This window comes from Rhineura floridana, chromosome 8 (genome assembly GCF_030035675.1).
Source record: "Rhineura floridana isolate rRhiFlo1 chromosome 8, rRhiFlo1.hap2, whole genome shotgun sequence".
Taxonomy (NCBI): Eukaryota; Metazoa; Chordata; class Lepidosauria; order Squamata; family Rhineuridae; genus Rhineura; species Rhineura floridana.
The window spans coordinates 41,948,180-42,065,960 of record NC_084487.1 but is presented as its reverse complement, the minus strand read 5'-3'; the positions used below and the strand labels follow the sequence as shown (position 1 = coordinate 42,065,960).

Here is a 117,781-nt window from a genome sequence, read left to right as displayed (position 1 = left end):
GCCTAGATAGCTCAAGATAAGAACACTTTAAAAAATCCATTCATGTGTGTACAGGGTAAAATGGGAGATTTTCCCCCTCCTTGCCCCTGCTGGAATCAAGAAATCTGGGGTGACAAGGTTTCTAGTACCAACATCACAATCTGAAGACAGACGGTTCTCAGAGCCCTTGGCCAAATCCAGCCTTCCCCAATCTGGTGCCCACAGATGCTGTTGGATTTCAATTCTCATCAGCTCTAGCCAATGGTCAGGGAATATAGGAGTTGTAATCCAGCAACACGCAGAGGGCCACAACTTCCCCATCCCTGTCTTGAGAGAACACAAGATGATGGTACAGGCTAGCAAAGGAAACAGGTAGCCTTGTTAAGAGGAAAAGAAAATGTGACAAGCAGAAATAAGAGATGTGTGCCTGAAGATAGTAATATGTTTGGGCTTAAGGACTTTAGCAACTCCTGTTCTAAAAAACAGGTGTAGAGTTTTATCTCCCGAAGAAAAAAAACAGAAGACAGCTGGCAGAGTTCAAATGCTTTTATGGAACGGAAACATTATCCACTCATAACAAACAGCACCCTGCTCACATATGGCTGAGACAACATGAGACAGTAGCAATGGTCTGTGAAATTTATTCAGGAGTTATTACATTGCATTCTCAGGCACAATTGTCTGGCTAGCTGCCCAGCTTACAGAATTACTGGTAGGCTTTGCCTTAGTAAAATGGGTTGGCTTTATATTAGAAGTAAATGGTGTTCTCTTATTGATTGGACACTCCAGGAAGTATCCTGCGCTCATTTCCATTTATTGAAAGAAAGAAGGGATGGGGAGCCTGTGGCCCTCCAGAGGTTGTTGGACTCCAAGTCCCACCAGTCCCAGCAAGCATGGCCAATGGCCAGGAATGATGGGAATTGTGGTTCACAACACAGGTTCCCCCTCCCTGAAAAAAGCATTCTATTCAGTGGTAAGTGTAGTTGTGTGTTCAAGCCTATCAAGAGGTCTCCTCTCATACATTACACTAGCACCAGGGAGGTTCACACAACACACACAGAAAGAATACAAGAGGGGGCATGCAACCTAGCCCTATCCCCCATTAAAAACACATACTATGCCCATACCCCCCTCCCCTCAGTCACAGAGTCCCTGATGTGAAAGATGCATACACATCAATATTATAGTGACTAGATGCTTAGATAGCGGCAAAGTGTTTCTGCTGTGTGCAGCTACATGGTGTGTGAGGCCGTGGCAGACCACAAGGTTAGCTCCTACAACTCTCTCGCACATTCTTTTAATGGAGGTGGGGACAATAACATGTAAATCTCCACTATCACGGGGATAAAAACAATGCAATGTGGAGAGATATTGGCATCTCAATAGCCATCTAGGAACACAGCAGCATGGGAATAAGGAACCTGTGGTGAAATTTGGCACTAAGCTAAATCATGGCCTAACAACAGGAGCAGAATGACCGGGGGGGGGCGCAAAGTGGCTGCAATTTCCTCTCCTGGAGGCCACACACTCACACATTTCTGCTAAGCCAGGAGTAGGGAACCTTTGGCCCTCCAGATGATGTTGAACTACAATGCCCATCAGATTTGAAAATTGGCCATGCTTGCTCCTGTGCTAAGCCATGGTTGGGCTTAATGTGACATGCAAACCAGGCCAGTATGAAAGGCCAACTCTAGAGATGGGGGGTGGAGTCAGAAGACCTGTCGAAGGTACAACACACATCTGCCGTCAGTATGAGAGTCACTTGGATTTTGTCAAAAACACAAAATGCAACATTATCCTAATTCCAACCTCCCACCCACAGGTTGTGTTTTTATTTTTAAAAAGTACAGTACAAAAATAAAGAATTTAAAATTAACCTAAAACAACATTGATCAGCAACAGCATCGTATCCTGAGACATCTGGTTTGTAACAGCTTAAAGTGATGAATAAAGAACAAATAAAGCCAGAAAATCCTGAAAAGGGGAAAGCAGAATTAAGAGAGAGTAAAAGGATGCAGAAGAGGGGCAAGTGGAAGAACTGATATATCTATATCTAACTATCAGAGAGAAAGGCAGGGGATCCTGTGAATAAAGAGCCCTAGTAGTCTATATGGCTACATCACATTCAGGCCACAGCTGAGCGCAAAGAGGTTCCTGCACACAAGAAAAAAGGAGAAGCCTACACTCCAAGAATCATATCCTCCAGCTCTCATTGCAGAGGACATTGAGGACTTCTTTGTAACAGAAAAGACAGTCCTGCTAAATCCTGAGTTCTAATTCCAAGGAAGAGGCCAGCATGCTTCCGAAGGCATCAGTGGTGGCTGGTGCCCATTGAAACAGGTGGGGCTGAAGGCAGGGAGGCCAAAGGTAGCCAGTGATAGGCTGGGACAGAGCCAATAGCGGGCAGAGCCAACTAATTCTAGGTTTGTTCCCAACCTCGTCCCAACTGGGTTCTAAAAGGGCAACCACTGAGGAAGAGGAAGCTGACAGCCAGGGCCGTCCCCTGGATTGGTTGTAAGTAAGAAGGCAGGCAGGTGGGGGTTGGCTGAGGACAGAGTGAGGTTGGTGGGGCAGTGCCCCATTTGCCCTAACGGGCCAGCCTCCACTGGCGGGCATGCTTCTCATGCGCAAAGAGCTACAGTGCAATATCTAATCCTGCCAAGACAATTCTGTTTTTGTGTATCAATAGGAGGGCAAATGTGGACACTTCCATGCAAAGTACCAACAGCTTTTCCTCACCTCCCTAAAGGATAAGACAATTACTTCCAGGAGGAGAGCTTGTGCAGAGATGCTGACAATGATTACTACACTCTCCCTTCTGTTTTGACCTCCAGTTAAAATCAATGGCCTTAACAGCACTTAACTCGGTATTGGATTGAGGCCAAAGAATCTGGCTTCTTGGGAATCCCAATTTTCACTTTCTAAGCTCTGTGGTTATGAGTGTACGTGTGTGTTGGTTGGGGGGTGTTGAAGGATTGACAAAACTGGGCAGTTCCTGCTGAAGATCAATAACCAAGATTAATGGGGACAGGGAGCTGGACATGGGGCAGATCTACTATGTGCCAGCAAGTTTCCTACTCTTCCCCCAATGGGAGCTAGGCCCTGATTCTCACCACCCCCATTTTCCCAGACCACACTGCTTCCCCATAACAATAATTCTGAAGCACAGCAATGAGAAATAACCATATTAAGTGCAATGCAAATCTACATTCATTTATTCTGAGCACAGATACAATGCACTTTTGCAGTACAGAATTTGGGGTCCTCTGCTTTAGTTCACAACAGAATTTGCACGGATTGCCAGCCACGGGAAGGAGGGGAGCCATAGCTGCTGAATGGGGAGAAGCATGCTTTGCACATGGAAGTTCCCAGGCTTAATCTCTGGCTTCTTCAATTAAGAGGATTGAGGAACAGAGCTGGGGAAAAGACTCCTGCCTCAGACCCTGGAAGGCTGTTGCCAGTCAAGAATAGGCAACATTGAGCTAGACAGAACAATGGCCTGACTCATTACAGAGCAGGGATGGGGAACCTCCCAATGTTGTTGGACTACAACTCCCATCAGCCCCAGCCAGCATGGTCAATGGTCACTACTTACTTGCCTTTTCTCTAATCTAAAAAGCCCCAAGTGCTCAACCTTCCCTCATAGATGGAGTGATTTGCCTATAAGGAAAGGCTGCAACACTTGGGGCTTTTTATTTTAGAGAAAAGGCAAGTAAGAAGCGACATGATAGAAGAGTACAGAATTATGCACGAAGAATTATGGATGGTGAAATTGGATAGATAAATGTTTTTCTCCCTCTCGCATAACACTAGACCTTGTGGACATCCAACGAAGTTGAATGTTGGAAGAGTCAGGACAGACAAAAGAAAGTACTTCTTCCAACAGCGTATAGTTAAACTATGGAATTCACTCCCACAAGAGGCAGTGATGGCCACCAACTTGCATGGCTTTAAAAGAGGATTAGACAGATTCATGGCTACTAGCCATGATGCCTATGTTCTGCCTCCACAGTCGGAGGCAGATTATTTCCAAATACCAGTTGCTGGAAACTGCAGGAGGGGAGAGTGTTCTTGCACTCTGGCCCTACTTGCAAGCTTCCCATGGGCATCTGGTTGGCCTCTGTAAGAACAGGATGCTGGACTAGAATAGCTACTGGCCTGACCCAGCAGGGCTCTTCTGATGTTTTTATGGTCAAGGAAGATGGGACTTGGAGTCTATCAACATCTAGGATGGCCACAGGTTACCATCATAAGAACATAAGAAGAGCCTACTGGATCAGGCCAGTGGACCATCTAGTCCAGCATCCTGTTCTCACAGTGGCCAGCCAGGTGCCTGGGGGAAGCCCGCAAGCAGGACCCAAGTGCAAGAACACTCTCCCCTCCTGAGGCTTCCGGCAACTGGTTTTCAGAAGCATGCTGCCTCTGACTAGGGTGGCAGAGCACAGCCATCACAGCTAGTAGCCATTGATAGCCCTGTCCTCCATGAATTTGTCTAATCTCATTTTAAAGCCGTCCAAGCTGGTGGCCATTACTGCATCTTGTGGGAGCAAATTCCATAGTTTGACTATGCGCTGAGTAAAGAAGTACTTCCTTTTGTCTGTCCCGAATATTCCAACATTCAGTTTCTTTGAATGTCCAGCGTTCTAGTATTATGAGAGAGGGAGAAGAACTTTTCTCTATCCTCTTTCTCAATGCCATGCATAATTTTATACACTTCTATCATGTCTCCTCTGACCCGCCTTTTCTCTAAACTAAAAAGCCCCAAATGCTGCAACCTTTCCTCGTAAGGGAGTCGCTCCATCCCCTTGATCATTCTGGTTGCCCTCTTCTGAACCTACTCCAACTCTATAATATCCTTTTTGAGATGAGGCGACCAGAACTGTACACAGTATTCCAAATGCGGCCGCACCACAGATTTATACAACGGCATTATGATATCGGCTGTTTTATTTTCAATACCGTTCCTAATTATCGCTAGCATGGAATTTGCCTTTTTCACAGCTGCCGCACACTGGGTCGACATTTTCATCGTGCTGTCCACTACAACCCCGAGGTCTCTCTCCTGGTCGGTCACCGCCAGTTCAGACCCCATGAGCGTATATGTGAAATTCAGATTTTTTGCTCCAATATGCATAATTTTACACTTGTTTATATTGAATTGCATTTGCCATTTTTCTGCCCATTTAGTGTCATCAGCAAACTTGGCCACTTCACTGCTCACTCCTAATTCTAGGTCATTAATGAACAAGTTGAAAAGTACAGGTCCCAATACCGATCCTTGAGGGACTCCACTTTCTACAGCCCTCCATTGGGAGAACTGTCCGTTTATTCCTACTCTCTGCTTTCTGCTTCTTAACCAATTCCTTATCCACAAGAGGACCTCTCCTCTTATTCCATGACTGCTAAGCTTCCTCAGAAGCCTTTGGTGAGGTACCTTGTCAAACGCTTTTTGAAAGTCTAAGTACACTATGTCCACTGGATCACCTCTATCTATATGCTTGTTGACACTCTCAAAGAATTCTAATAGGTTACTGAGACAGGACTTTCCCTTGCAGAAGCCATGCTGGCTCTGCTTCAGCAAGGCTTGTTCTTCTATGTGCTTAGTTAATCTAGCTTTAATAATACTTTCTACCAGTTTTTCAGGGACAGAAGTTAAGCTAACTGGCCTGTAATTTCCGGGATCCCCTCTGGATCCCTTTTTGAAGATTGGCGTTACATTTGCCACTTTCCAGTCCTCAGGCACGGAGGAGGACCCAAGGGACAAGTTATATATTTTAGTTAGCAGATCAGCAATTTCACATTTGAGTTCTTTGAGAACTCTCGGGTGGATGCCATCCGGGCCCGGTGATTTGTCAGTTTTTATATTGTCCATTAAGCTTAGAACTTCCTCTCTCGTTACCACTATTTGTCTCAGTTCCTCAGAATCCCTTCCTGCAAATGTTAGTTCAGGTTCAGGGATCTGCCCTATATCTTCCACTGTGAAGACAGATGCAAAGAATTCATTTAGCTTCTCTGCAATCTCCTTATCGTTCTTTAGTACACCTTTGACTCCCTTATCATCCAAGGGTCCAATTGTCTCCCTAGATGGTCTCCTGCTTTGAATGTATTTATAGAATTTTTTGTTGTTGGTTTTTATGTTCTTAGCAATGTGCTCCTCAAATTCTTTTTTAGCATCTTATTGTATTCTTGCTATAGAGGTAGCTTTCTATGTTCACATGTCATTTCACAGCCATCTGCCTGCCCCACCCGACCCCAAAGTGTCCTCATCTTCTGCCCCAAGATTCTCTATCCCTCCCCAGACCTGCAAGGCCTATCATGGAAGACAAATTCAGAACAAGGGTGGCCTCAGCCCACCCAAGTAGTCCGAGAAAAGGAAAGGAGGTGCAAGTCAATCACGCAGGTCTGAGAGTGCAGACAAGTGCTGGGCTTGCAGAGAAGAATGGGGAGGAGGAGAAAGAGGAGGCAGACAGGAGATCTAGGGTAGGGAAGAAAAAAGGATCCCTGTTGGCTCAGGGAGAGAAAGAGCTAATGTTGGCTTTTTAAAAAGTGGAGGGGAGAAAACACCCACAGAATTCATTGTAGCGTGCACTTTATGCCTAAGATACTGGTATAACACAGTCTGCAGCCCAATCCTGTAAATATTCTATCACTATTTAGGATTTCCAGATTATTATTTTTCTTCTCCTTACAGGCCACACAAGAACTCACAAGAACTCACAAGAAGGTAAGGGTGTAAAATAAGGAGCATCACCAAGGAGGGGAAATGTTGGAAGGGCCAAAAAAGCCACAGTGAAAAGAAACCAGAAGGGCAGGAGAAAGTTGGGAGAGAATCAGAGGAATGCTAGAGGAGATGAACATTCTACAAATTCAGCATTTAAAAAAAACAACAGAACTACACGCACATAATTCAGACCTAAATGCAGTGGCTACCAAAAGGAACTGATCTCTCCCATCTCTCAGTGAGCCTTTGGATGCCAAGTATTGCTTCTTCCCTGCCTAGGCATCACCCCCCAGAAGCCCTTCCTTGGTGCTTCCCCACCACCTACTCTCACCAGAAAAGGGAGCAGATGGCCTTCGGGTTGGGTACTGGCTTTGGTCATCCTTCTCTTCAGAGGTTTGCTGCACCTTTCTCCTCTTCCTCTTCCTCCTCCTCCTCCTCCTCCTCAGCTTTGGCTTCCTCCTGTTCCAGCCCCACCACCGCCTCCTCCCGCTTGGGTTCCTTCTGCTCTTCCTCCTCCAGCAGATCCACTTCAGTGCTCTGGTCCCAACATACAGTACAAAAGGAAGTTAGAGCAGAAATATATGGAAGACCAGCCTTGGGGATTCTAGCTCATCCATACAGGCTTAAGAAGTGGCTAGGATTTGGGCTCTGGAAAGAATCTTAGTTCCTGGTTCAGACAGCTGGTGGAATGTGGCAGCTGGGAGGCCGAGCTATGACTCAAAGTCCCCTTATTTGACCCGAGGGCCACATTCCCTCATGGGCAACCTTCCAGGGGCCACATGCCAGCGGTGGGTGGAACCAGACAAAAAGTGGGTGGAGCCACAGACTCTTACCTTTGTATAGTAGTTACATCCCATCCAAGCAAAAGTCAGAGGTTTCTGCACAAACACTCCATCCATCCATCCATCCATCCATCCAGGCAAGCAAGAGGCATCATCACAGGCCAAAGACCCATTCCGGCCAGCACTCAAGGAGAGCATGGAACAGGTCTGGCAAATGGGGTGGCCTGGGGAGAGGTTCTAGGGCCAGACAGAGAGGTTTGGGGGGCCACATTTGGCCCTCAGGCCTGAGATTCCCCACTGTTGCACTAGACGGACTTAAGCAAGCCGCTATCTCTTAGCTTCAGTCCCCCCATCTGCAATATTAGGAATAATAATACGAATAATCGCCCCTTACAGGGTTGCTGTACAGATTACAACTAGATACTGCATGTGGACTGGAGTGCTTTGAATGCGCAAAAGGTCTCTATATATAGTGGGTATTATTATTAGTCAGCTCAGGCCTTCTAGGAAATTCATGTTGTTATGGAATAATGAGCAAGGGACCACATGAGACACTTATTAGATGCTCGCTTTCCTATGAATTGTTTGACCTTCACCATCTGCAACATTTCCAAGTTTACAAAAAAAATCTGGGTACATTGCAGGTGTAAAAAAATCATATGCGGTGTGGAGAGAGTGGGCAGAGAGACGTTTTCTCTGTGTGTCATATAAGAACCATCAGTCATCCACTGAAGCTGAATGGTGGGAGATTCAGAACAGATTGCAGGACATATTTCTGCCCAAAGCACACTGTTAACCTATGGAACATGCCACCACAAGATGTGGTGAGTGGCTGCCAATTCAGAGAGCTTTAAAAGGGATTAGTCGCATTTGTGGAGGATACAGCTATCAATGCCCACTAGTCATGATGGCTATATGTTGCCTTCAGGGTTAGAGGCTGCATGCCTCTGAATGCCAGATGTTAGAGACTGTGAGTGGGAGGGGGCTGTTGCGCTCATGTCCTGCTTGCAGGTTTTCCACAGGCGTCTGGTTGGCCATTATGGGAAACAGGATGCTGAGCTGGGTGGGCCTTTGGTCTGATCCAGCAGGGCTCTTCTTATGTTCTTAAAGGAAAGTGTGATGTCTATGCTGAGCCCAAATCAGGTTTTTTTTTACTAGTTCTGACATGTCCAAATACACAGCAGTTCCAACCCAAACTCTCTCTTTTGTCTTACATCTTCCTCCTTTTTTGAGTGGCCAATACCATAAGCACCAGACAGTTACAGGGCTAATCCATGCTCTGTGGGTCAGCCCCAGTTGTTGGCCACCAGCGGTTCTTCTGGTACATCCCCAAAATGGAGTCATGCTCTCCAAAAGCCTTAGCTAACAAACCAACCCTGCTCCTTTCCCACATCATGCTTTAAATCCCTTATGAACATGCACAGGTTTTGAAGTCGGATGCCATGCCCCATGCCTCCCATTTGTCATGGAAGACCAAAGCAAAGCAGTGTGGTGCTAAAAGGTTTGCCATCTGGATATCTGAAAAGATGGCAATCAAGGAAGTGGGTTGTTGAAAATACGGGGTGCTATGAATTGCCCTCACCTTGGCTTTCCGGCTGGGCTCAGAACACAGGCCGCTGGGCGAACTGCACAGCTCCTTCGAGACTACACACAAGAACTCCGACTGGTCTTCATTCCCATAATTATAGGATGACCCAATGTTCACCAGCTGAGAAGAGTAAAAGAAGAGAACTCTCTTTACTGCAAAGGATGGCAAGTTTGATACACTGCATTTAGTACTCCAAATGTTTTTGGGAACTTGTTATAATTAATTTGGGCAGGACTTAAATTGAGGGAAAGGGGATGGGAGAGTGACATTTTTTTGGGGTAGCAAATAGGGATGCAGGACAAATTCAATGCAATTCAATTTAAAGGCAAACCTAACAAATTTGCACTTTCCTAAACAGTACACAAATTGAAACACAATCATCTTTTGAAATTTGCACTTCTCCTATTTTTTCCAGTGCAATTCTCTAGCCCATGTAATGTGTACATAAACAAATATACCAGGGTATAATGAAGAACCAGAAATTTTAGAATGTGAGGGGAAAGCTGCTCTTAAAATACTTGGAAATCACCAGGAACAGATAGCACACTAACAGAGTTGCTACAAGTTACTGAGACTGAATCTGTCCAAATTTTGACAAAAATTTGTCAACAAATATGGAAAACTAAACAATGGCCTACAGACTGGAAGTGTTCAATATATATACCAATTCCAAAGAAAAGGGATCCCAGGGAATGCAGTAATTATTGAACTATTGCCTTAATATCCCATACATGTAAAGTAATGCACAAGATTCTACAACAAAGGCTCTTACCATATATGGAATGAGAAATGCCAGATGTCCAAGCTGGATTTTAAAAAGGAAGAGGTACCAGAGATCATATCGCAAACGTATGTTGGATAATGGAATGGAGCAAGGAATTTCAGAAGAAAATCACCCTGTGCTTTATAGATTACAGCAAAGCCTTTCATTGTGTACATCATGAAAAACTATGGAATGCTTTAAAAGAAATGGGGGTGCCACAGCATCTGACAAGAGGCTACTGTAAGGACAAAATATGGAGAAACCAATTGGTTCCCAATTGGAAAGGGAGTGAGACACGGGTGTATTTTATCACCCTATTTGTTTAATCTATATGCAGAACACATGGAAAGCGGGATTGGACCAAGATGAAGGAGGTGTGAAAATTGGAGGGAATAATATCAATAATTTAAGATATTATACTACTAGGAGAAACCAGTAATGATTTGAAATGAATGCTGTTGAAAGTTAAAGAGGAAAGCACAAAAGCAGGACTACAGCTGAACATAAAGAAGACCAAAATAATGACAACAGAAGATTAATGTAACTTTAAAGTTGACAATGAGGACATTGAACTTGTCAAGGATTATCAATACCTTGGGACAGTCATTAACCAAAATGGAGACAACAGTCAAGAAATCAGAAGAAGGCTAAGACTGGGTATAGCAGCTATGAGAGAACTAGAAAAGGTCCTCAAATGCAAAGATGTATCACTGAACACTAAAGTTAGGATCATTCAGACCATGGTATTCTTGATCTCTATGTATGGATGTGAAAGTTGGACAGTGAAAAAAGCGGTTAAGAGAAAAATCAACTCAGTTGAAATGTGGTGTTAGAGGAGAGCTTTGTGGATACCATGGACCGTGAAAAAGACAAACAATTGGGTGTTAGAACAAATTAAACCAGAACTATCATTAGACACTAAAATGATGAAACTGAGGTTATCATACTTTGGACACATAATGAGAAGGCATGACTTGACTCACTAGAAAAGACAAAAATGCTGGGAAAAACAGAAGTGAGTAGAAAGAGGAAGACCAAACAAGAGATGGATTGATTCCATAAAGGAAGCCACAGACCTGAACTTACAAGAACTGAACAGGGTGGTTTAAAACAAATGCTATTGGAGGTTGCTGATTCTTACGGTCACCATAAGACGTAATCAACTTGAATGCACATAACACCAACAAATAACGTGGACAAAAATACATATATTTGTGAAATTAAAATGCAAAAATGCATTATATTGGGGAAAATTACTTTGCAAAAATGTGTGTATTAAGAGAAATTCACACTAAAATGCTGATGAATTTTCATAAGGACTTTTTACAAAATACACAAACTGATATGGAAATGGAGAGAACCGAACTTAAGATTGGAAAAATGAGGAACTGAGAGAAACCAAAACTGACAGATGAAAATGTGTAAGAGCAGGGGAAGATGACGTTGTGCAGAAGAGACCTGTGTCAATGCAAGCAGAAATATCTGTCATACATTGCTTTCCATGATGGTGGTCTATTCCCAGCAAGCCAAATCATGACTAGGGGTTTGACACATAGAGTGACACCATTTTTTTTTATTATGGAAGGGACAAAGGAGATCTGCAAGGTGAGCCACTTCACATAAAAATACTTGCCTTGCATTGCCACAGGGACTAATTTAAAGCAGCTGCCACAAGACAGCTGTTTCTTGCGCCATTGTCATCACAACAGGCAAACAAGAACAAATCAGTAAAAATGGGAAGTTTCAGTGCTCTGTAAGCTGCCTTTGAGCACATTCTTTGTTTTAGTTTTGCATTATTTATTTATTTGATTTATATCCCACCCTTCCTCCCAGTAGGAGCCCATTGTTTATTCATAAAGGTGTTCCATTCCATTTCTGCATTAATCTGCAATTTAAACAAAAACTGCAGAAAATATGGATTTTCAATTGATTTTTTTAAAGTATTTAAATATCTATTTTTTAAATCTCCGTTACACAATAATATATTTTATCCTAAAACATGCATTTAGTATATTGTTGAGCCAAGAACAGTTATTGCAAAATTCAGAGAAGCGCAAAATCTGAAGGATAATTGCATTCCAATCAATATAGTAGCCTACATAATTCACATGCAGTGTGAATTAAGTCAGTTAACTTAAAAATGCAGGCCACAGAAAAATTTCCTCCATCCTTCGTCACAGTTTTCCCATCCCTCCTCCCTGGCCTTCAACAATGGAGGTATCCAATCACTTTAGTTGTGATTATTATTTGTTTTCAAACTGTTTTTAATGTTGTATTTTACATTGCTGTGACCCGCCCTGGGGCCTAATAATAATAGCAATACCTGGACACGTTTCTCACAGTGCTCAATTTACGGAGAAAAAGGTGAAAGGGCATAATAAAGTCCACAAGTCCAGCCCCCTGCCCTCCAACAAATTTGAGCCAACATCCATCCTTGTAACCTTCTTTTTAAAAAGTCATTAGAAGAAGACGGAAAAGGCCCAACCCCTTCCCCCATGACTCAAGCACTGTTTTCCAGTTCAGCTCAGCAATTCTGCTGGTAAATAAACAGCTGCATTATGTATATTACCGCATTCCTCGCTGAAAAGGTTCCCAGAATTTATCTAAGGTCAGTAACAAAAGCAGTCCCTGTCTGCAGGATTAAAGTATAAAAGACAGGACACTTTCCTTTTGTGTTGCGAGAGATGAGGAAAACAAGCAGACTTCGGCACCATTTCTTAAACTTACAAAGTTCTTGTAAATACCAGCTTGAATTGAAACAGCTGAGAGAGAGAAGGAGCTCAGTGGAGCTGGTCTCTCAGCAGAACCAGTGTGGTGAGACCTACGTCCTATTTCTCCCTCTGCTACGGTCAGGTGAGTGGTCAGTGTGTGTGTAAAATCCATGACACTTTAGCTTTTGCCAACACTCATAGTTCTACCCTGGGAAAATTAAATTCATTTGTCTGTAACCCACCTCTTCCTGCATACCTGTTCAAAGCGCCATCCATCTGACATAGTGGAGACCATTTGTGTAAGTTCTTCCTCCTGACATTGCAGAACTCTGTACACGTGTTTTGGAGGCACCTAGAAAATGCAGGCAACAACATATGATGTAAGACTGGATCTGTCCAGCCAGAAAGATTCTCATTAGGAAAATAAGCCAGATGGAGTTATCAATCAATGGGTATCGTAGGACAGACAGAACTATCTCCTTGTTGTAGCAAATCAAAGACTGGGGCAACTGGCAGCTGTGAGTATTTATATCTATGTAAGCAAGAGAGGTATTTGGGAAACTGCTGCAGCTCAGTGGTAGATCATATGTTCTACCTGTAAAAGGCCCCAAGTTCAATTCCTGGTGTTTCCAGGTATGCTGGGGGAAAAACTCCTATTTGAAACCTTGGAGAGCCACTGCTGGTCAGCACAGACAATACAGAGCTAGCCTGACTTGGTATAAGGCAGATTCCTATGTACATCTGCAAATAATTATTTGAGGCCTTCCTCACCAATTCACATAGTTGCCAGTTCTTCAAAGGCCTCCGCACCTATCACATGAATGCTGCACGGCAGGAAAACATTCAGTAGACAGGAGGAGTTCAGAGCAGGGGTGAGACCATCGTTCAGTGCAGAGCATCTGATTTTGCATGCAGAAGGTCCCAGGGTTCAATCCCTGGCATATTCAGTTAAACGGTTTCAGTAGCCAGTGAAAGACTACAACCTTAGAACCACTGCCAATCATGACAAACAGCAATGAACAAGCTGGGCAAAGGGTCTGGCCTGCTTTAGGCTGGTTCCTATATTTTTTCCTAGAAAAGTGTGGTGGCTTCTTATCATGTTGCTGTTAGAGGGACAGGTGCCCCTTTCAAAGGGTGGGAATGTTCCCATTCCATCGAATGTCCACAGATCTCCCACTGCCTGTCAAACGATATATTTTCTCTGTTCCTGCCTCCTCTCCATATCTCCAAGCCTTGCACGGCACTGGATGCTCAGGAATATCCCTTTCCTATTTTGCAATTAAAACTGTAATCTGAGATCCAGGCTAGGGAGCGCTCAGAAACCATCAAGATTGGCCTGTTCTTTGCCAGTTCTGCAACATTTCCTGCTCATGCATGTTCACAATATGGAATTTAAATTGTTCGGCACTTTGCGGGAAGTGCAATGCCTCTTGATTTCCATCTCACATATGAAGTCCAATAATAATAACTACTACTACTACTACTACTACTACTACTACTACTACTACTACTACTACTACTACTACTACTACATAGGCCTTCTGTAGCCCACACCTGTGTTATAGTGTAGTCCTTTTCCTCCAGCCTGTCCTTGATTAGTCTGATTAGAGACCCGATGTTGTAGAATTCGGCTTCTTCCAGAACACCTAAAAATAAAGACATAAATAAAGCACAAGGATTGAACACCAAGCCACAGAGCTGACTCACCGTCAAACAACTCTTGACAAAAATACCCATGCTTTGTTACCATCTAGTCATTCTATAACCAGTCAGCTTGTAAATTCGGGAACTTGAGTCAAAAATATATTGCTGTAAAAACTTTAAAATTCCACAGATGAAATTTTGAAAAGCAACCAGCTACATGCAGGACCATAGCCATAACTCCACTTACAGGGAGTAAGTGTGAATCACTGGGACTTTGAGCTTAGTGGGCACATTAAAGACTAGCAGATTGATTGTGCCATACCCACAAGGCTCTTTTTGTGTTCCTTTGCTGCTGGCTCCTTAGGGATGCTTACATCACATGCAATGGAAACTGGTCCATCAGGGCGAGTGGGGCCCTCCCCCACCAGTCTACATCTACAACTAGTTCAGGGGGTGGCAGTGCCTGACCAGCTTCTTCCTCCTCCTCCTCAGTGCTGTGCTTGCAGAATTCAAAGGGAAGAGGATGGGGGCAAAAATGGGGCCTCTGATTGGCTCTGATTTCACCTACTGTTTGGGCTCCTTGTCATCTGCCCTACCAGTCTCAATGGGCACCAGCCACCACTGATCACATGGGTAGGCTCCATCTCATGGGTAGTACTCCACAATCTAGTGTCCCCCCTACATCAGAACAAGCTGGGAACAGCACCTGTTCAGCGGGTGAAAAGGGAAGTGCCGTATCAATGGAGTGATGCTTGTGTCACCCCATCAGCAGTGGCCAGCAGGTGGTTGTCTTAGTTGGCAGAGCCCAGCACAAAAGGGGACTGGCAGTGAATTAAAGGGGCAATCCCAAATTAAGAGCATCAGATATTCTATCCCACTAAGAAAGAAAGAAGGAACGAAAGAAGGGAAGAGATAGGGAGGTAAATAGAAGATAAACTAAACTCATACCTAAAATAAAAGGTAATGAGAAGAAACTTAGCATTTATATCATAAGCAAAGGATTGTAGACTTTTCATTCTAAAATGAAAAAAGTGCAATTATGGCTGGACAGAAGTTGGAAAAAATATTTTATTTTTCAAATCTCATGACTGGTGCAGGTTGCCGGAAGCCAAGATCTCCACAGCATCGTGGCGTTAAATGTCTAAGAGACAGCTGGAGTTTCCTAAATGCACAAAGAATACAGGTAACTGCAGTCTATATATCAAACATCATGATACACCTTGCAAGGGAAGATTCTAAACCTGAATAAGTGGATAGCAATGTTAAGATCAGGAAGCCAGAAAAAAGTAGGGCGCCTCACAGGATGGGGAGAGATGTATGATTAAGTGTGTGCTGAGCAGAGTTGATTCTAGCTATATAAAAGACACCAGCAAAGAAATTTAAAGTTTAAAGGAAAATATGTAGGGGAAAGAAAGATATGGGGATTGTTTGATGATGTATTTATACTCTGCTTTTAAAGCCAAGAAGCCTTCACAAAGAAAAAGAAAAAGACTTCAGAAAGATGGCACAAGTATAAAGATTCCCAGTTGACCTTAAGGATGACAATGCCATAGGAACAGGTGATACAAATGAGAGTGAAGAAAGGAAAATATGGCAGCTAATGTTGAAATAAAATCCAGAATTCTTACAATGCTGTTACGAGACCCTGGAGCGTGCCGGACTAGAATTCCCACCCCACGCCCCCTTCTGTGTGACTCGTTGTGCAATCCTGAGCAGAGCTTGGAAAAGTTACTTTTTTGAACTACAACTCCCGGCTGGGGCTGATGGGAGCTGTAGTTCAAAAAAGTAACTTTTCCAAGCTCTGATCCTGAGGCACTGTGTAAGGGACCGCTCAACGCCATGTTGGGTGTAACAAAATGAACCAAGAGAAATTGGAACAAATGTTATCTTCTCCTTAGCAGACTTCCCTCATGCCTAGCAGAGTTATCCCATTGTTCAAAGTATTAGAAAGTACCCTGAGTTTCTCAGGGTCAGCAAGAAACATACACACACACACACACAACACACACACACACAAAATCACCTCATACCCAGACCCTTCCTTTTGCGGGGGGGGGAGGGGTTTGAGAGAGAAAAAGTGTCTTTTAAAAAGAGAGGAAGGGAGGTAATGGAGATCTGAGCTCCAACACGTGTAACAACACTCTCAAAACAGGACTGCAGGGAGAGAACCAGGAAGGGATTTTGTGTCTCGGCACCAGCCTTGAGACAAACAGAATCCTTCCTGTTTTGGGGCCAGAGCTCTTTCACATCACTTCAGCTGTATTCAGCTGCCCACTCCTGGGCCTAGGATAGGTCACTCTTTATAGTAATAGGGTCCTTTGATCTCTTTAGTTTAACGTTATGAATGGGTTAGAATATTAATGATTAATGCTGCCACGCACGAATAATTTTGTAATGCTATTCCTCTCTTTTCTCTCAATAAAAGAAAGCTTTGCTTTAGTCTGGTTTGGACCTGCATTTCTTGGGTATACATGCACCATCTAGGCACATTTCAGGGCAAAGCGCTTGTTTTCTCCCTAGCAAAAGATCCTCCTCCTCTCAAGGAGGTGTGTTTCATGGGACATGTGGGTGGCAAATTCACACACTCAGGTTCCCAAGAACACGTGTCGTAACAATGCTCAAATCTGAAGTGGCAAATGATCACCTGAATATATATGGATTAGAGAAGCTGGCACACAAAATTGAAGTTGTAATGTATCGGTTACATCGAGAGTTAAATTGGAAGCAGCACCTAGTGCTTGAAAAATAGGTCCGCAAAGAAAGTTTTTAAAGTTATTAAAACCCAGTTTGGGTACTGGATCATTTATAGATCCCATGTACCCTTAATGATATGAAAGCTGGAGTTTAAAAGCCTTTGGAAAAAACTAAAGCCGAAGCACATCAAAATGGAAGAGATGGTTATGGAAGAAAATGGCAAATGGAACATAAAGTTAATATGGATTTTTCCAAAGGTAAATCATATCCTTAAAATATCGAACAGAAGCTGGACAGGAAGGAGCTATGGCCAATTGAAACAGACCAAATCTACACATAGAAATCAGTCAGAGCTACCGGGAGTTCTGTAAGCTCTAAATTTAATTGCAGGCTTTAAAAAAATTAATTGCCAACATGTGGGGGGGGGGGGAGAGATGATCCAGATCAGGATCCTCACAAGGGGGAGCTATAAAGGCAATTTAACACTTGCCTTCCAATGTGGGCCTGATCTGGATTGCAGTCCTCATGCCTGCAATTTGCATTGCCAAAAAAAAGTCCCAAATTGCAGACATAGTGATACAGGGGGCGGGGGATTGATTCAGATAAGGCCCACAGCAGAATGCAAAGGGTTAAAGCGCCAAGCTGCTGCTCCACGCTGTGGTCCCAATGTGGATACACCCCCCCCCCGTGAAGCTTGTTTGAGAGGGTTGGTCAACTATGAGCAAATCATGAATGTGTTCCACGTTAAAGTAGACCTATGAAGTCAATGCAATGCTGCTAACAGAAAAGGAAATGTAATTTTAGGATATCAGTAGGACCTGCAATAAAATGTTGCAGTGGAAAGAGCTCTTGTTCATTATTTCAGTCAGTTAGTCTATCATGACATCCTTCAAGATCCTCGATGCAATTCACACTCCCATTCTTTCATTTATTTAGTCAGTCCTCAACAGACAGACAGTAAGTATTCTGTGGCCACTGGGCATGTTCAGTGGGTTGTTTCTGAGTTTTCTCCACCTTAGAGGGTGGGAAATACTGTGGACCAGGACCAGAGCCAGCAGGGCCCCCAGACTCAAAGCCTTCATTTTTTAAAGTAGAACGAAAGTTACAAAGCAAACTGTACACACAGCGTTCATAGCAATTGCTTTATGACATACGAGCCTGATCACGGCTTTTTAGTGTTTTCAGGCAATGAGTAAAGACAGAACTGCAATTAATGAGCCCTATAGAGAAATTTAAGTGTCAGATCAGCAGCAGTTAAGACCCAAAGATGGCTTCAAAATGACCCAGGAAGTGCCTTCTCCATACAATAGAGACTACCTGATTCATTTTCAAGTCATTTTGGGGTATTCCCTAGTGTGTACAAGACTCTAGGATTCTGTCTAGGTTCAGACAATGCAGAAAGACTGCCTGGTTCACTTTGAAGGGAATGGTTCATTCTGAAGCTGTTCTCCCATCTTCCCCGGTGAGAAGTGATTGCTGCCCAGAGAAATAGTTAAGAAATGCAGGATTTCAGTGTAGCTGTGACTAGACAGTAGCATGTCCACCCAAAAACAAAAGGTAGCAGCAGTGGTGTAGCTGTCCAGGGTTTCAGGGGGTCTTAGACCCCTTACTTTTTTGGAAGCAGGGTCCCAATGTCTCCAGCATTCTATGAGCCAATCAGCATGAAAAGGGAGTGTGTTAGCCACTGAGATGAGTCTTCTTGCATGCTTCCTTGTCCTTTCCTGCTGATTAGAGCCAATCAGAGTGAAAGAAGGCGAGTCAGCCACTGAGAAGATTCTTTTCGGTAGCTAATACTCTGCTCTTTCATGCTTATTGGCTCCTAGGGACATTTGATGTGGGAGAAGGCATTAACAAGGATCTCATTCTCAACCAGCAGCAAAAGAAGGGGGCATGTCTGTGACTTTCAGAAAGGGACCCTTCACTTCTGAATTTGCCACAGCGCTGGTATCAGCATTCCTTAGAGGTTTCTCACAATCAAGTGGTATATGGATTTTGTTAAATAAATAAATCAAAGGCTCAAATCTTTTTTGCTCAAAAGCAACACAGAGAGAGAGACGAGAGAGGCAGAAAAACTGCCTATTTTTACCTCTGCTGAAAACACTGCTGTAGCTATGATGGAGGTATAAATAACCACACCAAATACTCACAGAATACACTCCTTGATGTTTAACAATTAAATCTTGAATTATCCAAGCATGGGCATCTGAAGCTTAGTTGCTATAAATCTTAAATCTCCTTTGACACCCTACCCCGCGATCTGAAATACCACACCTACCATTGCACTGGATGTAGCACTGACAGCCTAAAATGAATTGATGAAAAAACCTACAGTAACCTGCCTGGCTTGCAACTTAAGAAACTTGAGATCTCCCTGAATGCCAACCCTAAACCATGCAGACAAAAGGGCTCTTATGCCTTTAACAACTAACTGTGTAACAGCATGTTAAGCCTTTTCTCGTATGGATAATAGCTTCCCCTGTTGACATTTTATCTGCCAGACATCTTATTACCTGCGTGTGCCCCCCCCCGGATTAATTTTTTGCCCTCCACCCCATCCACATGGAATACAAATTTGCATATGACACAAAGCATATGCAAATTTTATACAATCCACACTGTGTGTGGATTGGGCCCTCTGCCGCAGATGGGGTAGAGGGCCCAATCCACACACAGTGTGAACTGGCCCAACAATCCTGTTGGCACTCCTGCTCCCTCTTGCGTAGTTTTCGCTATAAAAGCAACAACACTCACTTTTGAACATCAGAAATAAATGGAATGATATGATTAGGAGGAAAATACACAAAGATGTGGAAGTATTAATCCAGTTGTACATGGACAACTTGGAATCCTGAATCGATCGCCCATGCTTAAGTGAAAGGAAGAGCTACATTAATAAATTAATAAACATGGAGTACTCTTTTCGATTAATATAAGTACAAAGGACCAAAGATAATGCAGAGATGAACAGTATATTTTCTGAATACATTGCTGTGGTACTAAAATGCAGGAAATCCATTTAGGATAAATGGGGTGCAGGAAGGAAATGTCCCATGAGGGTGAAATGGTTTCTGCACCGAGTAGAGTTCTAGAATAGCCTCCCAGAAACTCTAAACAGCAAGGCAAGTCACACAGAAAACAATTCTTAAATTATTGAGCTAACTGATGCCCTACTGGAGTAAAGGAGGCTATTTTTCCATCCTAAACTGTTTTCTATCATAGAAGAGAAATGGGATACAGGAACAATGCAAGGTGCGAATCAGGTCAGGTGCAAGAAAATATTGTCTCCATACAATGAACCCTTCAGTCAACCATGACCCATCAATTCATCACCATGTTGTGGATGCATGAAGGAGGCTGCCCTCTCCAGAAAGACAAATCTGTGACCTCAATAAGCGATATAAGTGTGTATTTCTTTGTACCATTGATGGTCCAGTTCAATTATTAGTCCCATGTGGACATAATTCTTGTTAAGCTTATTCTTCAGGCACTTCCATTGCACAGCTCTGGTCTACTCCTCTGCCCTCAGCTTATGGCATACTGCAATCTGGACGATCAAAAGCTATGCTATGTTATTGGTTAGACCAATTTTTTTAGGAATGCTTTGAGTGCAATGAACAAGTCCAAGCCTTGGGGGTGGGGAGGCAGGGGAGAAAAGTATATGCTCTACTGGATCAGGAGATCTGGGTGGCCCAGGCTATGACCCCACTCCCATGAGGAAAAAAAATAAGGCTAAATTGTATATCATGCTTTATGTTTATTGAAACTTATTTCCCTGCATTCAGTAGTAAAAAGTGTGGTGAGGCGAAGATGCTGACCTGACCTCCCAGCAGGCGAGTTGCAGCTGGTTACTGGGAGGGGTAGAGACAAGGTAGCAAAAAGGACAATGCAGTCAACTGGTGCACTTGCACCACACTGCCCTCCTCACTACCTTGCGCCTCCCCGTAAGCAGCAGCAGCTCACCTGCTAGGAGATCAGGTAAGCAGCTCTGCCGCACCAAGCCATCCACTGCTACCTGTATCTGTGGTTTGAATTCAATGTCAGTTCTACTCAAAGTAAACCTACTAAAATTAATGAACCTAAGTTAGTCATGTCCATTAACTTCAATGGGTCTACTCTGAGTACGACCTCTTTGTCCAGGTCTCACAAGATTGTCTGGAGCCAATCAGAAGCAGTACTAAAGGTAGAAGAAGAAGCATTATGAACGGTGTGTTTCTGGTTTAAGGCCCTTATCTAGAAGAGAGCATTTGTGCACAGTTAAACATGGAGTTCTAGTTGAAGAGAGGGAGAGATCTGTGCTCCCTTATGTGACATGCTCTCAAAAACAACCAGCCTCAGAGTTCCCTGTACCTAGGGAGGATGGAGGAACAGATTAGTAATAATAATCAAGGTCATTCATCCTAGGGAAGTGGAAATTTATGTTGCTGGTAAGATTTACAGCCTTCACTCTGACTTTGGGGATATTCACTCAGGATTTTTTTTTTAATTTATTGAAATATATATAATTCACACTTTCATAAAATACTTCAAGGCGGTATACAACATACAAATAAAAAACAGTAAAAGTATCCATAAACTAAAATCATCAGTAGATACTGGCTAGTTAAAAAAGAAATTTCTATTGTGAAGGCCTGTCTAAATAGTAACCTTTTCAGACGATGTCTAAAAGACAGCAGGGAGGATTCCTGCTGAACCACTCCTGGAAGCGAGTTCCACAGAGCAGGGTCCACCACGTTAATAGCTCAGTCACTGGGGGAGGCCTAACTGAGCGTCAGGGGTGTGGGTAACCACGAGAAGTGATCCATCAGAGGAGCTCAGTGATCAAGGTGGAGCATAAGCAATCAAATAGTCCTTAAGGTAGTTCAAGCCCCAAGTTGATTAGGGGCTTGTGAATTAACACAAGTATCTTGACCCTGACCATTTTTCAGTGAAAACAACAAGAGAGAGAAATACACTTTTAAAGTTATTTGGTCTGTTTATAAATTGTCTGCAGCTATTCCGTTAGAATAAAAATTAAAACAGCAACAGGATAATACCTTTATTAGGCCCAACCAAAAAGTTGCAAAACTTTGTAGGACTCTCCTTCAGGCTGGATGTTCTGTTAAACAAAAATTGCAGATAGAGAGGGACGGGGCAGAGTATAAAAGTCCCAGCATATGCCATGGTATGATTTCAGTTATAAAGAAAATGTCATTTCAGAATTTAAAACATAAAAAATTACTTCATACAGATGAGATTGTATGAATGAGATGGCATCATAATAGGAGGGGAGGGAGAAGGTGTTACACGTTTATACTGGGTCTCCCAAAAACTGTGCTTGGGCCCTAATGATGAGTGCAATCTCTGTGCAAGGCAGATGGATTTAGCAGGACTTCAGATAACCTTGGAGCTAGAAATACTATCAAAGAGCATGTCCAGAGGCTAGGAACCAAGATGATGAGGGGGTCTGGAAGCCATGTCCTCTGAGGAACCACTGAAAGAGTTGGGCTCATTTGGCCTGGGAAAGAGATGTTTAAGGTGAACATGATGATGGCCTTCAAATACCTGAAGGCCTATCATGCAAAAGATGGATCAGGCTTGTTCTCTGTGGCTCCAGAGGGCAGGACTGGAACCAATGAGAAGAAATTGTAGGGAAGGTGATTTCATCTAAATATTAGGAGAGAAACTTCCTAACTGTCAGAGCTGTTCAACAGTGGAACAGACTGCCTCCGGAGGTGATGGGTTCTCTCTTGCTGGAGATATAAGCAGAGGCTGGGCAGATATCAGTCAGGGATGCTGCAGTTGCATCCTACAGTGCTGCATTGGGGGGTTGGACTAGATGACCTCAAAGATCCCTTGAAACTATATAAATTATATGCTGTTAAGCTATTCCCTTGAAGAATCATATGGTCCCTCAAGGTTATTCCTTCCTAGCAGTAGGGGTTGAAAGAAGATCTCCTTAACCTGCTTGTGATGGGGCTTCACTGATTTTTGTCATGAGCGCCATGAAAGGACTGCAGCCACAGCAATTTTGCAGTGGTCCTTTCTCCATCTGCTTGCTGGTAATGGCCTTTGGAGTGTTGATGCGAGATGCTGCTCTGTGCAATGTAGGCAAATAAAAATTTGCCATCCATTTTGTTAATCTGCGGTTATTTGCATCCATCGCCTCCCCAGAGGTATGCAGAACCTTCTTTGACAGCTAGGAAGCAACAGCGATAGGCACTTAATGAATCCACAGAGGAATTAAAACGACGCCTAGGAACTAGCATTCAGTCATTACCCAGATCCCGTTCAGACACGCCATATATTTGGAACTATGCCCTTGCAACATCTCAGCTCTCTTCTTCAGTGAAGTAGATGAATAAGCAACTATGTCCATTAGAACCCTGAACCCATTATTCCACTTAAAATAGCCTTGACGTCCCCTAAGGAATCATGGGAAGTATAGTTTGTGAAGGGTGATGAGCGTTGTTAGGAGACCCCTATTCCCCTCACAGGCCTGCAATTTCCAGAGTAGTTATTATTATTATTTATTAAATTTCTATACCGCCCCATAGCCGAAGCTCTCTGAGCGGTTTACAACATAAAAACAAATACAATATATAATATACAATTCATATTCAGTACAATTAAAAGGAAAAATACATCACATTTTAAATAAACATAACTAAACAATAAATCTCAACAATGTACATAACATAACAAAATAAATAAACCGAACATAGTTCCCTGTGATAAAAGCTTGATTGTTAAGCCACTCTGAGACCTGTAGCTAAAAAGCAATAACCATGTACCATCATTATCCCATAAAGTGACTGGGTCTTCAATAGCCATCAGAACATCAAAATGCTAGGTCCTTGTTTAATTTCAGTTGGCAACTGATTCCAGAGGGCTAGAGCTGCAACACCAAAAGCCTAGTTTCTAGTGCACATTATGTGCGGCTCTGAGGAGTGCTGTTGCCATGTGGGGATACATGGGCGAGGGGGTCCCTTAGGTAACCTGTTCCACCTGCCTTCTGCTCTGGCCCAGAGGAGATGGGTAAGCAAAGCATGGTGCTGAGGAAGAGGAAAATCAGAAATTCCCACTGCCTGCTTGCTCATTGGCACTGTCTGGCAAGCAATCAGGTGGTAGCAATCAGGAGGCAGAGTAGCAGCCACAGCTCTAAACACAGAGGCAGTGAGGGAGTAAGTTGACTGAGGGAGAGGGAGCCCCAATGAGGGCATCATGCCCAAGTCCCTCTCCCCATAAAATCTGGAGCTGACACTGGGTACCCTTCTTATACTTCAGGGCTCTGGGATGAAGGATGCAGCATCAAACTCTCAATTTGTACCAAGAGGGTAAACTTTAAACATTTCAGACACCGAAGTACAAGTGTATTCTCAAGGATCAAAACATGTTGTCACAGGACAATATATTAGCACCATTCCTTGGACTCCATAAACAAAACTACAGTAAATGACGACATCCCCTTCACACATATATCATGGACGCAGGCACTAAAAGAGAAAGAAAGAGGCCACGTCTGCACTATACATTTAAAGCAGAATCAAAACCCTTTAAAAAGTCATGGCTTCCCCCAAAGGAGCCTGGGAACTGTAGTTTGTTAAGGGTGCTGAGAGTTACTAGGAGACTCGTATTCCCCACACAGAGCTACAATTCCGAGTTCCATGGGAAGAATTCTGGGAATTGTCAAGCCACTCTGAGAACTGTAGCTCAGTGAGAGGAATAGGGGCTCCTAATAACTCTCAGCACCCTTAACAAAAAACAACTACAGCTCCCAAGATTATTTGGAGGGAGCCATGGGGCTAGAGAGAGAGGATCCATTGTAACACAGGAAAAACAAGCACCAGCACTGTATTTACAACAGATATTAGCAGTATTCTAAGTAAAACCTTCCCTTTGGATAATTTCTTCTCAGTTTAAGAATCTCACAGGCTATTTGGAGAGGTCTGGTGGGCCTAATTAGGCCCAAGGGCCAGACGCTCCCCACCGCTTGTTTGCAGGATATGGGCTAGTTCATCCAGTTCTTAGTCAGCTCAACTCATGCCTCTAGGCACTCAGTTCATTCCACTGCCCATTCCAAGTAACGTAAGGCAGTCATGCACCTGGGTGTTGTAATTTCACCCATCTGAAAACTTACCTTCCTCTGCCATATCTTTATCCAGTACTAGCTTCCCATGCCGGAGGAAATTCAGAATGGGTCCAAAATAAGTGGGGTCCCGATCTATGAGGTAAGCACCAGTCTCATCCTAAACCAAAAAGCAAACAACAAATTGTAAATTCTATCTCCTAGTGCTTTAGAGTTCTTTAAATGTGTTAATAAACGTGTGGATGGGGGTGATCTGGTAGACATTGTGTGTTTGGGCTTTCAAAAAGCTTTTAATAAAGATCCTCACTGAAGACTCCTGCATAGAGATGGAGGAGAAAGTCACTTCAGTTTGCATTTAAAGGTAAATCTACCAAATTCACACTTTCCAGAACAATACACACACACAAAAAGCATGCATTATATTAGGAGAAATTGCTTTGCAAAAAAGTGTAGATTAGGCAACTTTCCATACAAAAATGTGTATATTGGGAGCAATTCATACTAAAATCAATTTTCATGAGGCCTATTTTTTTAAAAAAATCACAAACTGATGTGGAAATGTAGAGAATTTCAGACTGAAAAAATGAGAAACTGAAATTGACAGATTCGTCCATCTCTGCTCTTGAATAGGCAATATTCAACAGATAAACCTTGGAACATAACCTACCGTTCTGGTCACCAAATCTCAAAGAGAGTAGGAGTGAGGATGCTTGTGACCAAATGCAGCTGTGCCAGCAACCATGTGCCCAACAACTGGCTGTCAGAGCTCATAAGATTGCTGTGATGTAATGGAATGTTCATATATCTAACTATTGGGAAGGAAGCGGGAGCCATGGAATCTTAAGAGTCAGCATTGCTACTGTGAAAGAAGTGAAATATTGGTCTGAATAGATAACAGCTTCATAAAAACGGTTTAAGGCCAAGAGAAGTTGAGTATAACAGAATGCAGAGGCTAGAAAGTGTTACGTTGGACAGGAGCCAAGAAGGCAGGAAGCCTAAGAACAGGAGGGGCTGTTGCTGTTGAAAAGAAGGGACGAGGAGAAGGCAGAAAATGTTGCATATTGACAGCCAAAGCTGCAGGTTTTGGGTTATCTCTCTCTCCCAATCCCTCTCCGCAACTAGATCTGAAGAGAGACAGCTTGTAAAATTTGAAAGCTGAAATTTTATAGAACCGCATACTTTTAAAATTCTTTCTACAATAAAATATACTTTACGTACCTAAATCTGTATCACTGCAAGTGCATCAAGAGCCAAGATAAACTCTTGGACTTCAACGCCAATAGTGCAATCCTGTCCAAGCCTACTCAGAAACACACCCCACTGGGTTCAATGGAACTTATTCCCAGGAAAATGAATATAGGATTGCAGTCTGAATACCTTGTCTCGGGCTCCCTGGGAGATGGAGGAAGCGACCTTAAATTCGTATGGTTGTAGTCGACGAAGCCCTACCGAGAGTGGACCCACTGAAATTAATGAACCTAAGTTAGCCCTTGTCTATTAACTTCAATGGGTGTATTCTGAGTAGGATAAGCATGGAATGCCAACCATAGGCCGGATGGCTGACAGAAGAGTCTTTATGGAGTGAAATGCTTCCTTACCAGCAGCATTCAGCACGCAGAGGAGACACAAAGGCAACGATTATATCGCTTTTGTATGAATTATATATATACGTAATATAGACACATATGTATAATTTATCCTTCGGTCTTGTCCGAAAGTTGTGCGCTTTTGAGATAAGAGCGGAACAAAACAAGAAAATTATCTCCTACGGGGAATTTATCATCACATTCTCACCCCATGCGTACAAGGCTGAAGCGATGCTGCAATCGCCCAGGGGGTGGGTGGGGGGAAACATTACTGAATAAACATGCATTATTTTGTTTGAGTTTTTTTTAAATCCAGTGGGCATCAGTCTAGAATGATTCTTTCCAGAAAAAGGATCCCTCTACAGGATTTGCCTCCGTAAGCGGCCACGTTTTGTTGTCACGGCCATGCCTTTTCCAAATCACCGAAGTGCCAGATAGAGTGAGAGGACCATATCAACTGACGGTAAAAAAAGAAAGAAAGAAAGAAAGAAATTATAATCTAAAGGCCCAGTATAATTTTGCATGCAAGCAGACGTGACTTTGCAATAAAAAGAAAAGAAAAAAGCCCGGCTTCTTCTGAGGAGTGAGCTTTGAAAAGTGCACGGCCACCGAAGAGGACAAACCGGAGGGAGAGCCAGGCGCTCAGCCTGCAAGGTTACTCTGGCGTATCCTCCGTGAGTAGAGCGAGCCCTTTGTTCTCTCCCTAGCCGAAGGCGCAATTATGCACGCAGCCCAGTTTAGGAACAAGCACTGGAGCGCGCACATGTCCGCTGAATAATAGCGATCCTTTGCGGGCAGAGATATTATCCCGGTCCTTGCGTGCTTACCCGATCCGACTGGAGTTCCTCACCCTGGCACAGACGGCAAAGGAAAGATTTCTGTTCGCGGCACAAGGTTTGCCGCGTGGTTAAGAAAATCGTGCCTCCGACGTTCAGCCTCACCCATTTGCCTCGGCTGCTAGGGGGTAAAGGCTGCTGGGAGCTCTCCCACGCGTAAGAAGCCCTCCGTACGGCTTGCGTTTCCTCCCCTCGGTCCATCCTCATCTCTCTTTCTCTCCGTCTGTCCCTCCTACTTTCACAAGTAGGCGGGACACAAATTGCAGGTGCGGAATGCTGGAGGATTCTGGGACTTGTAGTTTTCCATGGGTTGAGCCACCACAAAGGAGGCTGTATCTCAATGTGGAGGTAGGGGTTCTCAGTTGTTGTCATCAGAAACTCAGAACATAAGAAGAGCACTTCTGGATCAGGCCACTGGTCCATCCAGTTCAGCATCCTTTCTCCCAGTGACCAACCAGATGCCCATGGGAAACCGGCAAGGAGGATCTGAGCACAAGACCACTCCCCACCCTCCTCCTGCGTTTACCAGCAACTGGTATTTAAAAGCGTACAGCCTAGTCTGAAAACTAGGGCAGGGATTGGCTTAAAATAGATCTAGATCCACTATTAGATCTCTGAATGATTTGCAGCAGGGTTTCTGACTCTCAGCGGTTGCTTAACAGTGTTCTTCAGCCTTGGGTCCCCAGATGCTGTTGGACTACAACTCCCATCATCCCTCACCATTGGCTAAACTGACTGGGGAAGATGTAGACCTCCTCCACCACCCTCAAATGAAAATTAGGCTGCTGAGACAAAGAAAGCATGGAGGGAAACCTGAGGTGGATTTTCATGTGAAAGGATAGTATCAGTTCTGGTACTGAAAAATTCTTAGGGTGAGCTTGTGTCTCAGTGGTAAACAAGCACCTGCTTTGCATGCAGAAGGTCCTAAATTCAGTCCCTGACATCCGCAGGTAGAGCTGGAAGAGAACACTGTCTGAGACTGTGGAGAGCTGCTGCCCATCAGTGTAGACCATACTGAGCTAGGTAGACCAATGGTCTCAATCAGTGTAAGGCAGATTCACTATGTTCCTATTTAAAAACAAAATAGGTCCCACAAGGCTGAAGTCTGCCCACTCCTGAGCTAAGAGCTCCTTTGAAAGGGGAACACAAACAGATTGTGGTTATGATTGTGCCTAGCCCCAGTAGCTCTTAGATCTATATTTCTAATAGTGTTCCCCACAAAGTAGATCCTCTGGGATCTGAGGCTTTTGATCATTATTTAATTGCTTAGGTATGCATGATGGCCTGCATTATAAATGAGCACACATGCCATTGTCACATATTACATCCCTCTATATGTATCTTTAAAAGTTGTGCAGGGGAAAGGGAGAATTTCACTTTGTGGTTTTTCCCATTACAATGTTACAAGAAAACCTGCACTTGGCTGAATTTTCTCTTCTCTTAAAGATACAGAATCATTCTCAGGCCCTGAGCCTGGCCCACCCTATGTGATATTAAGCGGTGCTGGTCAACTAGTACAGGTTCCTTACCAGCACTGGAGGAGTTAGACATTGTTTTGAGCTTATTTTTATGAGATCAGATCTAACTGCCTTTTGAGCAATGTGGCCGGTCAAACCTGGGAAGCTGCCTTATATTGAGTCTGGCCATTGGTCCATCTTGCTCAGTGCTGGCAGCGGCTCTCCGGGGCTTCAGAAAGGGAGTCTTTCCTAGCCCCTACCTGGAGATGCCGCAGACTGAACCTGGGACCTTCTGCATGCAAAGCAGATACTCTGCCAGTGAGCTACAGCTCTTCCCTAATGAAAAGGGTTGGTTATTTATTTACTTAGTAGACTGACATCCCACTTTTTGACTAGAGTCCTTAGAACAGCTCACATCTATAAAATGCAACTGACACACTATGTTCAAAAGACAAAAACGTACAAAGTCACCAGCCCCACTGGAGCAAGACCCTGGCCTCTGATGTTCCTTCCCAAGGGCAAGTGGTGGCACTTTGCCAGGGAAGCAGTCCAATTGGATTTTTCCTGTTCCTGCCTCCGCTGCTCTCTTCTTCCTTTGACATTATGCTGGACAGACTAGTCCATTGCTAAATCTTCCTTTCCAGTACCATTGTATCACCACCACGTTGTGCAACTGCTGCAAGATGATTCAGAGCGAATCTTTATGGATACATTTGTTTGGCCATTTGAAGGGGAAGCAGAATGGTGTGATTTCCTAATGCTGTTATGTAAACTGTGTCTTGGTTATTCATTTGCTTCAAGAATTACTCCATCCCACAGGAGAGACAGTGGGGTGTAGTAGTTAGCATTAGACTAGGACCTGGGAAGCTAGGGTTCAAGTCTCCCCTTGGCCCTGAAGCACAGTGGGTGACCTTGGGCCTGTCACCCTAACCTACCTCACAGGGCTGACATGGAGGATAATATAGAGGGCTCCTTGAACGCCATCTTAAATTTCTTCTCCACACCATAATAAATAAATGTATTTCTTAAAAAAAAAAAAACTCCCAAATTTGTAAATCTCTTCGCTGGTATTCAGTAGCTTGTCCTTTCTTATTTTATAGTAATGAAGTGTTTCCATATTTGAAGCAGGACTGCCTATGGAAGTATAGATAATTACCACAAAGCACCTCCTGGACCCTTCACAGAAAATGCTTAAGCTGGGCTAAGGACCATGACAAGTACCACCGCCCAATTATATACTAGTGCTGTTAAGTATGATGTGCTCCCTATGTTAATTTCAAGGCAATGCCCCAATAATTTGACCCAGGGAAGACAGCAGATGATGTGGAGGTAGAAGTTAACAGGAAAGAATTTCACAGCTCTGGTACATTCCAGTAGGGCAGAGATGGGGGACCTGGGGCTCAGCAGACGTCGCTGGACTACAACTCCCATCACTACTGACCTTTGACCATGCTGGCTAGAGCTGATGAGAGTTGGTCCAAAGAGGTATGGCAGGCCAGAGATTCCCATCCCTGCAGTAAGGCATGGGAACTAGGGGGCTGTGCTAAAGGTTCACAGAAAAGCTAGGTTTTGAACACTTCAGCAGTGTCAGTATGACAAGTTTCAGCCATAGCTGTTGCTTACTTTTCCTTTGCTACACAATAAGATTGAATCAACCCTTTGCAGTGGTTTTAGAAAGAAACCCCCCAAAATAAGAACATAGCACAAAATGTGAAATATCCTTGTATATTGCATTTCAAACCTATTTATGCATGTTTTCTGTCTGAACAGCAGCACAGTGAATTATCCAACTTTAAAGTTCCATTCTATATCTTCCTTTCAATGCTTGTTATTTTTCAGCAAAGAACTCTTTTTCAAAAACTCTAATGCAGGTGAACAGAACTGACAGAAGGAGGGGAGACACCCTGATAGGAGTAGGTGTCAAATATGTATATCTGAACTATTCCTTTCAGGACAGTCTGAAGAGTGTCACATACATTGTCACATATAAAAAGCACGTACTGTACTAGCAGTGCATTACCAGTATAACAGGAGCACCATCCATTTGGGCCCTTTTAAGAGGGTGGTGATGGCTAGCTGCTTAAAGGAAGCTGCAGCCCTATTTAAGGCGCTGTCTGAGTTTGCTGGTTAATGAAACATTTACGCCTGCATTGTTTGATTCCTGGCTAGACTCCACTTGGAGATATTCAGGATGCTATCTACCTTGCTTGTTTGCTTTTGGGGCTTTGATCTTTGCTTTGCCTGACGTTGCCATGATTGAATTTGACCTATGCCTGACCCATTTTTTTCTTCCTGGATCTGGGACTGGTGCTAACAGTCCTGAAGTTTATGCCTAACGTAAGTCCCCATTTGGGCTAGAACCCCATCTCCCAGCTAGGATTACTGCCTAGGACAGAACAAACAGCCCTTTTTAAGAGAAAGAATTTGTTGCTTTGGCATGCTTACCCATAATTATTTGTCAAGAAGAGGAATTAGGAAGTTGACTAGAGATCAGCTCCAGAGAAATACTAGCAAGTGGCCTGAAACATAAGAGGGTGAGGGAACTGTTCTTCTCCCCATATGGTGCACTTGCCCTCCTATCATACCTCCCAAGGAGGATTAAGAAACACCTTTCCTCACTGGTTGCAGAAAGAGGTAACAGCTCTGTGAAGACAAGAAACTTATGTACTTTCCCAAGTACAGCTTGATTCAATGGGTGGTGATGCTTTTCTGGTATTTACGCCCATATGGTCAAGCACAGAACTGTGTTAATTGAAGTTCTAATTGGCAACATATGGTGTCCTGAACAAAATGCTTTAGATTCAACCACTTCAGGGCAAAAAACAAACAAAATAATTTAAATACCTTAAGATGCTTTTAATTTTTTTAAAAAAATCATAATCTCACATTTACTTTTTTAAAAAATGAGTGGAAACCAGTTCATGGGGGGAAATGATTGGTACTGTGTATTCAGAAAAATGACACAATTTGCCATGGTCAAAGTGCAAGATTAATTCCATAAGTAACCACTTTCCTGTGGTGTGCCCAATGTGGCTGGACCTCCAGAATTCTCATGTACAACCTAAAACATTTATTTCACCATCTGCCATCCTACAATCAGTGCATTCTTCCACCCAGACAAGTTGCTGTGAACAAAGGAAATCATTCATGCCCAGCAATGTAGGCAAGCAAAGGGGCAGCAGAAGCCCAGATTCACTATCAACAAGCTTCACTCATCAGCAGGGACATCTTAAGACAGGATTTTTAAAGGCCATCCCCTTCCCCTTTACAAGGCAATGTTTCTGCCCCTGTTGAGGCAGGAGGCCACACCTCACAGGCTTTTCCCCCTTCTCTCTGAGATGATATGTTCAGGCAGTGCCCGCATGAACCACTCCACCCAAGCACCATCATAGATGGCAACATCAGGCTTGCCACACAGATATGCCCCCAGGGCCACGTGGCAAGCAGTGACTCCTGAACCACAAGTGGCTACGACGGGCTTGGAGAGATCCACCTTCTTCTCCTGAAACAAACTACGGATATTCTCTGGATTTTTCTCCAAGCCAGATTCAGTCAGGAAGTCGGCGAAAGGGATGTTCATTGAGCCAGGGATGTGACCAGGCTCAATTCCTGGAGGAAGTTAAAACAAAGAAAAGGTATAAAAATGGTTGTAGCAACCAATCAGGATGCACGCTTGCTCAAGAAATAGATCAATTTCAAAGTGGGAAACTCAATTTATATTGGTCTTTTCTTTTGCAATTCAGATTGCCTTCATTTAAATCAATCCATGTTAGGAACAGAGTGCAAGGGTCCACCTTCTATGACTTGTCTGCAGAACTTGCTCTATGCATGATCAGGACCAAATCTTACCTATAACAGTAAGTCCTCGCTGCAAACTAGCATCTTCTGTATTGCTGAGCAAGCAAGAGGAGATGAAACTCTTTAAGCCTAAAGTGTGTTTCAGGAATCATTTTGCAACAGAACCTTTGGAGAATACAGTTGTGTTATTTTTTACAGTGGCCCTGGTAAAGATCTTAATTGAAACATGTTGGGCAGAGTATGGTGTATTTTTCTGCTGAGAGCCTGAAGCCCTCCAGATGTTTGCTGAACTCCAGTCACCCCCAGCTAGCACAGCCAATGGTCAGGGATGATGGAAGTTTTAGTCCAACAACATCTGGAGGGCATTAGTTCCCCACTCCTGCTCTACAGAGCTCTTCCATTGAGCATATGTGACTGAGGCAGGGAAAAGTGATCCTTAAAGCCAAGACCTTGAGCTGATCTCTAGCAAGAGGTTGACCACGCCTTGAATTAAAGCAGGTGCGGACAACCTTTGGCCCACCTGGTTGCTGAACTACAACTCCCATCAGCCTCAGCAAGCATGACCAATGGCCAGGGATGATGGAAACTGTAGTCCAGAAACATACAGAGGTCTGCAACTCCCCAACCCTGACCTATAGGTTTCCTCTCTTGTTCCTGCACTGATACCTTCCCTTCTTAATTGCCAAGCTAAAACAACCCAACTCTTCTACCCTCAAGGCCTAAAGAGATGTGTTACCTTCCCGGGGCTCTGCCTCTGTCCCCATGAACCGCCCTGCAGGCCGTGCATCCACAACCTGGAAGTGGCGTAACTCAATGTTCTCCTTAATGTCCTCATGGGTCTTCACTAGCGATTTGTCCAGAGAGGCGTGGAATTCTGCACAGACAGGCCGGCTCTTCCCTGAGCTGACTGGGAACCCCTCCCGCAGCCAGTTCTTCAGCCCACCATCTAGGAGGGAAACAGCATCATGCCCAAAGGCTCGGAACATCCACCAGACACGAGGGGCCGAGAACAAGCCCTGGTCACTTGCATCATAGACCACGACATGGGAGTCACTGCCCACACCCAGCTTGCCCACATACTCTGCAAAATCCCCTGGGCTGGGTAGCATGTGATCATATGGCGACGTGCGATCGCTGCATTGATCGATGTCAAAGAATGCAGCTCCAGGGATGTGGCGCTCCTCAAACTCACTCCGGGGGTTCCGCTTCATTTTGGGGAGATACCAAGAGGCATCCAAGAGCCGCACAGCCAACCCAGCTTGAGAAGATTTGATGGCTTCAGACACCCATTTAGCTGACACCAATGCCCGGTAGAGAAGCTGCTGAGACATTGTGTCTGAATCCTCTTCGGGTTCAGATGGTATTTGGGATTCCAGTGGACTTTCTGCACTGTGGTGAAAGAAGACAATACAACAAACATCATCATCCCTACAATGGGGAAAAGTTTATCCCTCAAATATCAAAATGGGTTATATCCAATGTTAGTCATACTCAGAGTAGACCCAACTAATGAACACTACTAACTTAAGTCCATTAACTTCAATGGGTTTATTCTAAGTAGAACTTTTGTTGTTGTTATGTGCCTTCCAGTCGATTACAACTTATGGTGACCCTATGAATCAGCAACCTCCAATAGCATCTGTCATGAACCACCCTGTTCAGATCTTGTAAGTTCAGGTCTGTGGCTTCCTTTATGGCAGCCTTTCCCAACTAGTGTGCCTCCAGATGCTGTTGGACCACAACTCCCATATTTCCTGGCCATTGGCAATGCTGGCTGAGGCTGATGGGAGTTGTGGTCCAACAGCATCTGGAGGGACACTGGCTGGAAAAGGCTGCTTTATGGAATCAATCCATCTCTTGTTTGGTCTTCCTCTTTTTCTACTCCCTTCTGTTTTTCCAGCATTATTGTCTTTTCTAGTGAATCATGTCTTCTCATTATGTGTCCAAAGTATGATAACCGCAGTTTCATCATTTTAGCTTCTAGTGATAGGTCTGGTTTAATTTGTTCTAAAACCCAATTATTTGTCTTTTTCTCAGTCCATGGTATCCGCAAAGCTCTCCTCCAACACTACATTTCAAATGAGTTGATTTTTCTTTTATCCACTTTTTTCACTGTCCAACTTTCACCTCCATACATAGATATCGGGAATAACATGGTCTAAATGATCCTGACTTTAAGTAGAACTTAGTTGGATACAATTCAATGTACACAATAGAATGTAGACAACCAGAAAGACAAATTCAGCCTGTTGTATGGCTGGGTTAAGATGTAATGCTCTTGATCCAACAAACCCTGGTATAATGGAGCAGGAATGAATAATGAACTCAAGCACTCCTCCCTCCTCTGGCACGCCTGACTGCAGAAGAGACCTCCTGATTTGTTAAACCAGTTACTTCGTGACATCTGAACTGGGACCTCTGGTTTAAGCATTCCCTATAAACCAGAATTACAAACCAGGATCAAAATTTGTTTCTGATTTGTAGTCCTAGTTCAGATATCATGAAAAAAACTATGGTTTAATGGATCAGGAAGTTTCCTTTACAGCCAGATGTTCAATGTCAATTGACAGCACCCCTAGCATAAGGTTATCTGAAACCATGGGGAAAATAGCTATATGGCAGCTCCCATGCTCCTCTTCCATAACCTGTTGCTATGGGGATGTCCCAATTCTGCTTTCTCCCTCCTATTTCTTTGTTTATTCTACACACACAGCGAGAAAACTGAATAAACTGTGGTTTGGTTCTTTAACCACAGCCACAGCTGTCTGAGGCAGGGGGGCTATCAAAGGCTGTTGAGAGTTCCTTCATCACCAGGGCACTGTGATTGACAGCTGCATTTTTTGAACATGTGTGTTCATCACTTGATTAGTGCAACATCACACGGTGATTTTTGTGTGTGAATGACCCTCTCAGGTGTTGAGATCAGCAGAGGGGGTTCTTTTGGTAGTTGTGCCACCCTCAGAGGCTCAGGAGATGGTGGCCCGGAAGAGGGCATTTTCTGTGGCAGCCCCTAAGTTGTGGAACCCCCTCCCCACCGAGATGCATCTGGCAACTTCACTGTACAGTTTCAGGCAAATGCTGAAGATGCACTTCTTTGCCCTGACACCTGAGATGTATATTTTTAGGACTCATCCTATTTTTTTGTGATGTTATGTTTTAAGGTTGTTTTGGTTATTTTAAACCCACCCACTGTTGTAACCCACCCTGAAACCTTTGGATGAAGGGTGAATAATATATTTTAATAATTATAATGATACTGTTGCACACTTAAACACAAACAGCAGTTTCCTATAAACCCAGGGTTTGCATACTATTCACTGGTGTCTGTTCACACATTCACCTACTAGTCATCAAGGATTCACACACAGTGGGCAATACCAGTCCATAATGAAGATGATATGGCACAACATACACAATACCTTACCCACTAAGCTGCAGTATTCCCACATTACAAAGCTAACAAAATATGTCAGCCTTTTTCAGGTTTTCCGATACTGGTTACGGTAAACATTCTAGGGAAGGGAAAGGCGATGAGCACACTAGCTCCACCACCCCCTTTCAGATTACTCTCCATGAGTTGGAGGGTTCTAAAATGCATAGACAGCGTCCATGAGTACAGGAGGCTGCCCACTCATATGTTCATTCTCCAAGGGCCCATCTGCAATATACTTTTAAAGTAGTTAAATAACCATGGCTTCTTCCAGAGACTCCTGGGAGCTGTAATTTGTGAAGGGTGCTGCTGAGAGTTATTAGGAGATCCCTATTCCCCTCACAGAGCTGGAATTCCCAGAGTTCCCTGGGAAGAGGGATTAACTGTTAAACCACTCTGGGAATTGTGGCTCCGTGAGGGGGCTTCCCTAACAACTCTCAGCACCCCTAACGGACTACAATTCCCAGAATTCTTTGGGAGAAGCCGTGACTGTTTAAACGGTTTTGATACAGCTTTAATGTGTAGTGCAGATGGGGCTCAAGTTGTGGAGAGCAATGAAAACAGCAAGGAGATGGAGTTAATGTGCTCATTCCCACTGTCTCCCCTTTTGTGTTTACCCAGACACAGAGGCTATTGTTTCTTTTGTATATTAAATTTTCTTAGGAGCCTATGCTAGATTGGTTACCCAAAATCTGAGGGGATTCTCTCTCAAATTATGGCAACATTTTCCAGATGTTTTCAACCATGGAAGGGCAATGTGCTGTTCAGCTACTTGGAGAAAAGAATGATTTAGATTAGAAGGAGCACAGCAATAGTTTTCAAATATTTACTCATTCCAAAATGTTGCCTCAAAGATTTATGTGACCTACTGTTTGCAAGGGCTGCTGGGAGGGGAAGACAGGAAGAATTAAATTCAAGGAGAAATGGAGCAGATTTAGGTTGGCTGGTAAGGGAAAACAGACCACGTTCCTTGATTTAATGGAACATACACAGCCTGGGAAAAATATGTCCGCCTTCTCCTCTGGAAGTTTTTGAACAGGAGACAGAATGACTATCTGTCAGAAAGGAATGAGTGTGTGTATTTCACTCTTCTGCCATTAATGTGTGCTACTCATGTTGGAGCCGTAAACACTACCACTTGTGCCAATGGGGGATATTAATAGACTATCACTGACCTACTTCTAATTTATTTTTTAATTTTTCAGAACAATGAATGCTCTCACACCCAAAGTCACAATCAAAGTATCAGAAAGAACACCATGTTGAGTTGCATAAATCCACCAAAACACAGCAGGCTGTCAGCTTTCAATAGACTGGACATTTAAGTGGATGTGTGAACCCACACATGTGGTGCACACACCCTTTATTTTCCATGCCAGTCTGGAGCCTTGGTCAGCTGACCCCAGCTTTCCAATAGGTTTATTTCTCATACTTGAACACATCTCCATAATAATCTCCTCCATTAAAATCCAATTTCCTTATCCAGGAGAGCCAGGTTTTCCCATGGCATGTTTTGCCAATAACCAGAGTATAATCCAAGACAAAACTCAGCAGAGTTTAGACATGGAACCATCTTCAAAAATCAGGGCTCATCCCTTGAACATATGAATTAATAATAATAAAAAGAGACTGTCTGAGCATGAGTGGAATGCCTTCCTCTATTTTGTCCCATTATAAATTATTATTTTTAAATAAAATAATAATGATACTAATAATTGGATGTCTGACCTACTCTTCACCATAAGGTTCCAAGGTGGGTTTACAACAATATAAAAATCCAATATTAAAATGAATTAAAACAAGGATAGTCAACATGCTGCCCTCCAGCTGTTGATGTATTCCAGCTCCCATCAGCCCAAGTTATCATGGCCAATGATTAGGGATGATTGTAATTTTAGTTCAGCAACATCTGGGGGACACCACATTGGCTCACCTTGAGTTAAAACAATTTACAGTCAGAATAGGCTGGGTCCTAAAAATATATCTCATCAGGTGTTGGAGGTCAAAGTCAGAGCTTGGAAAAGTTACTTTTTTGAACTACAACTCCCATCAGCCCCAGCCAGCGCCATGCTCTGTATGCACTCAGAACAAAGGCACCTTGAGTTCAATGGCATTTATTGCCTGGTAAGCATGCACTGATCTACAGCCTTACAAAGCAACCCAAAATGCAGGAAGCCAGTGTAATTTATACTGGCCTAAATTAAGCCAAAGTCACCCCTATTCCAAACTCTGTTCAGGAGCGGGGCTAATTGTTGTAAACCGCCCAGAGAGCTTTGGGGACTTCAGGGAGTGTATCCCTGGCTCAGCTGGAGATCTGCCTATTCCAAACCCCCTTCATCCCAGAGGATCTTGGGTTTAGATTGCTTCCTTAGTCAATTAACTACATGAATTATACTTGATTAATTTATGGGATTTGCTGCCAGAAGATGTGGTGATGGCCACCAGCTTAGAGGGCCTTCACAGGAGATCAGGCAAATTCATGGGAATATAGGTCTATCAATGGTTATTATTTGCCCTAACTAAATAGAACCTCCATGGAGGGAGAAATACAAGGAGAGGGTTGTTGCCTTCATGCTTTGCCTGCAAGCTCTCCAGAAGTCTGGCCACTGTTAGAAACAGGCTGCTTGATTAGAACCACCCTTGGCCTTATCCAAGAGTGTTCTGCTTAATTGATTAAATCTGCATATGATGAAAGCCAGGTCTGAAGATGGAGAAAAGCACACTTTCTTTGCTTTTAGGTAATGCATACACACATCTCATCAGACACTCTCTTAGAAAACGGTAGTGCTGGCTCCAGGACTGCCGGGCGGGGCGGCCGGGGCGGCCGGGGCGGCCGGGGCGGGCAGGGCGGGCAGGGCTTGGGCCAGGAATCCTCAGTGAGGTGAGGTCCCATCAGCCTGGAAGAGACAGGGAATGCAACTTAAACATTCACTCATGCTGCTTCTGACCTGGATGAGTGCTCTATGCAAAGTAAGGATGGTGATGCATTGGGAATCTTGGGCAGTGGTGCCATCGGGGCTGAACTATGGGGCCTAAGACCGGGGCTCCACTCAGAAGAATGAGCAGGAAGGCTTCCAACTGCGGCATGGTTAGCTAAGCACATTTTGAAATAGGTGATGTAATATACATTACCATCTAAAGAGCCTAAAGACCATCAAGAGTTTAAAATAACGCAACTGCTCTACTGATCTTAGCCCCTATGGTAGTCTAGCTACTACTCCTGCAGATATTTGACCTTGTCATCCTCTATAGTCAATTCTGAAGAAGGCATTCCATTCACCTAGGACAAGGATAGAAAACTGTGGCCCTCCACCTGTTGTTGGACTCCAACTCCCATCAGCTCCATCCAGCATGGCCTATGGTTGGGGGTGATGGGAGTTGTAGTCCAACAACAGCTGGAATATATGCTCCCCATTCCTGACTTAGGTTGTCATCAGAGATGGTACCCCCACATTTGGAAGTTAGGCAGCAGCAACCAGAGACAGGGCCTTCTCAGTAGTGACACCCCACCTTTGGACTGCCCTTCCTAGATTGGTCCAATTGCCTTCATTACTTTTATCCTTTACTTATCAAGTAAAAACTGTTCTGAACTCCCCCACTTTGTCCTGATTCTTGATTATCGCAGCTGCTGATTTTCCTTTGTCATCATATTCTGTTGTGGTGCTTATTGGATTTAAGAGGTTGCCTTAAGCTTTTTTGCAGTTTTTAATGTAAGCAGCATCAAGCACATATGTGGAAAGTTAGAACAGAATTATTTTTAATTAAATACATAAGTGAATGCAAATAAACTCCATCCCGTGTGCATGAGAAGGGGAGATTGCTTCTTCTAAAGTCTGTGGTCAACACAGCGATTTTTGTAAATTCTTGTGTGTGTTTTAAAAAACACAATTTTATATGGCTTTTTTACCTGCTGTCTGAATTAACTGAGAGGGCGTATTTTTATTTGATTGATCTAATTGATTAAATTTCAGCAAAAATAAAAATAAAATGTTTGCAGCCCTTCACTGAACCCTGCTTGGAAAACACTTCCTCTGACTGTCAGTCTCTCTCTTGGAACCCTGAGCTCTGTGACAACTGGTTCTAATTCCTGACTGTCATTAGGAATGCACTCTGCACATGCTCTGGGGCCGACCTATGACACTGAGAAAGTGACTGAATGCACTGCTTCCGATTAAGCCCACCCTTTGTGGAATTATGGGTAAAGGTCTCTGGGTTGGGGTGCGGATCTGACTTCCAAATGAGCCCCAGCTCCTCTTATTGCATACATTATAGCTTCTGACTTCCCCAAGACTAGGATGTGAAGAGCAGCAACAGCATTCTGTAATGGAGCGTTTGCTTCCTTCTCCAACGAAGATTTATTTATTTACTTAACGGCATTTATATCTCACATTTCCTCCAAGGAGCTAAAGCTGTTTTAGTTTGGAAAGAAGGGGGAGGGGAGAGAGATAAATGCTTCAGGTGTATAAGATTGTGCATGTGGAGAAAGTGGACAGGGCTAAGTCCCCCCCACCCCTAATAATACTAGAACTGGGGGCATCCAATGAAGATCCAGAACAGACAAAAGGAAAGTGCTTCTTCACACAGTGCATAGTTGAACCATGGAATTTGCTCCCACAAGAAGTAGCAATGGTCACCAACTTGGATGGCTTTAAAAGAGGATTAAACAAATTCATGGAGGATAAAGCTAGCTAACAGCGGCTACTAGCCACATCGGCTACGTTCTACCTTCACTGGCAGAGGCAGTACGCTTCTGTATACCAGTTGCTGGGAACCACAAGTGAGGAGAGTGCTGTGAGAACAGGCCGATGGGCTACATGGGCTTTGGGCCTGATCCAGCAGGGCTCTTTTTATGTAGCATGCATAGTTCTATTTTATACTTCCAGCAACCCTAAAAGGTAGGTTAGCATGAAAGATAAGTGACGGACCCAAGATCACGCGGAGCGAGCAGGCTGCTCCTGCAAAGAGAGCATGCCCTGCCCTTCGCTCGCTTACACCCCTCCACTAGCCTAATCCTCAGATCCTTATCTGCAAGGCGAGCGCCCACATTCCCTGTCCGCAGCCGCAGATCCTGAGTAGGGGAAATTCCTGTAGGATCAGATAACCACCGATTAGATGGGGCGGGACTTTCTCTCTAGACTTCCCCCTTAAGGCTATAAGCCCCGTTAACTCCCGACAGGATCCACCTGTTCATCCCACCAACTGTCCGGGGTACCTCTGCGTCCTTCGGATTGCTCCCCTGGCTGCCCGGAGGCCGATGACACCACGCTCGCTTCGCACCACTACCGGCTCAGGCAGGCTTCTTCCCCGTCCATTAAGGCGCCCTTTGCCTCCCTCTTACGTTAACTTTGGGTGGAGACAAAGGCCACATCCCTTTTTATCAACCAGTGGAAGAAAAGAGTTCCTGGGGCAAACCAACTCATGGCAGGAAAGAGGGGGAAACCGGCACAACACGGCCAAATTGAACAAGGAGATTGGGGCCCCTTCCGACGCGAACCATGGAACCAGCCTCGGTTTCCTTCTGTGGCCGTACCGAGGAATTAAGATTAGACGAAGCACTAAGCTTTCGAGTCCCTCTTTTGGGTTTGAAATCTGATCCGTGCTCCTCCACTCCCTTCCTGCGACGGCAGGCTGCTGCACCTAAAAACCTAAGAAAGAGGCGAGACGGGTCCGTATTTGGTGAGGGGAAGGGTTGCTTCGCGGGGTGGCCCTATAGCGAGGCATGTTTCTTAAAACGCAGCCGAGAGAGCTAAAAAGCCCGAGAAGACTCTTTCATAGCCACGTATTACTGGCTCCTAGCTAGTTTTACACCACAGTAAACCGTCCTGTCTCCCCATCGAACCTGGTGTTTTAAAACAAAAACGAAGCGAATGTTTGCACAAATTGCAGGAAATTCATCAGCCGAAGCAATAAAGAGAAATCATTCCTGTCATCACGCTCTCAGTGGTATAGACAAGGAGGAGGAACTCAGAACGAATGTGTGTTGAGAGGCAAAGATAAAGCAAGAAAAGGAATGCTGGTCCATTAACTGCTTCTACTTGTGGAAAGTCTGGGGCGCGTGGATCATGTTTTCTGCTTTGTTTTTTCTCTGCCACAGACTGACTTTGTGACCTTGAGTGAGTTCTTTAATGCTACTGTGTGTTAAAAGTGTCAGGCACCCTCTCTCCAGATGGAATCTGATTTCCCACAACCATACAACTCAACGGTTCTATATGCAGTCCTTATACGTAAGCTTATTTGAAAGCAAGGCCCCCTGTGTTTCACAGGGCTTAATTCCTATTAAGTGTGTAAAGGTCTACAGCATTACTGTTCCTATTTCAGAACTATGAAATTTTCTCCGGAACAGAGTCCAGGACTCAACGGCGTTTGCTAGTTTTAATGTTTTTCTCTGCTGTCATCTCAGCTCCCGGTTAATGCTTTGGGAATGAAAACTATCTACGCACCACGGGTCTGTCATGCATATGCAACAGCAGTTGCAGTGGAGTGCAATGTGCCCTTAATGGATCTGGATAGTCTTAAGTAGCTGGGAGTCTATATACTGACTTCTCTTACAACTTTTCCTCTTGCATTCGCAGGAAATGCTTTGCCCTTTGCGACTCCACATTCTCAGCCTTTTTGGGACTCGGTAGTTTCCTCTTTCGGCTTTGCCTTTTGCCCCACTGCGGGTTCAGCCAATCACATCACACCGTTGTACCATCACTTACTGTGGAGCCTGAGACATTTTCTTCTTGTTACAGTACGTCGCCAAATAGCTGGTGTTCTCACTCTAAGGTCCTTCTGTAAGGAGGGGGGAGGGGGGGAAGAACACAAAGCAAATTGAAGGAAGCAGGAGAGATATTTGCTCTCTCTCACCGCTAGATCAAAGTACTCAAAACCGACCAAATGTTTGGAGAGAAAAGGTCTTCTGCAGTTAGCAGCTAGTTTGGGGGAGGTCCTGTGTCCGGACAAAGTACAGGCCTGCATGCAAATGAATGTAGTTCATCCTTGTCTCCCCGCCTCTTGTTTGTTGATTGGTGCTGAACCAGATACCAGGGCTTGGGATTTTTGAGACCCTCCCCTTTCTCCACATTCCCTTCTGCTAACTCAGGTCTCTTTCTTCACCCATTAACAAGCGTCTTGGCTGACATGGTGCAGCAAGTGCTATACAGAGCCCTGGTCTCCACCAAATGGCTAGCAGAAGCTGTGCGGGCCAATAAGATTGGGCCTGAGCTGCGTGTGCTGGATGCCTCCTGGTACGAACCTGGGACGAGAGATGCTCAGAAAGAATTCAGGGAACGGCACATCCCGGGTGCCTCCTTTTTTGATATCGAGGAGTGTAAAGACAAGTCATCTCCTTATGAGGTCATGCTTCCCAGTGAGAAACACTTTGCCGAGTACGTTGGCAACCTGGGCATCAGCAGTCAGACCCACGTAGTTGTGTATGATGGAGACAACTTGGGCAGTTTCTACGCACCACGGGCTTGGTGGATGTTCCGGGTCTTCGGGCACCGAACTGTCTCAGTGCTGAATGGGGGGTTCAAGAACTGGGTGAAAGAAGGTCACCCTGTGACATCGGAGATCACCAGAACGGAGCTGGCGGTTTTTAAAGCCAGCCTTGACAGATCACTGGTGAAGACCTATGAAGATATAGTGGAGAACCTGGAATCCAAGCGGTTCCAGGTGGTGGATTCCAGATCTGAAGGGAGATTTCGAGGGACAGAACCCGAGCCAGGGACACAAGGTAGGAACAGTACCTGGAAATGCCTTCAGCCCTAAAGGAATGTCTACTCACATTAATTCTGATGTGGCTCTCTCTCCATGCTCATCTTCCACTACAGCAGAGTCACTTCTTTACTCCCTTTTGTGCACTTGGGCTACAAGCCTGTGCATTCTTGCCTAAAAATAAGCCCTGCTGAGCAAAATGAGATACTTCCAAGCAAACATGCATAGGACAGGAGGTCTAGCAGGGAGTCCACAGGCAGAACCAGATTTCTTCCAAAGGCCAGACACATTTAGACTCAGGATTTTTGCCCTCCTCCCTGGTGCATTGGAAGAATGGAATGTCCTGGAAAAATCACGTACTGGGAGACTTCTAGTTATATTTCTGTCCTCCTCCTCCAATGGCATAAGCAATTAGTTATATAAACTGGGGGTGGTCAGAAGAGTAGCGGGCCCACTTTTTTTCTTTTGGGCTTTGCATCTGTTACCAGCACAATCTAGTAGTAACAATTGCACTTGTTGGCATTGATGCTTGCCAATAACACTGTCCAAAAATTTTATGAGGATAAAATGGGGAGGGGAAGCACCATGAACTCCTTGGAGGCAAGGAGAGCTATGAATGTACATAAAAATGAATAAAGAAGTACAGTGCACAGCTGAAACAGGTTCTCCTGTAATGTGATACTGCTGCTTTTTCAATTCATGTAGCTCTTTTTTGTATACTTCAGAGAACCTGCTTGACTAGTCTTTGCCTTTTGTCTAGAAAACAGCCACTCCAAATAATTACCCAAAAAGTCCCAAAGACCTGTCTCAGATTCTTATATGCTCTTTTCCCCTCTCTGGCAATGCAGAGGAGATTGCTGAGCTGTAACTTTTGATCAGCCTGGACAAAGGGCAAAAGCCATAAGCAGTGGGTGTGGGGGAAAGCTGTGCATCTGTGCATGTGTCAGAGCAGAATTGCAGCCTTATGGTACAGAATCCTAATAAAAACCAGGTTAACTATTTCCCAGTGTTACCATACCCAGCCAATCCTGGACTTTGGTTCCAGCAGAAAAATTAAAGGAGTCCAGATGATATTTCAACTGTTCACACTTTTTCCTGCAGAGAAAGCATGTTGCTGTAAGAAAAAGTATCAAAAGCACCAGCCTATTTGTGTATCCAGTTTGAAGGCCGGTGATATAAATATGAGCAATATGTGTGTATTCCAAAATCTACTCAATGACTATACATTTCCTTAGATTCTTCCTCCCCCCTCCTTTTATTCATGCACTGTATATCTTATATTTGTATTTTATTGAACTAATAATAAATGATTTAAAAAATTTCATGGGACAATAACGTTTGCGTATTCCAAGGTGTGTGTCTGCCCCCCTTCCAGCAAAGTGCTATCTTGGCCCCTGTTCAGCATCCACTCACCCTCCATTGACATCAATGCCCCCCATCCATGGTGAGGTTATCAACAGTGGCAGCACTCAGATCTTCCCACCAATCTCCCACAATAAGGACATAAAAAGAGCATGCTGGATCTGACCGGTGGCCCATCTAGTCTGGCATCCTTTTCTCACAGTGGCTATCCAGATGCCTATGGGAGGCCCGCAAGCAGGACCTGAGCACAACAGCACTCTCCTTCAACAAAGTATCTCTCCAGGACATTTTCATTTAAAAGAGTGGGCAGCTTGAAGCAGCCCACCACTAAGTGAAACTGAGATGGGGAAATTACTGGGTGGGCCCTCCTGGACTCCAGTGTAAGTGTCAGCACTGATGGACCCTCCTGGACCCCGGGGCCTCAGTTGCTGCCCAAGGATTCCAGGTGCTGACCCTGGCCCTGGTTTGTTTTGCTGTGTGATGACTAATCACTCCTTCCCAGCATGTGAGTACACAGATTCTATCTAGTATACAAGGCTTATATTTGTTTCTTACTAGTTGAACAATCTTGGTTTCTCTCAAAGAATCTTCAGCACTGTGATTTGCTTTGAGTGCTGAGAATTAAAAACAGTAGACATAATAAAATACAGATAAAATCAACAGTTTTAAAAACAAATATACATAATATTTTTATTTCAAAATGTTCTTTTTTAGAACTGTTGATTTTATCTACATTTGGATAATTTTGTTATGTCAGTTTTTAATCACTATTTTTAATAAATATTTTATGCTATTTTATATAAACCGCTTAGAGATATTGGGCAGTATCCAACACTTCCTTGCGCTAGCAAAACATAACTTTTCTCTCCCCTACAGCCCCACATGCACCCTCAAAATCAGCTCTAGAAGGTTGGGGGACACTCCGAAGATGATTTGGGGGAGGCTCCGGGGAAGGAGAGATAACAGAAGTGCCATTGGGCTATCAGAACTCAGCTGACACTGCTTTGGATACAACCCCCTTTTTTATTAAACAGTATATAAATCCTCCTAAAGTAAGGATTTATTGTCATGCACTAGGTGACCATTGGAATGATTACACAAGGTAAGCACCTCCATTTTATGTGTGGATACCCAGCTGCTATCCTGTGCTGACCATTCCTCACAATGAGGTCTTCATGCTGAAGATGGGATCCATCTGCAATAGGAACTCATGTAAAGGCCTCACGGATTAACTGACCACAAATAATGAGTCTAGATAAGTCTGAACATAAGGCAGGGTCCTTACCATGTAACCCTTTCAAGATTATCTGAGGTGTTTCACACAAGACTTAACACATGAATCCTGATGCTCTACCCAGAAGTAAGTGCCACTGTTTCAATGGAGCTTACACCAAATAATTTTGCAAAGGAATGCAGCCTAAGGATGTGATCCTATGTATGCTTACCTGAGATCAAGGATGGGGAACCTCTGGCCCTCCAGATGTTGACTCCCATCATCTCTTACAATTGGTCATGTTGGTTAGAGATTATGGGAGTTGGAATTCCACAACATCTGGAGGACCACAGGTTGCCCAACTCTGCCTCAGATTCTCCTCTTGAACTCAGTGGGACTTATGGGTAAACATGCAAAGGATTGGGTTATAAGGCTTCAGTCCTACACACTTACTTGAGAGTCCCAGGAGTGCCATTGAACTTGGTGGTATTTGCTTCTAAGCATAGGGATTGGTCTGTGGTTTCCTGCACAGAATGACATCTGTGTAGGAAATGTTGTGAATATCCCATGCAATTTGCTATGTGATGAATATGCACGTGGCTATTTAGCTCTCCATACATGTGGTAAAATACACTTCATCATATGTGGCAAACTACATGTGAGGCTGGGGTTTATGCAATTTTCTGTCGTGAGACAGTTTGCTTCAGAAAGTCATTTATACATAATCACTTATAAAATATCACATCACTATGTTCACACAGCTATTATGTTTCTTGGAACAGACTGTGGGTCAACTTACCAGTTTTACTCCAGCAGTTCACTACCCATTTGCAAAAGCCCTTTGAAATAACAGCTGTAGCTGTGTGACCCAAAAAACACAGATTTGAAACCATTTTGGATAATAGTCTCTGGGAGAGACAGTGCACAATATATGCTTTCTGGTGCCGCGCTGTAGTGAATATGGCCTGTTCTTTCCCTGCCTGTGCCTCTTGCAAATTGTATGAAGGAAGTTTGATAAAGATACTAGTCCCAGCTTGTTTCTGCATACTCTGAGCTTGCACCAGGTCAGTTCTCCCTTGTCAGCAACCTTCCAGCGGCCACATGCCAGTGGTGGATGGAGCCAGATGCAAAAGTGGGCAGGGCAATGGATGTAACTCTTACTTTTGTACAGAAGGCCACACTCCAGCCATGAAAAAGTCAGAATTTCTAGGCCCACACCTCTACATCCAGCCAAGCCAAAGTACCTGAGAAGGGTATGGAACAGGGCCAGTGGGGGTTATGGTCTGGGGAGGGGGCATGGCCAAGGGAGAGTCCCAAGTGCCAGCTAGACGTGCTGGACTGGAGATTCCCCATCCCTGATGATCAGGCTTCCATAGCTCCCATCTCAGTGATGGTTAGCAAGGGCTGTTAGTTCACCACCAAATCTTGGTTGTTATGGGGTAGCTCTATGGGCCCTTGGGGCCCTCCATGGTAGCCAGAAAATAAATTAAAACTCAGGTATAAACTTAACCAGTATGAATCACTACTAATCAAAAGAAAGGAAGTCATGGATGCAGTTCTCCTTTGGACCCTCTTCTCATCTTCCTGGGGTCATCCTTAAAGCAGTCCCACCCCACCTCAAACCCCTGAACACTGCAGAGCTGCCTTACCATTGTTTGTGTAATACACATTACCACCCAGTGGTGGCTGGTACCCATTGGGACCGGTAGGACAGAAGGCAGGGAGACCAGCAGTAGGTGGAGGCAGAGCCAATGACAGGAGGAACCAACGAATTCTAGTTTTGTCCCCGTCCTCTTCACTGCTGAGTTCTCCAAAGGGGCAACACTGAGACTAAGGAGAAATAAGCTGACAGCCAGGGCCACCCGCTGGACTGCTCATAAGTAAGAAGCCAAGCTGTTGGGGACTGGCTGAGGGTAGAGTGAGGTTGGTGAGGATTGCCTCATTAGCCCTAACAGACTAGCCTCCACTGCTGCCATCTAAAGAGGAGGATGTGTAAGATAATTAAGCTCAGAGTCTAAAATGCAATTCTGTCTTCTCTTTTACACGTGGAACAGCTGCAGAATTTACACACACACCCTTCCCAAAGAAAAATGACTGCCCTCCCAACATTTGGGGCTGGAGAAAGGGAGATTGATTCCACTTCCACGTTAAAGCGGTATAGCAATAAATGTATGCTGCTGAATTGTCCATGTGTGGAACAACTTTTTTTATTAGATTATTGGTTTGGATTGGGAATTGTTTTAAACTTTTTTAAATTTGATTTTTCTAGATACTGGCTTTATTTTTCAATGCTTTTACAGTTATCTTTATTGTAATCTGCACTAAGAACTTTTGCTTTGCAAGGCAGCATTAAAATCCATAAATAAATGAAAGTGCATGAGAAACTGGAAAAATGACTACGCATCTCTCAGAAAAGACAGGACTCTCTCACACACACACACACACTCACATACGAATTAGTTCATCTCAGTGTCCCATCCTATAAGAATTCTACATAAGAATTGCAGCTATTCAGATCATAGAATATGAAAGATACTTATGAGAAACATTTTTCAAGCAACTTGGCTTTGAGTGACTCCTAGTTTCTGTATGATATTACTGAGAAAGTATGCTTTGAGGTTCCATATATTACTATACAGTATAGTCTTTCTGGTTCTCTTTATAGCTTGAACAGATGGGGGTGGGAAGCTAGTGGAAGTGGTGTAAGACCAAACTATTTTAGTCAAAAGGAAAGGATGAATTTAAAAAAAACTGACTTCAATTATTTTTTAGCTCTTTAATGCTGAGACAATCTCCAGGGGAAGTAATGAGCTCCAAAGTCAATTCCTGTAGAGCACAAAGGAGACAAATCAAGAATCAAATGAGATGAAAAATATCCATCTGGAACAGTGGAGGCAGACCAACTGTGGCATATTTCCAAAAAAAATTGCTGCAGGTTCAGCATTCCAGTCACTCCTCTTTGTTTACAATGTGTGTGTTTTTTGGGGTACACACACACACATGCAGCAGTGCCATCAGGGCCAGAGTTTGGGGCAGAGGTCCAGGACCCTGGCCAGTAGGAGGGTGTCCAAACACAGCAGTGCTGGCCTGCCACATTTTTAAGTAAGTGAAACAACACATATTGCGATCTCAAGGGTGAGGCAACTGTAAGACCATTAAGTCAAGAGAAGGGCTCTGTAAGACCATGATGTCCACAGTATGAAATTACACAATTTTACCACTCTATCTCTCTTTGTGTGTTGCCAAGCATGCAACAATTTCTTGAAGCTTCACATGATGATGCTATCTTAGTGAAAGGGTGGTGCTAAGATGCCATCACCCAACTGAGTCATGGCCAACATGACTAATGGGAAGCCCTTGCAAATGAGTTTCACAGTGTGTCTTGGAAGTGGGGGAAGAGAAGAGGAGGTTCAGATGAGGTTCAATGGGGCAATGAAACCAGCATAGGGTGACTGTTTTGATTAGGTCTGTTGTTTGAATGCCTTGAGGAATTGTTGAGCACAGTTTGTGACCTAACAAGACTAACACAGTTCAGGCCATGTATTTTGTGTAACCTATAACCTTTTGATCTGGCCATCAGCAAAGTCAATAAGCTCTATCAGCAGAGATCTGCATTCTTGGCTGGTATGTTGCTCTTAGTTTGGTGGGACATGTTACACGGTTTCCCAAATATGCCCCCCTGTCTTTCAATATGTGACTGAGGCATTCTCCCTTTTCAATACAAATAAACTGAGGAAATTCCCCCCCGCCGTCTATCTGCTTAACATGCACGTTCTCTAAAGACAAATTTGAGAAATATTGTACATGTGAGATCATGGCTTATCACCTCCTAGGAAGGATTTGAAATGTGCTGTGAGCTAGTATGTGATTAGCTAGAATATTATCACTTTAGGATATGTCAAAATATTCAAATAAATTGTCATCATGCACACAAAATAACCCCACCCCCCATGGCTTCTTTAGCTTTTTCATCTGAACTCATCCCAAAACTGTGGCCATCAGGTAGTCACCTCAGCCAGAGGTCAGCAAGGCTTAGCCTACATATCTTTCACTACTTGGACAGGTGAAGTAACAATTGGAACATTGTAGTTGACCATGTGCAGAGTGCCCATTCCTCATCCCTGAAAAATCAAAACCTGCCATAACACTTCTGGAATTTTGTTTGGGGGGGGGGAGTGCTTCCAGCACAGAAGATGTGACTGTCAGGCTCCTTCCTGTGGTCACCGCTTTGTCACAGTCCCACCTCAGGGTCCTGCTCTCAAAACAGTTCTCTCACCGGCTCTAGCAAAGATCTCTTAAGATCCCCCTGCTAGGCAGCACCACCAGACACTCCCTGTAAACAATATTGCCTTGAGACTGTGCCTTGTCTCCTCCTGGCTTATTGCTACTTTGTGTCTGGGTGCACTTACCGGCCTCAACCCCCCTGTATCTTTGTGCCTATAAAGATTACAGCCCTGGGTTGCTCTGGGTACCTGATGATGTTACACTATGTCTTCACCGTTGTCACCATTGATACTGTTTCCCAACCTTGGTATATGCCCTGCCCACCCTTCTGGTCTGTGAAAAACCAGCCATGGATCAGGTGTTTTGGTAAACCAATAACTATTTATTTATATACACAGGGAATAACAAGATTACTTAAAGGTATAGTCAACAAGCGTGTGGTTTCATAACATGCATTACTCTTTATGTTTCTTAGTCATCAATAACCTGCCTCACTACTCACCTAATCCAATCCACCCTATCCAAAACCATCCCATAGAACCAACCAAATGAACACGAACCCCCTCTCAACTGTCATCCTCTCATTTATACCTGCAGACCCTCAGCCAATCATCATACAACATTCTCCAACATTCCAGCCCATGTACTCCCCCCTCTCACTCAATCTACTTACCACATATACTCTAATAAACCTGCACTTACCATATTTACAGTATTATATATACAGGGACATCACAGTGACAAGTAGGAGATGAGTGTTGTAAACCCAAACTCTGGACTGTGAATATCTGTTCTGCTTTTAATTATTTCCATACTGTCAACATTTGCATATGATAGGTTAGGTTCTAAATATAAACCTGAGATCAATAGTTTTCTTATACTCAAAATGTCTAGTGTTACCCATTTGTTCAGTCTGTGTTGATTCAAGTACTGAATAAAGTTTCTTTGAAGAGTCTTTATAGATTACATCATCCCTCCCCATACCAGTTTGCAGATGGTGATTTTTTTTCCTGATGATAATGTTCCAATCTTCCTCTTCTAACATTCAACAGAGGAATTGTTCTCCAAGCTTTTGCCAGCTGTGTCTGTGCTACCTTTAGCATATGTGGAACCACAACAATATGATCCTTTCCCACCTGTTTTTAATATGTTCAGAAAGTATAAGCAGTGGACTTAGCTTTAATGCAAAGCTTGCAATGACTTTACCCTGAATGATTTCTTTCCAATATTCTTAAGCATAGCTGCATTCCCACCATATGTGTGGGGAAAGGTATATATCCTTCCTCTTCTACATGTGATGCAGTTGGAAACATTTTTGATATCTTGGAAGTGGAAATGGACTGCCTTCAAGTAAATCCCGACTTATGGCTACTCTATGAATAGGGTTTTCATGGTAAGCGGTATTCAGAGGGGGGTTACCATTGCCTCCCTCTGAGGCTAGTCCTTCCCAGCTGGCTAGGGCCTGCTCAGCTTGCCACAGCTGCACAAGCCAGCCACTTCCTTGTCCGCAACTGCCAGCTGGGGGGGCAACTGGGCTCCTTGGGACTATGCAGCTTGCCCACGGTTGCACAGGTGGCAGGGCAAGTAACCCCTGAGCTACTCACTGTGGGGGTGATCTTTAGCTGGCCCTTGACACCCAGGAGACACGAGCAGGGATTTGAACTCACAGACTCTGGACTCCCAGCCAGGCTGTCCTCCCCACTGTGCTATACCAGCTGTTTTTGATATCTTAACCAGTATATAATAGTCCTTATATATCATTTTTAATAATATCCTTTGAGTTTAAAACTAATATATATAATAGACTTTCTGCATACACAACTTCATTGTATTTCTGCTGTGTTATCATTGGTCTATAGATAGACAGTTCAGTCTTACATGTGTCAGTTTTACATGTTAAGTCTTAAGTTCATTTGTTCTATTTCTGCATGAATCTGCACACAAGCACACACACAAATTCACATTATTTTGGAACTTTTTAAAAAAAATTAAATGCATATTTTAGGGTAAAATGCATGCAAAAATGTGCATTTTTGTACACATTTTGGTATTTTTCTTAGGAATTGCATAACAAAATTCAAAGAAGTGCAAAAGCAAAAGATAACTATGGTCTTCCATTAGTCCAGGAAATGTGGATTGAAGCAAATCCTCAAGGATTCTTCCATTGATCTCTCTTTCTCAGTTCCGTTTTCCTGAGTCAATGCTGCTTGTGATTATTCCCAGCTCAATGAGATTACCTAGATTCAATGCTTAATGCAAGTTTTCTAGATATGTGTCCCACTCCCCGATTGGAAATGTGCTGTATCAGAAATAGGCTATTTGATCCATAAACTCAATTCTTTTTACAAAATTGCAGATGATTGTGAGTTTTTTTAAAGGAATCATCTTTTTACATTCTCTTCACCAGTAGGTTGTCTAGCCTTTTCTTGATTCTTCACCTCTGTAATTTTTCTAACGAATAAGCAGTAGGCATCTTCAAATTAAAGATTTAAGAATTAATCCCATCCCTTAAAAATTAGACAGGCGCCATCTCTGTTATCTTTTTGGCGCCTACTGAAGACTTTTTTCTTTCAACAAGCCTTTTAAGTTGAGACCTTATCCCAGTCTGCGTCTGTGTTGGAATTGCTTTTTAATATGTTTTTAAACCTTGTTTTTTAAAAAATATGTTTTTAAATCTTTTTTTAAAGATGTTTTTAAAGTTTAAAAAAATAATAATTTTAAAGATGTTTTTAAAGTCTGTTTTTATGATGTTTTAAAGTGTTTTTACTGCTTTTGTTTGCCACCCTGGGCTTCTACTGGGAGGAAGGGCAGGATATCAATCAATCAATCAATCAATTAATAAAAGATTTACTCATTGGTTTATTTTACCATCCTATCTACACAGAGTCTCCCTGGAAACTTTCCTTATGCCTGCTTTTCTCTCTCACCATATTTCAGGGCTTGAACCAGGTCACATCCCAGGCACTCTAAACATGCCTTTTTTCAATTTCTTGACTGAGGAAGGATTCAAGAAGAACACAGAAGAGATCCGGAGCATGTTCCAGGAAAAGAAATTGGATCTTTCAAAGCCACTGATTGCCACGTGCCGCAAAGGGGTCACAGCCTGCCACATTGCCCTGGCAGCTTACCTGTGTGGTAAACCAGATGTGGCCATTTACGATGGATCCTGGTCAGAATGGTATCATCGTGCCCCACCAGAGAATAAAATTTCTGAATGGAATCGCAATAAGGCATAAGCAAAGGAATGTCTGTTTGCTGTGATCATGCTCTGAAATTTGAATTCTTAATAATTTCTAACAAAGATCAAGGGCTGGAAAAATGTGAAGTTCATAGTCTTTTATAATTTTTTAGTTTTCTAATCAAATGCTGCTTTTTTCTATCTTGTTTTCATAATCTGATAATTAAATAAAAACAGAATCTCAGGTCATAGTCTTTTGTCCCTGTGCCTTTTGTCACTGCCCATAGCTGATGTCAGAACAGGAAAGATTCTATAATTATTAAAAACACAATGTACAAGTCTTAAGGTAAACAAACAAAAGTCTGAGAGATCATATCCAACATTCCGCCAAGCCCATACCCTGAAACAAACAACATAGTTTTTAATATGATGTTGAAATAACATCAGAGACAAGGCCAAACAAATCTCCCAGAGCAGTGGATTCCAAAGTCTGGGTGCCACTACAAAGAAGTCTCTCTTCAACAGGGATGCCTAAAACTGTGTTGTACTATAGTCCTTAACATCCTATAGATTTCAGTGTATTTGACTTCCATATTGTGTGTTTGGGACTTGGGGCAAACCACACTTGACAGGATCTTCTAATGCTTTTTTAAAAAAGAAATCTTAAGAGGGAGAGAGGCAAATTGGATTAGGGCAGAAATGCTGGGGGATATAACCCCTTTCCCTGATCAAAATCACCCTTCCCTACAAACTGCTTTAGGCATGACTGCAGAATAAAGATATGCTCAATAGCCATACTTGACTTTTTTTTCCTTAGCAGAGCTAATGGCACCTTCAGGAAAAGGAGGTGATTTGAAAACTCAGGAGGAAAGGGTTAACCTCCCCTGACACCACTGTCCTAGTCTAATCCATCATGGCTGCTTAAAAAAAGTCATGAGATCTAATCATGGATTCCCTGCTTCGCATCCAGATTTACCCTGAGGGGTTTGTTAAGGTACATGAATCAATTTGACATCTTTGGAAAGATGGGGCCAAAACAGATCCAAATAATATTTTATGACAATAGTTATGGCTTGGCCCCACTTAGTATGTGAACTTTTGTTAAGCTACTGAAGATAACTCTTAGCTGGTACCTATGTTTACTTGGGTTCCCATAGTAACTACAGCTCACAGATGGGAATGGTTCCTTAGCAACCGTACTTGTGACTTCTTATAGTTCCACCTCTTTGTCTACACTTCTAGACCTGGCAAGGACCTGCTTCAGTCACAAGAAGTACTTTGGCACCTCAGTTGAGACCATGGAAGAGGTGAGGTACACATTTATGAGGAGGACTTAACTTCTGGGCACCTTAGAGACAGCAATAACCCCTCCCAGGCAGGCAGTCACACACTGAAGCACTGAAGGGCCTTATGACCTACACAAAGGGTCTTGGTTTTTAGGCACTAGTCAATGCAGTGAGCCTTGCTGCTTACTTGCTGCCAGTCCAGGCCACATGTGGCAGGCATGTGGGGCTCTCCTTGGCCACTTCTGGCAACTGATTTGGAGCCACATCTGGTTGGCTACACTGGGACATGTCTGGCATATATATAGCTCATTTATCATTATAGTCGTGCTGTTCCCAGCCAGAGGTTTTGTGAAACTGACCAGGCAATATCTTTATCAGCCTCAAGAGACTAGTGGCTTGCTTCAGTGCCAGACGGAGTTTGAGGAGATTAGCCCCTTGCTCCAGTGCCAACAGGAGCCAAAGATGGCTAGTCCCTTGCTCCAATACATTCATGAGCCTGAGGAGGTTAGCCCCGTGCTACGATACCTACAGCACCCCAAAGAATTTGCTGCTTTGCACCACCAACTACCGCAGCCTGAGGAAAAGGCTGATCCCTCAGTCCAGCAGTCGAAGGAACTTAGCCCTATACTCCAGTGCCTACAACAGCTGGAGGAGATTGGTACTAACCTGCTCCAACGGGACAGCTGCCTCAAGCCTTCCTGCCCAAGAAATGCCAGCAAAGTGGAGAATGTGACTCAGGTGAAAAAAATGTGGGGGCTGGTCAGGCAACTTTCTCTGGAGCATTAGGGGAAAACAAAAATTATATCAAATGTCTAGATCAGGTGTGGGGAACCTATGGCCTTCTAGATGTTGCTGAACCACAACACCCATCTGCTCCAGCAAGTGTGGTCAATAGCTAGGATGTTGGGAGTTTTAGTTCAGCAACACCTGGAGGGTCAAAGGTTCTCCATACCTGGTCTAGGTGATGATTTGGAGAATGGGAAAGTGAGAGGGTGGGGGTGGATACAAGTATCCATATTCAGGAAAGACAGCTGTTCCACATCACCTTCTGGTGCCACCAAATTCCAGTAATTATTGGAATGTGGCAAGTACACACCTGAGCAGAGCTGTCTCAGACCAGCCTCAGAAGGCTTCTACAGTGTTGTGGGCCTTACTGCTGTTGAGGCATATTGCACCAATCTAGGACACATCCAGTAAATGTGGCAGTAAATTAGGCCTCAAAATCTGAAATAGGATCTGCAGTGAGAGCCAAAAAGTCAGCAGCCATTTTAAAAAATAAATCCAGGTCTACACAGCCATTTTCAATGGCATGTGTATATTAAGTCAAGCACAGGGACAAAGAATCTGTCAGCACCAAGAAAAAAACAGGAGCTAGTCAGCTAACTTGCAAATCATACTGTCATCATTATAAAGGTAGCAATTAAGGTGTTGGGAACTGTGATGAGTTGTGTGTCCCAGACATGCCTTGTTAGTCAACTCAGGTAGCCAAAGGCCCTCATATTAAAACCAGCAACCCCAAATCATCCAGTCTTCTTATTAAACCTCTACTCCTGTAAGCAATTTCTCATATCTGTGCTTTCTTTCTCATGGCTTTTTATATGTGGGTATATTAAATATTTGGCTGGCCTCCTTGTTAACAATTGTTAATAATTTCTAATAATTTCTTAAGAAATTATTAAAGACTAGTCTTTTCTCTCCTGTATTCCTCGGTCCCTGTACTATATGTTATTCACTGCATTCCATAATTCATTCATCTCCTTTTTTCTTTCCCAATTTGAATAACATTTTCTCCTTTCCCTTCAATTAACTCTCCTCTCTTTTTGTGACATGAGTATGTTTTGCCAGACTTCAGGCAGGGTCATAAGTGTTTTCTAATTTTGACCAACAGATAGCACATATAACATACCGTTAGAAGTAATCAGTGATGATTATACTGACAAATTAATTTCATTTGAAAACAATAAACTGGATTAAGAGGAAGGTGCCAAATTTAACTGGAGCTATAAAGTCATATCTTGCTCACATTTTTTTAAAAAAATTGTCAAAGCATCCATGAGAGTTGTTCATATATCATTTTGAAAACTTGGAGGAATTACCATGACCTCAGCAAACAGGAATTCCCAAACCCATGTTCTCTGAAATAGCATGGATGCAAAGATTTCCCCACCTACCAATTCTTTTCCATAACTTATCTCCCCCTCCTTTTTATCCCTTCCAATGGGATTATCTCTGATCCCAGAACTAAAAACTAAAGCAGCCTGAGTGAAAGTGGAAGAAGAATCATCAGGCTAGTGAACCAAAGTGCCAGCTTTTGAAATCTCAAATATTCGGACATTTGAATAGCATATATTGATCAATACGTGTAAAATGAATGTATTGATGGTTAATGTATTGTGAGATGACTGGTTTTTTATTGTTGGTTTCCCCTCCCTATCCCCCCCTTGTGTTTTCTTTTCTTTGCTTGATAAATTTGCAATTAAAAAAAATCAATATCAAATTCTGGTACCCGGGCAAGCTTGAGAGCAGAGGCTAGTGTTGGTCCAAGAGGGGAACCCAGCCCTTTTTGGTGGAGCTGTGCAGGGGATAGAGCCCAACACATAATGCTGCCCACTTGCCTAAGCTGTACAGCTAAAAAGAAAAATCTGAGAGGGCAGCAAAGTTCTTCCCCTTGCTTTTCTGACAACTGGACTGAAAGAAAGAGGAAAAAGGAGAGAGAGAGAGAGAGAGAGAGAGAGAGAGAGAGAGAGAGAGAGAGGAAACCAACCCTCAGTCTGATCTCTTTTCCTGATAGGCTGGAAATCCTACAAATGGGTGTAGTCATGGGGGATTCTAGACCCCTTACTTTTTTGGGAGCAGAGTCCCAGCCACATCCCTATGTATGATCCAATCATCATGAAAATGAAGCACTTTAGCAGCTGAAGAGAGGCCTTGTCCTTTCGTGCTGATTGGAGTCAATCAGAGTGAAATGAGGTGAGTCAGCCATTGAGAAGATTCTTCTCAGTAGCTAACACACAGTCTCCTCTTTCATGCTCAGTGGCTATTAGGGATGTCTATTGTAGTGGAGTGTGGACTCAGAGATGACACGGACAGCAAGGGAGACAAGGGAAAGTGGAAAGGGTGTGTGGCTGAGATGATAATGAAGGGACCTCACTTCTGAATTTGCCACTCCCCTGCCGCCTATAATGGAACAATTAAGTAACCCTTTCCTGCCCACATTTTCTCACTTGCAAATGTTTCCCCTCTGCCTCATGGCTGTGAAGTGCTTCATGGACTAATCTTTATTTATCTGTTATCTTTATATCCAGACATTACTCAAAGCCACACACATTTTTATCTGCCCCCATTTTATCCTCACACTGTAAGGTAGGGTAGGCTGAGAGACAGTGACTGACTCAAGATCACCAAATCAAATACCAATTATGCCATATCTAATAGCAGATCAAGCTAAGGATGTAAAAGAAACTTGGTTCAAATCATATTTAAAGACAAACCTACCAAATTTGCCAAATTTAAGACAAAACAATATAAAGGCTGAAACGCAGCTATCCTCCAAAATCCACATTTGTCTGAATTTTGCAATGTAGTTCTACACCCAAGTAATGTGTTAAAAAATGCACACACTAGGGTAAAGTGTGCATAAAAATGCATATATTAGTGAAAATAACATACAGAAAGCACATTGGGGAAAATCATTGGCAAAAACATATATATTGGGCAAAACTGCATACAGAAATGTGTATATTAGGAGAAATTTGAAGTAAAATGCTGATGAATTTTCATAAGGACTTAAGAAGAAGAAGAAGAAGAAGAAGAAGAAATCACAAACTGATGTTGAAATGTGGAGAACTGAACTGACTGGAAAAATGAAAAGCAGAGAGAAACTGAAATTGACAGATTTGTCCATCCCTAGATCAAGCTGCCCCTAAAGGCAGAGCTACACAGGCTAGTTAGGAAACTGACAACCCTAAATTTCATCCATTTTCAAACCAGAAATTTTGTGCAGTCTATTATAATTTAACATTTTAACTAAGATGCATTGCCAATGTGTTGAAATAGATTATAGATAGTATATTATTTATTTCCATAAAGTATTATGAGAGTTACATCCAATAGTTTATATCTGAAGACATCTACAGGAGAGCTGATAGAGTGTAGTGATCAAGATAATGGAGCAGGGCCGCAGCTCACTGATAGAGCATCTACATCCCACGTTCAATCCTCAGCATCACTAAGTAGGGCTGGGGGTGATGCCTGTCTGAAATCCTGGACAGCTGCTGCCAGACAGTGAATACACTATTGAGCTATATGAACCAATGGTCCAACTCAGAATAAGGCAGCTTCCTATTTTGGATGTTTCAGTTTAGTCATGATTTCACCAAGGACAAGCCACTTTTGCTCCCAGATTCACTTATGTGCTGGGCATATAATACAGAGGCATGTTACAGACTGTTGCAAGGATTACTGAGACAATCCATTCCTTCTTTCTCTTTGGAACAGGTGCCCATGGACACGGCCTTTTCAGTTCCTGCCGCCACATACCATGAAACCAGCATGGCCGATGGTCCAACAGGTAGGAGATAATAATAAAGGGGAAACTGCCACCTTTTGCAAAACATTCTATCTTATGCAAGCTAATATAGATCCACAAGTTATATGGGCTTGGCCTACATCATTCTCCATTGCGACATCCTCCCTATGGAATTATCTCCTCCTGGAGGTAAAAATGGCAACAAAAGCTGTGGGATTCCAGTGCCAGTTAAAATTTTCCAATTATTTCCACGCCTTTGGAGGATGTTAATTTGGTGATTCAAGGGCCTACATTTTTATTCTGTGATGCTCTCATTTTTACTGTTTATTACTATTAACTGCAGCTCTGTCGCAGAGTATCTGCTTTTCATGCAGAAGATTCCAGGTTCAATCCCCAGTACCTCCAGGTAGGTCTGGGAATGTCCCCTGCCTGAAACCCTGGAGAACGGCTGCCAATTACAGTAGATAATACTGAGCTCCATGGGCTAGTGATCTAATTCATATAAGGCATCTTCTCATGTTTCTATGTGTTTTAAGATGATTTTTTGTTAATATGTTGGAAACCACTCTATGGTCACTATGTGTGATGAATGGCAATCTAGAAATTTAATAAATTAAGTAAACGAATGATTAATGATCTTATCAGGTGGTGTCAGATTCAGCTCCTGTAAAACTGAGAGCAAGGGTAGTCCTACTCACCAAAGAGCAGCACTACAGAGACTCCTGATTGCTCAAACCAGCCAAGAAGCCTGACCTGGAAGTAGGGGTGCAGGAGAAATTTGATTCAGTTCACATTAAAGCAGAATCTATCAAATTCTTACTTCCAGTATATATACATATATATGAAAACCACAACACAGCCATTCTTTGAAATGTGCACGTATCTGAATTTTGCAACACAGTTCTCCCATCAAAGAATGTTTATAAAAATGCATATATAAGGGGAAAGTGTGCATAAAAAGTAATATTTTTGTGAAAATAATGTACAAAAATGCATTATATTATGAGATTTTGCTTGAAAAAAATGTGTACCTCAGTCAAAACTGCATACAAGAATGTGTGTTGAAATTCACACTGAAATGCTGAAGAATTTTCCTCCAGATTTTTTTAAAAGAACACTCAAATTGCTGTAGAATTATGGAGAACTGAATTTAAGATTGGAAAAATGAGAAACTGAGTAAAAAGAAATAGACAGATCTTTCCATCTCCACCTGGAAGCCTTTATAGGGATTGAGCAGATCCCCCTGACTCACTGTAGCAAGAAGAACCTTTCTTGCTGGTGTGACTAGTCTCCCTGCAGTCCCTTCCTTTGGCTAGAGCTGGATGATGATATTTAGGTCAAGGGTGCTGAGAAGAGACTCCTATTCCCTTGAGAGGGCTCCAGTGGCCAGACTGGTTTAATAGTCAGCCACTCTGAAGCTCTGTGAGGGGAACGGGCATCTCCTAGACTGTCCAAAGTGAAATAAAGGCCTAGTGTGGATGTGGCCAGGGACAGCTTTGGTTTAAATTTGGGTGGGAGGCTACATGTGCCTGCTGTAGAATAAAAAGATGGGGGAAATGCTGAAAAGCAATGATACTATTATACAGTGTTTTCCATTTGGAAAGGAAAGGGGCTTCCCCTCTGCCCAGTGCCCACCCACACAATCTCCTCCCCTCCCCCTCCTCCTACCCTCCCTGCCCCTCCCCCATGTCAGTGTTGGACTATGACCTGGGAGACCAGGGTTCAAATCCCCACACAGCTGTGAAACTCACTGGGTGACCTTGGGCCAGTCAGTGCTTCTCAGCTTCAGAGGAAGGCAATGGTAAAACCACCTCTGAGTACCGTTTACCATGAAAACCCTATTCATAGGGTCACTATAAGTCAGGATCGAAGGCAGTCCATTTCCATTTTCAAATATGATTGCACAGAAATAAATCCCATTGAGCTCAAAAAGTATGCAAATGATCAAACCCACCCTCCCTTCTCTTCCCTCCTATCCCATCCCTCTGGCCCCTTCCCTCCCCCTTGCTTTGCCCCTTCCTCCCCATCCCCTTCCAATCCACTACTTCTCCTTCCCCCTCCTCCCCTCCCTCCTCCTCCCTCTCTCATTCCTCCTCCCCACGATCAGTTTTACCTATCTTAAGCATGATTGCACGGGAATAAATACCATTGAACTCTATACGCATGCAAATGATCATACCTGCCCTCCCCTGCCCCTTCCTTTGCACCCCTCCAATCCACTCCTTCCCCTTCCCCTTCCCCCTCCCCCTCCTGTTCCCCCATGGTCAGTTTTACGTATCCTAACCATGATTGCATAGGAGTAAATCCCATTGAACTCAATAAGCATGCAAATGATAAGACCTACCTTTCCCCTCCTTCCCCTCTCCTCTCCTTTCCTCCTGGCACATGTTACCAAATTCTTCCAAGCCACGCAGGAAGTGGATTGGACTGTGAAAGACCAACCCAAATTGCGTTTGCATTTTGACAAATTTGTAGGGCAGTACAATATCTCAGAGATGAGGTCAGGTCTCCTGTTCCCCTGGTGCATTCACTATAGCTGCCCAATTTCCCTGCTTTTTAAAGTTTGATAGAAATATCTGTGGGCTATAGGTATGTTCTTAAACTGCAAGGTTTTTTGCCAGTTAGTGGATTTACCTTTTAAAAAGACGCACAGGATCTGAACAATGCACAAGGTGCACTGCCTTCCAGTGTGTGGTGCTTCCAGCACTGCTTGCCCCCTCCCTGCTATTTGTTTACTAAACCTACATCTTGGACCTTGGTTTTAAAACCTGTGATCACTGAGACACACAGCCAGGTGTCAGCCAACGGGAGAAAGTTGGAAAACTTAGGCCAGAGATGGCTGGTGGCTCTATGTCATTGGGCAATGGAATCCACTCTGAGTTTTAGTCCAAACTTTCAGGGGTCTATCCAATATGCTGAAAGCTTTCAGCATTCAACACCTTGGACAGATCCTTGAAAGTTCAGACAAAACCTGGAGGGGATTCCTCTGCCCCACTGACATGGAGCCACCAGCCACCACTGGGTTAGACATTACAGGACTGTGTGAGAGAGACAGGGCTCGCCCTAGAAGTTAAAACGGAAGCAAAATATCTTGGAAGCAGACACGTGTCCTCACATGTGTTTTGTCACATGTTTGACTAGTCTTTCTGTAAAGAGAGAGCCTTGAGTGCTCACCCCTCTATAGTTGACGGCAATAGCGTACACAAAGCCTCTGCTGATCCTGCAGGAAAATGTCCCTTAAAGTCTGTGTGGCTGTTGTGCACTTAACGACATATTCTGAGAAACACTTCATCCCCTTCACATTCTCCCCCTAAAACATCAGGAACAGAAGAGTTATGCTGCTGCTTTCACAGTGAGGGTTCCAGTTTTATGATCTGTCTGATTAAAACAGAAACAAGGGTAACATGTGGTCATTTGCCATTAGATCACTTCCTCTGACAGATAACTCAGAAGGCAAGTGCTGATAGATGGTACCACTGAAAAATGAGAGGCAGATATTAACATGCTTGGGGGTATCCTGAGGCTTGCAGAAGTACATTAAAAAAAAAGCCATAAAGGGCTAACACCCCCTTCCTATAAACCTGAGCATGCTCAGTAGCCACAGAATGGGAAAGAAAAGCAGAAAATGGGGAACAGAATGGAGAACCATAGAAGAGGGCATAGCTGGTTGGCTGGCACATGAACAGGAATACTTCTGTTAGAAGGTGGGACTACACTGCAACATTTTGTTACAGATCTCACCCGTTACACTTTGCTTTCTGTCTTCTAGAAGTGCTTGGATATGGAAACAAGGAACAGGTCACATACAACATGGCTGGGGTACAGTCCAACAACAAAAAGGCCCCCTCAAGGAGCTCCAGTAACACCTCCTCGAATTCCAAGAGCCCAACAGAGAACAAAACAACTGTGAGTGCATCCCCAGACCTGCCTCAGACATCACCATCCACAGAGCATTTCCAAATCAGAAACCACAACAAACAGAACCTAAGATCCAAATCTCCCCCTGCCCTCTGTATTCACACTGAATCACCCAAAATATCTGCAGGGAGAAAAGACAGCCTGGACAGCACAACTTCCAAGGGAACAGGGAATCACTCGAAGGGGAGACTTGGAAGCTCCAGACCATCTGTTAAATCTAGCCAAGAAGAAATGGAAGATGGTTTTACTAATTCAGATGAAATAATGGGCAGGCAATATCGACCTATAGGTACTCGATTACTTGGATCTCCCCGGAAGAACATCAAGGGCAGCTGTGAAGACATGAAAGAAGCCAAGGATGTTATGAGTGCCAAAGAGTCTTTGGCATCAAGTGAGCAAGATGTCAAAGCAGAAGGAAAGCCCCTTCAGGAGAAAAAAAACAGTCTAATACCTGCTAATATCAAGGCCAAGTTTGGCACATCTACAGTGGAGAAGCTGGTCTCTGAGGAGCAGGTAGAGAACATCATAATCTTATCTTTGAAGAATATTAATAGAAAGAATGCCTCAGTAACAAAGTTTTTTAAAATGGAAACATCTGTTAAGTAATACATAGGAGGAGGAGGAGCAATGCTACTCATCATTGTAACTGCAATAGCAGCAGCTGTAGTAAGTGTAGCAGTACAGAAATAACACTACTAGTAACATATTGCTATAATTAGTAATGCTACAAGTAGCACAGTAGCCATAAATAGCAATGCTACTAGTAGTTGGAACACAGTAATAGTGACAAAAAGCAGTAGTAGAGGTGCCTCCAGACTGCCAGTATTTTGAGAAAGTGATTCAGTGGCATATCAGAATTTTTAGGTTTGCACATTTAAAGTGGATTAAAGCACACTGTTGCCTTAGAACAACAAATCAATTAAAAAAAACCCACAGACTTTTTGTGATATGGAAAGTGACAGGGAAATGCATTGAAAAATGTGGGATGAACATGTTACTAACAGAAAGGCAAGTAAACACCCTGCAAGCAAGTCAGGATGAGTGCAGGATGAATGCTTGTTGTCATACAACTGCCTGGCAGACAGATGAGAAGGAATGCTCAGTAAAGACCAGATATGACCCAACAGATGTAATCTGACCAGATATAATCTGTGGAAGCTTTGTCCAACCAAATCAGGATGAATGTGCAATAAATACCTGGTCAGGAGGGGCTAGACAATTTTTTTTTATTGAAAAAGAGAGGTTAGAAAAGGAAGTTAGATATATTTATTTATTTATTATTTGATTTATATTATATTTATATTTATTATTTGATTTGTAGGACACTGTTATTAATTAATTAATTAATTAAACAAACAAACAAACATTTCTCTTCCTGTGCTCCAGTTTGCTTATTGTTTGAGGAAGTGCAAATTAGGTAGGTTCACATTAAAATCCTAAGCAAACCAAATTTCTTCTCCATCCCTCATCTGGTGTGCATTGTGATGGATTCTAAAGTCTCATCTATGTCAGATTTATGGAGTTGGGTTTACCTAATGAATTTCAAACACAAACTTAAATTTTTACATTTGGTACCTAGTAACCTAAAACCAGCCCTTAATATTCTAAAATCACATATGAAGTTGGTATTTGACTTTTGGTCACTTTACCCATGCCATTAGCTATTTAAAGAAAATGGTGTAGACAGCCAAGATATTCTTCTTTTTGTCTATACAGTCCAAATTTCTTTACAAAGCTGAATTTTGACTTCCATATCTATCAAATTTCAATTTCAAAATGCCATCATAATTTGGTGTATGGGAGCAGTCTCCAGCTACTGTCTTTTAACCTTGTAAACTGTAGACTGTCAGCCATTCAGTGAGTGTGAGGACAAAATAAATAAGGCAGCAATTCTATAATCATTTACCTGGGAGTAAGCACCAATGAATGTAATAGGACCTACTTCTGAATAGACATGCAAAGTATTGTGCATTGATGGGCTTATACTAACAACAATATAATACTGGACATTATTTTAATCAATAACCAAGGAGTTGGAAAACAGAATATAATGGCAATTATAGTTTAAGGAAATTTCTATAACTACTTATTCTCCAGTTTAAAAAATACAAGGTTGATGTCACCTTAGATCAGAGGACATATTGATTAACTGATATTCTATCAAAGTGGCAAACCCATCCCCTATTATTCATCACTTAGGAAAAAAATATTGTTGTTCATTGAGATTTAATTTTTAGGAGGGGAAAAACTTGTGACAACAAAATGACAGACAATTTATGACTTTAATTAATGTCCCACTTAATATGGAAAGGGATTCTGAATATGAACAATCAATAAAAATTATGAATGAGTTCTAACCTTAGTTCCAGACAAGTTTATACCTGATTAGAGGATCCACTCTAAGAGCAGAAGGTACCATCAGTAGCTGGTGGTGCCAAGTACCTCAGCACCCAAGGTGGAATTTGACTCCATCATATTGAATTTTCCAGGCACGCCGCACTCTCTGTGAGGCTGGGCTGATTCAAGGGCAGAAGCGCCTCAGTGACTGGACATACAAGCCACTAGAGAATCCTATTGCATCTTCACCTTATGCTGATTATTATGAACTAGGATACAACCTGAGGTCCAACATTTTCCAAGGTAAAGAATCATCCTAGATCTATTTGCACACTACCCAGTATGGCTGCAGCTATTAACTTAACTGGTCTTGGGGTCCTGTGTTTACAAATATCCTACAATTAACATAACTTTTAAGTGCTGCCTATAGGCAGTAAAAAATAGATCACATCTTTGCTAGGGTCAGTTTCCTTTGGAAAATCTTATATGTTTGAAATAGTCAGAACAGATATTAGGAGAATGCACAGCAAGGACATACAACACTTGTTGGGGGGGGGGGACTTGTGCGCAGGGGAACTTGCCTTTCATGCCTTTAACAGAAGTTTGATATACAGAAACCAACAAGTAAGGTTTTCATGGTATGTGTTAATCACTGCAGGTCAAAAGGCTGTTAAAGACACATCTAAAGGGGCCTGGCATGTTCCACCATTCTCACTCCACCATCATTCAGCTGCTCCCCATCACAACCAGCCTTCAGTTTAGGAAAACGCCAAACTGTTTCTCACGTTCTTTGGGCAGATCCAACCAGTAGCTTCATCTTGAGCTTGGGGTGTGTGTGGCATTTCTTATAGAAAATTGTCCATGTTCCTCTTGTCTCCATTATTTACTGTGAGAGTTGCTAAGGTTTGTGTTGACTCTTCTAGCTGTACCTTTAACTGCCCTTTGATCTTATATTGTTATCACCATGACACACACATACGTCCCTTCTGGACAGTTCAAGCTACCACCTTCTACATGGGCAAGGATGTATGGCTAAAATCCCTTAGGATCCTCTTCCTCTATAAACAGACAACTGCTGCTGCTGTTGATGTAAATTTAATACCTGTCCATCACCCTGAAGTCCTAAGGGAGGTTACAACAGTTTAAAATACATCCTTAAAAATAATTTAAAACAACTTACAATCACAAACATCACAAAAATAGGGTGGGTCCTAAAAATACGCATCCCAGATGTCAAATGCCAGGGTAAAGAGGTGCAAGATTTCACTGGAAACTGTATAGTGAAGTTACCAGGCATACCTCTATGAGACTGTTGATTCAGGAGAACTCTCACAAATGGACAACTTTGGGTTTCTCTGCTTGTAGGATCTGCCATTTGCTAGCAGTGATCCTGTAGTAGTCTAATAAATTGCAGTAGGGTACCATAACAAAACTGTAAGCAGTATCCCTGGCAAAAACCTTTAAAAAAAGGTTTTAAAGCTTTTTTAAAAAAATGTTTTTAAAGACATTTTGTTTTAACATATTTTAAAGTCTGTTTTTAGGATGTTTTAAAGCGCTTTTGTTTGCTGCCCTGGGCTCCTACTGGGAGGAAAGGCAGGATATAAATCTAATCAATAAATAAAAGATTTGACTCCAACAACAAACAAAATTGGACTCAGCTACAAATATTTGTAAGGCACGTCACTGTTTGAAACAGTGCTGAGTAAAAAAAACACCAAATGTTTCCCATCAATTCATGACAAAAGAAAATGATCAAAGGGGAGAGATCGATGGGTGGGATGCAGGGTTTTTGTTGCACATAGCTTATTTTCAAGGTGGCTGCATGCAAGGTGCTTTTCAGTGCCCTTTCTTTCTTTCTTTCTTTCTTTCTTTCTTTCTTTCTTTCTTTCTTTCTTTCTTTCTTTCTTTCTTTCTTTCTTTCTTTCTTTCTTTCTTTCTTTCTTTCTACAAATCAACTCTCTAGCAGTCTGCATTCTGCAGCTTTCCTGGGTTCCCACATATCCTGAAAACCCCATGATTGGCTCAGGTATGCATAGGAAGGTTGGGAGGCTGCTTACTCTGTGCCAGTCAGAGTTGTGTGTGGGGTTTTTAGAGTGAAGTCTTTTTATTTTTAAAGCAATCACTGTAGACTTCTTTAAACAGGTAAAAGTTGCTTGGAAACCTTCAGGCAACAATAAATCTAATAAATAACAACAACAGAAAGGACTTCCCTTAAAACAAAAATAGCAAGCACAACAATCTTTCTTTCAGGTGCCAGGTTAAGACCTGGCTGTGCTCCCAGGCATTTTAATGTTTAATGTTAACGTTTAATGTTCATGTTTAATGTTCTAGTTTTAAAATCTTGCTGCTATTTGTTATTGATTTTATTGTAATATTGTATTTTAACCTTGTACACTGCCCAGAGAGCTATTAGCTACGGGCGGTTTATAAATTAAATGAAATAAAATAAATAAATAAATAAAATCTTACACATCCAGTACCCTCTGTTTCCTGCCCTTCACTTAAAGCGGTGGTGGGAACCTTTGGTCCTCCAGATGTTGTTGAACTACAACTCCTATCATCTCAGGCTATTGGCCATGTTTTCTGAGGCTGATGGGAGTTGTAGTTCAGGAACATCTGGAGGACCAAAGGTTCCCCACACCTCAATTAAAGCCAGTGGTGGCTTGTAGCCATTGGGATTGGTAAGGTAGAAGGCAGGGAGACCAATAGTAGGTGGAGTCAGAGCCAATGACAGAAGGAGCCACACACTGATTGGTTATAAATAAGAAGGCAGGCGTGGGGGCTGACTGAGGTTAGCAGGGCAGGGCCCCTTTTGCCCTAGTGGACCAGTTTCCACTGATTAAAGCTTATGGGAGGATATTATGAGGTAACTCCTCCCATGGATCAGGAAGCATAGGGAGCCGGGGAGGTTGCAGAGTGCTAGTGAAACGTGCATTGCTACCAAAGTCAGCTCAACCCTACATACCCATCACAAAGCAGAAGAAATTCAACAGCTCCCTGAAAGAAAAACAGGAGCCTCTTTTGCAGGGGGAAAAATCTTTTGAGAAATTTGGGAGGACAAGTTTCACTACAGTATTAGTTTGAAATACTCAAATCATACAGCTGCTCTGTTGTGTTCTGTTGGACCAGTTCTTCCTAATCTCAGGCCAAGCCCCATGAACCTGCTCAGAGGTGACTAGAGCACAAGTTGTTTAAACGTTGTGAAAATGTTCTTTCTTGCAGGAGGACCATTAGAAAGCAAAAGCCTGATGAGGGATTCCTATACCCCAGATGTGATAAAGAGGGCAATTCGGGACCCCAAACATTGGCACGGAAGGAAAACCGATGATCTAGGTAGGCAGCTCAAGATTTTAAGGAGCAGGCTTGAGGCAAATGCTATATTATTCAGCAACCTTTCATCAAATCTGCAATATGAGGAAATAATAATAGCCTCTTTTACAGGGTTATTGAAAGGATTACAGAGATAATGCTAGTACAGCACTTAGGAAAGAAAGCTATATATAAATACTAAAGTATTATTATAATCTAAATATTTAGATTTCACCCAGTTCACAGCTTGCAAAGCTTGCATGTTAAGACCAAACACATATTTTAGAAACCTTTTGTGACAGAGTTTCTGCCACATCTGGGTGTATCAATGGCTAGTTCGCATTATGGTGTCTGCATCCAAATGGCCACACACAGCTTTGATCCTCCTGTATCTCAGCTATGCACAAACACCTCTACCTTTTCATGCCCTCATGAGCCCTTGTCTGTGTTAGCCCTTTTCCAGAGTCTCCCAAAGGCATCCCTTTGGGATAAAAGCAGGATAAAATGCTGGTGCCTCCTAAAAAGTCTGTGGTAAATATACAAACTGTTTTTGCTTGTTTCTCAACAGGGAGATGGTTCCAGAAAAATGCCCTAAACCTTAACCTTCAAAAAGCTTTGGAACAAAAATATGGGGAGAAGAGCAAAGGCAGCAAATCCTAAGGAATAAAAGAGGGATGAAGACCTTTTGGGAAAGATATCTGACTCTCCCTAGCAGTGGAATAAACCTCCATGCAGCCTCTGTTTGTGTGTGCTCTGTATATTAATAAAGCAGCAAGTCAGGTTATCCAATTGGTGGGAATAATAATAATAATAATATGTTGTTGTTGTTGTTGTTGTTGTTATAAACAGCTTGGCCTGATCTTGTACTTTTAATAGTCACTTGATCTGCAGAAATTAGCAGGTGAAGCTTTTCAAGGAATGGCGTTAAGCTTGATTGCTCTGCAATTGCCGGTGGCTGTTAAAGGTACAGATTAGGGGAAAGGAATGTTGCTCGATGGTAGTGTACCTGGTTTGCATCCAAAAATTCCCAGGTACAATCCCCAGCATCTGGGAAAAGACCGCATGCCTAAAACTCCAGAGAGCTGCGGCAACCTATTAATTTAGAGTCTATACCAGCCTTTCCCAATTGCTGGGTCCCCAGATGTTGCTGGACTGCAGTTCCTATCATTCCTGGCCATTGGCTATGCTGGCTGGGGCTGACGGAAGTTGTAGTCCAACAACATCTGGGAAGCCAAAGGTTGGGAAAGGCTGGTAGACTGTACTGAGCTAGATGGATCAATGGTTTGAACAGGTATAAGGCAGCTTCCTAATGGTCCGGTTCATAAATTAGAAATGTGGTAGAACTTTGCAGAAATAATGAGGGAGGGAGATGGAGCCCTTTATTGTGTATAGAGTGGGGAGGGCTACTAGAGACATATTGGTACAAGGAGACAGAATAAGCATGAAAATGTTCTCCACCCCATGTTCTGCAGATACGATGTACTGAACCAATGACATTCCTGCACTTACAGACCTTTTCCCACATCAGACTATCTCAGGTGTGGTGAACCTTTGATCCTCCAGAAGTTGCTGAAGCTCCTATCAGCCCCAGCCAGCATGGCCAATGGCCAGGGATGATAAGAGCTGTGGTTCAGCAAGATCTGGAGGGCCAAAGGTTCCCCACACCTGGTCTATCTGCTGCACTTGTGTGTCTCCCACAGAATGTCTACACATTGCACAACATTTGTGACACATGGGGTGTTGCTGAGGGCCCTAAGGTCATTCCCAGTGCTCTGCTGGGACAGCATCATGCAGGGGAAGTCTTATGAGCAACTAGATCACCATTACAGATCGTCTCATTATTTAACTCCTGATAAACGTGGGTTCTACAAAATTCAGTTCAACAAACACTTCATTAAGCCAATGGCAAAGCTGGCTTTCTTTGAAGAATGACACTTCGAAAGGAGGACTGATTTCCCTGTGATAACACTGGAAGAAAGCTTGTAAAGGTTCCATTCTCTTGCAGATATCCTGCTTCCTACTGTTCATACAGAGTATTTACAATCTGTTCTGGGTTTTCGTATGAACTTTCAAAGAACAAAGGCAGCTTCCAGGATATCTACAGAACATTAGATAAACGATTGCGCAGTCTCACCAGAATTTACAGCATTAAGATGACTTTTGTCAGTAGAGGAAACTGATCAATAAACAATCTCCATTATTAGGAGGTAAAGATGTATATCTTTATTCACTAATAGGCAAGAAAACTGACCTCCTCTCTAAGATATTGTACTGCCCTACAAATTTGTCAAAATACAAGCACAATTTGGGTTGGTCTTTCATAGTCCAATCTACCTCCTGTGTAGCTTGGAAGAATTTGGTAACGTGCCTCTGAGCATATGGTGAGTGGTGGCAACACCTGCCATCTCCAAAGATAATTATATTTTTCTATGTTTATTGGTGTTCTTCTTACATTGCTTCTTTCCTGTGTTACTAATGTTTCTACAGAGAATGTGAACTAGAAAATTTTATTTCCCTCACTGTTCATCCCAGAAATCTGTGTCAAATTTATTTTTATTAATTTCAAAGTCTTTTTACTGGTCAGTGTCATACGATGGTGAAGATAGCCTTTTGTGTCTCAAATTGGAGGTTACGTTCTATTTCTATTTTGGGTGCATTAACAGTTGAATCTGAAACTGCAGTTTGATGTAAAATCAGACTGATTCCAATATGTTGCTACTTCAGCAATGACTCTAGCTGTTGGAAAAAAGAGGATGCATGTTTTCAGCCTGCTATGTTTAAACCATTTCATATAAGGCAAGGTGGGCATGGTCAATTAAAAACACAGAGCACACCTAGAATTTTGTTAGAATATATTTCACCTACCACTGTTTTATCTTGTGCAAATTGAGACACTCCTGAGGTCCACTGGAGACTATTCTGCAGAAGTCAGTGCCCTTATTCCACAATTATGTTTGGAGTTTTTTTAGTGTACATTTTGCAAAATGTTGCTGTACTTCACATATTCACAGAAATAGAAACAAAAGAAAATGATTTCCTATAGGAAACGTCACTAAAATTGCAAAGGAAATCAGACATATTCAAAGTGACCATCTGAACTATATCAACTGTCTTAATAATGTTGCTTCCTCCCTGCTAAAACAGGATCAGCACAGCACATGTCTTGTTTCTGTTATTTGGGCTGATTGCAGGTGTTGCCACCACTCACCATATGCTCAGAGGCACGTTACCAAATTCTTCCAAGCTACACAGGAAGTGGATTGGACTGTGAAAGACCAACCCAAATGGTGTTTGCATTTTGACCAATTTGTAGGGCAGTACAATATCTCAGAGAGGAGTTCAGTTCTCCTGCTCCCCTGGTGCATTCACTATAGCTGCCCAATTTCCCTGCTTTTTAAAGTTTGATAGAAATAGCTGTGGGCTATAGGTACATTCTTAAACCGCAAGGTGTTTTGCCTATTAGTGAATTTCCCTGCTTTTTAATCTGGCAGGTAAGAAATGGGACCCTGTCCTGTGCAAGTTTGCTGAGAATGGATTGATCATTTGCATGTTTATTGAGTTCAATGGGATTTGCTCCCCCACAATCATGCTTAGGATAGGTGAAACGGACCACAGAGGATGGGGAGGGAAGGAGGAGGGAGGGGAGGAAACACAGAGGGGAGGAGGGGGATGGGAGCAAGAAGGAGGGGGAGTGGTGGAGGACATGTTTGATCATTTGCATGTTTATTGAATTCAGTGCGATTTACTCCCGTGCAATCATGCTTAGGATATGTAAAACTGACCAGGTGGAGAGGGAGGGAGGGCTGGAGTGCGCAGGGCAGGAGGAAGAAGGAGGAGGGGAGGGGAGGAGGAAGGGAGAGGGGAAGGAGAGGGAAAGCAGGTCTGATCATTTGCATGCTTATTGAGTTCAATGGGATTTACTCCTATGCAATCATGGTTAGGATAGGAAAAACTGACCATGGAGGAAAAGGGGGGGAAGGAGTATATTGGAGGGAGGCAAAGGAAGGGGGAGAGGAGGGTAGGTTTGATCATTTGCATGCTTATAGAGTTCAATGGTATTTACTTCCATGCAATCATGCTTAAGATAGGTAAAACTGACCATGGGGAGGAGGAAGGGGAGGGGGAGGAGGGGATTGGAAGGGGAGGGGGAGGAGGGGATTGGAAGGGGATGGGAATGGGGAGGGAGGGGCAAGAGGGAAAGGATAGGAGGGAGGAGAAGGGAGGTTGGGTTTGATCATTTGCATACTTCTTGAGTTCAGTGGGATTTATTTCTATGCAATCATATTTGAAAATGGAAATAGACTGCCTTCAAGTTGACCAGACTTATGGTGACCCTTTGAATAGGGTTTTCATGGTAAATGGTATTCAGAGGTGGTTTTACCATTGCCTTCCTCTGACACTGAGAGGCAGTGACTGGCCCAAGGTCACCCAGTCAGCATCATGGCTGTATGGGGATTTGAACCCTGGTCTCCCAGGTCATAGTCCAACACTGACCCAGGGGAGGGGCAGGGAGGGGAAGAGGAGGGGGAGGGAAGGATATTGGGTGGGTGAGCACTGGGCAGAGGGGAAGCCCCTTTCCTTTCCAAACGGAAAACCTTGGGAAAACCTTGTGAATACTGTGGAAGACAAACAAAGGGACCTTGATAGGAGCATTGGGCTGAAAACAACAGAATGAAATTCAACCAGGATAAATGCAAAGTTCTACACTTGGGAAAAAGAAATCAAATGCACAGTTATAAGATGTTGGATACTTGCAAGAAGGATCTTGGAATTGTCATTGATCACAAACAGAATATGAGCAAATAGTGTGATGTGGCTGCAAAAAACGCAAATGCAATTTTAGGCTGCATTAACAGAAGTATAGTTTCCAAATCACGTAAAGTATTAGTTCCCCTCTATTCAGCACTGGTTACGCCTCATCCTGAATACTGCATCCAGTTCTGGTCTCCGCACTTCAAGAAGGATGCAGACAAACTGGAACATTCATTACATTCACTACATGCCACAGGGGGTTTGGAGCAAGTTTAAAGCAGACTTTCTGGAATCTATTTGTGGCACTATCCTGAAGAGCAGGTGTTTAACAAGCAACAGTAAGAGTCACATGATGACACACTGAACATTTAACAGACATAAATTTTATAATATTTATTGATAAATCACCTAGTATTTAAAGGAAAGGACTGAATTTAGAAGTTAAAGGCTGTAATTCTATGTTCACTTTCACTTCAGGAATAAGCTGCAATAAACTCAGTGGAACTTACTTCTGGTGATGTGTGTGTGTGTTCCCACCCCCGCTGCCTCCCACAGCCTGCCCTTTCCATTGGCTCAATCGCCCTGCCCCCACGCGCACTCTCTCCCACTGCCTGCCTTCCCCACTCGCTGAATCTAGCTTGAGGGAAGGAGTCAAAAAATGGGGGGGGGGAGCTTTGAAGGACTCTGCAATTTTTTAAAAGTCTACTCAGAAGCTCTGCTCCATTTACCTGGGAGTAAGCCCCACTGAACTCAATGGGATTTACTTCTGAGTAGACAATTTTCCTCCTTCCTTCCCTGAAGCTCATTGCTATCACACACATGCTCCGCTCCACTTACCTAGGAGTAAGCCCCACTGAACTCAATGTGATTTACTTCTGAGTAGACTTTTTCTTCCTTCCCTTCAAAATCATTGCAAGCATACAGAAGCTCTGCTCCACTTACCTGGCAGTAAGCCCCACTGAACTCAGTGAGATTTACTTCTGAGTAGACATTTTACCACCTGCCTTCCCTCAAGCTCACTGCTAGCACACAGAAGCACCACTCCACTTACCTGAGAGTAAGTCCAACTGCGCTCAATGGGACTTACTTCTGAGTAGACTTTTTAAAAAATGCAGAATCCTTCAAAGCTCCCCCCTCATTTTTTGACTCTTTCCCACTCACCTCCATTCTGCTGCTGCTTTCTCCCTCCATCGGCCATTTTCTCTCTCTCTCTCTCACGTGCTTCCTCACACAGAGCAAGCTCAGCAGAAGGCCAGTGTGAGTCACATGTCTGTTGCCCACCAATCACAGGAGCAGACTTCCCCTGCTTCCTCTAAGTAACTGGAAGGGGAGGGGGAGAGAGAGTGAAACAAAAGAACTCTTCTATGCATGCGGTACGTTATGATCCACTGTAATGCATTTTTAATAAATTAATTAAAAATAAACCATGCCATTTTTTAAATTTAAACCTACTACAGATGAAGTACTGTGTATGGGGCAAGCTCAGGGATTTGATTAGGGATACCTTACAGTCATCTCTGATTTTTAATGAATTTCAACAGATTATGTCAATTTCTCAAAAAAAAGTCCAAACGGCTTCTAGTTTTTTTTCCTCTTTAACCTATGCATGCTCCATGGGGGGGTTGTATATCACCAAGAAAACTTCCAGAGTTGTAGAGCAAGCAATTCTGAATCCAACAGTATAAGACTTGTTTTTGTTTTGAATTGGGACTATACAAAGCACCAGAAAGGGGTGAAGGGGGGTATTTTCATTTAACATGGTAGAACACGAAAAACCCCTACTGACTATGACTATAGTATACAGCCACTCTTGTGGCTGTATAATGTGATACTCATAAAAACTACACATGGAACGGGAAAGCCCCACTCTAACCTACAACTGTTTTGCTTTTAAATGGGAAATTCAGAGACTGAGTCATTGCAGAGTTTTGGGGAAAATATAAAGAGAGGAGTTGAAAGACAATTGTGTATTTTCTGTATATTGCCACACTAGTTCTTAAAAAAATAAAGATAACAGATAGTCATACCAGAATCTTTCATCTACCTTTTATCTGGGCACCGCACTTGGATTGCCTGTGAAAAACTGTTTCAGACTTAAACTGATGGCCAGGAAATTCTGATGTTAATTCTTTCCAGGATTCAATTAAGGTGACCCTCAGTATCTTCTGGGATGCCCAGTGGCGGCTGGTGGCTCCGTCTCAGTGGAGCAGGGGAATCTGCTCTGGGTGTTAGTCCAAGGAGTTTCAAAAGTTGAAAGGTGTTCCAAGGAGCTGTCCAAGGTGTTTCAAAAGATCAGACTAAAACCTGGAGCGGATTCCACTGCCCCACCAGCCACCACTGGGGATATTCCTTAATATTCTTGCACTTGGGAAAATGATCCTGCCAAAGTAAGTACGTTTAAACCCATTAAATAGGAGTTTAAAGGGTTTCATGTTGGCTGGATCATGCCCTTGTTTTCCTATTCTAATCTGTTTGAAACACGACATTCTTTTGAAAACTAACACCCTGCATTACATTTAGAGATGGAAGATTAAAATCTTTATTTTGAATTCTGGGGAAGTATATGAAATATAAGAGTTATTATGTATAGACTACAATATGATTTTTTCCTTTCCCCTCATGTTTGCTTAAATATGATTTAGTTAATAATACATCATTTAATAACTGATATGATTTGATATGTAAATATTTTGCTTTCATGTTTAAGGATATCTGGTTAACATTGTATCATTTAATATATGATATAGTTTGTTTTATATTTTCCAAAATTAAAAAAGGATATTACAAAAGCATTACAGTGATCAGAAATGGATGTCTGAACATATTTAAATCTATAAGTACTGTAAGGAAATTTAGAGCCCTCAAGTGAAAGGCATCATCATTTTTTTCCAGAAAAGCAGCGATAAAGCAGAATTAAATGTTAAATTTGACAGATTCCCCTCCCCCAAAAGAGGATTTTGTTTGTGGTAGAGGTGCAATAGCCACTAGGAGAGTAACTTTTCTCTTGTCTATTTTATGGCTTTGAATGCCTGGGACTTTAGCAGACAGGATGAGTCCCTCAATGTTTATTTTCACCATTTGTTTAGCTATATATTTTCTGATACTGAATTGTCTTAGTGCTAAACTAGATGTGATGCTATTCATGCCTTTAGATCTTCTTGCCTTTTAAAAAACCAAACAGCTGATATATCAGGGAGGTGGAGTAGGCGGCGGGGGGGGGGGGAGAAATTGGATTCAGTTTGCCTTTAAAGGCCAACCTACCTAATTTGCAGTTTCTGAAACAATATGTGAACTGAAACACAGTCATCCTGCGAAATTCAAAGTGATCTGAATTTTGCAATGCCGTTCTCCAGTCAAATACTGAGTACAAAAATTGGATATACTAAAGTGTCCATACAAATGCATATATTAATGGAAATAAGGTACATAAATGCATTATATTAGGGGAAATTGCTTTACAAAAATGTGTTAATTTGGGGGGGAACCTCACAAACTGATATGCAAATATGGAGAAATGAAGGCTGGAAAAAATGAGAAATGGGAAGAAACCAACACTGACAGATTTGCCCACCCCTAAGTGGGACAGAGCTCCACCAGGACTGTGTCATGAGAGGAGACAGCTTTTCTCCCTGCTTCTGTCCCAATCAGAACCCACCCCACCCCGGTGCCTGCTACTTGCAATGGGAGGAAAATGCCATACTAGTGTCAATGGGACAAAGGAAAGACAATACAACGAAGTGATGTTCATGCATGCAGATGAGGCACATCTGCTCTCAAGTCTTGGCAGAGGGGAGGAGTGTTTTGTGGCTTGTTCCCAACAAATTTGTTCTCACAGGGAGGCTGTGCACCTTTTTGACTGGCTTCTGAAAGTTGCTGTGCTACAGACCCCCCTTGACTCTTAGGGGCTTCCATGGTGGGCTTGGAGCCAGGAAAGAAGCAGTATTCATCCACCTGGCATAAGAAAACAGGGCTGCTGTTTCCTCCAGAGTTTAATATAAAAAAACCCTTGCCATGTTTAGTCTCCGCTGTGGATAAAGCAAGTTGTTCCTTTGGCACAGACTTCAGGGTACCGAGCAGGGTGAGAACATAGTTACCAAATGCATCCTGGGACGCTCCCAAATGAAAAGCCGGTGTTTGACCCTTAGTTGGGAGCCCAGAATCTGCTTTCTCCTTCTGGCCCCACTCTGAGTTTGACAGATCTTCACTTGGTTGAGTCAATTGTGAGGCCGCTGTGGCCATCTCAGGACAGGTAAGCCTTCCCTCCTTCAAGGCCAACACAGGTGTGAGGAGTAAGGAGTCCCTTTCTTTGATTAATGACAGATGCTCAGTGGCAATGTAGTCTAAGGGCACATTTTGACAGAGGTTCTTTGTGCTAGTAAGATTTGGTGACATCTTGCCTTCATTTTCCTCTTTCTCCAACTTGACATTTGCCAATTGGCTTGGAGTTCTTTTTTGCTTTTTTAAAAGTAGCTGCTTCTCCTCCCCCTGGTCCAGGAGACGAGGCAGTGAGAGAACTGCCTCTTTCTCTTTCCCCACTGGCAGCTGCTGGAATCTGAGGCACTCGGGCAGTCCCACATATTGCAGAGACGTGGGTGTCGCCTTCGTTTCTAAAGGGACAACTTCCAAGTCCTGCTGAATCTCAGACTGACACTCTGATAGGGGGAGTAAGTATGGGCCATCAAAATCAAAGATCTGAGGATTATGACTGCAGGCTGGTATGTCTCCTACAATAGCCAGATTCAGAAATTGGCTAGGATTGGCTGCAGGAATCTCTGCTTCTTTCATATGCTGAAAAGCAACAGAATGTGGCTTTATTTTCCCTAACCCAGCTTCAAGAGGCTCCAGTTGGCTAACCAGCATTTGCCTGCAGCAGAGAAAAATAAGTGAAGAACATTTGTTAGTATAAAGAGAAATCTCCCACCCAAATGGATTTCTCCAAGACTATAGCTCTGCTCAGGCATTTGACTAAACTTGTGTGGGCTAGAAGTGGGGAGGAGGCAGGTGTGCATATGCAAGCCCCACCCCCAGTGTCCTCACCTGCACTGACTCTGTTGACAGGGAAGGTCTGGAGGGGGATTCAATTGAAGATCTTCCTTGTGATCAGGAAACCTGGCTTAACAGGCAAGGGAATACCCACGGCTCAGTAGTAGAGCATGTACTTTGTTCCCTATGGGGAGCGCACTGACAAAACAAACCTCTGCAGCCAGCAGGAGTGAATCCTCTGCTCACCGACTGGGAGTGAAGTGTTCAGTCTTGCACAGTTTGCCAGTGCATGTGAGTTGACATGCTGGGAACAGGCCCACACAGCCATAGTGTGGTGCAGAGCTGTTTGAAAGCCCTTTTGGAAACAGCCTTGCAGAGGCTGCTGCCTGCCTCTCCCCCTTCCCCCTCCCCCTGCCAGCCCCTTTTTTACCACTCTCACTGGGCCACCCCAACCCAGGGCTGTCTCAACCTGATCTGGCCAAAGCCTAGGTCCACCTGAATAGACCCAATTCAGTTCAGGATCCAGGCTTAGGCTGGATCTTATGTACAGTCCTAGTTTTATACCAGCTCAGCTGCTATGGCTTCCCCCAAAGAAGCCTGGGAATTTTAGCTTGGGGAGAGAGCTGAGAATTGGCTGTTCAAAATCTGTAGTGCCCTGGCACAGAACTACAATGCTCAGAGTTCCTTCTGGAAACGAAAGGGATATTAAACTAGGTTACAATCCTATGCGTGCCTACTTGGGGTAAGCCCCATTGAGTTCAATAGGGCTTACTCCTAGGTAAGGGTGTATGGGATTGCTGCCTCAATCTGTAGTATAGACATGCCCCTTAATTATAACAGTAAGTTTCCTTACAGTGCTTTGGACAGACTGACAGCAGTGTGTCTCACCTTCATGAATACTTACCTCTCTGCTATATTGGGAGAGCTGATCACATCCTCCAAAGAGCTCTGGCTACTAGAGCCATTTGGCAACTGTACTTTCTGAAAGGACACAAGGGCATACAGCAGTGTGAGGAGAGTGATGGAACAAATCACTCTGCATGGTACAAGTTAAAGACAGCATGTGTGGCAGAGAGAACATGTGTGAGCATGTCCCAAAGTGCTTTCCATATTTGGTAGTGATTCAGGGTATTTGCATGTCGCTGCTTGCTCATGGTTGCCTGTGTGCTAGCTTAATGCCCATATGCAGCTGATTTCATCCTCATTCAGATCCTCCCTTCTACACCAGCATTGCTTTGTTTGGGACTCGTCCAGTAGAACACAGGAAGCTGCCTTATACTGAGTCAGGCCATTGGGTCATCTGGCCCAGTATTGTCTACACGGACTGCCAGCAGCTCTCCAGAGTTCCAGACTGAGGTCCCTCCGAGCCCTACCTAGAGATGCTGGGGATTGAACCTGGGACCTTCTGTATGCAAAGCAGATGCTTTAACCACTGAGCTATGGCCCTTCCCCCAACAATGGGCAACAATATAAATTTGGAGGCTGCTGCAGTGAAGTGAATAGAAGGGCAACCAGTCCTTGCTTCATAGTAGGATGGTCAGACGCTAGAAAGAACAGGGCTTCCACATCCGTAAGAGCTGTGTAGAAGAGGGAATTTTGGTTTCTCCTGCTGGAATTCCTTCTTCTACTATTAAAAGTTCAGGCACCCTGTCCTTTTGCATTGGGCCTCCCTTCCCAGAGTGTGTGTGTGTGTGTGTGTGTGTGTGTGTGTGTGTGTGTGTGTGTGTGTGTGTGTGTGTGTAAAATACACTCTGGTTCCATCTCTAGCTAAGTATGTCTGACCATGCTTTCACTTTTTTTTCCAGACTCAATAAGGGATAAGGGATGGAGAAGAAATTGTTTGCATTTTAATCTGCCTAATTTGCACTTCTTTAACCAATACAGAAACAGAAAAGCAAGGTGGTGAAACCTTGACTGTGTAAATAGATAGCCTTACCTTTCTTTATTGACCCAGGTAGCTTTTTAAATTTAGCTTTTTAAAAAATCTCTTGATTACATCCCTTGCCAAATGCTGCCAAGTCTAAAAGGTATCGGAGGCTGTTTGTCGGTTTAACAATTGCTGTGTGGCATCAAGTGTGAAAGGTTGCCCCTTCTGAAATGCCCTGAAATTTCTACACACCTCAAGAGGGCCAGTGTGGCATGGTGGATAGAGTTCTGGACTAGGTCTGGGGGGGGGGGCATGTTCAGATCCTCCTTGGCAATGAAGCTCATGGAGTAATCTTGGGCCAGTCTTTCATCAACTGTCAACCTATTTATTTGTTTGCTTGTTTGTTTGTTTATATACCGCCCCATAGCTGAAGGTCTCTGGGTGGTTTACAGCAATTAAAAACAAAACAAACCTAATCTAAATTACAAGTTTATTGTAAGGATAAAAGAGCATGAGAGAACCAGACATGCCAGCCTGAGCTGTTGGGAGGAATGGTGGCATATCAACGTACTAAATAAATAAGCAATGAAAAGTGGCATCCTTTGTAGCTGGGTGGGTGGTCTAACAAGGAGACTGTTTGACCTTATGCCTTGAGACAGAGCAAATTATGCACAATAAGGCTCACCTTTTCATAAATTATATATCAAATCGTGCTATATTGTACTCACAGACATGATAATCCAGCCTTTACACTGCTGGATAATCATGTCTGTGAAAACAATACAGCACCATTTTAGTTCTATTGGGGTCTTGTGTTTGTGTTGGGTTGTTGAGCCAGAGCAACCCATACCTCTCGATATGCAAGATGATTACAGATCATCTGACAAATAAATCTCTCTGGAACTCGCTTACAATTAATGTTAGGCACACACCTTTGCTATTCTGTTTCTGACACCTGCTAAAAACTTCAGGCAGTCATGTAATTTTATTTTGCATATTTGTTTTATAACTATTGATTTGTATCTATATATTGACACATGCTATTGCGTCTACATTTGTAAGGTTTGATTTTATTGGTATTTTAATGAATATTCTATATTATCTTATATAAACCACTTACAGGTTTTTTTCTGATTAAGCAGGGTATAAATCTTATTAAATCAAAATAAATTAAGCTAAATGATGTAAACTGGCTGTCAACTAGTGATGCTGGAGGAATTCAGTCTTTGCTAATTCTAGTACGAGGTGACCTGATCTGCACATCTTGGACTAAAGCGAGGATTAGGCCTTGGTTATCCAAAGTTTTAGGAAGAGGGTCAGGGGAAGAGCCATAGCTCAGTAGCAAACAGGGATGGGAGAGAAATTTGATTCAGCTCATATCTACAGCCACATTTATCAAATTTGCACTTTCCGCAACAATATGAGAACTGAAACACAGCCATTCTTTGAAATTTGCCCTTATCTGAATTTTATGATGCAATTCTCCAACAAAGCAATGTTTACAAAAATGCATATATTAGGGGAAAGTGTGCGTAAAAATGAATACATTAGTGAAAATAACATACAAAAAGGCATTATATTAGAAGAAATTGATTGCAAAAATGTACAGTAGTCAAAACTGCTTACAAAAATGTGTTTAATAGGAGGAATTCACACTAAAATGTGGAAGAATTTTCATGAGGATTTTTTTTAAAAAAATCACAAATTGCTGCAGAAATGTGGAGAATTAAAACTGGACAAATGAGAAAACTAAGAGAACTGAAACAACAGATCCTTCATCCCTTGTAGCAGAGCATCTGCTTTGGGTGCAGAAGGTTCCAGGTTAAATCCCTCGCACCTCTGGATAAGGATGGGAGACAACCTTTCCTGAAATCCTGGAGATCCAGTGCCAGCTAGCACAGACCAATAGTCTGACTTAATGTAAGGCAACTTCCTACGTTTCACCCTTCACAAATGTTCCATTGCAGCTCTTGGCTCAAAAAAGTATCAAAGTATGTTTTTAAAGAACATTTAAGTTACATTCCATACCATACATTTAAAGAGCTCTTATACCACTTTAACAGCCATGGCTTCTCCCAAAGAATCCTGGGAGCTGTAGTTTGTTGAGAATGCTGGGAACTGTAGCTCTGTGAGGGGTCTCCTAACAACTCTCAGCATCCTTAACAAGCTACAGTTCCCAGGATTCTTTGGGGGAAGCCACGACTGTTTAAAGTGGTATAAGCGTGCTTTAAATGTATGGGGTGGGTGTCACTGTGGCTTGAGAGAAGATGCTTTTGAAAATATCTGCATATTCAGTGGTAGAAAATATCTAACTGTGGATCTTCGTGTATGTGTTTTGTTTTGTTTTTAATTGTATATTAGTGTGGAAATGTGGAACAGACGGGTAAATCAGGCAAAAGTGACATGGATTAGAAATAGACAGATGTATACAGATGTGGGAGTGCTGAAGTATCTCAGGGGAAAGATTCAATACAAAAAACATATTAGAAGCTATGTCTTCAGACAAAGAATCCCACTGTGCTTTGTGCAGGGCAGAAGGAGAGATACTAACTCCAGTTTGAAGGAAATCTCTCTCACCTGGAAAAAGCTTGGAAGCAGAAACATCCCAGGAGGGTGTGGGATACTTTCCTCCCAATTTGTTTTCTTCCTGCCATAAAAACATTAGAGCAACATCAGTACATCAGACCACAAAGAGATCCATCTGTTCCTTGTTACCAGCAACCTCAATCCATATATACTTTCACAAATGCTATATGGAAGCCACATGAAACAGCTTCAGAATGGAAGCTGCCCGATGTAATGTCTGTGGGGTGAGGGCTTGAACCAGCCCCATCACATTAAGATGGGGCAGGGAATCTTTTTGGCCTGGCAGGCCAGATCTTTATCTCCCCACCCCGGCTGGGCAACTTTGCCAGACGGGCATCTACCTGTCAATCATCTGATGTCATATTGAATGGGGGGACTACTGCACAAAAAGCAGGACTGAACTCCCTGTGCATCCCCTGATGCACAGGGAGTTCAGTTCTGCATTGTGCAGGGTTCGGATGTGCTAGCCAGTTCCCAGCATGGCTAAACCCAGCAGGGCTGAACTCCACATGCATCTGCAGATGTGCAGGGTTGACTCCTGCTTTGTGTAGGGTTTGGGGGCACCAGCCATTTTCCAGCAGGAACTGGCTGGCATGTCCAAACTGAGCAGGATTGATTGAGGAATGGTTAAGAGAATCTCTACGTCACTGTTGCAGATAACCCATGTGGCAACTTGCTGTTGCTACGTGAAGCATCTTCTGGGTAGAAGCAGTTTCAAATGCAGTCAACCATGATGATACTCAGCCCTTCATTTGATTCTTAGAGGAAGTAAACAATTATATCTGACATCTTGTTGATACTAGCTAAACAACTGAGCAAATTTGGCAATCCTGAGATTGTGTGGTCAACAGCTTCTTAGTCCTATTGCTGCCATGCTTCTTTTTTGGGGTGGTGGGACTTCTTCAGGTAAGATCAGCCTTCACCTACCTGATGCCCTCCAGATATTATGGACTAGAACTGTGCAGGATGGAGCTGATGAGAGCTGTGGTCCCAAATATGGGGGGGGGAACCAGCTTGGCGAAGGCTGGACTAAATCCTGCCTGCCTGGGCCAAGTAGGGGATTCAGTGCAAAGTGGGGCCAATTTAATCAGGGTCATCAAGAGGAAATGGCAATGAGCCATTTGCAAAATGGGACAGGATGATATTTGGCATGTGGCAATGGAGGCTTCCTGTCTGCCTCGAAGCCTCCATTTTAGCAGCAGAGAGAGAGAGGTGAGACAGCCATGACTGCTCTGTTGGCTCAAGTGAGAAACCAGCTCCATTTGGCTCTTCCTTCCCCTACCCCCACAACTGTTTTCATTCACGCTTCTTACTATACACACAACAGCTGGGCTGAAATTTGGCTGAATATTCTCTGGGGGGAGGCTGAAATTGTCCACAAGAAGTTGGGAGGGCATATCAGAAAATTCTCAGAAAATTCAGTTTTCTTTTTTGACTCCTCTTGATCTTATGGTGAATATTCAGCTAACCTCCCTCCCCCCCCTCCCATTTCACCACCTGGGAATAGGGGAGAGAATTTTGTTTCATACTATTTTCATACTGTTAAAAGAATGAATGGGCATGGCCTCTCATCCTACTCTTTGCAGTCCTTGTCTTTGGGCCACTGCTTTCTTCATCCAGCGGCATACACAGAAGAGAACTTTCTGAGAAATGTTCAGAAAATTTCATTTCAGCCCCTCCAACACTGTTGGAGAATTCTATCCCATCCAGAGAACATTGAACACCACTACCACCACCTAGCACACACACATTTTGCCATGCACAAATTAGGTAGAGAACTTCGGAATGCCACTTTTGCTCAGCCCTAATACAAACAAGTATGTCACATTCAGAACCTTTTAGGCACCAGGGTTTGCTTGTTTTCCTCTTACCTCCCCATCCCTTATTCCTTTTGTGTCATGTCTTTTGGATTGTATGCCTATAGGCAAGAACTGTAATGTTTTAAATCTGTGCACAACACTGAATAAATTTTAGGAGCTGTGTACATGATAAAAAAATATAACACTAGCATGGCACTAAGGTTTTGAGCAAAGCCAGCATCTATATATATATTTCTGATGCAGTAAGCATGGGTTTTCCATGTTAGGACCACTAAATGGATACCACTCCTCTTTGTGGCTATTATCAAGTTGTGAGCTGTCCATGTGCAGTGGATCATCAATGCAAATATATCTTCTTAGATATTTATAGAGGTGTGGTGCAAACCACGCAGTCCACAGGATGAACTGTTGTACACTACAGTCAGTTCCCTGTGTGGCAGCAGCCACCACAAAGAGTAATTTAAAGCAATTTCCACATGGTGACTCTAATGTGTCAATAGACCCTAAGAAAGGGGAGCATACACAACACCTTGCAGACGGTTCCCATTCTCCCCTTAACCAATATGTTCAATGTATCCAGAGTAACGCCCAGCCCATTTACAACACAGGCTTACCTGAGAAGATATTTACGGCAAAAGTAAATGTCTGCCATCATCAAAATGATAGAGATTGATGTGATCAGCAGAATGCTCCAGAGAGTCATAACTGAAACCAAACAGAAGATCACAAAATGAAAAATGCTGAGGGATCAGCTGAAAGGAAAGTCAAAGCAGTTACACTTCAAATTCAAAAACTGAAATTGAAATCAAAGCAGCATGGCCTTTGCTCCAAATATTATGGAGTCACACCCAGGAAAAATATGGGATGTATGCCAGATAGACTTTTGGATGGGACTACTGCAATGAACTTTATATGGGGCTGCCTTTGAAGACAGTTTGGAATCTGCCCCTAGTCCAGTGCACTGCAACGAGACTGTTAATGGGAGCCTAGTAAAAATAACTTATTTCTTCCATATTGAAACAACTTCATTGGCTTCTGATACACACCCAAGTTCAATGCAGGTTTTGACCTTTCAAGTTCTACACAACTTAGGACCCAGACCACCTTCTCCTACATCTCTCCACATGTTCATTGACATATTTGTTTTGGGGCTTTCTCTAGCTGCTTCAGAAGTCTGAAATGTAGCAGCTGGACCAAGAAAGGACTTTTTTGTGGTTGCTCCTCTCCATTAGAATGCCCTTCCCAGAGAGGTTTGCCTGGCTGCCTCAAACTCTAGTTCAAACAAAAATAAACTAAGGGAGTCTCAAGACAAGCATCAGCGGTGGCCCTTGCCAGGGTCAGGGGCCCTGACAGTTGCCTGCAAATGCCAGATGCTGACATCATCCCTACACACACACAAATGTATTATACCTCTAAAGTGTTGAAAGTTCATTGCAATTCTGCATGTGACTTACAATGGAAGAGCAGCAATTATTAGGTACTGGTAGCACTATGAGCTACTAGTCTGGAAACATATTTAGTCCCTTAAAGCTCCCTAACTCCCTTGCACACAGAAACCAACCAAGCCCAACTCCATTTGTGTAATCTTAACTGACTCTCCCTAATCCAAGCTTTGGTGACCCTTAGGCATTACATTTTTAATAGTTGTATTTGCAATAGAATAGTGATTAAAAGGGTTTTGCCAGTCTGCTCAATGACCTATTCCCATTCTTTTCCAATATCACTAAAATGAACGTTTGTATTTAACATTTTTAGAAATACAAAACTGTAAGACCTCAATAGCAGGTTTCTTGTGGAGTACTCAGTGGCTTAACACAGTAGCCAAGCAGATACTTCCCTCTCTCTCTCTCTCCCTCTCTCTCTCTCTCTCTCTCTCTCTCTCTTTTGCTGCACAGTAGAAGATAGAGAATGTTTTCTCACAGACTACTTTGCACCCCTCAAAACTGCACCTTTTCCATTAAAAAACCTGGGCATCTGCTTGGCCACTGTGAGACCAGAATCCTTGGCTAGATGGATTGTTGGCCTGATCAAGCAGGGTGCTTCTAATGTTCTTTGTTCAGCAGCTCCTCCTCCTCTGCCTCATCATTGCTACTAGTCAAAGTGAATAGGCATTCACAGCTACTTCTTCTCACCACTACAGTTGTTTGCTTGCTCATCCTCTCTGGGCCACAGCAAGAGACAGGTGAACAAGCAGGTTGCAATGGTGAAGAGAAGAGTAGATCCAGAGGGCTCTTGCTAGTGGGTCCCATGCAGGGGTGTGGGCCCTCATCATGTGCCCAACCATGCCAACTGTTGGCAACAGCCTTGAGCATTTCTCCTTCTTAATCCAGCAGTAGGACCTTTTCCCCTAGAGGCTGAAAGAGAACCAGGCACATAGCCAGCCTAAACGTTCAGGGGGAGACACCAAAGAAAGTAGGAGGAGCCAGAATATTTTTTTCTGTCATAAATTTTTCTTTTAAAAAATAGGGTACAGAGAAAATGGGAGGCCCAGGTTACTAGTCCTCCTTGTTTGGAAATTTCATTTGTGGCTTACCCCAGTCTGTTGCCCAGCTAAATTCCTTACTCCATTCACTCCATGGACCAGCATAGACAGAAAAATGGACTTTTGTCCGCACCTTTGCTGTGTAACTTGTGTCCGGTTCCAGGTACTGTGAGGTGAAGGTGAAGTGTTGGTCTGTACTGTTGACATATTGGGCCTAAAAAGAGAAAAGAGGAGAGAAACGAGGGAGGAGATATTGCATGGTTTTGTTCGCCTGTCTTGAAGCTATTGATTTACTGCTTACCTCCAAAGGCTTTCCAGTTTTCCAGTATGAGATTTGATACATCTTGTTGATTGATACAATCCTGTTTCTGACTTCCCACTGCAGACTGTACTCCTGGTTGTTCAGCATTATCACAGACAGCTTCAAAGGTGGGTCTGGCTTGACTAGGAAACAAAGGATGCATCAAGAGCAGGAACCAATCTGTCCAATTACTGGAAGACCCTAGTTCAGGTGTGGGGAACCTTTTTCCTATCAAAGACCACTGATCCACTGAAAAAGTCAGCTGGGGGACCACATCCAACAGTGCAGGGAGACAGCCAAAAGCAGGTAGAGTTTGTAACACTGCAGGATTGCACAGTTCTATCCCTCTCCCTCCTTCCCTCTTTCCCTCCCTCCCTCCATTGCCCCCCCATTTCCCCCTTCACTAACACAGGTATGCTCACTTGCAGAGGGCTGCGCATGACCCGCAAGTCACCCCATCCCAGGTCTTTCTCTTTCCCGTTCCCATCTGATACTGGAGTCAGGGATGAAGCATCCTTTCATGCTACATGACCCGTGCAGCTGATTTCCAGTACAGACTCCTGTTAAGAGGGTTTGGGGGGGTGGCCAACCTTATTGGGGTAGAGTCAGGGTAGGGATGTGGGAGAAATTCGATTCAGTTCCCATTTAAAGTTGAATTTATCAAATTCACACTTTCTGAAACAATCTGAGAACTGAAACACAGCTATCCTTCAAAATTGGCATTTATCTGTATTTTGCAACACACTTCTCCAGCCAATCAAAGTTTACAAAGGTGCATATGTTGGGGGAAAGTGTGCATGAAAATGAATATATTAGTGAAATTAAGATACAAAATGCATTATGTTATGAGAAATTGCTTCCAAAAATGTGTGAATCATTAAAACTGGATACAAAAATGTGTGTATTAGGAGAAATTGGCACTAAAATGCTAAATAATTTTAATTAGTTTTTTTTAAAAAAAACACATAGGTTGCTGCAGAAATGTGGAGGACTGAATTGCAGATTGGGAAGATGAGAAACGGAGAGAACTGAAACTGACAGATCCTTCCATCCCTAGGTCAGAGAAGCCCAAGCAAAGTGAGAGTGTCGCCCTGTAACTTCACTGACAGTTCTGGGGAAGTGGCCACACTAAAAGCATCCTTAGACGCTGGACTCATGCCCTTCTTTCCCTTGAATTGTGCTGTCTCAGGTGGCTGCTAATTAATGATGGAATTCAAGATGGCATATGAGTGGTCCCCAGAGGGTCTTCCATTCAAACCAGATCCAGATCAGCTTTTCTCCAACAAGGTTAGTGTATCTTGTCCTCTCGGACCATGCCCTTGGACCTTGTGTAGTCTGCCTTTTAGTGGTGCCTGTGCTGGGCATAGCCATATGTGAATTTGTCTTATACCCACATTTACTTCTTCTCGACCGTGCACAGATGATGCAAGCCACAAAATCAAGGACCATAAGAATATAGGAAGCTGCCTTATGCCGAGTCAACCCCTTGGTACATCTAGCTCACTGTTGTCTACACTGACTGGCAGCAGCTCTCCAGGATTTTAGGCAGACATTCCCAGTCCTACCTGGAGATGCCAGGGACTGAACCTGGGACCTTCTGCACACAAGGCAGATGCTCTACAGCTAAGCTACAGCCCTTCCCCAGAGCCTGCATATGCCCCTTAGAATTAAGATCTGCGGATTCTAAAGGAGCCTTACTGTGTTGGGAAGGTTTCACCTTTTTATCCTCTTCTTTTGGCCGTACAGTCACAAGGTATTGGCTTATTCTCATGGGATTGGTGACATTGATCTCACAGCTTTGCAATACATATGGGGTGAAACTCACTTGAAGGACTGGAGAGCATTTCTTCTCTCTAGGAAACAAGGTATATGCAACAAGAAGAAGTTAAATGAAAGGAAAGACATATAGATTTGGAGGCATTTATTTTTAAAAAAACTCACTCTGCTTCCGGACTGGCTTTGTAGAAGAGTGCAAATAAAACAGAACTGGTGACCTCTTGCCTCACCTCCCAGCTGCATTTTAGCTGATCAATGCCATTAAAAAGACAGCAAAGGTTCTTGGGCTGAGCTTCTTGATCATCTAATGGGGAAACCAGAAAGAATAAGCCCTGTTTGGGGTCATGCAGAGATTGACAAAAGCTAACATAGGGAGGAAAAGCAAGGGAGGATTTGATAATAAGTACAACTAGAAATGAAAAAGAGGATCTACTAAATACCAGGTTTGCTGAAGAAGAATAAGATAGTATGTATAACACAAAGCAGTTCATTGATCAAGACAGAAATGGGGATTGTCCTGCAGAGAAGACTGCATCATCTCCCATGGCAATTATCTCTCATTAGTAGAGCAGGGATGGGGAACCTCTGGCCCTGCAGATGCTGCTGGACTCCATTTCCCATCAGCATCTACCAGCGTAGCCAATGATCAGGGATGATGGGAATTGTAATCCAGAAATATCAGAGGGCTGCAGATCCACACCCCTGATGTAAATAAGGTATATATTGCAAAATGCCAGTAAGCTTCCAGTGAATTCATTTCAAAGAAAACAGAACCTGTGCACACAACACACCCCTGGAGTTCTCACCACTTGGAGAATTGGCTCATGTTCTTCAGCTTCAGTTGTCTCCTGATCTCCAGCAGCAAACTCAGAGCCCTACAGAGACCTACACCTGGTCTGACTCCTTTGCTGGAATCTCTGCAGCCTCTGGCTCCAAGTCTTAATTGCTGCTCGGCTCTGGTGTCATGACAGGTACAACTAAACTCCCAACAGATGTCCCAGATTCACTGCTCCCCATCAGATTTTGAGAGGAACCACCAGCACCACAGAGTTCTTGCTGAGAGCAACTCAGCTCTTTGTGTGTCTCATATCTCAACGTCACCTCAGTACAAAACCTGAAGCTTCATCACAAGCCATATAATGACATCAACCCACACACACAGGAAAAGGGAAGCTGAGGGGAAAAAGACACACACCCCTTTCCAGAAAGAATTTCTAGCCATTTCTTTAGTTATGCAAAGGTCAACTACTGATACCAAAGAGGGTCAGTCTATCAAACAAAACGGAATCTGCCAGGCTAAGCGTGTCCAACTCATTTGATCCAGGGCCTGCTCTACCATTAGGCAGAGTGTAGCAAACACCTCATGCAGTAGATACTCAGGGGCAGCAACCCCTACCTGTTCCTCCTGAGGCCCCATATGGCTACTGCTCCCACTAATCCAGCCTACTGCCTCATGTGTTTTGGAGGATGCAATCCCATCACCAGTGTTGAAGTATAATTCAGCTGCCAGTCCAGATGGCTTCTGGAGGTGAAATTGAGAGGAGGCATCATCTTGTCCTTTGCCTCAGGGAGCAAAACGTTTGGACTGGCCCTGATTTGACCTACTTTTGCAGTCTCTTTTTGCACTGAGGTTCAGGGCTCAGGGGATGGGAATCCTTGAGAGATCATTCAGAGACCACCAACCAACATCTCATGACACAATTACAGTTTTCAGCCCTATTGTCTTCCAGTTCTCTATGAAGATTTCTAGCTTGAAATTCTTTGTACTGTGCACTGCTGTTGAAACAGAAGAACTTAAGAGGGGAGAAAGAGCATGTGATGCCGGCTTATGTAACAGATAAGTGTTCAGATTGCCATAAGATGGTCTCCATGATATTTGGAGGCAGAGCAAAAGTCACATGGACAATGAAGCATAAATACAGGAATAAACCCTAGGGCTGTTCGTACACTCAACATAGGCTTCTGTAATGGAATTAGAGATTTGTATATCCTCTCAAAGGAATTCAGTGGGGCGATTCGTTCACACAACAACTTGAGCATACCCACATAGGATCCACACATGTGAAACCTGCTGTCAGGATGGGAAGCGGGAATTAGTGCAAAGAGTCTGATCCACATGCCTAAGAAGAGGTTACTAGGGGTCTGTAGCTCCAACAGGGCCCTATGTTGTCACTGGTTTGCAGGAGAACATTGTGCAAGCAGTGGACTAGACAATGCTCATTGGTCACTTCTGACTGTCCTGCCAAGAAGACTTCCAACCATGTCAACTGCTGTAGGCAGGGCTCTAACTCTATTGTATAGCCCAGCCTTTCCCAACCAGTGTGCCTCCAGATGTTGTTGGACCACAACTCCCATCAGTCTTAGCCAGCATTGCCAATGGTCAGGAAGATGGGAGTTGTGGTCCAACAACATCTGGAGGCACACTGGTTGGGAAAGGCTGGTATAGACTGTAGCTTCTAGATGCCCTTGTGCAAGCATCATTCACCATCAATCGCACTGCATCAGATTTCCCCAACTTGGTGTTTTGGACTGCCCCACCCATCAGCCCCTGCCAGGATGGCCTGGGGCTGATGGGTGTTGGAGTCCAAAGCATCTGGAGGGTACCAGGTTGAGGTAGGCTGCATTACATTATGGGAGCTTCACTAAGGCAGAACAACAGTGAATCGGGCAAATGTGTGCAAGAGCATCCAGAGCATTTGAGCAATAGGGTACAACTCATACAAAGCAAATCTTTCAGCATAAATCTTATCCAATTTGTATGCAGCTTTCCCAGCTGCTTAGAATGCACATCCATGCATGCCTCCAGATTTTGTCATGCTTTTGTCAATGTTCACATGAATACCCATCTCTTTGTAGGATTACCTTTCCATGTTTTCTGTGTCTCCCAATGTACTACATAGCTCCATTTACTGTAACGGCCAGCAAGACCATTATTTTGCCTTAGCTTGCTTCGAACACGAGCAACATAGGTGCTCCCAGGTATGAGGTCATCCTGGCGGAGAAGGCAGCTAGAGGTTTTTGACACCGACAGAGAGGCAGAATCCTGGCAAGGGAGAAAGAGACATGGGCACACAAAGAAAAGAAAGAAAGAAAAATGAACACATATCCATGGCCAGGAAAAACAGCATCCTGTTCTAAAGAACATTAGAAGAGCCCTGCTGGATCAAGTCAAAAGCCCATCTAGTTCAGTGTCCTGTTCTCTCAGCGGCCAGCCACACGCCCAGGGGAAGTCCTCAAGCAGAATGTGAGTGCAACAGCACTTTCCCCACTTGTGCTTCCCAGCAACTGGTATACTGCCTCCAACAGTGGAGGAAGGAGAGAATCATCATGCCTATTGGCCACTGATGCCTTGTCTCCCATGGATTTGTCTAACCCCCTTTTAAAACCTCCAAGTTGGTGACAATTATTGCATCTTGTGGTAGCAAATTCTATAGCTTAACTATGCACTGTGTGAAGAATTATTTTCTTTTGTCTGTCTTGAATCTTCCAACATTCAGCTTCATTGGATGGCCCTGGGTTCTAGTATTTTGAGAAGGGGGGGAGAGAAACCTCTTTCTCTCTCTCTCTCTCTCTCTCTCTCTCTCTCTCTCTCTCTCCCCACACACACACACACACAACATTTCATACATTTCTATCATGTTCCTCCTTACTCTCTTTTCCCCCTCTAAACTAAAAAGGCCCATAGGGGAATTCTTCCAGCCCCATGATCATTTTGCCTTTTTTTCTGAATCCTTTTCAGCTCTACTATATCCGTTGAAGTGCAGCAACCATAATGGTACATAACATTTCAAGTGCAGTTGCACTATAGATTTGTCTAATGGCATTATGCTCTGAGCAGTTTTATTTTCAAGTCCTTTTCTTTTGATTCCCTGGGATGGAATTCACCTTTTTCACAGCAGCCAGGCTCTGGGTTAGCGTTTTAATCAAGCTATCCATCATGACCCCAAGATCTCTTTCCTGGTCAGTGACTGTCGGTTCAGACCCCATAAACAGCATGTATGTGAAGTTAGGGTTTTTCAGCCCAATGTTCATCCCTTTGTACTTGCCTACACTGAACCCCGTTTATCATTGTAATGCCCATTCTTCAAGTTTGGAGAGATCCTTTTGGAGGTCCTTACAATCCATTTTTGTTTTTACCACCCTGAACAAACTGATATCATCAGCAAGCTTGGGCACCTCACTGCTCACCCCTGGCTCCACATCATTTATGAACAAGTTAACAAGCACAGGTCTCAGTACTGTTCCTTGGGAGAAGTCACTTCTTACGTCCCTCCATTGTGAGAACTATTCATTTATTCCTACTCTGACTCTCTTTGATTATTTATTCTTCTGTCTGTAATAGAAGTAATTTCACATATTTTGTCCTTCACTGTCAAACGTTTCAGGAAATGTTTCAGGTATTGGTATATAGGGATGCTTGAGGGATTGGGAATAGGGGGCACTGTTTTATGGTGGTTCCATTCCTATCTCTCAGGCAGGTACCAACAGGTAGCATTGGGGGATGAGGTTTCAGACCCTTGGCCTCTTAATTGTGGAGTGCCACAGGGTTCTATCCTCTCCCCCATGCTATTTAACATCTATGTGAAGCCGCTGGGAGCTATCATCAGGAGTTTTGGGCTGCAGTGTCACCAATATGCGGGTGACACTCAGCTCTATCTCTCATTTAAGTCCTCACCAGAGTTGGCTGTGAAGACCATGTCCAAGTGCCTGGAGTCCGTCAATGGATGGATGGGCGAGAACAGGCTGAAGCTAAATCCCGACAAGACCGAGGTGTTACTCGTGGGTGATAAGAGAAGGTTGGGAGACATCGACTTGGTGTTTAACGGGGTGAGATTACCCCTGAAGGACCAGGTCCGCAGCATAGGGGTCATTCTTGACTCTCAGCTGTCCATGGAGGCTCAGGTCTCGGCAGTGAGCCGGGCAGCTTGGTATCAATTACATCTGATACAGAGGCTGCGACCCTACCTTCCTGTACATCTTCTCCCACGAGTGATACATGCCCTGGTCTCCTCTCGCTTAGACTATTGTAATGCGCTCTACGTGGGGTTACCCTTGAAAACGGTCCGGAAACTGCAGCTGGTACAGAATGCGGCGGCACGCTTGATTAAGCGTAGCCGTCTCCGGGAACATATCACCCTGGTGTTGATAGATCTTCACTGGTTACCAGTGGTTTGCCGGGCCCAATTCAAGGTGTTGGTATTGACCTTTAAAACCCTATACGGTTTCGGCCCGGTTTATCTGAAGGACCGCCTCCAGTATCACCAATTAGGTCGCCTTACAAGATCAGCCATGCAGGAGCTCCTCTCGGTCCCACCAGTCAAAACAGCTCGGCTGGTGCGGACCAGAGAGAGGGCGTTCTCGGTTGTGGCTCCCACCCTCTGGAATTCTCTCCCCTATGATCTCCGACATGCCTCCTCCCTGATGAGTTTTCGCCGAGCTTTAAAGACCTGGCTATTCAGGCAGGCCTACAGGAACTTCGAGGTGGATTAGTTTCTGTTGTATTAATTGATGTTTTTGATGTTAGTTTAATTTATGAATGTGTTTGAATTGTGTATTGTATTTTACTATGCTCTTGTAAGTCGCCTAGAGTGTCCGTTAATTCGGACAGATAGGCGACTAACAAATAAAATTTTATTATTATTACTATTTATTTGGACCTGATTTGCCCTTATCTAATATGTATTTGGAACACAGGTTTGCTTTTGCATTTCTCAGAATATTGCAATACAGTTCTTGCCTCAAAAAATGTACCTAAATATGTATAGTAAGTTGCCTACTGTATTGGTATTTTAGGATAAAATGTGCATAAAATGTGTATTTTAGAGTAAAGTGCATACCAAAATGTGTATTTTGGGGAAAATATACAAAAAGAATGTGGATTTTCATGATACACACAGACACACACACATAAACTGATGCAGAAAGAGGACAGAATAGACTTATAAATTAACATGTGCAAAAAATCCTGTCGTGGCCTGGAAACAGACTGATCCCTCCCTCCCTATTTATCTGAGAGAAAATTGGAGGAAACTTCCCTAGCATTTGTAGGAAATGTGTTTCCCTCAGAACCAAGCTGGCTTTAGTCTAATCTCAACTCTGGTTGCAACAGCCACCTCCAAGTTTCTTCATGTGTTTAAAACATGGGGACAAACGAGTTAGCTTAACCTCCCATGTGCCTGCCAAACACACCAACTGTGTAATCATGTGAAGATTTCCTATGTGCATACCAAGGTATAGGTGTAGAGCACCTCCATACAACAGGAGATTCTCAGCCAGACATGATACTTATAAACCACTTTGAAAGAATTTTTATCCTGAAAGGTGGAATACCACTTTTTTAATATTATAATTAAGTCTGGAAGATGCCATAAGATCAGTGGCCATTTCCCCCCCCCCTTTCAGAACAAGCTAATATAGCTACCTTCTGAAGTCCATTCAAAACACGTAATTTTTGGAAATCAGTCCGCCCTTGTACTGTGTAGAATACACTTATTGTGTAAAATAATATACTGCAGTTTGTTTTGCTGAATAATATATTGATAAGTCATTAGTCACTGCATGACTGGCACAAACAGAAATATTGGCATGACTCTCAAAATTGTCCTAGATACCTCCCAGGATTCCCAGTGTCTTTTGTAGGTAACTTCAAAGTCCAGGGCTCCATCCAGCCAATGACTTTTATTTGTTCCATCATCTGCTTTCCAGGCCAATAAGAAGTCACCTCCTTCTGTGACACTGATATCTAGAAACTGGGGTGGAGGAGGTTGGACTGGGAGAGTGAATAAAGAAAGAAAGAAATAGATTTAATGTTTGTTCTGGTGGAAAGGCCCAGATCTACCTGTCAAGGTCAGGAATACAGGAGGGCAGTGTTCTTGTACTTTAATAGCTGTATGGCAAAATGAATGTTAGCAGGGGCAGCTTTTCTCACCTTGTCTATATAATCAGCTGCATTTGTCAAAATTCCCTTTTCTATATTCCTATTACAGAACAGCAGGGATGGGGAACCCATGGTCTTCCAGATTTTGGACTACAACTCCCATTGTCTCAGCTATTGGCTATGCAGGCGGGGCTGATGGGAGCTAGAGTCCAGCAACATCTGGAGGGCAGCAGGGTCTCCGCCACTGCAATAAAGGAACCCTTGACATCTGTACATGGACATCTTGTCTCAAGGAAGCATACACAGGGTTTCCAAGGAGTCTCCCATTCAGGCATTGGCCAGATCCAGACCTGCTCAACTGTAAGGAGGCGGCTGTGTCATGCACCTTCAGGCCATGCCATGGCTTTCTGACGCTTAGCCATCCGCTTGCTTGATCCTGATGGGATGCCTTAGGACCCCAAACTTAGGCTGCAATCCAATACTCTCACTTACTTGAGAGTAAGTCCAATGGAACTTACTTCTGAGTAGACATGTATTGGATTGCACTGTTACTGTCCAGTCTCTACACCTACTCAGTGTAATGAGTATAAATGGTTAGACCATGGGGAAAATGAGATGAATAAGGAGATGAATAGAGCAGACATTATTTTATTTATTTATTAAATATATATCCTGCCCTTCCTTCCAGAAGGAGCCTAGGGTGGCAAACAAAAACACTAAAAACACTCTAAAACATCTTGAAAACAAAAGACTTTAAAATATATTAAAACAAAACATCTGTAAAAACATTACATTAAAACTATTCACTTTGCCAGGCTCAGTTTCTATTTGCTCCATTTAGGAACCTGAAGAAATGTTAAATTAGTACTGTAATGAGTTTTACATAAAGCTGCCTTTGAAAATGGTCCAGAAACTTCTACTGGTACAAAATACGGCTGCGAAGTTGACCAGGCATTGTGAACAGGATAAGTCCCCAGCAGCACCTCCATCTCCTTAACCGTGCAGAAGCGGATGGATTCAAAACTGGGGAAGGTCCCTCTATGAAACACTGACAGTTCCTTTGGGCAGGTGAGGCTTAAGACCTTTATAAGACCTCAGATGGTTTCAGCTCTCTGCTGGGACAACATCCTCCACTGGTTGTAATGAGGGACAGCGCCCTCATCTGCCCCATACATTCAAAGCAGCATCACATCACTGTAAACAGCCATAGCTTCCCCCAAAGAATCCTGGGAACCATAGTTTGTTATCGTGCTGGCAGCTGTTAGGAAACCCTTATTCCCTTCACAGCTTTGCAATTCCCAGAATTCCCTCAGTAGAGAGATTGAGCGTTAAACCATTCTGGTAACTGTAGCTTTGTGAGGGCAATAAGGGTCTCCTAACCACTCTCAGCACCCTTTAGAAAACTACAGTTCCCAGAACTGTTTAAAGTGGTATAATAGTGCTTTAAATGTACAGTGCAGATTGGGCCAGAGTGGGCATGTTCTGGATGATCCAAGCTTAATGGGAGTTTTCTAGGGTCCTGAAATGGTTTGGCTGAACCTGAAAACATTGACACACTTCCTGAACCAATGTTGCTGGACTCCAACTCTCATCAGCCCCAGCCAGCACAGCCATTAATCAGGGATTTTGAGAGTTATAGTCCAACAACATCTGGAGGGCACCATGTTGGCTACCTCTGATTTACTGCATGTGATGCTGCTTGATCTGACTTGACCTGGTAATGACAATGTGACTTCTCTTTGCCTGATAGGAGCTTGATCACCAAGACTCTACCTAACAAACTAAGTAAGTCCACTGCTGCTTCCAACCTGTCAGCTTTAGGCCTTTCCCGTCAGCTTTAGGATATTCAGAGCCAGACTGAGATCAACTTCGGGGAGTGTACATCCCTACTGAACATCCCCCAAAACAGTGTGAGACCATTATTTTGAGGGGAGAAATGGATGTTTAACAACTAGGAGAAAACAACGGAGATGGGGAGAATCAGAGTGTGGCTATATATTTAAGCTCCCCTCTCTTGCTGATAACTTGGTGCCTGGTCACTTTTTAGATCTGGCATGGGCATGTTGCTGAACTACAAGTTCCATAATGCATAGCAATTGGCCATGTTGGCTGGAGCTGGTGGGAGCTGGAGTCCAATAATATTTGGTGCACCAAAGGTTCCCCATCCCTGATTTAAATGTTCAACAGAGATCCATATTATTGTATCTGCATATTTATCAAATGTCTGCTTTGGCTCTTAGCATAATCAGATTTCAAATGTTGCCCCCCAAAAAACCCTGTTTTTGTTTAATCCTGATGTTGTTATGGAAAAGTTAGGTTGGAGATAAGAGGGATTTACACAATAATCTAGACCATTACTATTATTTCCCAGTCATACCTTTCTTCCATAGAACTTAAAGCAGATGCACAGAAATGTCTTCTACAGGGACACAAATCAGTAAGGTTGCTACACCCTGTGCTTTTCGGAGCATACCCTGGGACCAATTGTGCAAATCCAGCTATTCACATTCCTGGGAGACATGAATACATACCATTATCGAAGAGGCTGACATTCTTTTGGACTTTCAGTTCCTGGTCTGGTTTGAAAATGAATGTATCCTCCGCCCATACATTGAAAATGGTCTGGTTTCTATGGCAGCTCCAATGTATTTGAGAGTCTGCTTCTTGGGAACTGCATGTCATCTGGGTGAGGTTCTGCCTAAAAGCAGCAGAACAGCCTCATTTTATTTACTAATTAACAAAGGTGTTAACAGAAAAGTTGTTAATGCCCCAAGCATTCCTTAAAAACAGAGGATGTCAAGGTGTTGTGGTGCCAGAATCCCAGAGAATGGGTCTGATTATTAGGGTTGTGCACCAGATTTGGCCCCTTCTAGGATGCACACCTTAACGTGGTGAGGAGTTTGAGACTGCTGAAGAAGCTGACAGCAATGCCGTCAGGTGTCTAGACAAAAAGGCTAGACTCCTAGCAGGGGCACCCAAGGCGGAATGGTCAAAGCTGAGACACCAGACTAAGATGCATCCAGACTCACAGGAAGGCAATGGTAAACCACCTCTGAATACCTCTTACCATGAAAACCCTATGAATAGACTATCCAAAATGCAAAATGAGATAGTGCCAGAAGATGAGACCCCCCCAAGTCAGATGGCACTCAGAGAGCTACTGAGGAAGAACAATGGACAAGTACGAGTAGCACTGTGATTAATGACGCAACTGGGTCAAAGCTGGATGGAAGCCTAGAGGAAGCAAAAGGAGAGTCCAGAGTTATACAGTGTTGTACGACGTACACCATAGGAACATGGAATGTGAGAAGCATGAACCAGGGAAAGTTAGAAATGGTCAAGCAAGATGTGAAACTTATCAACATTACAATACTTAGCATCAGTGAATTAAAATGGACAGGAATGGGACATTTTCAGTCAGGCAACTACAAAATATTTTATGCAGGAAATGAGAAATTAAGAAGAAATGGGGTTGCTTTAATAGTGAGAAGTAATGTAGCAAAAGCAGTTAGGAGCTGCAACACAAGGTCTGAGCGAGTGATATCAATGAGATTAAATGGGAAACCGATTAACATAACCATCATCCAAGTCTATGATCCAACGGCAAATGCAGAAGAAGAGGAATTGGAGAGATTTTATGAAGAAGTAGAGGAGGAAGTTGATCACACACCAAAACAAGATGTTATGCTAATCATGGGGGACTGGAATACAAAAGCAGGGAACAGAGAAGAACTAGGAATTGTGGGGAAATGGGGCTTAGGAGATAAAATGATGCTGGAGAAAGACTTATTGAATTTTATGAAGCCAATAATTTGTTTCCTGCAAACACATTTTTTGAGCAACCAAAAAGATGACTGTACATGTGGACATCACCAAATGATCAATATAGGAATCAAATGGATTATATAATTGGTAGCAGAAGATGAAGAAGTTCCATACTTTCTGCAAAAACAAGACCAGGAGCAGACTGCGGTACAGATCATGAACTGGTCATATCGAAAATAAGAGTAAAGCAAAAGAAGACGAACAAAGCAATCATAAAGAAGATGAAAGCAATACACTGAAGAACTCTATAAAAGAGATGCAAGGATGACAGATTCATTCATGGAGGAACCGTATGATGAAGAACCAGAAATTTTAGAATGTGAGGTGAAAGCTGCTCTTAAAATACTTGGAAGAAACAAATCACCAGGAACAGATGGCATACCAATAGATTTGCTATAAGCTACTAAGACTGACTGTCCAAATTTTGACAAAAATATGTCAAGAAATATGGAAAATTAAACAATGGCCCACAGACTGGAACCTTTCAATATACATCCCAATTCCAAAGAAGGGACATCCCAGGGAATGCAGTAACTATCAAACTATTGCCTTAATATCCCATGCATGTAAAGTAATGTTCAAGATTCTACAACAAAGCCTCTTACCATATATGGAGTGAGAATGCCAGATGTTCCAGCTGGATTTAGAAAGGGAAGAGGTACCAGAGATCATATTGCAAACATTCGTTGGATAATGGAATGGACCAAGGAATTTCAGAAGAAAATCACCCTGTGCTTTATAGATTATAGCAAATCCTTTGACTGTGTAGATAATGAAAAACTATGGAATGCTTTAAAAGAAATGGGGGTGCCACAGCATCGGATTGTCCTGATGCACAACCTATACTCTGAACAAGACGCTACTGTAAGGACAGAATATGGAGAAACCGATTGGTTCCCCATCGGAAAGGGTGTGAGACAGGGATGTATTTTATCATCCTATTTGTTTAATCTATACGCAGAACATATCATACGGAAAGCGAGATTGGACCACGGTGAAAGAGGTGTGAAAACTGCAGGGAGAAATATCAGTAATTTAAGATATGCTGACGATACCATACTGCTAGCAGAAACCAGTAATGATTTGAAATTAACACTGATGAAATTTAAAGAGGAAAGCACAAAAGCAGGGCTACAGCTGAATGTCAAGAAGACTAAAGTAATGACAACAGAAGATTTATGTAACTTTAAAGTTGCAATGAGGACATTGAACTTGTTAAGGATTATCAATACCTTGGCACAGTCATTAACCAAAATGGAGACAATAGTCAAGAAATTAGAAGAAGGCTAGGACTGAACAGGGGCTATGAGAGAACTAGAAAAGGTCCTCAAATGCAAAGATGTATCACTGAACACTAAAGTCAGGATCATTCAGACCATGGTATTCCTGATCTCTATGTATTTATGTGAAAGCTGGACAGTGAAAAAAGCGGATAAGAGAAAAATCAACTCACTTGAAATGTGGTGTTGGAGGAGAGCTTTGTACATACCATGGACTGCGAAAAAGACAAATAATTGGAACAATTTAAACCAGAACTATCACTAGAAGCTAAAATGATGAAACTGAGGTTATCATACTTTAGACACATAATGAGAAGACATGATTCACTAGAAAAGACAAGAATGCTGGGAAAAACAGAAGGGAGAAGAAAAAGAGGAAGGCCAAACAAGAGATGGATTGATTCCAAAAAAGAAGCCGCAGACCTGAACTTACAAGATCTGAACAGGGTGCTTCATGACAGATGCTACTGGAGGTCGCTGATTCATAGGGTCGCCATAAGTTGTAATCGACTGGAAGGCACCTATCAACAACAACAACCAAATCTGGCCCACTCCCAAACCAAATTTGGCCCATTCGGATGTTTTTTAGCCTCGGCCAAGTGAGTTCTGACAGCCACATATTGCTACGGGTCAGACTTGATGACCCAGAGTGACCTGGGGCTGTCAGGAGGTGGGGCATCAGGCAGGAAGAAGATGCTGCCACAGGTCTCCTGCCTGCTTGATGAGCATAGGCAGTGATCCTCCAGGGGTGTGGGTGTTGTTTTGCAAGGGGCTTTTCTGCAGGAAAGCCCTTTACAAAACAGCATCCCCCAGGATCACTCCCTCCTGCACAATGCTGTTTTGCAAAGAACTTTCCTGTAGAAAAGCCATTTGCAAAACATCATCACAAAGGATAAATTGACCCCACTCTTGGTCAGGAGGTGAGGGAGGAGATGCAACATCTCCTATCCCTGCCCCCTTCCCACTATATGTTTAATCAGGGTCGTATTTACCCTCATTGTCGCTGCCACACAACCCACCTCCTGAGGAGGAGGACGTTCCTGAAGTGGCCCAGCCACCCTTACCTCAAACATGTGGGCTGGGGTGATGGCAGGCTCAAAGGGTTCCCACTGCCCCTCTAAGGAGAGGCGCTAGCATGCACATGTGCTCTGAACTGTGACACTTTTTTCATGCAAGTAGGGAGCTCACCCATCCTTACTTAACGCTGGTAAGGAGGCGTATGTAATTGCTGCGACAAAGCCTTAGTGCAATGTGGCTGTGCCTAACAGAGATGCTGAATCCTGTGTAACCTGTAAGCTGATTCATGGACTGCTCTGAACTGGAATTTCCCATTAAATCTATTAAAGAAAGCAAACCTTTGTGTCTGCATCTGACTTCGACCAGTTCGGGCAGGACACCAACACTCCTTCCTCCCCACCCTGGTCAAGCTAGTGTGCAGTTCCTCTTTCAGAGGAACACAAAAAAGGAAGACAGAAAACTAAAACAAACAGCAGCTCTTCATCTTCTGAAGGGGAAGTGTCCCCCACTTCTAACCAAACCTCCATATTTTTCCTCTTTAAAAAAAAAGGAACCATAGCTCTTTCCCATACATATGGGGCATGATTGTATATGCTGCCCCTGCTCTTGGCCTCTGCGTATCCATTGGCAGGGATGTTCATCAGATGGACATATTGTTTAATACAATATGAGGCAGGTGCCTATGGAATGATTATTCACAGAATCATAAGAGCTGCAAAAAAACCCTCAGAGATCATTGGACCAGTTTGTGATCTTGACAGAACCCATGTACATACAAATGCACATATATAGTGTCCTTTCCGTGTGACTGGAAATGGTACTTTTCCAGAGTTCTTCATCATGCATCCTGAAGATGTAAAGTTGAGTGAACATAAGCCATTTGCCAGAGATGGGGGAATCTGTGGCCCACCAAATGTTGTTGAATTACAAGTCCCATTGTTTCTGATCTATGGCCATGCCAGCTGCGGATAATGTGAGCTGTAGTCAAACAAACAGAGGCCACATGTTCCCCATCACTGTTCAGTGCTGGTCCTAAACCCAATTCCCCTTTCTCTGCATTTACTGCACATGCACATATTGGATAATAACATATTCATGTTCAGCAGGCATATGCCAAGATGCAGTGGAGAAAAAACACATCTTCCATTTCTCTTCTGATAAATTACTCTTCCAACTATTTCTGCTCTAACCATACTTCTACATTCCCAGTGAGAAGGGTAGAGAAAGAAAAAAATCCTGATCTCTGCACCACAAACTGATCTAATGATCTTTGAGGTCCCTTCCGACTCGTACAGGCCTATGCATAATTTTTCTCAAAATACATTTTTTTAAAAAAGTGGGGTTTTTTGAGACTAGAAGTGCACTGGAGCATTTGGGAAGTGCAAACACTCATTGATAATTAAGTTCAAATCCATAGATTAGTTTGGGAGATGTGGATCAGGTCATTTCATATTGAAATTCACAAAGCTCAAATTCCTCAAGCATCCCCACTCTTAGGCTCAGCAGCCTCCAGCATTCGTTCTCGTTACTCTGCAATGAAAAAGACAAGGATGGGGAGCCTGTCACCTTCCCCACCCCCAATATTTTAGACCAACTCCCATCATCTCTGGCCATTGGCTGTGCTGGCTGAGGTGGATGAGTGTTGGAGTCCAACACCATATGGAAGGCCACAGGATCCCCATCTCTGAGGGTTAAGCTGTTAGGCACTCACATATCCTTATAGAAAAGGTTCATCTTGACCAAGTTCCTTGCATCCTGGTGTTCAGACCAAGTGCAGGCTGTGTATGACTCATAGTCATTGCAGCAGCTGAGGGTTTCCATTAGTGGGCTCTCTGAAAGGGAAAGAAAAAATTCACAAGGATGTAAACCGGTGCCTTGCTGGGGAAGAGCAAAAGAAGCAGGGAATAAATGGCTGATGAATAATATATTCTCTAGTCCCTTGATTGTTGTTCATGAATTCAAGGAATATAAATGTCCGTCCCTCTTAGCCTCAGAATCTTGAGAATGGAGAGTCTTGTGGCACTTTTTAAGACCAGCACATTTATTATGGCATAAACTTTCATAGACTAGAGTCCATTTCATCTGATGCATGATATATATACACACATGGGAAGGGGGGAATGGAGAGGAGTAAAGTTAGAGGTAAACAAAGTGCAAAAACAAACAAAAGCAATAATTGTATAAGAAAAGATAATGACAATGGGTGACTAACAAAGCTGTACTGCTGATAACACAAAACAATCTGGCGTTGGTAACACATGCAGTATGCTGCAAATACATAATCTTGATTTAAACCACATGTGATAGACTTTAATATCTGGATTGTTTTAATAAATCTCACTGGTATCAGGTCAGTCTGTAACTGTCCTTAAGATGATCATCCTTGTAAAAAGGAACTTCCAGGTAAGACTCCAACATGAAACCATTAATTGCATTTTATCAGAAAATTCAGTTCTATCATCTGTGGCTTGAATCATGACTATGAGTTTTTATGACATTGCATGTGCATTCAGATGAATCTTTAAATAGCACCTAAATATGTACAACTTGTACACACACAACTTTCTCTGCATAATTGCAGACTCAAGTATCCTGATCAGATAGATATACAGAGCCTGATATGTGCAAGTTGTGTGCATGACGTTGCAAGCAGGATCTATTCGAGGACTTGCCTGAATGTATAGGGGTTGGGACAAGACCAGAGGGCCTGATCACAATTCTCTCTCCACACGGTTGGTATCTGGGCAATTGTATGAAAAGGGCTACTCACTATGGCTGTGCACTATATTTGTACAAATCACAAAAAAAGGCAAATAGGGCTGATTTGGGCCAATTTGTATTCTGTCCAGATCAGGTTGAAACAGCTAAAAATCCCTACATAGTAGATTGGCTAGTCCCAAATCCATGTGTAGATATCTGTAGAGATTTGTATCTCAAAACAGTCTCTAATGAATGCCTCTGAAATGGGGCAACTACAATACCATAAAGGAGAACCCCAGGGTGGGGAGAGAGGGAGGAAGGCTAGAATGCTATCACCCCACCCAACAGTTTCTAATCACAGTACTTGGAAGGAAAGAAGTCTTAAAATGCAGAGATCTTTTTGTAAATTCTGTCTCTTAGAAATACTTGATGAGGGTCAGGTGGCATTTGTTCGATTTGTATATGTTTTCTGTTCTTTCCCAATTGATCCCAGTCCCATCCTTATTTACATATTTTTTTAAAAAAGTTCATTCTGTGTTTTTGTTTTATTTTATTTTATTCTCATTGACAAGAATTATTATTATTAAACCTTTCGGAATTAATCATCATCATTATTGTTAATACAGTTGCTACCCACAAACAATAAGAAGCAGCCAGCTTATATGATTACACTTTTTATTATGAATATATTAATATTATTAGTATTAGCCATATTAGAGAATAGCATTGATTGATTGTCCTTCAGTCCCCTGGCTCTGGCGATTGTGCTGTGTGGTGTTGTTTAGCATCTACATGAAGCCCTTGGAAACAGTCATCAGGAGATTTGGGGTGAGGTTTCAGCAGTACGCTGATGATACCTAGCTCTATTTCTCTGTAACATCTGAATTGGGAGTTGCCATGCAAGCCCTGGACTGGTGCCTAGACTTAGTGGTGGGCTGGATGAGGGCCAGTAAACTGAATCTGAATCCTAGCAAGATGGAGGCACTGTGGGTTAGTGGTTCCTGAGTTTGGATAATTGGTCAATTGCCTGGTTTGGGAGGGGTAATACTCCCTCTGAAAAAGTAGGTTTGTAGTCTGGGGGTGCTCCTGGATCCATCCTTGTCACTAGAGGCATAGGTGACCTCAGTGGCTAGGAGTGCCTTTTACTAGCTTCGGCTGCAGCCATTTCTGGACCGGGATAGCCTGACCACTGTTGTCCATGCACTGGCACCTCCAGGTTGGATTACTTTAATGTGCTCTATGTGGGGCTGCCCTTGAGGTTGATCTGGAAGCTGCAGCTGGCACAAAATGCGGTGGCGTGACTGCTCACTGAGGCAGGGTATCGCCCACATGTCATCCCACTGCTGAAAGAATTGCACTGGCTGCCCATTAGCTATCAGGCCAGGTTCAAGGTTCTAGTTTTGGTGTACAAAGCTCTATGCAGCTTAGGACAAGGATATACTGAAATATCGTCTTACCCCTTATATACCCAATTGATCACTGCGCTCTGCAGATGAGAGTTTCCTGCAGATACCATCTTATCAGGAGGTCCGTTCTGCACAACATAGGAAATGGACCTTTAGTGTGGCGGCACCTACCCTGTGGAATTCCCTCCCCTTAAATATTAGACAGGCGCCATCTCTGTTATCTTTTTGGCACCTACTGAAGACCTTCCTCTTTCAAGCCTTTTAAGTAGAGACCTTGTCCCAGTCTGCATGTGTTGGAACTGCTTTTTAAGATGTTTTTAAAGCTTTGTTTTAAAGATGTGTTTTAAAATGTTTTGTTTCAATATGCTTTTAAAGATGTTTTATTTTATTATATTTTAAAGTCTGTTTTTAAGGCCTGAAAGGTTTTGCAAGCTCTGCACTAGGGTGGGGTAGAACAGCAGACATGAGAATGCACGTGGAAAAAATAAAATAAAAGAGAGAGGGGGAAAGACAGGAAAGAGAAAAAAAAACAAAGGAAACAGGCAATGAATACAAAACCCACGCTGAGCTTGGACGATGTAAGAGATGAGGCTCAAAGTCAGGGCAATACTGCTGGATCTCATGTTTCTCTAGTCTCTCTTTTCCCATGAATAATTGTCCTGTGGCAGCCCTGAGAAGGTAGTTCCTTGGGTTGAGTGCTGATGACTGATGGCCACCTTCTTGGTGCCTGTTTCCATTGAAGGTCTGCCTGGGTCACCTGTTGAAGGTGGGAATAAAAGGGTCCATGAGAAATCAAGGGTACTTCTCTCCCCACCGGACCCAGTGGTTTCCAAATCTCCTACTTCCAAGGAACCCTTGTGCATATACATTACCTTGTCTGACAATGAAAGTTGAGCCTGGGGAAGACAAGATTACAGGGAGACATGATAGCAGTCTTCCAATACCTGAAAGCAGTGGAGGCTGGTGGCTCTGATGTCAGTGGGGCAGTGAATCCGCTCCAGGTTTTAGTCCAAACTTTCAAGGAGCTATCCAATGTGCTTTCAGCACTCACCAGCCAGTTTGTTCTCCCTGAGTGAACTGAGAACCCTCTGCTGCAGTTGCATGGTAGAGAAAGTCTGGGGCTCCATTAGCACTATACATTTAAAGCAGTATTGTACCTCTTTAAAGAGGCATAGCTTCCCCCCAAGAATACTAAGAACAGCAGTTTGTTAAGTGCACTGAGAATTGTTAGGAGACTCCTATGCCCCTCACAGAGCTGCAATTCTGAGTGATTTAAGAGTCAATCACTCTTCCAGGGAACTCTGGGAATGTTAACTCTGTGAGAGGAATCGGGATCTCCTAAAAACTTTCATCACCCATAACAAACTGCAGTTCACAAGATTCCTTGGGGGATGCCACAACTGTTTAAAGTGATATAATAGTGCTTTAAATGTATAGCACAAATGGGGCCTGAAAGTGGTGGGCAAATCGCCTGTCGTTACTGATCCTCTTATTGTTGGAGTAACCTTGTAAGGAGCTTCCAAGGAACTCCAGGGTTCCCCAGAAGACAGTCTGAAACTCCCCTAACCTAAACTGTTGCCAATTTTTAAAACTGGCATCTGACAAGATAAGCACAGATGAAGAGCAGGATCACCATCTCAGCAGTCAGCACTGATTTGTCATTATTACCTCCAGAGGAAGCTGCTGTGGTTTCTCTTCAGGTCATACAAATCTTTCACCTTCATTTGAGACAGGTGTGAGAAGAGGCAGAAACTAGTCTATTGAGCTAAAACAAGGGCTCCTAGTCTCACATCTCCTCAGTGAGGAACTTCCCTGTGTGGTGATCAGAGAACAGAATTCAATGATCACTCAAGACCAAACTAGTCATGGTGTGCGGGATCCATGATCAGATCTTAAAACTACATGTTCTGTTCCTGGTAACATCCACACCATATACTTAAAGCCCTCTTATACCACTTTAATGGCTCCCCCTTAAGAATCCTGGGAACTGTCATTTGTGAAGGGTCCTGAGAGTTATTAGGAGACCCTTGTTCGTCTCACAGAGCTATAGTTCCCAGAGTTCCCTGGGAAAAGGGGCTGGTTTTTAAATCACTCTGAGTAGCACCCAATTATCTGTAGCACCCCTAACAAATGACAGTTCCTAGGATTCTTTCTTCTTTTTCGTCTGAGGTTTTATGGAGGAGCAAGGCCTAAAAGGCCCTATTACTGCCACCTACTGACGACTAAAAAGACACACAATCTAATCACAATAGACCAACTAAATAACAGATTTGCAAAATCAGAGCCTGGAAAAGTTACTTTTTTCAACTACAACTCCCATCAGCCCAATCCAGTGGCCATGCTGGCTGGGGCTGATGGAAGTTGCAGTTCAAAAAAGTAACTTTTCCAAGCTCTGCAAAAAATGCCAAATGGCAGATAAAACTAGAGTCCGCAAACCCATAATCCCTAAGAAGGACTCCCAAGTCACCCACGGGGGGCCCTTTATCAGCCAATAAAACAATAAAAAAACTTCCTTTTGTCTCTATATTGTATATACAATATACAGGTAAAAGACTGTGTTTATTTATTTATTTGTTACATTTATACCCCACCTTTCTTTTCATGATAGAAACCCAAGGCGGCTTACACGTGGTTCCCAGGTGGTCTCCCATCCAGGCACTGACCAGACCTGACGCTGTTTAGCTTCAGCAGGGAGCTGGCCTTATGTGCCTTCGCAGCCTGGGACCTGTGTTAAATGTATGGTGTGAATATAGTGCCTACAAGCAGCTTCAGGGGACTGAATAAGATTGGGACAATGTTGCAGAGGAAGGGGGAGCTCAACCCATCCCACCTGTACTGTTTCCCTAACATAAAATCATTGTCTCACCATTGAAGTTCCTGTTAGCCACAGAAGGAGGGGGCAGGATGCTGAAATGGTACTCTTCTCTCCCTCCCTCCATGGCTAATAACAGTTTGAGAGGAGTAATTCAAAGAGGAGAAACATCCTGGGGGCGGGGGGAAACCACCAACAACAAGGGTGGGAGCCTTTTTCAGTTCAAGGGCCACAGTTCCTCCTGATCAACCTTCTGGGGGCTGCATGCTAGGCAGGACAGAGGTAAAAAGGACCAAAGGCATGGATGCAACCCTTACCTTTGTGCAGTAGGCTACATTCAGGCCATGCAAACGTCAGATGTTTCTACACATCCACACACTTCTGCATCTGGGCAAGCATGAGCCATTGCCACAGACAAACACTCAAGGAGCGGGTGGAGCAGGGCTGATGGGAGATGTAGCTCAGGGAAAGCCCCAAGAGCCAGCGAGAGAGGCTCGGAGAGTTGCGTTCAGCCCTGGGCCTGAGATTCTCATTCCTGCCCTACACACAGCCCCAACCATAATCAGGGATCCCCAAAGATGCTTATCCATTAGTGGCGGCGAGCCTGTGGCCCTTCAGATGTTAAAGGGATTCCAACTGCTGTCAGCCCCAGCCAGCGTTGCTGACGGGCAGGGATGATGGGAGTTGAAGTCCAACCACATCTGGAGGGCCACAGGTTGCCCACCCTTCTTTTAAATATAAAAAAGGTGTCAGGGGATCAAATCATGGGTCTCATGTGACACATCTTGGGGCTAGTACACAGCACATACTTCCTAGACGTGGTAAGGCATATGACCAGCTTCTTTGCTTCACATAGTACATTTGGCATGTGAGTCAACATCTACTTTCATACAGTGTTGGATTCTTCCTAAAAGAATGAAAGGAAAAGTATCACCGTGGTGCCTTGTGTATTCAAAGAAACACCCTCAAACCTCTTGGCTTGCATGACTTACTGGCATTGTCTCAAACTAACAGATTCATTTAAATGGGCCTTTACTGGGATTTGTGAGCTCTATGTGCTTTGACTTCACTTTCTTTCTTTTCCAGACTCTGGATGCCTTCAGACTCTCAGTGATTTTGCAGGAGGGATTCAAGTGCATACAGGAACTTTAGGTTTGCACAACTAAATCAGATTAAATCACTCTGTCATCCAAGCGCAACAAATCCTACCAGGAAGACATGCTAACACTCCACAAAGCCAATCAGGATGAATGTTCATTGTCATGAACTGCCCTGTAAACATATTAAAATGAATGCTCAATAAGGACTGCACATAGACTAATGCTGGGTAAGCTTTAGGCAAGCAAATCAGGATGACTGCTGAACAAACATCTACAGGAACCCTCCGACACAATATATGTGAGCAGTTATCTTGCACAGAAAGGAGGACTGGGAATTAGACCCTTCTGTAATATGTCTTTAAGGAGCGTAAAAAGGTGCTTCTTTGGGGAATTATGCTTTATTAAGAGCAAGCTGTAGCTATCTGAGTGACATGAATGGACACACAACATTGCATGATGGCCCCAGCTTATCTTCTGGTCCATCTGCCTCATTCTTCTGCTGTGTTATGTCTCATTGCCTTACCTTTCTCTTACAGGCAAGATGCCGGTTTTCTGGCAATAGGCTATGGCTGAGTCCACACTAGGGCGTTCATAGGTCAATTTTTCTATGTGTGCTTTTTAATTTTATGCTTCCAAACTCTCCCTTGATGTTTCCTGTCTACTCTACTGGCCGGTGCATGATGTGATATATTTGTGCTGTGTATTTTTGTCCCCTCCCTCAATTACTAATTCCCTACTTTCCATGAGTTCTGGAAACCTGAGATCCATTGTGGGCATATATGCAGATATTTGTTTACCTATGTGAATATATATGAAATTGTGCAACAAACCTCCACCAAACCCAATATTTCAAGCATGCTTCATGATGGGCAGAATGGCCATTTTTTAAAAAAACCCAAGTTTTTTGATCTACCAGATTTGGGGTGTGTGTGTGTGTGTGTGTGTGTGTGTGTGAGAGAGAGAGAGAGAGAGAGAGAGAGAGAGAGAGAGAGAGAGAGACTTAGTCCTACCGGCAGCTCACTGAGGTACCTCACAAGGGTAAGGAATTGCTTGGCAGATGGGGCAAGTGTGCCACTAGTAATCAACTAAAGGCAAAGGCTTCATGGTTGAATAAATTGGGCCAAGAAAGCACGCCACTCACACAAAAGGCTGCTTCTTCCATTTGCAAAAGAGAGGGGGAAGGGGAGGCCCTGCTTTGTTTTGGAAAGAAATTTTCTTTTCCTGCCTTCTGTACCTGCAAGGGCAAATTTTGTTTTTATTTTTAATATGGCTGTTTTGTGCTAGAGCAATACTGCGAAAAAGAGCAAAGACTGCATCCTTTCCTTGGGGCTGATGGAAACAAAACTGAAGGAGGGTGTGTGGAGATAGATGGCACCCAGTGAAACATCAAGTTGCATGTAAAGAAACACCACCACCCACAAAATGCACTTCAATGTTTCCGCAGTCAGGCATTGGATTTACTTTCCTTATTGGATTATCCCTGGGTCAGGAAAATCCAAATTTAATGGAGGGAAAGTACAGATTGCCAGATAGATGAGGAGGATGTCATGTGATGACGGAAAAAAACCTGAGATGCAAGCAGGTTCAAATCCACATTAAACTCTTGTGTAGACGAACACTATATTTTAGATGGACTCAGATACTTTGCTATTTCTGGCCTTTAATAGCAAACTGAGCAACTAAGATGTAATGTGCGGCCATACTACAGGTGGCAAGGGTGCCAGGCCTCATGATTTCTACCAAAGGCTTATTACCCAAGCCAAGTGCCCACTGAACAAAGTTAAGGAAGCTAAGTGTTGAATGCCTGATTTTTCAGGGAGGCACTTAGGCAGCTTTTCATTTTCTTAACAATGATCTCCTTTAAGAGCCTTCCCCAACCTGGTTCCTTCCAGATGTGTTGGACTACCACTCCCATCACCCCCAGCCATTGGTAGTCCAAAAGATCTGAAAGTAACCAGGCTGGGAAAGGCTGTCCTATAGCAATGTTCAGGGAGTCAAACACCTGGGAAATGCCCATTTCCACTTACCCCAAAATCCACTGACTTTGTCATCTAATTTTCCTTCCCTCTACAGTGACCGTTTCCTTACCTGAACCAAGAGATGTAAGGGACGCCTCTGGAGCCAATGAAGGTGGAAGCCTCTCAGTCCTCCTTCACTGCCAAGTAATGCCTCTTCACAGATACAGGAGCTCTCCTAGTTTTTAGTCTTCAAACCTCCCCATTTCCTGGATGAATCAAACATTCCGTGACAAAAGAGTTGGTAAAGGTGGCTCGTATATAGCAAGTTTTGTCTCTCTTGCAAATTTTGTCTGTCTCTCTCAGTTTCCTTTTCTCATATGCTGCCTTCTTTCAAAATCAGTTCTGGAATGGAAGAGGAAGTTGTCCTTTTCCAATTGTTATACTGATTGCACAACTTTTCTTCTTCTTCTGACAAAGAGTGGACCATTTGTAAGTTGACCAATGAACATCTCTTGCCAATCTTTTCTTTCAATCATCTTCTGCTTGGAGAGAATACGGGGGGGAAAGACTGTGCATGCATAGTCGCTACAGGTGGGGTACCTGGGACCCTTCAGATATTGTTCAGCTTCAGTTGCACAGACTTCAGACAGAAACACATTCACTGTTCTGCTGATTCCAGTGTGTCTCTACTTCTCTCTTCTAAAAACTGGAGCACAAGTCACTAATCAAATCCTGGCCCTTTTTACAGTAAAACCTGGTGGGAGCAGCATAAGTGCATTTTTTTTTTAAATCAGCTTTAAAGAGATTTCACAGTGGATTGGCAGATCAACACATTGCCCCTCCAGGTGTGGCTAATGAAAATGCTTTGATCTGGTGACTAGTAGGGATGGGTGAGAATTTTGATACAGTTCGCATTTCAAGCAGAATTTATCAAATTCGAACTTTCCGAATCAGTATGAGAACTGAAACACAGCCATCCTTAGAAATTCACATTTATTAGAATTTTGTGATGCAGCTCGCCAACTAAACAATATTTACAAAAATGAATATATGAGGGGAAAGTGTGCATAAAAATGAATATATGAGTGGAAATAACATGCAAAAATTCATTAGATAACACGAAGTGGCTTGCAGAAAATGTGTACCTTTGTTAAAACTGCTTACAAAATGAGAAATTCGCACTAAAACGGAGAATCTTCATGAGGATTTTTTTTAAAAAAATGCAAATTGTTGCAGAAATGGGGAGAAGTGAATTTAAGATTGGAAAAATGAGAAACTGACAGAACCGAACTCAGCAGATCTTTCCATCCCTAGTGACTAGTGTGTTCACAGCCTTCCTTTCAGTGAACCGACAAATCTGGGACCTGAGTCAACTACTTTGCCACTGACAGCCATCCAGCTTCAAGGTAGTGGTGAAGCTGGAACTAACCACAGGCTGTTCCAGCTGACAGGGTGGGGTGGTAGCACCTACCTGACTTCCCATCACTGGTGTTGCTGTGGCTTACTGGGAGATGTAAGGCAGTAGCAAGGCCAGCATGGTGCAAAACACACTGGCAGGAGCACTGGACTGGCTCTGCTAGTGCGTTTGCACCATGTCAAACTTGCCACTGCCTTGTCCCTCCCTCTCACCCTCCATCTGGCCCTCAGATATTGTTGTAGTCCCACCAGCCCCATCCAGCATGCCCCATGGTCAGGGATGATGGGATCTGCAGTCCAACAATATCTGGAAAGCCACAAGTTCCCCATTCCTGGACTAGATGGACCAATGGCCTGACTCAGTAGTAGGCAGCTCCCTGTTCTGAGTGCAGAAAGAGCAATGTCCTCAACTTTCTGGTATATTTTAGACATACAAGTGTGGCTTCAAAATGTTACTTGATGATGCCCAGCGGTTGCTTGTCCCTGCTAGCTTCCTGTCTTTCTAATATCTTGAGTGAGTTGGGTTGTATTTAGCTTTAAAATAATACATGCACTCCTACATCTCTGGTTTTCAGAAAGCATCGCCTGTGTCCAAGCCAGAAACGAATGCTAATTGGTTGTGGAATTAAATTTGCATGGATTATAAGTGCCAGCACTTGCGCAATTAGGAGAGAGAAGCTTTCAGCAGACTCATGCTGGCCACAGTGCTGGCCAATGGTTATTCAAGCAGCAACACACAAACACACACACACACACCACTCTTATCTTCCATAACATTAAAAACTGCTGAAGAAAATACCTTTTCTTTTATACCTGTACTTTCTCCAGAGTGCTTAGCACACTTGATGGCGCTGTGGAATTAATTAAAAAAAATCCTCATGCGAAAAGTGCCCTCAGTCTTCTACCCAGCAAACACGTAGCACATTTATGGGTAGGATGATAGTCCATTTCAGTACCTAAAGGGAACTTTTTGCAGACATCTTATTTCTAGGGTGTACATCTGTTGCAGAGAAACCACTGCTCAAAGTGCATTGTGGCAGTATCAGTGAAATGAAATGCACTTAAAAAGAAAGTTTTTTAAAAACCACTTTCTCCTCCAACCTAGCATTCCTGTTGCTTCTGAGACTCCTATGTGTGTATATGTTGTTTGACTCACAAAGGTGCCTACTGGCTAGTGCCTGTATAGTCATAGATTATAACAGATACAAGTTCCATCTGATCATGTCTGGCCAATGTTCACATTAAGCTTAAAGGAATGCATAGAGATGGTGTTTGTTTTTTGTGTTTCCAGTGCTCAAATTATTGGGAGGAGGGCAGGGGAGTTAAGATGGTCCTTACTGAAGAGCCAACTAAAACTTCAAAGAATAAGAACCCAAACTTAACAAAAGCTGAATTACAAAATTGAGCTAAGTAATAATACTAGAGTGAGTTATTGAGACAATTAATATATTTTAATAAAAATTTAATAAATAACATAACCAAATAATTTAAAACAACCAAAATATACAATGAAAATGTCATCAATACAAACATATATAGAGATGGAACGCTTGCATAACAAACATGATTTCTCACTATCTTATGTATCTGAACATGCCAACTTCACAAGGGAGTCCTACTGTGAGGATTTTGCAAAAGAACAATGCACACTATCAAGGCAGTCTAATCTTAGACTAAGTCTGTAGCCAAACATGTTTCAACCTTCATCAGGTCTTCTTTAGTGGACAATACGAATAATTATTAGGCCTTGATTGTAGTGTATATGACCTATACAATATAACATATAAACATGTATCCTATGGGCAGAGCAAACCAAATGCCAGGAAGCTGCCAGGGGGCGGTCAGCAGAGGAGGAGCTGTTGATCCTGAGCCACCCAGAGAGCTGTTTGCTAGTCGGGCGGGATATAAGCTGAATAAAATAATAAATAATAATAGATGGACCAACGGTCTGACTCAGCATAAGATAGCTGTCTCTATTCCTATGTATGCATGTAGATTGATTAGGCTTAGTTAGCAGGGGACTAGGGACACCAGCATTGCTACAGCTTAAATGGGTATTTATTTATCATTTATTTATTTATTTATTACATTTGTATACTGCCCCATAGCCAAAGCTCTCTGGGCGGTTTATAACAATTAAAAACATTAAAAACAAATATACAAATTTAAAAACACATTTTTTAAAAAACACATGCTAAAATGCCTGGAAGAGGAAAGTCTTGACCTGGTGCTGAAGAGATAACAGCGTGGGCACCAGGCGCACCTCATCCAGTATATCATTCCATAATTTGGGGGCCACCACTGAGAAGGCTCTTTCCCTTGTTGCCATACTCTGAGCTTCCCTCGGAGTAGGCACCTGGAGGAGGGCCTTGGATGTTGAGCGTAGTGTATGGGTGGGTTCGTGCCGGGAGAGGTGTTCTATCAGGTATTGTGGTCCTAAGCCATGTAAGGTTTTATAGGTTAAAACCAGCACTTTGAATTGAGCTCAGAAACATACAGGCAACTAATGCATAGGGCAAGGAGGCACTGAGGTCAGGGCTGCACAGATGCACTACCAGGGCCAGACTGCCACTCTCACCAGCAGCCCCGTAGCCAGCATAAACTTTTTTTGGGGGTAGCACCAAAACAATGGGGGGGAGAATATTTTTGTGATAAATTTAATTATGTTTTGGTAAAAAATGGTAGGGGGTAGAAAAATTGTAGGGGGTGGCCCCCTAGCCCCCCTGACTATAGGCCTGCTCACCGGTGAATCTGCCCAGCCCCAACCTCACTGCTATCCTGCCCTACCCCAGTTACAGATAAGCTGTAGAAATAACTGCCCCATCCCACCCATCACAACTGGAAATAAGAGAGGTGGCATCACACAAGTGCTCTGGGAGGCAGATCCAAACATATGGATCAGCAAGGGTGGAGGGTTTTTTTTCCAGGTAGATGGCAGTAGGAAGGATTGGTTTTGCTGTGGTTTCTGCAGAACCTTTCACTGTAAATCTCCTGGAAGCTCATTGCCAACATCTGTGCATGAAATTAATTTGGGGTCTGTCCATCTGTCTGATGCTGATCATTTTCAACATTTAGATGGGGTCATACTGACTTCTGTTTGTTCTGGGGCCATCAATCCTTTCAGCTGCCCTGCCCTGAAGAGTTCTCAACTGTGCAACCAAAGAGGTCACATCGGGGTATAGTAGGAAATGGGCATTTCCTGACTTTGATCGCCATAGCACCAAATGCTTCATGACTTTTGTAGCTGTGCCCGCCTACCCATTTTTTCCCTTTTCACTTCCTTAAATGGGGGTAGCCCTCCAACCACAGCATTGCAGTTTGCATGATCTGTTACTAATTGCTAATTCCTCTTCCTTTGCAACTTCCCTTTTCCTAACACACAGAGACTCTCCAGCTTACTATGTAGCACAGCTGCATTTGCAACATGTTATTACACTGAGTTATTTCCCATGAAGCATACTCATGTTTATATCAGCCCCAAGTTCCCTTGAAATTAATGAGTCACTCCTGAATAACAGTACTTTAGAATTTGGATATTAAAAAACTGAGAAATCTGATTTCTGCCCATATTCTCTTTCTATACTTGTGACATAAACTCCCTCTCTCCTTATGTACCAAGGACATTCCTCATTTTCATGTCCTTTTCTTGTTAAATCACTGCCTGTGTCCAAACTGAAATCCTGTTTGTGTGATTTGCAAGCATTGTTGTTCTTCAA

General features: G+C 43.2%; 5 protein-coding genes across 13 annotated transcripts; 2 read left to right on the top strand and 3 right to left on the bottom strand.

Moving 5' to 3' along the window:
* Window positions 1-5,992: 5,992 nt before the first annotated feature.
* On the bottom strand, window positions 5,993-27,769 carry KCTD17 (potassium channel tetramerization domain containing 17). The gene is made up of 6 exons (XM_061582792.1): window positions 27,361-27,769; window positions 24,999-25,107; window positions 14,099-14,190; window positions 12,801-12,896; window positions 9,065-9,190; window positions 5,993-7,237 (listed from the first exon to the last, which is right to left on the bottom strand). The coding sequence occupies exons 1-6, from the start codon at window positions 27,739-27,741 to the stop codon at window positions 7,088-7,090; spliced, it is 954 nt and encodes a 317-aa protein (XP_061438776.1). The 5' UTR covers window positions 27,742-27,769; the 3' UTR covers window positions 5,993-7,087.
* Window positions 27,770-31,661: 3,892 nt separating this feature from the next.
* Window positions 31,662-42,975, bottom strand: MPST (mercaptopyruvate sulfurtransferase). 4 transcript variants are annotated; one of them, XM_061639037.1, is made up of 3 exons: window positions 42,756-42,975; window positions 33,361-34,013; window positions 31,662-32,435 (listed from the first exon to the last, which is right to left on the bottom strand). In XM_061639037.1, exons 1-3 carry the CDS (start codon window positions 42,770-42,772, stop codon window positions 32,137-32,139), a joined length of 969 nt encoding a protein of 322 aa, XP_061495021.1. In that variant the 5' UTR covers window positions 42,773-42,975; the 3' UTR covers window positions 31,662-32,136. The 4 variants fall into 4 exon arrangements, with proteins under 4 accessions (XP_061495021.1, XP_061495024.1, XP_061495022.1 ...); XM_061639040.1 differs by lacking the exon at window positions 42,756-42,975 and adding an exon at window positions 41,585-41,730; XM_061639038.1 differs by lacking the exon at window positions 42,756-42,975 and adding an exon at window positions 41,238-41,568.
* On the top strand, window positions 41,247-53,991 carry TST (thiosulfate sulfurtransferase). The gene is made up of 2 exons (XM_061639042.1): window positions 41,247-43,771; window positions 53,489-53,991. The coding sequence occupies exons 1-2, from the start codon at window positions 43,177-43,179 to the stop codon at window positions 53,785-53,787; spliced, it is 894 nt and encodes a 297-aa protein (XP_061495026.1). The 5' UTR covers window positions 41,247-43,176; the 3' UTR covers window positions 53,788-53,991.
* A 1,231-nt stretch (window positions 53,992-55,222) lies between these two features.
* On the top strand, window positions 55,223-69,873 carry CIMIP4 (ciliary microtubule inner protein 4). The gene is made up of 6 exons (XM_061582790.1): window positions 55,223-55,753; window positions 59,513-59,585; window positions 63,313-63,974; window positions 65,951-66,101; window positions 69,021-69,131; window positions 69,676-69,873. Exons 1-6 carry the CDS (start codon window positions 55,223-55,225, stop codon window positions 69,765-69,767), a joined length of 1,620 nt encoding a protein of 539 aa, XP_061438774.1. The 3' UTR covers window positions 69,768-69,873.
* Window positions 69,874-74,269: 4,396 nt separating this feature from the next.
* CSF2RB (colony stimulating factor 2 receptor subunit beta) lies at window positions 74,270-113,040 on the bottom strand. Of its 6 annotated transcripts, none has more exons than XM_061639032.1 (16): window positions 112,780-113,040; window positions 110,401-110,498; window positions 109,371-109,504; window positions 107,342-107,536; window positions 104,385-104,505; window positions 99,083-99,249; window positions 96,286-96,443; window positions 92,537-92,717; window positions 89,840-89,978; window positions 89,597-89,751; window positions 87,899-88,041; window positions 87,649-87,811; window positions 85,730-85,820; window positions 83,287-83,356; window positions 79,747-79,823; window positions 74,270-78,723 (listed from the first exon to the last, which is right to left on the bottom strand). In XM_061639032.1, exons 4-16 carry the CDS (start codon window positions 107,400-107,402, stop codon window positions 77,604-77,606), a joined length of 2,646 nt encoding a protein of 881 aa, XP_061495016.1. In that variant the 5' UTR covers window positions 107,403-107,536; window positions 109,371-109,504; window positions 110,401-110,498; window positions 112,780-113,040; the 3' UTR covers window positions 74,270-77,603. The 6 variants fall into 6 exon arrangements, with proteins under 6 accessions (XP_061495016.1, XP_061495017.1, XP_061495014.1 ...); XM_061639033.1 differs by having other exon boundaries at window positions 109,406-109,504; XM_061639030.1 differs by lacking the exon at window positions 109,371-109,504.
* Between the last annotated feature and the right edge of the window lie 4,741 nt (window positions 113,041-117,781).

Coding starts and splice junctions, on each gene's coding strand:
- MPST (XM_061639037.1), bottom strand. Junction 32,436..33,360: donor AGAGGCAGAGCCCCGGGAAG/GTAACACATCTC, acceptor AACTTCCTCCAG/GAATTGAGCCTGGTCACATC.
- TST (XM_061639042.1), top strand. CDS start 43,177: ATGGTGCAGCAAGTGCTATACAGAGCCCTGGTCTCCACCAAATGGCTA. Junction 43,772..53,488: donor ACCCGAGCCAGGGACACAAG/GTAGGAACAGTA, acceptor ACCATATTTCAG/GGCTTGAACCAGGTCACATC.
- CIMIP4 (XM_061582790.1), top strand. CDS start 55,223: ATGTGGCAGGCATGTGGGGCTCTCCTTGGCCACTTCTGGCAACTGATT. Junction 59,586..63,312: donor CATGGCCGATGGTCCAACAG/GTAGGAGATAAT, acceptor TCTGTCTTCTAG/AAGTGCTTGGATATGGAAAC. Junction 69,132..69,675: donor AAGGAAAACCGATGATCTAG/GTAGGCAGCTCA, acceptor GTTTCTCAACAG/GGAGATGGTTCCAGAAAAAT.
- KCTD17 (XM_061582792.1), bottom strand. CDS start 27,741: ATGACAACAACTGAGAACCCCTACCTCCACATTGAGATACAGCCTCCT. Junction 9,191..12,800: donor ATGGATGGCGCTTTGAACAG/GTATGCAGGAAG, acceptor TACTCTTCTCAG/CTGGTGAACATTGGGTCATC. Junction 7,238..9,064: donor AGCCCAGCCGGAAAGCCAAG/GTGAGGGCAATT, acceptor TGTTGGGACCAG/AGCACTGAAGTGGATCTGCT.
- CSF2RB (XM_061639032.1), bottom strand. CDS start 107,402: ATGAGATCCAGCAGTATTGCCCTGACTTTGAGCCTCATCTCTTACATC. Junction 104,506..107,341: donor TTACATCGTCCAAGCTCAGC/GTGGGTTTTGTA, acceptor TTTCCCTTTCAG/AGAGCCCACTAATGGAAACC. Junction 92,718..96,285: donor GACACTGGGAATCCTGGGAG/GTATCTAGGACA, acceptor CTCCCTTGCCAG/GATTCTGCCTCTCTGTCGGT.